Genomic DNA, 144,179 nt, shown 5'->3' with positions numbered 1-144,179 from the left:
AAACACAAGGCTACAACATGGTTGCTCTCATCCTTTTAAGGGATTCATGGCCTTTTCCACATTTTTTTCCATCTGTTCAGACCTCATACTGCTTCAGAATTAGAAAGTCCTGATTTCGACATGCATTGTTGTACCTTTAGTATTTACTCCCAAACACCCCCTGCCTTTTGGGGGGAGGTTCTTTCGAGACCACTTTTACCCTGATCTTTTTTGGAAACCAATTTTGAGTGTCCTTTTCTTTGTGTGAAATGTTCCTTTCATTTTCTTTTTCCTGCTACTCCCACCTCCAAGCCACTGGATTGTCATCATAGTCAAACCAATCCCTCTTCTTCCCTCCCACCCAGCAGATGAGTGGTTTGGGTTTGGACTATTAAAAAATTCAACACTTACATTGATATACATGTAGACACGGGCACGGACCCCAAAAATTTAATGAATCTGCAGTTTGTGTTTCGGTGCCACCGATGATCCCGAGGTCATGAACTGCAGTGAACATTTTTCGTTGCCAAACCAGTTCACAGTTCGTGGGGCTCAGAACGGCCCCCATTGCACTTAGAGAGCCCATATTCCCGGGGAGTGTTTTCCAGGCTCTCCTACAGCCATCACCAAAGGTTGGACAAGATTATAAAAGGGATCTTGGAGTTATACCCTCTCCAATCCAAGGCCCCCAGGAAACTCTCACTCAATACAATTAGAGACACCGGTTGACATTGGCCCAGTGTACAGAAGGTGGGTGTTGACGGCAGCCGCCGGGCCTGGTGGGCACGGGGAGGTTGTGATGAGCCACCTCCCCTTTAGGGGGCAGGGGGTCTGGCCGCTTGCTGGCTGCACCCCCAGGTGCCCACCCGCCAGGCCAAAGAGGAGTGCGCTGGTATTCCTGGTGCAGGCTGGATGGTGGGTATTGCCGGTGGCTGCCGGGCCTGGCTGGCACAGGGAGGCGGCGATGAGCCACTTCCCCTTTAGGGAGCGGGAGGTCTGGCCACTCACTGGTGGCACCCCCATGTGCCCGCCTGCCAGGCCAAAGAGGAGCACGCTGGTATTCCCGGAGTGAGAGGGAGAGGACATGTCATTCGGACCAGGGCCTGATCCCCCAGCAACCACGGGTCCTCATCCGAGGGTCCCACTGAGGAACAATGCGGCAGCAGCTGACACTACTCACCTTCGTGCCTTGCCAGAAAGGATGGGAGGGAGAGGACCTGTCATCATGAGGAGGGGGAGGGGAAGATCCCCCAGCAACCGTGAGTCCTCACCCAAGGGTCCCACTGAGGAACAGTGCAGCGGCAGCCGACAGCACCCACCTTCCTGCCTTGCCGGAAAGGATGGGAGGGAGAGAACATGTCATGTGGGGGGTAAATGGGAAGATCCCCCTGCAACCGCTTGGCCTCACAGGAGCGCACGTTTATTCCCGGGATTCGGTTTTGTTTTCGCGGCCATGTCAGACGCTCCTCTCGGCAGGTCCGAGAAGAAGCGGCCGAGCAGCCTGACTGGGCGGCTGATCTGCAAAGGTTAGCCCCCAGGGCTCCCAGGGAGGGAGTCTGGGTCCGGGACGCGGCGGGAAGAGCCCTCTGGCAAATCGAGGCAGGGGGTAAATTGCCCGTTTCTCCCTATGGAGGCCGGCAGACGTGCGCGGCACCTCGCGTGCTGCCGGGCCACGGAAAACAGCAAAGAACAGGACTAGGCGGAAGCCTGTAAGTAAGCGAATCCCTTCTGTCACTACAAGCGTATGTGAAGGAGCGGTGGGATCTGAAGTTTAGAAGATTCGGATTTCCCCCCCCTCGCAGAGTCTCGGAAGATTGGCGGTCCCCCCCCCTAAAATGGCAGCGAAAAAGCAGAGTCCTGCTTCGGGCAAGTCAGTTTCGGCGGCCCTGCAGGGAAGAGGCGAGTCGCTCGAGGAATTGGTGAAAAGATCGGTTATCGAAGCCATAAAACCCTTTGTTGACAAGCTGAATGAAACAGATCAAAGGGTGGGCTTAATTGAGAGCAATGTGAAAGCCATTAAGGAAGTAGCGGGGGGGGCAGAGAATTCTGCTCGGGAAAATGCGTCACTTATGAGAGCAATGAACAAGGAGCTAAAGTTGGTGGAAAACCAGCTGATTGGGCTGCAAGTGGAGCGAACACAGACCATTTTGCGTCTCCAGAATGTTAAAGAGGAGGAAAACGAGGATTTAAGGGATCTTGCCTTGGAACTTTTAGCGACACCCGCGAGGGCAACTAAAGAAGAAGTAAAAAGCACCATTTTGGGAGCCCGTCGGGCATCTTCAAAATATGCAATGAAGCGGCAGCTGCCTCGCGAGATTGTTATTGTGTTTTCATCTAGGAGGGTCAGGGACATCATCCTATATAACTCATATAATGTGGACTTGGACTTTCTGGGAAATAAAGTCAAGATACTGAAGGATGTTCCATTTTTAGTTCGGAAGAGAAGAATTAAGTATAAAAGGCTGGCAGCTCTTTTGAGGGAACGTGGTATAAAGTACAAATGGCTTTTTCCGGAAGGAATCGGGTTTAGTTATAAAGATCAAGCTTACAAGATTAATTCGGAAGATCAGCTAAGGGATTTTGTGGACAAAAATCAAGAATTTGGGCAAGACACCAAGCAAAAAGAAGAAGATTCGAAGCCTGAAGGGAGGGGGGAAGCAACGAGCGCTGCGGCTGTAGCTGCTCAGAGAGAACTGCGTCCGAGGCCCGGGGGGGGGGGGGAGATTTAATTTGAACTGTAATTTGTATTTTGTAAGATTAACCATTCCATCATTACTTTATTAAGCTTTATTTTTCAATTATGGCAGTATGAAGGGAAAGTATTGAAGTGTAGTGTTTAGTGTTTGTATATTGCCTTCCCCTTTTTTCCACCCCCCTTCCCCCTCTCTTTTTTTCCCCTTCTTTTCCTCCCCTTGTACTATTGTAGTTTTTTGTAGTTTATTGTTTTAGATGTTAAAAAAAAAAAGGAGCGCACGTTTATTCCCGGTGAGGGCCGGAGGGTGGGTGATGTCCCCTCTCTTTCTATTTCTATCTCTATCATTTTCTACATACAATTCTCCAACTATATACCATTCTCTCACTGTTAACATAATTCTCTAATGTATGTACGTACAATTCTAGTGTATGTTTATTATATTATACATTCTCTAATGTTTGTATCTTTCTCTGTTTTTGATTTTCAATCCTTTTATCCATGGATGGGTCATGTTTGCATGTCATTTGGAGGGGAAGTGGCAAGATCCCCCAGAAACTGCAGGGCCTTACCCGAGAGTCCCCCTGAGGATTTCACCGGTGGCAGCCAGCACCATCCACATTCCTGCCTTAACAGAAAGGACGGGAGATGCGGGACACATTTGCCCCAGGATCAAAGGGGTCCAGTCAGTCCCGTTGACAGGGGAGCTGCCACACTGTGCAACCGACTGTATTCCTATATGGTACAATTGGCTGTGCAATCGCAACCGAGCTGTGTAACCAAGGAGGGAGCAGTAACAGGATAGTCCCTCGTGAAGCAGTGGCTGACATGACCCACTGTCCTGCCTTCGTGGAAAGTAGGGGATGGGCAGGACAGGAGACATTGCTTGGATGGGTCAGAGTGGTTCCTGAGAGGGGGAGACAGAAATGGGACAGCAGCAGCAGCAGCTGACATCGGCCACCTTCCTGCCTTTGCGGGAAGGACATGAGTCAAGGGACCCATTCCCCCCTGCTCAGAGGGCTCAGCATTTGCTATGGATAAGGGCACCGTGCAGCTCATCTATATGTGCAACAGCTCCTGAGCTGTTGCGTAAGTGCCCAAAGGAGGCTGCCTCCAGCATCACCCATTTTCCTGCCTTTGCAGAAAGGAGGTGTCGTGATGATCTGGCTGTGCCAGGAAGGCCTATCAAGGTCTCAGAAGCCTGTTAGCAGTGGGACTGGACCTGGATAAACCTGACCCAAATGTGCCAGCCCTCATTCGAGATACCCACAGGACTCGATGGGCAAGGGTGCATGGCGACAGCATGGGGAACCAAGGGGTAAAATTTTAGTAGCCTGTGGAAGCCCACGCACTCCACAATGGATAGGGGCAAGCCATGTAGGACAATCGTCTCTGCTAAAACACGAAGGCCCGCCTCCTGAGCCATCAGCCTCGAGGTTCTAAGCGGCACTGTCCCAGACCCCAATGGGACAACCTCCATGAGCGTGGCCTGCCGGAGCGCTCTGCTCCCACCAGCGTCAAACTCAGGGCAAAGTGACCCTCCCACTGACCGCCGCTCAGATGAGCTGGTCGTCCCCTTTCTCCCCCCAATGGATGTTTCACTGGGTGAGGAGGGAGACAAGCTCGGGTGGTGCTTCTTCAGGTGCCAAGTCAGGGCCGTCGAAGACAGGTGCTTTGGGGTTTTGCCCCTGCGCACCAGGACATCACAGGCATGGCACTGCACCACACGGGGGTCATTAGGAAGGGCCCAAAAGTGCCTCCATATGGAGGCATTGAAACATGGACTGCTAACTGTCCCAGGGGAAGGAGGACAAATGGTTACAGGCTACGCTGTGGAGCTGGCCACGGATGATGGGGTGAGGGGTGGACTGCAGGCGGGGACACCACCGAGAGTTGGGGATGGGGATGGGAGGGATATTTCATAACACACAAACCATTCCTCAAGGGATCCATTGCCCACCCCCTCCTCAAAATGTTGAGAGAGATTCTCTCCCCCCTGCAGAAAGATCTATTTTGCCTCCTGACAGCCCCCACAGGTGAATTGGGGGGAGCAGGAGGACTCTCTGCTGCCCCTGAGCCACACCCACTACTGCTTTCCACAATTAAACCAGGATGACTGCCATCGCACTTCACCCCACAACCGCCCTTGGTGGCCAACACAACAGGAAGACTCACTGTGCCACCAAACTAGAATTAAGGAGGACAGGAAAGGAGATGACTCTGTGTGCCCTCCACAGCAGTGCCCACTGAGCTTGGCCCCAGGGCCTGGCAGCAGCCCTGGAACCAGAGGGAGGGGCTAGAACCCTAGCCCAGCACACCAAGATGCCTGACCACCAGATCAGGCACTGGTAATAATACTGTGAGCCCTCAGCCGAGGTGCCCATTGAGCTTGGCCCCAGAGCCAGGCAGCAGCCCTGGCACCAGAGGGAGGGAGAGACTAGAGCCCTAGCCCACCACCCCCACAGACCTGACCAGATCAGGCACTGGTAATAATCAATGTGAGACCTCAGTCGAGGTGCCCACTGAGCTTGGCCCCAGAGCCAGGCAGCAGCCCTGGCACCAGAGGGAGGGAGAGACTAGAGCTCTAGCCCACCACTCCCACAGACCTGACCAGTGTGAGCCCTCAGTGGAGGTGCCCACTGAGCTTGACCCCAGGGCCTGGCAGCAGCACTGGAACCAGAGGCTGGGGCCAGAGCCGTAGCCCAGCACACCAAGATGCCTGGACAGAACAGGCACAGAGACTAATAATAATAATAGTAATAATAAGAATAATAATGAAAATGATAATGATTGTGATGATAATAATAATAATCATTTGGTGAGCCCTCAGCCGAGGTGCCCACTGAGCTTGTCCCCAGGGCCTGGCAGCAGCCCTGGCACCAGAGGGAGGGAGGGACTACAGCCCTAGCCCACCACTCCCAGAGGCCTGACCAGATCAGGCACTAATACTACTATGAGCCCTCAGCCAAGGTGCCCACTGAGCTTGGCCCCAGAGCCAGGCAGCAGTCCTGGAACCAGAGGAGATAGATGCCTATTCCAAAAATCCCAGCTCAATTATATTCTCTCTGTCTCTCCCCAAAGGCTAGCAAGTAGGAAACAACAACTCTGTCACATTCCACTGCTCGCTGAAAGTGAAACCCAGCCTGGAAGCCCAGTGCTTTTTATAAGCTGAGGTCCCATAGAGCAACGTGGGAGGTCTGTGTTTGGCCGTCAGAGCTGCCTATCAGGGTTTGCGGGGATGAGATTGGAGTGCCCGTGGCTACAGAACAACCCGTCAGTCAATCTTTATTACGGTCATAGACCACACAATAATAGCATACAACCCAGTCATGGTAAGTCGTATTATTTACAAATCTATTCACTAAAATTTCAGGGTACAGAGTCTTAAATATTTAAAACCTTAAAACCTGAGTGCCTAAGACCAAATTATTAAATATTAAAATCCTTAACATTATAAAATATTTAAATATTTCCCCCTGTAAAATACTTCCTAATCCGTATGGCTTGCACAGCAAAATTTGCCACCTTTAATGTAATTTCATGGTCCTTATCTGCTAAAAGCTTATCTAGATAGAATCTGTCATTTCTACCTGGGAACCGATTACAAATTGGAGTTATGAAGATTGCCCTAATATTTTGATAAAGCTCACACTCGAAGAGTACATGTCCCCTAGTTTCTATCTTTCCAGCCCCACATATACATACTCTTTTCTCGAGTGGTTGTTTTGCATATCTGCCCTCCATGACCGCTGATGGTAACGTGTCCATTCTGAGGAGGGTAACTGCTCTTCTATAATCTGCTTTATCCAAGTTTTGTAAGTAAGGCATCATTATCACTTGGTTTAGGCTATCTATTCCCGGGAAGTACCCTTTGACTTGACTCAAGTCGTTCTGCCTTTCAATATCCAGGATTCTTTGTTTCACAAAGGGTTTGACCCCTCCCCCTCCCTCCCCCGGGTGTCTTCTTCCAACTTGTAACCGCTTTGCAGCTCTATGGTTGGAAGGAAGACCTGCTGATCAAGGTAAGCTGGGCTTCGATTTGGGTTTCCAGGGCAACAGAAGGAGCACAGACAGAGTTCAGGCATTCCCCCGGCTCCGTTTCCAGGGGAATTGATTGATGGTGCCTGACTGTCTGGCTTCCTGAACCGCGGCCAAACACACCAAACCAGGCTTGCCCCGAACGCTGGTTCATTTGCAGTGGACAATCACGATCTGCCGAATTGTGATCGCACAATCACCAATTTAGTGGGTTTTTGAAGTTCGTAATGCGGTTCGTGCCCATGTCTATATACATGTACTAAGAAACATTAGTGTTTTCTGCATGTGCACTTACACCGGTTTTCAGAGTATTCGCTCTGCAAGGGTCAGATCTGCTTTGGGACTCTGTAATTCTGCACTCGAGAGAGTCGAACCAAAGTGGAGTCTATTTTTTCCTGCACTAGAAAAATGCTGTGGGCTTTTTCTGCTGTGAGCTTTCTGTTTTTTCAGTCCATTAGCGGAGAACTTGTTAATTATATCAGCTGATCAGCCAAGGACACTTCCGTTTCCTCAGTTGATCCTCTGAAGCGCCAGACCGTCCTGCAAACACTGACATGGTGGTGTGAAACTGTTAGAAGCATTTGCTATAAAAACTTGCCTGTGAAGAAGTGTCAACACGAAACGGGATAGGACTAATTATGCTGGCCGTAGGTGTGGCATTTTCAGCCTTGTTGCTTCCCTGATTCCATCTAGCAAGTCTACATTCCTGGCTTGAGATTTTGACCATCTGGCTTGTGTGCCTGTGTGCACTGACGTAAATGAACTGGTTTAAAGGAACTGATAAATAATTATTGTTGTAGATTCTTCCCACCATTTGGATATTCATGTAAAGACTTTGTAAAGTGTGGTGTTACCTTCTGTTATTATTGTATTTATTAACCATCATTGTATTTATTAACCATCATTGATTTATTGTATTTATTAACCAACATTGACTGTTGCACTTATAGCACTTTAAAAAGGTTTACAAAACTTTACAATTATTAGATTGATTGTTGTGAACTCTTGGATTTTTTCTTGGCTTAGATCTTTTGTCCATGGAGTAGCTCTTTCTTTGGGGTGCAGCTGAGGAGACTAGCAAGAGTTTTTATTAATGCACCAAAATTGCAACATTGCAATGTCGTTTTTTTAAAAAAATTGAAAAGGGATTTACTTCTTAGTGCTGAAGTTAGTGTGCACATACAACATACTTTTTAGTCGATTCTTCAGATTTCTCTTAGGTATATTGCAGCTGATAGGTTTAGGAAACTTGCAAGTTTATGTTGCAACATTGCAATGTTGTTTAAAATTTGTTCTTTTTAAAAAAAAAATGAATTGGCTGCTGTTGAACCAATCGGGATACACATATAGGACTCCATTGGCTGCAGGGGGATAAAGGGAAAGGTGAAAGGCAGAGCCAGGGCCAGGCCACACACCAAAGAAAGCAAAGGTCCTCATGCTAAAGGCTTAAACACGCACACAGAGACACTAGAAGAAAAGGGTTCCCCCCCCCCTTTTAGGAATGACTTTTACATTAAATGTTACACTGCAGGCTAGACGGTTCTTAAGATTTTTATGCTGTTTGAATGATTAGTTTTTTAATCACTGCTTCCAGTTTGATTGTTGTAGTATTAATGGTTTAATATTTATTGTTGTGGAATTAATGAGTTGAATACTTATTTTTAATGGATTTGTTAATTGTTAGCTGCCTTTGGAATTTGGTTGATTAAGAGTGCAGGACCTAAATGCTTTAAATGTAAAAAATAATTCTTTCCTCCAAGGAACTCAAGATGGCCTGTGTGTTATTTCTCTTTCCCGTTTCATCCTCTCACCCGCCCTGTGGGGTAGGTTATGCTGAAATAATGTAATAGGCCCCAAATCACTGAGTAAACTTCATTGCAGAGTGGGGATTGAACCTGGGTGTCACCAGTCCTAGTCTTGTTACCACACCACATTGACTCTGAAACCCTGCATCGGCAGAATACCAATTTGCCTCATATCACTTGTTGGCTTTCTCTTGTACATAACCGATGACCAGATAGTCACCCAAAGGGAAGGTCTCCTTGCGACTTGTGGGGGATCAGTGGCCAGGAGGAGGCAGAAAAAGGGGGTCACTGAGGGATCTCCACCAATGTGTACGAGGGTTGTCCCAGCTAGAGAACTCTTTTCAATAACCAGACAAATATTTCAACCAAAAAGGGGATTTTTATTGAAAATAACAAATATCAACAGCATACAACACACACTCACAACATGCATTCAGAGCTAACTAGAAAGAGAGTAAAGGATTAGGTGATGTTTACCATGCAGCTGTCCGGGAGAGAGGAGGAGCATTGCGTGGCCAGCACTTCAAGGCGGAGGAACTTGAATGGAGGTTCAAGGGTGGATGCTGGATTCAAAGCATGCTCACAGTTTATGGCAGGGGGGCAGTATAATTTATACCATGGATCCTATACAGGGGTAAGATTGCATCTTCTACCCTAAAAACAAAGGCTTGAGTGGTTGTTCCAGAGGTGGAACAAAGGATTGAGAAATTGTCTCTGGGGCGAGACAAAGCTGGCAAACTGGCTCCAAAGTGGGACAATAACTCGGTAAACTGTCTCCAGGGTGTAACAATGAACTAGGAAGGTTTGATTAAGTCTTCCAGGGTGAAACTAAAGTTATCAGTTATGATTGACAACCCACAAGGTGGATAGATAAGGCTATCAGTTTTCTGATTCACCTAAGAATAGGAAAGTGGTTACATATTCAGGCTGCTCTGAAGGCTGCAAACATCTCATCAATGGCAATTAAAAAATTCTTTTACTCCAAAGGAGCAAAACATATACCAGCAGCCATTAGGATTTTTAATGCTAAGGTTATCCCACAGATACTTTATGGGTGTGGAGTGTGGATTGAAGGTGTATCCGACAACCTTGACACCCCTCTACACACATTTTTGAGGGAGATAGCGGCAGTCCCGAGATGCGTAGCAGGTACTGCACTTAGAGTCGAATTCGCCCAACCCTCAATTGAGAAGAGAGCATGGATTACAGGCTTTAAGTTGTTCTTGAACAAGGAAATTTACAAGGACAATTCAGGGAAAGTAGGTTTTGCACACTTGATCCCGCAGGATCAAGAGTAGCCGAACTAATTTAATTAACCAGAAACTAAAAATTCTGGATATTGATATAACATCTTTACAGTCAAATGAGGCCCTAAGAGTTATAAAATTAAAACTAAAGGATCTCGATTACAGCAGTACTCTCCAGAGAGCCAGGCGTACATGTTCGGGCTTATCCCTGGGACTTTCACCCCCAGAGGCTATTCCATCTTATTGCTATTCTTTAAAGATTCCAGCTCAACGCAGAGCCTTCACATTGGCTAGACTTAACTCCTTCCCCTCTAAAGTGCTTTCTGGTCGTTTCTCTGGACTCCCTTATTCTGAACGAGTTTGTGACTGTGGACAAGGAAAGTTAGAGACCTTGGATCATATAATAGTTTTTTGCCCTAAGTGGAGTAAGGAAAGAGAGAGATTTATTATTCCTATTATGTTAAAAGAAAAGCTTCCCTTCCTTCCTTGGGCAATCTCAGTGCTACTGTCTGATAACTTTCCTGACAATCAAACCTCTGCTATAGTGGCTTCTTTTTTAGCCACGGTGATAAAGAAACAAAATCTTCATGAGCTTAGATAGTTTAAAGTGATAATGACGAGTTATGTCTGTGTGAATTGGGTCTGTTCAAGTGTACAGTTCATATTTTGTTGGTGTTTGTATGGCTTATGGCTTCGGCCGGAAAAGCAATAAACAATTTATTTAGGAAAGTGGTTAAGGGGAGATAGATAGGGCGGGTGGCATTGATTAATTCAGGAACTCTGGGAAGGCCCTATTGTATCAGGATTCTGAGTGAGCCTCTGGGGTATGGGAGGGGGTAGGCTGGCCTCCCTTGTCATTCTCCATGTTTGCACGTTCCATCTCCTGGCCAGGATCTGGATTCCACGTGTCTGCCTGCTTGGGCAGCAGCTTCCATGTTTTCTGCCTACCTAAGCAGTAGTTTTAGTACTGGAAGCACATTCAGGGGAGAGGCTTATGGCTGTCGGGGTCTGCCATGCTGAGGGAATGTAACCTGTGTAACGCCATATTAATTCTTGTAGTTGTTTAGTCTTTCTCCCCCTCCAGGTCCCTTCAAGTGCCAGGACCGCATTTCCATGGGAGAGGATGCTGCGTCTTATCTGTTTTCTTCTGAGCCGACCTTGATGAACCAGTGTTCCCACAGAGAGGCTTCCTGCTATGTGAACTCTGGGGGGAGGCTGGGATCTGGGAGTTTGAAGTGTAGCAACTTTCATTTTGTAACTCATTCCTAACAAAGCCTTGCTCAGCCAGGATCTGCTTGGTCCTGGAATGTGGACATCTGGGCCTGAATGCTGTTTTCCTAATAAAACCTTTTGAAATCAAAAGACCTTGTCTTCTTGCAGAAGGGAGGAAGGCAGACTCTAGCCAACTGGAATGCCATAGCCTGACAATGGCATATGCATAGTCATAAGCCTTCTGATATTATGGGGGCAAGTCTGACCACTAATGCCTCAGTAGTATGAGAAATACCCAAAGGTCCTCATGTGAAAATGCTCTGTGTGCGAAGATGTTGCTTGACTCCATGAGATTGCTTTTGATTTACCAACAATACTAGCATCGGCTTGGGGAACTGGTATGAGGCTTTGGAGATCAGTTCCACCCCTTTCACACACACAAGCCCTCTGCATTCTTAGCCAGTGTGGGGAGAGGCAGTGGACACGACGAGCACCCTCGCTTTGCTCCCCACCTCTGTGCAAACACTGAGCTGACTTTTAGAGTGTGTCTAAGGAGCTGCCCGTGCATACGCTACTTCCCTGTGACGCTGTTTCTGAAAGTGGCTGATCATGGGGAAGGGACACACGTGGGGTCTTCTTTTTTTAATTTTATAAATTTTATTTAAAAGAGGGAAAAAGTCATTTGAAAGTACATAAAGAATCTTGAACAGAATACGGAGTAATGGATTTAAGCTACAAGAAAAAATATATGCAAGATATATAACAACACAGCTAAATTTCATATTACTCCTCTCCCTCTCCTAAGTTGTTTATACCCAAAATACTATATTCAATCATATGCATCGCATTTTATATTCAACATTTTTAAGATCTTAGTTTTATAACTGATCTATATCCATGTTAAGATTTTTCTTAATTTCCAGCTACATATTCAAAGAAATCTCTCGATTTTTCCTGGAATTCCTGTGTTGGTCTGTTGTGCACATAATAAGTTAATTTAGCTATAGCGGCATATTCATACAATTTATTCATCCATTCAACCACATCTGGACAAAATTTTGTCTTCTATTTTGCTGCATATGCAACTCTTGCAGCTGTTACCATATACTTAAAAAGTTCACCATGTGCTTTGGTAATATTACTCGGTAAGATATTTAATAACATATTTTTTAGATTCAACTCAAAGTGAAACTTTAATATCTTTTGCATCTCTTCATGTATTTTTATCCAGTATCTTCTCGTCCTCTTACATATCTACCACATATGATAAAATGTTGCATCTCTGCATTGACATTTCCAACACTGCCCATTATAATCTTTATTGATTCTTGCAATGTCTTTAGGGGTAGTACACCATCTGAAGAACATTTTATACCAACTGTCTCTTAGCAATTGAAAGTCTGATTTCTTTGGTCCCTAAGTCTTCCCATTGGCTCATAGAGACACTTTCCATGCACAAGATTTTCTTCTCTATGTTTGCACCACGCAGATGGTCCACATATGGAGGAGTCATCTGCTCAGAGCTCAAGTTTCCTGACTGCCACTGGACATGCCACACCATTGTTGTTTTCATCATGTACTTGCCTTGAGCAAGGTAAGAAACTCATTCACTGGAATCTGTTGTTGACTCCAGGCATTCACTAGAAGTATCCCTGACAGCCAAAAACTTTTGCGGACTAGGGATGAGGCTTTGGATAACAGGGATGCTTCCCCAATTCCTTTGATAGCCATGCCAGCACACCATCAGACTTAACTGGCAACTGGATGCCTAGTTGATCTGCATAAAGACATCTGTCATCTAGGATTAATGCTGGGTGAGTGGACATCTCAACCTGTTCTCTAGTGATGTAAACCGTGGGGGGGGGGGGGGGTTCTGCTGGTCTGCACCAGTATGGTGTGCCAGCACCTCTTTTTGCCAGTGGGGTTGGGGCATCTCTGTTGGAGCCAGGCTGGGGTGATTAAGAAGCTGTGGCCTGCCCCACACTGCAGCCAAAGTCACATCTGCTGAAGATGTCAGCAGGCCTGACAGTGTACATTGCTTCCTTTTCTTTCTGGCCCAGCCCCACCTGCTTCCAAATCTGCTGGCCAGCCTGCCTCCTCCTTTCCTTTGTGGCCCACAGCTAGCCCTCTCTCCTCCTGCCTGTGCTGCCACTGATGCTGTGGCTGCCTGATCTCACCTCACCTTCTGAGGTGCCTCGGCTCATTGATGGGCTGAGTCTGCCAAGTGTCTCTGGACCAAACTAAACATGATAGTGGAATTGTGGCTGGCACAAGTATGCCACTGCAAAATGCTTTTAAAATGCCACACAGGCCTGGCCCTGTTTGGGCCCGCAGCAGGGAGCCCCTTGCTTTAAAGAGTCAAAAGAGCTCGGGAGTACGTGTGTGAGGCGCCCCCTCGTGGCTGTTTCAGCATTTTAAAAGGCATGGAGAGGAGACAGCTCAGCACCGTAGGCCTGACCAGGATGGAGCACGCACAGCATTCTAAAAACACTTTGCAACGGCAATGGCATAATGGCACGGGTGCCATGGGCTCAACATCGTGTTGAGGAGGAGAGGCAAGCTGGTAAAGGGAGGCATCTTGGGTGGCAAATGGGCTGGAGGAGGGAGGGGTGGGAGGAGGGAGGAGCCCGCTGGCACCTGAAAGCATGACTGCACAAGGAGCCGCACTCAGCACTCACCACGAGAGGCAGGCCACTGAAGAGGGGTCCTCGGGAGCAGCGTTGCTGAAAGGTGCAGAGAGAGGTGGGGAGGGGGGGCTTCGGTGTGCAGAGGCTGGCAGGGGAGTGGCCTGCAGGCTCCCCTGAGCCCGGCTCAACTGGCAGAGCAATGACTGTCAGTTTCAAGAAGAGGCTGGATGAATACTTGTCAGGGATGCTTTAGGCTGATCCTGCACTGGGCGGGGGTTGGACTAGAAGGTCTTTGTGGCTCCTTCCAACTCTGTGATGAGTCTGTGATTCTGTGACTGCTGCTGTGCCATCTGCACAGGCGCCTCTTCATCTACCATCTGTTCCAGATTCCTCTCCCTGCAAGGTATGCCAACAAACTACTGCATGACAAGAGGAGAAAATATAACCCCAACTAAATTGGCAAAAATTAACAGCAACTAGTTATATAAAACGCCAACCAAATGTCTATAAATAATAATAATAGCATGTGATTTATATACCGCCTTTCAGGACAACTTAATGCCCACTCAGAGCGGTTTACAAAGTTTGTTATTATTATCCTCACGACAATCATCCTGTGAGGTGGGTGGGACTGAGAGAGCTCTGAGAGAGCTGTGACTTTTTCTAAATGGCAGAAGGGAACTACAGTGATTCAAAGTTCGGTTAGCCCACATCGCCCATGCCCAGAACATGAATGCTCTTGTTATCTTCCATGTGGCCCTGTTCACTGTATAAATAACATAAATACCATACGTATTCATCCAAACATGTGAGTATCCAAATGCCAGTTTGTTCCCTCGGGAGTGGAGAGAACGTGGTGAGCTGCTGCTAGGAGGTTAAGGATTTTTTCTCTCTTTCTGCCTTTCGGCCTGTGGGCACCGAAACTCTCCTCAGAATCCTCTTGGAATATACTTGGAAGGCAATGATGGCGACAGAAGGCCCCTTTCCGGTCACCTGCATGGAGTGTGCCATGTTTGTTTTCCTCCCAGAAGAGAAGACGGGCGTCACTTGTCAGAAGTGTAACCTGGTCAAGCTTTTAAAGAAGAAGATTCAGAGCCTGGAGGAGAGGATCACCACCCTTCAGGAAATCAAGGACGGGGAGGATTTTGTTGAGAAGAGCCTGGGGGCTCTGCACAAGCATGAAGAAATAAGACCAAGAGAAGAAGGAAGAGTCAGTCTCCCTTCTGAGCCTCCTCTCAGAGCCTCACTACAAGTGACATCTTACATGCGAACGGCACTTGATCATTTTCGCAAGTCTTTCTGGGAATTGAAGTCCCTCTCCCCCACCCCTTTTCCTTCTGTTCCTTCCCCTCTCTGTTAGAATGGCTGCCTGAAGAGACAGAGAAAGCCTATGATAGCAGCTTTTGCAAATCATCTTGCTGGGGGGTGGGGGATGCTCTGGAGAAAGCTGACATGTCGGTGAAGTCCTAGAGTCCTTCCCCTCTGTTAGAATCGCTGCCTTAAAAGTCAGAGAAAGCCTGCTTTTGCAAATCGCTCCTCCAGTCACAAGCCTGCTCTCAGTGATCTTTGGGGACGGGCAGCTGCAACTTTGCTAATCGTCTTGCTTGGGGGGAGAAAGTCACAGCTGCCCACCCCCAAAGATCATTGAGAGCAGGCTTGTGACTGGAGGAGTGATTTGCAAAAGCAGGCTTTCTCCATCTCTTCAGGCAGCCAGTCTAACAGAGAGGGGAAGGAACAGAAGGAAAAGGGGTGGGGGAGAGGGACTTCAATTCCCAGAAAGACTTGCGAAAATGATCAAGTGCCATTCGCGTGTAAGATGTCACTTGTAGCGAGGCTCTCAGTTCTGCAATACAAACTGGAAGATGTGGACTAAGGCTATGCTCTGGCCCACTGGAGCTCAAGAATCGTTTTGAGGCGCTTGACATGGTGACAGAGACGAGAGTGGAAGGAGAACCACAAACACCTGGAGGAGGGAGTGAAGACGGTATGAGGCCACACAGAAGTGGAAGAAAATTGAGTGGTGCTTGTTGGGGACTCTCTGCTCAGGGGTTTGGAACATCATGTGTCCAGGCCACATCCCCTACTTTGAGAGATGTGTAGCTTGCCGGGTGCCAGAATTCAGGATACTACAGACCGACTGCCAAAACTGATCAGACTGACTGATCAGTACCCATTTGTGCTGGTTCACGTGGGAATGAATGACATGGCTGCAAATACCATTGCAAGAATTAAAGAGGACTATGAAGCTCTTGGAAGGCAGTTGAAGACGGTGGGGGCACAGGTGGTATTCTATCCTTCCTGTCAAGGGAAGAGGAACACAAAGGGAGCAGACCATACTCGAGGTGAATTGTTGGCTGAGGTGGTGGTGCCAGCAGGAGAGCTTTGGGTTCTGGAACCATGGTATAAGTGGTCTAAGAGAAGGGCTTCTGGCACATGATGGGCTTCACCTCTCAAGATCAGGGAAGAAAATATTTGGAAAGAACCTGGAGAGCTTCATCAGAAGAGGTTTAACTGATGCCACAAGGGGAAGGGGACGATCAACATGGGGATTTCAATTAAGAAGTGATAACAGCAGGGGCCCACCTGGGTAAGACAGATCAAACAAAGGTACAAGGCAATGAGTGCCTATATACCAATGCCCGAAGTATGGGTACTAAGAAGGAAGAGCTTGAGCTTCTATTGCAAACAGAGGGCTACGATATAGTAGGAATTACTGAGACTTGGTGGGATGATTCCCATGACTGGAATGTGGTAGTGGATGGGTACAAGCTGTTCAAGAAAAACCAGAAGGGTAGAAGAGGAGGTGGAGTGGCATTGTATGTGAGGAGAGGGCTTGATTGTCAGCAAGTTCTGGAGAATGTGATTGACAGCCCAGAGGAAAGTATATGGGTGGAAATAAGGGGAAGAAGGACAAAAAGTATTGTTGTTGGAGTCTGCTACAGACTGCCTGACCAGGGAGAGGAAATGGATGCTGTCCTCCTTGAACAGATTGGTAGAGTATACAGACATCAGAACCTTATAATTATGAGTGACTTCAACTTCCCTGATCTGTGCTGAGAGACAAGCAACAAGAATCACGCAACTTCCTGGCCTGCCTGGCTGATTACTTTCTTTTTCAAATGGTGGAGGAAGCTACAAGGAGCTCAGCCATACTAGACTTAATATTAACCAACAGGGAAGAATTGGTAGATGGGGTGAAGGTGGTGGGGGAAGTGACCATGTCCTCCTTGAATTCCAGTTGCTGTGAGGGGCCAAGGAACTTTGTAGCCAGACGTGTAGGTTAGATTTTCATATGACCGACTCCAGTGAACTCAGAGGTTTGATGAGAGTCATTCCGTGGGGGAGTGTGCTGGAAGGGAAAGGAGCGAGTGAAGCTCTTCTCAAACATGAGCTTTTGCAAGCTCAAGCCCTCACTATCCCAGCAAGACAGAAACATGGTAAGGGCTCCAAGAAACAGATGTGGATGTACAGAGAGCTCCAGAACAAGCTAAGGTAGAAAAAGGAAATGTTCAGGAAATGGAGAGGACAGGCCTCTAAAGAGGAGTATATGAGGGTTACTAGGTACTGCAGATCAGCCATCAGAGAGGCCAAAGCTCAGTCCAAACTGGGTCTGGCCAGGAGGGCTCGCTACAATAAGAAAATCTTCTACACATATGTGAGAAGTAAACTCAAGGTAAAAGAGGCAATTGGACTGCTGTTGGGAGTGGAAGGAGAAACTCTGATGGAGGACAGAGAAAAAGCCGACAGACTTAATGACTTTTTACCTCTGTTTTCTCCCTGAAGAGCTCGAGCCCATCTAGAGATGGTAGAAGACATGACAGGACACCTGGATGGCTATTTGACATTGACAGAGAGGCACCATGGAGAGGCACCTGGCTGCACTGGATGAACACAAATCCCCTGGGCCGGATGGGGTGCACCCAAGAGTGCTCAAGAATTTTCTAGAGACCGGACTTCCGGTTTGGGATCTATGGAGGTCTGACGCAGCTCCACTTGCGGAGCTGACCGGACTGCCGTTTTAAGCGGCCGGCGGGGGCAATTCAGCCCGCGGCCGACTGCTCTCAGGCAGAGAGCAGGCAAAGAACGCTCAAGACCTCAGGGCGCGTTGATCTCGGGCGAGGGGGGGTCTGCGCAATGGGCCCGCTCTCGACCCTTGAGGTCCCACCCTGTGACAGGTCGGCTACGATCTCTGCGGCAGTTTTGGGGCCAATGCGGTTGGCATAAGACCTACGTACCCAAGCTTCAATAGGGGAAAGAAGAGTAGAGGAGAAATTAAGATTGAAACAGTGATTACAACCCGAGCAAAGTGAATGAGAAGGTAAAGATCACTATCTTCTGATACGGGACAGATTGTTAAAAATAAAGAAGAATAAAAGTAGATTTTCAAACTGCAACAGGCTAATTATAAGGAGGGGAAGATTCGGCAAGAGTTGTATTAGAAAAAAGACTAAGTTTAAAGAAGTTATTAAAGAAATCGGACTATTGTTTTGAATACTTGCGGTTATGGAGCTGTGAGAAGATTTTACCATCACGAGAGCTACCGTGGGAAGTCGGGAAACAGGAAGTACGTAATAATAATAGAGTTGCTGGAGAGAAGCGGCCCCTGCCGGAGGGCAGGAAGAAGGGAATCGCCATCTTTGAAAGGGGAAGAGTCGCGGCTTCAGCAGAAAAGGAAGTAAGCCATTTTGGATTACAAAAATCATAGAAAAACCATAGAGAAAAGACGCCCGACATTTTGGATTTTCTAAAAGCTTTTTTTTGCAAGAAGACCGGGACATTTAAATTAAAAGGACACTAAATTTTACGCCACGGAGTTAAGGAAGAGAGCGGACTCGTGGGAGCGAGCCAAAGCAAGCCCCACGATGTCGAAAAAAGAGTGGCAATCGGCAATAGAAAATCTAGACAAAAAACTCTTAGAAGTGATTAAAGAACTTAAGGACATGAAACCGGAGCTGATTAAAGAGGTTAAACAGACAGTGAAAAGTGAGCTGTCAGAAGTGAAGAAAGGTATGGAAACAATGCAAAATGAATTGCAAGGAACACAGCAGAGAGTCAAAGTGGTGGAAGGCGCGGTGGAGAATTTAGCTGATATGCAACAAACAGAGATGAGACTGATGAGGGGGAGAATGGCGGTTGCGGAAAGTAAACACATGGAGAAGCAGCTGAGATTTCGCGGCTTGCCGGAAATGGAAGGAAAGACAGCGCAAGAACAGATGACTGAGGTGTTAGCTGAATACCTGGGAAAGGAGGAGGAGGAAGTTGTGGCTATCCTGGACGTGGTATATCATGTAAATTCAAGAATTGCGACCCAGAGGAAACTACCAAGAGATGTGATTGTGCAGTTTATAACACGAAATATGAAAGAGAAGATTGTGACTAAACAGTTTCAAGATCCATTGGAGATTGACGGCAAGACGATTATCATTATGAAGGAATTACCCAGATCGGTGTTACTAGATCGGAAAAAATATAAAGCGCTAATTCAGATTCTGAAGGACATGAAAATCAGGTATAGATGGGAATTACCAGAAGGAGTGTCCTTTGAATTTGGAGGGGCCAAAAAGCGTATCAGATCTGAACGAGAGATGGAGCGATTTTTAAGGGACAATGAAAAGGACTTACCAGCAACAAGATTATGATTATGGAGTGTAAAGTTTTATCTTGGAATGTAAATGGACTTAATTCACCAAATAAGAGAAAAAGCATTTTCCACTGGCTATTAAAACAAAAATGTGATATTGTATGTTTGCAAGAGACCCATATTCGAAAACAGGACGTAAAATACTTAAAATCGAAAAAATTGGGTAATGATTTTGCAGCGGCCTCTAATAAGAAAAAAAGAGGAGTGGTGCTGTATATAAAAGAGGAGCTGCAGCCAAAGTTTGTAATGAAGGATGTGGAAGCCAGATTCATAGCAGTGGAATGTATATGGAATTTAAAGAGAGTGCTGGTAGTCGGAATTTATGCACCTAACGGAGCAAAAGAAAGCTTCTTTGAGGATTTGAGGAAGCAACTAGATGAACTCTCATATGACCAGATAATTCTTGCTGGAGATTTCAATGGAGTGACAAATTTGGAATTAGATAAAAAATCATCAACTGCACTAAAGAAAAGAGGACTGTTACCAAAGCTGTTTTTTGAATTGATACAACAGGAAACCTTAGAAGATGTATGGAGAAGACAAAACCCTAAAAGTAGACAATTCACGTTCTTCTCCGCAAGACATTCTACATTATCGAGAATTGACATGATCTGGGCCTCAAAAGACTTAGCGTTATGGACTAAGGAGGTGGAAATAATGCCGATGGTAGGCTCGGATCACAATCCAATTATGTGGAAATTGGGGAGAAGGAGCAAAAGGAAAGGATGGAGAATAAATGAGGATTTGTTACAAGAGGGAGAGAACATGGAGATGCTGAGAAGAGACAAAGTTCTTCATACAATACAACATGAATAAAGAAGTACCAACCAACAAGGTTTGGGACACCTACAAGGCGGTAATTAGGGGCATACTAATGGACTTAAATGGAAGAGCCAGAAAAAAGAAAGAGGAGAAGAGACAGGAGATTGTGGAGAAAATAAAAGCCAAAGAAATACAGCTAAAGAAGAGACCAGGGAAAAAGAAAATTTATCAGGACATTAAAATACTTCAAGAACAGCTGACAGCAATGAATAACAAAGAATTGGAGTGGAATCTTAAAAGATTGAATCAAAAAGCGTTTGAAGGTACAAACCTGGGAAATATTTGGCATGGCAACTGAAAAAGAGAAAGGAAAAGAAAACAATAAATAAAATTTGTGAAGATAACAAAACGTATTTGGAACAGACAGCCATTAGTAGAGCCTTCTATAAATTTTATGCTAAACTGTATAATAAGAAAGAGGTGAACAAAGAATCAATAGCGGTATATTTGGAGAAAATGAAGCTCCCAGTAATCTCGGAAGCTTGGAGAGATAGATTGAACAATGAAGTAACGGATGAGGAAATAAGAAAGGCAATACAGTCAACAAATCTGGGGAAGGTGCCAGGGCCAGATGGACTTACAGCTAAATTTTATAAGGCAATGGCCAACGAACTGGCACCATTCCTAAAAGAGGTGATCAATGGAGTCTTAAAGGATCAACGGATTCCAGATACCTGGAATGAAGCTAACATATCATTGATCCCCAAAGAGGGCCAAGATTTGACTAATGTGAAAAATTACAGACCTATATCGTTACTTAATAATGACTATAAAATCTTTGCGAAGATACTGGCGGAGAGAGTGAAGGGATGGCTTTCGGAAGTTATTGAGGAGGAATAAGCAGGCTTTTTGCCAGATAGACAAATCAGAGACAACCTAAGGACAGTGATCAATGCTATTGAATATTATGATAAGCGTTGTGATAAAGAGGTTGGTTTCTTCTTTGTTTTTGTTTTTTATATATAATTTTTTATTTTCAATATCTAACATACAACTACTACATACATACATACCCTACAGAACAGTAACTACAAAAGACTACAATAACACAAGGGATAGGAAAGAGGAGAGAAAAAAGAGAGAGGGAGGGAGGGGTGGAAAAAAGGGGAAGGTACCCTACAAACACTAAACACTAAACACTACATTTCTGTTTTCCCTTCATACTGCCATTATTCAAAAGTTAAAGCTTTATATTATATTGATGGAGTGGTTGACCTTACTAAATGCAAATTACAATTTAATTTCAAGTTAAATTTTTCTTCCCCTCCAGGGTCCCGGACGGAGTTCTCTCTGCGCAACTGCAGCCGCAGTGCTCGTTTCCTCCCCCTCCCCCTCAGACTTCTCCTTTTCGTCTTGCTTGGTGCACTGGAATTCTGGGTTCCTGTCCTCAAAATCCCTTAGTTGATCTTCTGATAATATCTTAAAGGCTTGATCTTTATGGGTGAACCAGATTCCTTCCGGAAATAACCATTTGTACTTTATTCCACGTTCTCTCAGAAGAGCTGCGAACTTTTTATACTTAAAACGTCTTTTCCGGACTAGAAATGGGACGTCTTTCAATATCTTAATTTTGTTGCCCAAGAAGTCCAAATCCGCATTGTATGAATTATATAGGATAGTGTCCCGGATTCTCTTAGATGAAAAATCGATGATGATCTCGCGCGGCAACTGACGCTTCATTGCATACTTTGAAGTAGCCCGACGGGCTTCCAAAATGGCGCTTTTAACTTCTTCTTTAGTTGCCCTCGCGGGTGTCACCAATAGTTCCGAGACAAGACCCCGTAAGTCCTCGTTTTCCTCCTCTTTCACATTCTGGAGGCGCAAAATTGTCTGTGTTCGTTCCACTTGTAGCCCGATCAACTGATTCTCCACCAGTTTAAGCTCTTTATTCGTAGCCTTCACGAGTGACGCACTTTCCCGAGCAGACTTCTCTGCCCCCCCCCGCTGCTTCCTTGATGGTTTTCACTTTGCTCTCAATTAAGCCCACCCTTTGATCTGTTTCATTCAGCTTGTCAACAAAGGGTTTTATAGCTTCACCAACCGCCCTCCGTACAATTTCCTCCAGCGATTCTCCCTTTAAGGCAGCCGAAACTGACTTGCCAAGGGCAGGACTTTGTTTTTTTGTTGCCATTTGGGGGGGGGCGCCAACCAAATTTTGAGACTCAGCAAAGGGGAAGAGTGAGCCTTCTTAGCTTCAGATCTCACCTCTCCTTCACGTACGCTTGTAATAACAGAAGGAATTCGCTTACTTGTAGGCTCTCGCCTAGTTCTGCTCTTTGCCGTTTCTCATGGCCCGGCAGCACTCGAGGCGCCGCGCACGTCCGCCGGCCTCCGTAGGGACAAACGGGCAATTAACCCCCCGCATTGATTCCAGGGGGCTCTTCCCGCAGCGTCCCGGACCCAGCCTCCCTCACTGGGAGTTTTGGGGGCTAATCTTCGCAGATCAGCCGCCCGGACAGGGTGCCCGGCCGCTTCCTCTCGAGCCAGCGAAGAGGAGCGTCCGACATGGCGGAGAAAACGAAACCAAATCCCGGTTTCTTCTTTGTTGATGCTGAAAAAGCGTTTGACAATCTGAACTGGGACTTTATGTTTTCCACTATGGAAAAGCTACAAATGGGAGAAAGATTCATAAGAGCAATTAAAGAAATCTATAGAGACCAGAATGCAGCAATTGTAGTGAATGACGAGGCTACTAAGAAACTGACTATAAGTAAAGGAACAAGACAAGGTTGCCCGTTGTCTCCGCTGTTATTTATTCTGGTATTGGAGATTCTGATGATACAAATACGACAAGATGAAGAAATTCGTGGAATAAAAATAAAAGACTTTTCTTATAAGGTCAGAGCATTTGCGGACGATATAATGTTAATTGTAGAAGACCCAATGGAGAACATGCCAAAAGTGATAGAGAAGATTAAGGAGTTTGGAGATTTGGCAGGGTTTTATATTAACAAAAAGAAGTCAAAGATATTATGTAAAAATATGACTAAGCAAAAACAACAACTGTTAATGGAAATAACAGACTGTGAAGTAACAACTAAGGTGAAATATTTGGGAATTGAACTGACTGCAAAGAACATAGATCTATTCAAAAATAACTATGAAAAATTATGGACTCAGATTGAGCAAGATCTGATTAAATGGAATAGACTGAATTTGTCATGGTTGGGAAGGATTGCAGCAGTTAAGATGAACGTGTTACCAAGAGTAATGTTTTTGCTACAGACAATACCAATTATTCGAGACTCTAAGCAGTTTGAAAAATGGCAGAGGAAAATATCAGATTTTGTTTGGGCAGGCAAGAAGCCTCGAGTGAAAATGAAAGTCTTACAAGATGCAAAAGAAAGAGGCGGAATGCAACTGCCCAATCTAAGACTTTACTATGATGCAATCTGCCTAGTGTGGTTGAAAGACTGAATGATGCTGAAGAATAAGAAATTATTGGCCCTAGAGGGATATAAAAAAATATTTGGATGGCACGCATACCTATGGTATGATAAAGTAAAAGTGAACTCTATGTTCTTACATCATTACATACGGAGAAGCCTATATGTAACTTGGAAGAAGTACAGAGATTATTTACAAGAAGGAACCCCCCTATGGGTGGTTCCATATGAGGTAATAGATCCGAGAGCTGTCGATACTGAGCAACAGTGTTTAACGTATAAGGAGATAACCCGAATAGAATCTTCTAAACTTAAAATAAAGACACAGGACGAGTTATCACCAAACTATGATTGGTTTCAGTACAGACAGATCAGAGAACTCTATAATTCGGACTGTGCAAAGGGAGGCATTAGAACAGAAAACTCGGAACTAGAGCAGACACTTTTAAAAGAGGACAAGAAGGAAATTTCTAGGGTATACCAAGTACTGCTGAAATGGTATACTGAAGATGAAATAGTTAAAGTACAAATGGTGAAGTGGGCCATAAACTTCAACAAAGAAATAACAATGGAGGCATGGGAATACTTGTGGAAGAATACAATGAAGACTACGACGTGTACTAATATTAAAGAGAACATTTACAAAATGATTTATCGTTGGTACATGACACCAAAGAAGATTGCGCTAGGGAATTTGAACACTTCTAACAAATGCTGGAAATGTAAAAAACATGAGGGTTCCCTGTATCATATGTGGTGGACGTGTGAGGTAGCTAGGCAGTACTGGGGGGAAATAATAAGAGTAATAAGTGAGATTTTACAATTTCAAATTAATAAGAACCCAGAACTCCTGCTACTGAACTTGGGAATGGAGGACATTCCAGCTCAACACAGGACATTGCTATTTTACATGACAGTAGCGGCTAGACGCAAAAATATGCGCAAAAATGGAAAGTACAAGAATATATGCGCAAAAATGGAAAGTACAAGAAGTGCCAACTATTGAGGATTGGATTTACAAATTGCTGTATATGGCGGAAATGGACAAAATGACCAGAAAATTGAGAAACCTTGACCCTGGGCAGTTCAACACAGACTGGGAGAAGCTGAAACAATATTTGGTGAAGAAATGGGAGGTGGGAGGAGAACTGTGGCAGTTTGAGAACTATTGAAACATAATAAAATGCAGAGGGGGGTGACTTTACCAGGGGGCGGAGAGGCAAATGAGAATTTCTAAGCAGCTACCTTGTTAGATTGAATAATACATAGAATATTGATAGAAAATAATTAACTATAAGGACTGACTAACTAATATTATTTTGGGTAAAAATTGTATAATGCACTAAATTGAATAAGTCTACCTGAAGATATATATGGGTCAAATTGATTGATAACTTTTGATGATAGTCATATAGATGTATAATTAAAGTAGAATAAAAATAATAATACAATTAAATATAACTAAAGTAGAATGAAGATAAGATATGCAGAAAAAGTAACATATAGAGTATAAGTTAAATTGGTTGACTTATATGAATGTATGGTTTATATGATTTATGGTTTACAGAAATATTTGAAATTATGAAAAAATGGGACAAATTGTTTGTCTAACATGGAAGAAGGGACTTAAAGATAGGGTATAGAGTATTAAAAATAGTTAAAGAATTATTGCTTAGAATAAAGGGAAAGTATATGTTTGTTAGATAGATGAATTTAAAATGAGTAAGGGAAAAGGGACAAAGGGTTGGAAAACTGTTGGAAGTCTACAAAAAGGGGGGGAAAGGGAGGGGGTTAGAAATTGGGAAATGGGGGAATTGATTGTAATGTGAAATTAAATGATTCTAATCCAATAAAAATTTTATTAAAAAAAAAAAAGAATTTTCTAGAGACCTTGCAGAGCCTCTTTCCATCAACTTCAAGGCCTCCTGGAGGACTGGGGATGTGCCATGAGGTTGGAAAAGAACAAATGTTATCCCAATCTTTAAGAAAGGGAAGAAGGATGACCTGGGAAACTACAGGCTGGTCAGTCTGACTTCTGTTGATGGGAAGATATTAGAGCAGATTTTAAAGGGATCGATCTCTAAGCATCTGAAGGACCTCTTAGTGATCCGAAAAGTCAACATGGTTTTGACTGCAACAGATCTTGTCAGACCAATCTTGTTTCCTTCTTTGTGCAAGTGACAAACTTACTGGATCATGGGAACTCTGTCAACGTAATTTACCTGGATTTCAGTAAAGCTTTAGATAAGGTCCCCCATGATATTGTAATGGGTAAACTGGAAGACTGCAGACTGGACTATAGGACAGTTCAGTGGATGGGGAACTGGTTAGAGGACCGCACTCAAAGAGTGGTGGTCAATGGCATTTCATCAGATTGGAGGGAGGTGTCCAGTGGGGTGCCACAGGGCTTGATTTTGGGCCCAGTACTTTTCAATATTTTTATCAGTGATCTGGATGAAGGGATAAACAGGCTACTCATTAAATTTGCTGATGATACCAAATTGGGAGGAGTGGCAAACACCGAAGAAGATAGAGTTAAAATTCAATAAGACCTGAATAACCTGGAAAAGCGGGCAGTTGTAAACAGGATGCAATTCAAAATAGTTAAGTGCACAGTATTACATCTGGGCCACAAAAATGTGAAGCACAAATACAGGATGGGGGATACACTTCTGGGTAGTAGTGTATGCGAAAGAGATCTTGGAGTAAGAGTGGACTGTAAACTAAATATGAGCAGTCAGTGTGATGTGGTGGCAAAAAAGGGTTGTATCAAAAGGGCATCAAAATCACAGGAGGTCATAATCCCTCTCCATACTGCCTTGGTTAGGCCGCACCTGGAGTACTGTGTGCAGTTCTGGAGGCCTCACTTCAAAAAGGATGTGGACAAAATCGAGAGGGTGCAGAAGAGAGCGATGAGAATGATCTGGGGTCTGGAGACTGAGCCCTACAAGGAAAGGCTGAGGGCCTTGGGAATGCTTAGTTTGGAGAAGAGGAGGTTGAGGGGGGACATGATTGCTCTCTTTAAATATTTGAAAGGCTGTCATTTGGAAGAGGGCAAGGAGCTATTCCAGTTGGCAGCAGAGGGTAGGACCCGAAGCAATGGGCTTAAATTACATGCAGAAAGGTACCGGCTGGATATTAGGAAAAACTTTTTCACAGTCAGAGTAGTTCAAAGGTGGAATCAGCTGCCTAGGGAAGTGGTGAACTCCCCTTCACTGGCAGTTTTCAAGAAGACGCTGGATGAATACTTGTCAGGGCTGCTTTAGGCTCATCCTGCATTGGGCAGGGGGGTTGGACTAGAAGTCTGTATGATCCCTTCCAACTCTGTGATTCTGTTTTGGAGTGCAGAAGACTGCAGTGTAAGACCATTTGAAAAGAAACACAATCCACAATGGAAGAAAAATGCATTTTTGATTATTCCTTATTGGAACAATGTTTCCCCTTTTCACTATTATAGCAGATTTTTAAAAACAATCGATAAAGGATTCAATAAGCATCCCCATTCAGCCTCGGAGATATTCCCCTATAGTGTACTCTGGTTCCACAGAATGGCGAACTCTACAGCAACGTAAAAGTTAAGCACAATACTGACCTCAAGTGGAGGGAATTACTCTGTCACTCTTGGTTTACTTTTTAGTTTACTGGTGATCCATTTTCTCTTGGCATGGATGGGTAAACTGACGTGTTGGGAGGTTCAGTGCTTAGAATATCAGAGTAGGCTTTTGAATGCCGAAGTTTAAATCTCAATTCTGTCATGAAGCTCACTGGATGATCTAGGTGGGCCAAACACATGGATATATCCTCACAGAATTATTAAGAGGATAAAATGGGGAAAGGATAGCAACCTATACTACCCTGAGCTCTCAGAAAGCCAAGTGGAATTAAAAAATGTACTAACGGAAAGACGGAACAAAGGAGGAGAATAGTTAACAAAGGGATGCTGAGGCAGAATCAAAGGGGGGAAAGGGAGGATGACGCGGAGTGCTGGAAGAAACCAGTCATGTGCAGTGCTGGCCGTGCATTAGACACACAGAGGGACGCAGACACTGCCCCCTCTCCTGAACTCAGAGGGCCTAAATCATACTGAGGCCAATCTCGACAAATGCATGGTCAAACTGTTCCAGAACTCTACACAGACACATTAAATCCCCAAACAAGGAACACTAGCATGTCAGGAGAAAAGGCTAGGCAGGCCAGAACGGTTTTCCCTTGTTTTCTACATGCAGGTAATTGTGGTATGTTACTGTTTGTATATAAGAGAATATTCAGTGAAATCATTCCCTCTTTTCATGCCTTAGGTACATGGCGCCTATCTACCCAATATCATTTCCTTTTTCTCTGCACCCTATAGGCACACCAATACGGTGATAGAGCCAAAAAGACAAGAGAGTGAAAACGATCCCCCCAAATTCTCTAGGGACAAGAAGATTGGCCATGATGTGTTCTCTTGCTCTCTAAATGACTTTATTTATATTCTTTGGAGGTTATTGATGATTCAAAAGCCAATCAAATTCCCATACTATTCCAATAATAATAATAACAACAACAACAACATTCGATTTATATACTGCCCTTCAGGATGACTTAACACCCACTCAGAGCGGTTTACCAAGTGTGTCATTATTATCCCCACCACAATCCCCCTGTGAGGTGGGTGGGGCTGAGAGAGCTCTGGGAGAGCTGTGACTGACCCAAGGTCACCCAGCTGGCTTCAGCTGGAGGAGTGGGGAATCAAACCCGGCTCTCCAGATTAGAGTCCTGCTGCTCTTGACCACTACGCCAAACTGGCTCTCCAGTGTGCTACTCTTGGCAGCCATAGTAATTTGGCATTACATCCTAAGCTGAGCTACACCCTTCTAAACCCATTACCTGGAATGGACTTTTTAAGGGTATAACTGCTTAGGGTTGCACTGTGAGGCTGGTGTGCAGCACAGGGAAATGCAGAGGAGTATTTGTTTCCCTGCAAAATCTGTCCTTCTCATCACTTCCTTATATTCTGCCACTGAGAAACGGTTGTGGGGATAACTTGCCAGCAGTTCCTTATAGTGCCCGGGAGCCTGCAGCACCAACATCAAATGATACACCACCAATTTAATGATCCCCAAAGTCCAGCCCCACTCGCCCTCACCCACCACAATCCATGAACCATTTCCTGATCATCCTTAGAAAGTGTCTTGCAGAACGTGTTTTAAGCATTTGCTTTAAACAAGAAAAGAACAGAAATAAATGTACACATTACAGACAGCTTTTGACAAATCAGTAGTCGTTTTTCTTTCTGCAGCCAGCCATATTGATTTAATATATATTTGAGACATATAAATAATGCTCATTATTGTTATGGGTCATGCAACTCTGCTTTGACAATCAAAACAGATCTTAGCCACTGAGATGGTCAACTCACAGCCAGACAGGGAAGGAAGTATGCAAATATGTTCTTTATATTATGTTTGAATTATTAAGGAAAGTTATTTAGATTATATTCTGGCACTATGATTTAGATTATATTATGGCACTATGAATACAAATCCCCTGGGCCGGATGGGGTGCACCCAAGAGTGCTGAAAGAACTTTCTAGAGAACTTGCAGAACCCCTGTCCATCATCTTCAAGGCCTCCTGGAGGACTGGGGATGTGCCACAAGATTGGAGAAGAGCGAATGTTATCCCAATCTTTAAGAAAGGGAGGAAGGGGGAGGCGGGGCGTCATGAGCGTTCATGCCGGACGCGTGAAGATCAGGCTCCTGGCTCTGTCTCCCCACCCCCACCCCCGATCGACTTAACAAGCGAGGGAGAAAAATCTTCAACTGAAAACCATGGGCAAGATGGGAGGCAATAAACAGAAAGCCTCAGAACCAACAGCGCAGTCTGTAAAAACTTTTCTTTCAGCAGCCGAGCCCAGGAAGGAGGCCGAGGCAGAGCCACATTCTAGGGCTAAAGTGGCCGCTGCAAATGCTGATGATTGAAACAATGTAGAAATACAGGTATTGGAAGCTAATATTAACCTTAAACTAGAGCAACTTGAAGAAAAATTGTTAGTTGGTTGGAAAAGATTCTGAAACCCATGAATGACCAGCTTACACTAATTAATGAGACGCTTCAGCAAGTTACTCAAACTTCTGATTCAGCTTTGAATCTCAAGCCTGTCTCTGCAGAAAGATGCATGCGTAATGCAATCAAATGAAACCTGGCTGAAGAATAAAGTGCTGGATTTAGAAAATAAAATGAAATACAACAACTTGAAATTCCGCAGTTTTGCAGAGTCTGAGGAAGGACCATCAGACTTAATAGCATTCTTGTCTGGATGGCTTGCACATGAATTGAAGTTAGAAGAGGGGGTGGCACCAATCATACTGTCTCCATATAGACTAGGCTCCCCCCACAACTTAAAAATGAACTCCAGCAGAGACATAATCGCCAGGTTTTTGGATTCTCGTACTAGAGAAAAAATCATCCAGGAAGCAAGGAAAAAAGGCTCCTTTTCTTTCCACAGGAAGAAAATACGAGTTTTCCAAGACTTATCAAGTGAAACTCTCATGCAAAGAAAGCACCTTAAGCCTATTATATCAGCATTGAACAAAGCAAACATCAGATACAAATGGGTGGCTTCAGCTAAGCTCCACGTAATCCATAATGGCAGAGCACTCCATGCAGTCGACATGGACACTGGTCTGAAACTGCTTGCAGAACTAAATTTGCTTACTCAAGACCTGGACTTCAAACCATCGGAAAACAACATCTTACAGAATCTTTCCATGCAAGCAAGATGGATCACGATCCCCAAGAGGCTACCACCACCATGAAAAAGCCATCCTCTGATAGTGAACCGTGCCTTCCTTGGATTCTTCTAAAAAGCTCAGGGAAATAACAAACTCTATACGTCTGAGTACCTTTATTATTCTTGCTCATATCTATCTTTTCCTACTATCACTGCAACTCTTTACTTCTTTCTTTTTTCATTTGCTGAATGCCCTTTCTCTCTTTTCAAACTAATCCATTGTTTGGGGGAGGGGGGAGGTGATACCTGGTTTTCATTAAAGTTCCCAATTGGTTTAGGAACCTCCAGTCAGGGGGAGGAAAAGTTTTCTTTTCCACCCCCACCTGTTTTTGTGCAGAATGTTTAGCTCTGTGCTTCTGGAAAGGTTACTCCTTGATTTAAAGGAGAGGGGTAGTATGCAAGTTCTATTGTTTTTGTTGTTTGTTGGGGGGAGTTGGGAAGCTGTTTGCACTAATAATGATTGCTCTTGGAACAACAGTATTTTTTCTGTAACTACAGGAACTCTTAATGAAGGTAATGTTGATGCAATTCAGCCACTACAAGTGGTCATTATCCTTGTTAAGCTCCAGTACGTGTTATCAGCATTGTCAAACATCCTTTCTAATTTGACATACTATGACAGATAAAATTAAGATTATTACTTTGAACTGCAGAGGTCCAAACAACCCGAAAAGACTTAAACGTGTTACTACAGAACTAGTGAAGCAAACTGTAGATATACTGTTTCTGTAGGAAACTCACTACAGAAAGGAAATGCCACAGGGGCTGAAATCTAACGTACAATTTCAAGCCCCTGCCTCATCACAAGGGGGGTTGAAATCTTATTTCTTAAAAATGTCAAATTTCAGTGGGTGGACTCTAGGATTGATCCCAGAGGTCGATTTATATTTATCAAAGGGATTTTAGAAGAAACAAGAGTAACCCTAGCTTATATACACACATCAAATGGTAAGCAACTTGACTTTCTTCAAAATACTTTTTCTAATTTGTACACATTTGCAGATGGTGAAATTTTGATGGGGGGGGGACTTTAGCTATATAGCAGACTTAAATTTAGATCGGGCCCAGAACAATAGGAGTCATCAGAAGAAAAAACCACGTCAATCAAACCTTCATCTTTTATTTCACGTATTTGCCCTCAAAGATGTCTGGCACTCACAACATGGGCTGGAAAGGGATTTTACATATTTTTCTCTTCGTCATCAAATACACACAAGAATTGATTATATATTGGCCTCATGTAAAATGTATCAAAATTTAATTTCTTCCAATATAGGCAGTAAAATTTGGTCAGATCATGCCTGGGTAGAAAGCCAGCTGAACTTGTCTGAAAAAATAAGGCACAACACCCATTGGCTGTTGAATAAATCCCTTTTATTACACCCAAAATTCATAAAGAAATAGAAAAAAACACTGGAGGATTACTTTAAAGACAACATAGCAGGTGAGGTTGCACAGGCGACAGTCTGGGACTCCATGAAAGCTGTAGTTAGAGGGTGGATCATTTCATTGGCTTCATTCTATAAAAAGGAAAGAGAAATTTAGGCTAGACATCATAGACAAAATTCATGCACTAGAATATAAACATAAAAAATATAATAGCAAAAAGGCTTATAAAAAATTATTGTTAGAAAGGAAAAAGCTTGAAACACTAGAATCCTCTCATATAAAAATAATCTGCTCATTTTAAAGCAGAAATACTGGCATGATAGTCCTAAGATGTTACGCCTAATTGCCTGGAAAGTCGAAAAGAGAGCCTCTTATAACCAAATCAATCCGATTAAAAAAAAAAAACCAAGAAGACCTATACTGTCGAAGGCTTTCACGGCCGGAGAACGATGGTTATTGTGGGTTTTCCGGGCTGTATTGCCGTAGTCTTGGCATTGTAGTTCCTGACGTTTCGCCAGCAGCTGTGGCTGGCATCTTCAGAGGTGTAGCACCAAAAGACAGAGATCTCTCAGTGTCACAGTGTGGAAAAGATGTTGGCAGGTCATTTATATCTACTCAGGAGGGGTGGGGTTGAGCTGAGTCATCCTGTAAGAGTTTCCCAGGGTGTGGAATGCTAATGGCGGGAGGCTTCACTGTATCCTGAGGAGGTTCTTTTGCATATGGGTTGGTGCTTGATGTGCTCATCTTCTCTGCAGGGCTATTGTCGGGTATAGAGTGTTTTGTTAGCCTGGTATTTTTCAGAACTGGAAACCATGCTCTGTTCATTCTTAAGGTTTCTTCTTTCCTGTTGAAGTTTTGCTTATGCTTGTGAATTTCAATGGCTTCCCTGTGCAGTCTGACAAAGTAGTTGGAAGTGTTGTCCAGTATTTTGGTGTCCTGGAATAAGATACTGTGCCCTGTTTGAGTTAGGCTATGTTCAGCCACTGCTGATTTTTCAGGTTGTCCAAGTCTGCAGTGTCTTTCATGTTCTTTTATTCTTGTCTGGATGCTACGCTTTGTGGTCCCGATGTAAACTTGTCCACAGCTGCAGGGTATATGGTATACTCCTGCAGAGGTGAGGGGGTCTCTACTGTCTTTTGCTGATCGTAGCATCTGTTGTATTTTTCTCCTACAGGAAAAGTGTTTTTGCCATATATCAAAGGAATTACTGATCAGATGGGAAAGCTTATGAAAAAGCATAACCTTCAAGCAGTATTCAGACTCACCCGAAAAATCTAATGGGCACCCTCCCCATTAGAGACTGTGTTATTGACTGCTGAAAAAGAGGCAGCCATTCCCCCAGAACATCAAGATTTAAAACAAGTGTTTGATGAGAAAGACACTGATGAACTACCCCCTCATAGAGGCACGGACTGTGCTATTGAACTCATTCCAGGGGAAAAGTTGCCTAGGGGAAAATTGTACTCTGTGAGCCCAGGAGAAAGAAAGGAGCTGAGAATGTTCATTGACAAAAACTTAAAGCGAGGATTCATGTGCCCTGCCAGCTCCCCCCATGCTGCAACTGTATTGTTCCGCAAAAAGAAAGATGGGGGGCTGAGAGTGTGTACTGACTATCGTGGAAGAAATGCTATGTCCATGTCAAATGCATACCCCCTCACTTTAATTAAAGACTTGCACAGTGTGGTGGCGCAAGACAACATCTTTTTGAAACTAGAATTGAAAGATGCTTATTTCTGAGTAAGGATAAGGGAAGGGGATGAATGGAAAACTGCATTCAACACACCCTTGGGGTAATTCGAATACCTCGTAATGCCTTTCGGCCTATGGGGGGGACAGGTGTGTTCACGAATTTGATCAATGAAGTGCTGCATGAATACCTGTACAAAGGTGTGGTTGTTTACCTAGATGATGTGTTGATTTATTCTGCTAATAAAGAATCCCATGTGGAGTTGGTCAGAAAGGTATTGACTGCTTTAAAGAAACACAAACTACCAGTAAAACTGTCTAAATGTGAATTCCATAAAGAAGAGCTGGATTTTTTTTGGGTACCAAGTCTCTCACCAAGGACTGAAAATGGACCCGGCAAAAATCCAAGCTGTAGTGGGGTTGGAGGGCTCCAAAACAAGGCAATTGCAGTCATTTCTAGGGTTCGCTAACTTTTACCAACCCTTCATAAAAAAAACTTTGCTCAAATCGCCCTCCCCTCAATGGACTTGTTAAAAACTAAGGGGAAGGGACTGCAGGGGGAAAAGCCCAGTGCCGGGTTGAACTGGGCTTTTGAAAACCTTAAAAAGTTGTTTATCTCTGAGCCGGTTCTACAGCACCCTGATGAGAACTGGAAATTTGTGGTCCAGGTTGATGCTAGAGACACCACCATGTGTGTGTGTGGGGGGGGGATGCTCCTACAACTCAATGAAGAGGGGAAATTACACCCCTGTACATACATTTCTCAAAAATTCTCTGAAACTGAACACAATTGGAGCATATGGGGGAAAGAATCTTTTGCGATGAAATTGGCACTTACCACCTAGCGGCATTGGCTAGAAGGGGCTAAAATACCTTTTGAAGTATGGACTGATCACAAAAACTTAGAGGCACTACGCACCCCCTATAGACTGAACGCCAAACAGTTAAGGTGGGTGGAATTCTCTAAATTCAACTTCAAGTTGAAGTATCTCCCTGGCTGGTCAAATTTCCTAGCGGATGCACTTTCACACATACCCCAACATGACAGCCAGGAGGAGATAATTGATACAGTTTTCTCACCAGCTCAGTTGGGAGGAGCAGTAACTATACGCAGCCAAGCTACAAAAACACAAAGCAGCATGAAACCTGATCTCTCACAATGGGGAGAGAGAATAAAAGCTGAAACTGAAAAGGAGGGGGGAAAGGTGCCCAAAGCTGAATTGAAACAAGAGGGGGATGGCCACTGGTATAGGAGGGACAAACTTTACATCCCAACCAGTTTAAGAAAAGAAATCTTACAACAATGTCATGATGCAAAGTTAGCTGGTCATTTCGGGTATTTGAAAACCCTTCATTTAGTGCAAAGACAGTTTTGTTGGCCAAACATGAGAAAGGATGTCTCTCAATACATATCTTCCTGTCCAGTATGCATAATGGGGAAAACTAGGAGGGGGAAAACCCCTGGACTATTGCAACCTTTAGAAACCTCTCCTAGACCATGGGCTGTAATCTCAATGGACTTTATCACTGACCTTCCCTCCTCAAAAGGATATACAGTCATTTTAGTGGTTGTGGACTTATTTTCTAAGCAAGCTCATTTCATTCTATGTACTACTTTTCCCATAGCTAAGAAATTAGCCAGGCTTTTCATGAAACATGTGGTCAGATTACATTCATTTCCTACAGAAGTAATCTCAGGTAGGGGGGTACAGTTCGTTGCCAACTTCTGGCGGAAGCATCTCAAAGTTGCTGGAATTTAACAAGGTCTAAGCTCTGTCCATCATTCTCAGACTGACGGACAAACCAAACGCACAAATCAAGTGTTAGAACAATTTTTAAGATACTACATTAACTATCAATAAGATAATTGGATCAATTTCATTTATATTGCTGAATATGCATATAACAATTCGATCCACAGCTCTACAGGAGTTTCTCCTTTCAAAATAGCCCAAGGATATGAGGGGAACGCTTTACCTTTTGCGCTTTGCCCTGATTCCCAAAAACCCGGAGATTTGGGAGAGTGGTGGACCAACTTAACTTCCCAATGGGAGGTGATACAAGAGACTTTAAAGAAAGCTAAAGAGGATTATTAAAAATTTGCTGACAGAAATCATTCAGAACAATGGCAGCTACAGCAAGGAGACTTTTTGTACATCTCCATTAAAAACATTTAAGGAGAACAGCCCAGTAAAAACCCTGGGGTTAAAATACTGAGGACTTTTTCCTGTAAAGAGAGTAATAAATGATGTAATGGTAGAGGTAGAACTTCCAAAGAACTTAAGACAAATTCACCCAACGTTTCATTTCAGCCTTTCAAAAAAAAGCTCCCCCACTGGATGAATGGCATCCAGGAAAGGGAGCTCCTCATCCAACATTAGTGGATGGCCAGATCCACTATGAAGTAGAAGAGATTCTGGACTCTCAAATCAAATACAATTTAAAAAATTATTTAGTCAGATGGAAGGACTTTGATGAATCTTCCAGAGAATGGGTAGGGCAACCTCATGTAAATGCTCCCAGACTAATTTCAAAATTTCACAAGCGTTATCCTGACAAACCTGGCCCTTGAGAGGAAGGACAATTTTTGGGGAGGCAGAAATGTCATGTCTGTACCCCTACATCCATGTCATTGTTCTATACGGTGAGCGATTGCGAATGCTGTAATACTTAATGTCATTTTGCAAATGTTCTAACCATCACTTTGGTTTTCCCTCTAGCAGCCTGAGAACACAGCTATCTTATCCCCTCCCAGAAGCGACCTTGCACTGTCTGAAATGTTACAGTTTACTCTTATGCCTTTTGTCCTGTCTAGGCTGATGTATAAACCCTAGCAGAAATTCCCAGACCGTTTCCCGTGTAAACCTGTGGTCTAGGTGGGGGGGAGGAAATGATTGGGTATTTAGAGATGAACTTTCTTCAAGTTTCTATTCCTGTCAATGGAGCATGTACTGCTTAGATGCTTTCTTCCTTCTGAGTAATTCCATGGATATATAGGGAAGGGGATCAGGCAAGGGAGGAGAGAGTTAGGAGTGTCCAATCCCACTGCTGCATCCTCCTTCCAGCCAATGGATTCTCTGGAAGGAGATGCAGCAGGGGATTTAAAATGGAGGCTGGACTTTGGGCCAGCTTCTGTTGGAGAGAGACTTGTGAGAGACTGCTTTTTCTGTCTCAGCCTGACCTTCCTGGATTGCCTGGAGTGGACTTCTGCCTTCTGCTGTGGATCAGCTGACTCACTGCTGGACATCAGGAGAGGACTGGCAGGATAGTCTTTTTATTTAGGGGAGAGGTGGGAGGAAGGGAAGGGACTGTGTTTGTTTAAATTGATGCTGGGCTACTCTGCTTGCCTCTGGTTAAAATGTTTTGCTGTGACAACAATGGCTTTGCTTATAGAGTGTGCCTTGCTCTCAAGGCCTGGATTATTTCCCTTTTTTTCCACTTTTTGGCTTTGGGCCAGGGCAGCAAGGGAAGAGCATTTAACAGGAAGATAGGCCACTGCTTGTATGTTGTTTACTCTGTTTTACTCTGTGGCTTACCTTTGCACAGTGGCCCTGGTCCTTGCTGGGCCTCGCTGGGTCACACCAATGCCAGTCAGGGCCTGGATTATTTCAGCTTTTTGCAACAGGGCAGCAAGGGAAGAACATTTATCTGGAAGATGGGCCACTGCTTGCATGTGTACTCTGTTTTACTCTGTGGCCTACCTTCTCTGACGGAGATGCTTGGTTGGCAGGGCCCTAGTGTGCCCAGAGAGGGGATCCAGAAGGTGAGCCAGCACCTCATGTGCCACATCATCAATATGGTTGCTGTAGATGGGAGACCGTTCTCCATAGTGGACGACTTCGGCTTCTCAGGGCTGCTCCAAGATTTCTTTCCCTGGTACGCCATCCCTGCTCACACGACGTTGAGCAGATTGGTGGTGCCTTCATTTTACAGGGCTGCCAGGGCCCCTCTGGGATCATGAGTCATGTGAGAGAGGATTCGGCGGAGGCAGTGGTCAGGGACTACCTTGCAGAGCCCTGCGAGTTGCTGTCCACTGATCCACTCAGCTACTGGGCCAAGAAGGAGTTGGTCTGGCCGGACCTCTCCCTCGAGGTGCAGCGGCTGCTCTCATGCCCTCCGACGAGCGTGGAGAGCGAGCGCGTCTTTTCCTATGCGGGCAACATCGTCAGCCCACATCGCTCTCGCCTTCTCCCATGGAATTGAGCAGTTGACCTTCCGGAAGGTCAACTCTTGGCTCTTCGATTTCTCCAGATTAGACTTCCAGAGTGAATGAGGTGAGCCCTCCTTGTGGCCTGCATCCTTTGCAAGTCTAGTCCTGGGGAATTGCGCTCTTCCCTAAACAAACCTGTAGAAGTAGGTAAAAACGGCCAGCAGAAGGTGGGTTGGACTCAGTGGCAAAGGGAATGCACCCTGCAATTTGCCCCCCCCCAAACCAGGAATTAAAGAACTGACCCAAAACTGTGACAGATCTTGTGAGAACAAATTTATTCTGAAAAATAATAACATGCCCCAGAACTGTTGATTGCCACTGGAGGAAGAAATAGGTTAGATAGGGCCTGGTTAGGTTAGGGATGCTCATACTTTGCTCCTGTTTACTGTTTACTGTTTTTTGATGTTTTCCAATGTTGTTTGATGTTTTCTAATGTTATTGCATGCTGTTAAAATGTTCATGTTGAGGGGGTGGGGGTTGTGGGTGTGGGGGCAGTTGGGGATGATGCAGATGGCCAGCTGATGATGAAGGCCACATCAGTGTCTCACAGATGTTCACAGGTACAGCCTGAAGCTGGCAGGGGTTGGGGGGGGGGAACCTCTGTAACTGTGCTCCGAAAATGCCATTGTGTTGTGCTTGTGGCTGTGCACGGTTCTGCTTTGTGGTATTTCCCCACTGGCTGAACTGGAAGCACAGCTGCAGCAAATGACAATGGTTCTGCTGGACCAGGTTGCAAGAGTTTCCCCCTTTCATTTTGGTTTGGGAGAGATGGAGGCTTGCCCTCATGCTGTGCCAAGAAATAAAGTGCAGTGGAAAGAAACTGTGTGTGTGTGGTTTTTGTTATTCTGTCCTTGGTTTCTGGAATGAAGCCTTTCAACCTAGAACTTCAGTTGGATTGAGGTAAGGGAACAAAGGTTTGCCCCCCATGGTATGACTGCCTAAAGTAACAGATTCTCTGATGTGAAGTGAGTTGTGTTATTTTTGTGTAGAAGACTGCTTTCATGCCCTGTGGTGTGCCCTCCTGCTGTATAACCTAAAGTAGTTAAAGAAATAAATTGTTTTTGACAACAAGTGTGTTTTTGTGATTCTCTGATGTGAAGTGAGTTGTGTTGTTTCTGTGTAGGAGACTGTTGTTCTGTGATGGGCTGCTTTGGAGTGTGTGGTGTGGCTGGACTGTGGCTGCGGCCATTGGCAGCACCATTCCATGTGTTTCTGCTGTGTGGATGGAAGTCTTCCACACAGTAGAAAGAAATTGCATGGTGTGGTGGTGGGAGAACCACCTTTGGGGGGCCATGTCATGGCCCCCCAAAGTGCAATCTCCCTGAATCTTAGGGGAGGGTGGGAGTACAGGTAGGAGCAGGTCCCCTTAAAGGTGGGTGCATTTTGCTTGCAAAATGCCACCCCAAGTCAGAAAAGCCCCTTTTTCCCTATAGAGAGATTAGTGGAGTGGGGTGTTGTGTTCCTGTACAGTGGAGACAACCTATCTTAGAATCCATTTTAATTATGGAGAATACCATTTTAACAGAAGATCATATTTTAGACACAGACGGTGTCTCATTCTGAAAGATCCAGGATGCTGTGCCCTTTGGTCGGGAAAACAACGCACTGTTTGCTAATGGCTTGTTTGCTATAGCTTGTGGACAGAGACGAAATCAATAATGGGAAGAGGGTCAGTGTTTTGATAACTGTCCAAAATTCGGTAACTATCCAAATATGTCACAAACAGCTAGCGAAGGTGGGCTGATGACTCAAGCTGCAGTGAGATACTTTAAAACATTTTTTCCTTTTCTGGCTCTTAAGATTCAAGACATAAAAAGATTCAAGACAGTAAAATGCTACACTTAACCACTTGCTTCTTAGAGGAAAGGAAAACGTGGTATACATGCTCATGGCTAAGAGGGAATAAATAAAAGAAGGAATTGAACATAAACCAGAAAGTTAAAGTTCCTTTTCTGATCTCTCTGGAGAAAAACCCATCTGTCTCTTTCTTTAAAGCTAACCAAAATCTCTTCCTGCCATTTAGAATGCTGTCTTGATATTGTCATCTTACTAACAGTGACCACATGATTGCTTTTGCTGAAAATACATAGTACATGCATATATACTCATATATTCACGCTCCAGTTGATCTTATTACAACTCTACATGGAATAACTTAGCAATCACTATGCATATATTATCATATATAGCTCCAATCATATAGTTATAAGGAACTCAGGATATACTGAACCAAACAAAATGGAGTCTAAATGAACCTTTGGACAGCTACGTGGCAATAATGGGCTAAAACTTAGGGGCTTTCTGTTGACACATCATTAATTTGAGCAATGATAGTAAATATTGAGGAATCAAAGTGACCTGATTATTTTGCAGATGTTACAATTTTTAGGTGGTTTCCCTGACAGAGACGACTATGAGGAATCCTATTGGTGGAAAGGTGGGGAGACACTGTTTCAAAAAGATATAAAATGAGCAGTAAATATGATGGAATCAATAAGAAGGAGAGAAGGAAGGAGTTACTTCCCTTCCTATCTCTCTCCCTTCCTTTTCAGATCTGGTGAAGCTCTCCCCCCCCCCCTTCTCATCAATACAGACCTCTTGGGACATCATCAGGATTGGTAAGATAATTTATTGTGCCTTATTGCATTGCTAGTATCTTTTTAGTTATGCTGTCTTTAGCTTGCCAGGTTTTGTACCATGATTTTAAAAAGTTTTTCTGTAACCTATACAAGTTGATTTGAATAAAATTACTAAATTTATGTCCTGGCTGTGTTGTATGCTTGCTCTCTTCATCTGGGGAAAGTCTATTCAGTTCAAGATATGCCAAGATCCCTCTCTCGCATATTAATATTGGTTTAGCTAAAGCTAACAGGGGGAGGAAAGGAGCACCTTGTTTGGGGGTCCATGACATGGCCCCCCAAAGTGCAATCTTCCTGAAACCTGTGGGAGGGTGGGAGGACAGGTAGGAGCAGGCCACCTAGAAAGATGACTTGTTTTTCCCCATAGAGAATAATGGAGAGTGTAGGAGAATGGGGGTACCTTCTTTGGGGGGGCATAACATGCCAGTGGCAATAAGCCCAGAAATGAAGCTGGTCGAAGAGCTCTATTCAGAGACTCCTATTTGTCAGGTTCCGACTGCTGTATTGTGCTGCTTCGCTTAACCGACTCCATCTTTAATCCTTTCAGTGTTTAAGTGCTTTCTCCACAGGTGCCAAGGTTCCCAGGCAGCTATCTCACAGAAGAGGATTGTTTTGGCTACCGGCGTTCCACCAAGAACCGGCCTTGGGAACTTTCGCTATCCTGACTTCAAAGGGGATGTTTTGAGAACTATGGGGGGAGGTTGGGCCTTCTGTGATCTGTTACTTTGTACCTCATGCTTTGCTAGTCATTGGTAACAATGCATATGTACCATCCTGAATATTGCATTCAGGCTAGTGGACTATAATGAACTATTTTTCCAGTAAAAGCCTTTTGGAAACAATGGACTGTTGTCTGATTGCAGAAGGTAGTCTGGAGTAAGGACATTATCTAGCCACAGTTCTGACATTTTGTTACCAATCGACTTTTCCAATGCCTAAGCCGGATCAAACGGACTCCAAAGCTGTCCCAGTCAGGGATCCTTTGTTTGACCCGTATGCCTCTCCCAGCTCTCAAGGTTTGGAAGCCCAAGAACCTGTACCGCGAGGAGACGGCTCCTCGGTTACAACGATTTATACCCTCGCTCCCAGCAACGCTGATACTCGGCCTAGAGCCACAGCCGCACCACTCTTCAACTTGCCCACCCCGACGCAGTGGGGTGCAAGGCCAAGGGAAACGAGGGAGAAGAGGGCCAGCGCGATGTTTACGCAGCTGCAGCTGGATAGTCGGCGCAGTTTGGAATCCATACCTGAACAAACCGGTGGCCGACCGTGGTTGTTCTGGAACAGGACGACCGAACAAATGGAATGGGAAACATCCCGCCGTGGCGCCCTGAGTTGGGATTATGCGGAAGTCACCCCGTGGTCGGGGCAGCCAGATGTAAGTGAGCACCAATGGGTGCAGCTCCAGAGCCGGACGATTGCCATTGATTCAGGGATATCAGCAATCACTGGCCTGACAAAAGGAGTTTTAGCCGCAAGATCTCAAGAGGAACAAGGGATAGAAACACCCTTGCCGTGGCAGCAGACATTAACCACGGGACTGCCGCCCGAAACTGTACCAACCTCACAGACGATGGGAGATGTGGGGTCCACGGAACAACGGGAGGAGGAAACTACGGATAGAGTACAGCTGTTGGAGAACAGACTCCTAAATATGGAAGAAAGTTTGGCAAATTCTGTCCATCTGCTCTCAGTGCTAGTGGCGGGGGACAGAGGTCGGGTTCCGCCAGCTGGTCTACCTGACATCAGCCAAAGTTTGGCTAACCTGCAAAATCAACTGTGGCCGCAACAGCCACCAGAGACGAGAGACGAGGACTCTGTCACCGGGGAAGGACCCTGCCCAGAAGATCCTTGTCCAGATGACCCCCGTCCTGAGCAACCGATTACACCGGGAGATGTCGGTGCCAGCGGAGGAGGTGGAGAGCCGATTCCGGAAGACCCTCGTCCCGATCACCCTATAACTCCGGTTGTTAGTGGGACTGGAGGAGGAGGGGGAGAACCAGGACGACCGCTAGAGCCAGCTTCCCCGATCGTCCCACCACCCACGACTCAAGCGAGCCAGGCCCCAAGCCTTCCGGGAGGAACCACACCACCGGTCATCCCAGGAGCGGACAGGCCTCTTCCGACACCGGGGACGTGAGGGGATACGGTTCCTCTTCAACCCATCTCTCCTCACCCACCTCCGTTGCGGCCAGCCCCCACTCCCCTTCAACCAGCACCCGGGGGCCCACCGAGGGGGCGTCCAACACCTTCTTGGCCAACACCAGTACATCCGGCTCCAAGAGGACCCCAGCCAATCCCCCAGCCGATGCCGGGGGTGCCGGGGATTCCCCAGCCGATTCCGGGGGCGCCGGGGATCCCCCAGCCGATGCTGGGGGCGCCGGGGATTCCCCAGCCGATTCCGGGAGCGCCTTTGCCGCACCAACCTCAACCCTACCCTCAGTATCCTCCGCCACAGCTACCGCCAACGCCGCAACAGCCTCCTTTACAACTCGCTCCGCTTGATGCCTACCCAATGCCAGCACCAGCTCCTAGATAAGTTCTTCCCATGGGATGGGTCAAACTGGACGCTACGGTTGATGGAGAACCTTCCAAATTGGGATTCTTCCTGGTACAAGTAGTGCAATTTTTCAATCGATGGGGACATCTTTTCGGGAGTGAGGCCAGTCAAATAGAGCATCTGGGATCACGTCTCCAAGGTAAAGCTGCCGACTGGTATGTGGGACTTTATAACGTGGGGGCCCCTGAGTTAGATACGCTCCAAGGGCTAGTGGATGCGATCCGAGCCCAATATGAAGACCCCCTAGAAGAAACTAGGGCCCGAACGGAATTACAGGCTATTAGGCAAGGCAGCATGTCGGCTAGAGACTATGCCACAAAATTCCGACAACTCGCTGCCAAATGCCCAAGATGCGAAGAGTCTACCAAGATTATTTTGTACAAACAAGGTCTAAATCCTAAATTGTTGGACCGAGCTCTCATGCAGGATAACCCTCCTACGCTGTTAGGGTGGATACAATTGACCTGTGAAGTTGAAAACCGCCTACTAGAAGTTCGTTTAGTGGAACAACACCAACAACCTCCGGGCCAAAGACGTTCCTCCACTCCCCTCAGGGGGAGCCGGGGGGCTGGATATGCCACTCGTGGAGCAAGAGATGCTAGATGGCAACAAGGGCTATGTTTGCAATGTGGCCAAAGTGGTCATTTTGCGGCGCAATGCCCATATCGGCCTGTGCAAAGACCTCTTCTCCAACTAAGACGCTCAGCCCCCGCAGCCTACCCGGCGCCACCGCATCCTACTCCAGCTCCAAGAACCGCTCCAAGAGGTAGGGGGGCGTCGAGGAGGAACCTTCCCGAAAGAGGACTAGAATTGGAAGAAGTTATGAAATACGATCCAACAGCCCTAACGGGGGGAGAGAATCCAGAGAGCCCCACCTCGGGAAACGAAATGGATCTGTCGTAAAAGGACCCAAACGGCTGATCAAACCTTCGGCGGTTCCGGTTTCGAACCGACCCCGTGGGTCCATACTCTTCATACCAGTAACGTTGGTGAATCCTGACAAGAAAATGCATATTCGTATACAAGCTCTAATTGACTCAGGCTGCTCCAGAGACATTATCGCACCAGCTTTAGTAAATGGACTAGTGCTTCCTGTAAAAGATTTGGAAATACCAGTAATTTTCGAGCAAATGGATGGCACTAACATGAATCCAGTCACTACCGAAACCACTCCGATCATAACAGGCATGGGGCAACATTGGGAAGTAAGATCATTCGTCATTAGTGCCACAGCGAAATACCCCTTGATCCTGGGAAGCCGGTGGTTATGCGATTATAACCCTTATATCAACTGGGCAGAGGGAAGTATCACATTCACCCATGAATCATGCAAAGACCATCTTTGGAATCAAAATTGGGGTAATAACCCTACTGTAACTGAGCCCGCTCTCCTCACCCAAGAAGAAATTAACCAAATACCCAAGCAATACAGAGCGTACACCCAAGCCTTCACAGAGGAAGAAGCTAATACTTTACCTCCTCACAGGAGGACGGACTGTGCTGTGGAAATCTTACCGGGTGCCTCGTTGCCCAAGGGCCGTCTATATCCCATGAGTCCTAACGAAAGAGAAGAGCTCCGCAAGTTCATAGACCTGAATCTTCAAAGAGGATTCATTCGCCCGGCTAATAGCCCCCACGCAGCGCCAGTGCTTTTCGTTAAAAAGAAGGATGGGGGCCTAAGACTGTGCACGGACTTTCGAGGACTCAACGCGGTCTCCTCCAGCAACGCCTACCCCATCCCGCTCATCAGGGATCTACTCAACGTCGTGGCGCAAGGTAAGGTCTTTACGAAATTAGATTTAAAAGACGCTTACTTCCATGTCCGTATCCGAGAGGGGGATGAATGGAAAACCGCTTTTAACACGCCCTTCGGCCAATATGAATATTTGGTTATGCCATTTGGCCTGGCCGGGGCACCCTCGGTTTTCATGTCCATGATCAATGAAGTGCTGCATGAATTTCTATACAAAGGCATTGTAGTGTACCTAGATGATGTGTTGATCTATTCGGAGACTGAAGAGGAACACGTGGACCTTGTAAAAAGGGTCTTAACCACTCTCATGAATAACAAACTGCCTATAAAGCTCTCCAAGTGTGAGTTCCACAAAACAGAACTCACCTATTTAGGCTACTGTATTTCTCTGGAGGGCTTGAAAATGGATCCAGGCAAAATACAAGCAGTATTAAATTGGCAAACCCCCGCGACCCGCAAAGAATTACAATCCTTCTTGGGTTTTGCCAACTTCTATAGAGAGTTCATAGCAAACTTCGCTCAAATCACACTCCCCCTAACCGAACTGTTAAAAACCAAAAACAAGGGGGACCAAGCCAAAAAACCAAGTGCAAAATTGTCCTGGACGCCTGAATGCCAAACAGCGTTCCATCACCTCAAAACGCAGTTTGTTTCAGAACCCGTCCTGCAGCACCCCGATGAAAATCACCCCTTCATAGTGCAGGTCGACACCAGCGACACTGCAATTGGGGGGGTGTTGCTACAGCGGGGGGCGGACGATAAACTCAGACCCTGCGCTTTCCTCTCCAGGAAATTTTCAGAAGCGGAAAGAAATTGGAATGTTTGGGGAAAAGAGGCCTTTGCTGTAAAAGCGGCTCTCACTACCTGGAGACATTGGCTAGAAGGTGCCCGTCATCCGTTCGAGGTCTGGACGGACCATAAAAATCTAGAGGCCCTACGCAGCCCTCGCAGGTTAAACGCCAAGCAATTACGGTGGGCGGAATACTTCTCCAAGTTCGATTTCACTTTAAATTTTCTCCCAGGCAAAACCAACTTCTTGGCCGGCGCTCTATCACACGTGCCCCAACACAAAAGCAAAAGGGAAGAGACAATCGATACAGTCTTTTCGCCTACGTAATTAGGGGGCGTGGTGACCACACGCAGCCGCACAACCCTCTCCCATCCACCCGATCAAGGGTGGAGACAAAAATTAAAAGCTGAAGTGGAGAAGGAAGGGGGGGATGTGCCCATAGACAAATTGCAACGTTCAGACCAAGGGGAATGGCTTTGGGGAGATCGCTTCTATGTACCCAAGAGTTTGAGAAAAGAAGTTTTGCAACGCTGTCATGATGCTCCCACTGCGGGGCACTATGGGTACTTAAAGACGCTTCACCTAGTTCAACGCCAATTTTGGTGGCCGGGCATGCGCAAAGACATTTCCCAATATGTAGCGTCCTGCCCCGTTTATCTCAGTGCCAAATCCCGAAAAGGCAAACCTCCAGGACTTTTACAGCCGTTAGAAACGCCAAGTAGACCGTGGGAAATAATCTCTATGGACTTTATCACTGACTTACCCCCCTCAAAGGGGCATAACTGTATTTTGGTCGTGGTTGATTTGTTCTCCAAGCAAGCTCATTTTATACCTTGCACCACAATTCCCTCTGCTAGAAAACTAGCTGACATCTTCCTAAAAAACATTGTAAAAATACATTCTTTTCCATCCAAGGTGATCTCGGATCACGGCGGACAATTCGTTGCCAACTTCTGGCGGGAGCTTTTGCAACTGCTGGGCATTGAACAAGGTTTGAGTTCAAGCCATCACCCGGAAACAGACAGACAGTCGGAAAAAACTAATCAGATATTAGAGCAATTTCTACGTTGTTACATTAACTTCCAACAAGATAATTGGTTTGACTTGCTCCCCTTGGCAGAATTTTCATATAATAACAGCGTACACGCTTCCACGGGGGAAACTCCCTTCAAAGTCGTCTATAGCTTCCACTTCAAGCCATTCCCGTTTGAAGCGCTCCCCCCTCCTATTGCAGTTTCCAAGGACGTCTCCGAGTGGTGGGGGGAGGCAGCTCAACAATGGACTCAAATTAGAAAACACCTCATCAAAGCCAAACAGGATTACAAAAAATACGCTGACCACCACCGTGCGGCGGAATGGGAATTGCAACCTGGTGATCTCGTTTACCTTTCTACAAAGAATCTGAAAGTAACCCAAACCAGCCGCAAGCTCGCATTAAAGTACCTGGGGCCTTTTCCTGTTCGCAAAGTAATCAACAAAGTGACTGTTGCCCTAGATTTACCAAAGAATCTACGCCACGTACATGATACCTTCCATGTCAGTTTACTGAAAAAGGCCCCTCCTGCAGACCAGTGGCACACCCGTGCTCCTCCCATCCCTACATTAATTGATGATCAAACCCACTATGAAGTTCAACAAATATTGGACTCTAAAGTAAAACGTAATCAGTTGTTTTATCTCATTAGATGGAAGGACTTTGATTCTGGGTTTGATGAGTGGGTGAATTCTGTACATGTTCATGCTCCTAGATTAGTTAAAGCATTCCACTCTCGTTATCCACATAAACCTGGGGGGGGGAGCATCTTAGAGGGGGCAGAATGTCAGGTTCAGAATGCTGTATTGTGCTGCTTCGCTTAACCGACTCCATCTTTAATCCTTTCAGTGTTTAAGTGCTCTCTCCACAGGTGCCAAGGTTCCCAGGCAGCTATCTCACAGAAGAGGATTGTTTTGGCTACCGGCGTTACACCAAGAACCGGCCTTGGGAACTTTCGCTATCCTGACTTCAAAGGGGATGTTTTGAGAACTATGGGGGGAGGTTGGGCCTTCTGTGATCTGTTACTTTGTACCTCATGCTTTGCTAGTCATTGGTAACAATGCATATGTACCATCCTGAATATTGCATTCAGGCTAGTGGACTATAATGAACTATTTTTCCAGTAAAAGCCTTTTGGAAACAATGGACTGTTGTCTGATTGCAGAAGGTAGTCTGGAGTAAGGACAATATCTAGCCACAGTTCTGACACTATTCAGGTGCCATATTGAAAGCCATTTGCTTTTTAACTTCTGTATGAGTGCGGAAACCTGAACTCTTTAAAACTTGCCTGTCTAGAGAGACCCTGAGGTGGATCTAATTACTGTTTTCCATTAAGATGAGTTCTGCCTGAGGAAGACTTTTCTTATAGGGCCAAGCTAGAAGTGACAAATTACACTTGAATGGCAAGTGAACAGACTCACATGTATTCCTCCCTGTAGTGATCGAGTGGAGTGCAAGTGGAGTACAAGTGAACAGAGAGGAATACATGTGAGTCTGTTCACTTTCCATTCAAGTGTAATTTGTCACTACTAGCTTGGCCCATAGAAGGGAGCCATTGGATCCATCCTAATACCTACACGAGATGAGAAAGTCGAAATTGTTATTTCAACCACAAACAGGAAAAAGTTCCAAGTAATCAATAATCATCATTTATTCAGCAGTTGGAGCCCTAACAGGTATATGATTGGGTAGAACCTCCCCATTCCAAACTGAGTGTCTTCTGTGGCCATTGAATCAAAGTGTCACTCATCTGCTGAGAAACTTGGGCAAGACCTTGAAACTGTATTTGAAGTTCGCTCCAGGCTGTCCTTCAGAGACCAGAACTTCCTCTGGGTTATCAACAGTGTTGGGGGCATAGTGCATTCTTTTCTAGGTGCTTCAGGCATTGTTAAGCCACACTGAGCACAGCACTAATGATGTCTTTACCCTGGAGAACTCCATAGGCAATATTAAGTCCTCACTAAACCTGCTACTTCCCGGCCACAATGAGAATCCACAGAAATTTGGTATATAGAGTTTGTTTTGAGTTTAAAGGACAAAATGAGGTGACCTAAAGATTTACCAAATTCTTCTAATCTACCAGGTGTTTAACAACTAAAGGAATATGACTGTGTGTTGCCTCTTGAGAACAGGAATCAAGGGGAAGACTGAAGATTTTTTGGGGACTCTTGTCCAACTTTATTTGTACAATATTTAATTTCAAAAGAAGATAATGATGGCTGAAAACAGAGAATTACTTTCATGGAATGCCTTCTCCGTGCCTCTATACATTGCTCATATCAAAGAAATTGTCTGAAAAACTGTAGTATGGATCTCACGGGTCAAGCGCAAAACCTTTGTGTGCTGTAAAAGAAAAACATAGCATACAATATTAATGCAAAATACTGGGAGGAAATAATGAAGATCTCTAATAGGCAGTGTTATGTTATTTGAACAAAAACAAAAGCTCTAACCTTTTCAAAGACCCAGCCAACAAGCAATTTATGTGGAAAAGAACATTGCTGTCCAAAGAATTCCAAGCTTGTTAAAAGCCCTTTTGTTTTATCATCATTTATGTATCCTGCCAGATGATTGAGCTAAGATATTATCTCCTATGCTGAATATGCTGTCCTATTACTTGGTCAGCACAAAATTCACAAGTCATAACAATGTGGCTACAATATGTATCAGAGGCAGTTGTTGAGGATAACAGGAAAAGCTATAGACTAAGATGAAGATATTCGTAATCAGTTACATACATAAGTTTGGATTGTGAACAAGTATGGTGTTGATGCTATTTTATTTTTATTTGAATCGTAAATGTTTTCAATGATAGTTGAGATTCGAAGAAGTTTTTTAGGGTTGTGGGAATACATGGACTTCTTAATTTTTTTTCTCCCTTAAATAACAAACACACAGCCCTCACATGGATGGGGGAAGGAACACTTTGTTGGGGTCTGGAGGTCCAAAGGGGCCCATCCCAGGCTGCAATCCCTATTACCAAGAGGAAAAAATTGAGAATAAATTGCACATCATGCCTGAGGATATTTCCTTGCATCTATGTATCTGTTCTTGTGAGATTTACTGGAGCCAATCAGAAGAAGTGTTAGAGCAGCAATCACCATTCTGAATTGCTGGGCCTCCTGGGTCTATCATATCCAGTCCCTGAGTTCCTTTTGCACAGGCAGGAGTGAGTGCCAGCTAATGGGAAGGGCCAGAAAAGAATCAAAAACCAGTGGCTGCATGTGCTGCATCTTCTTCTGATAGGATTTACAGGCCCAAAATATACGTATGTGTCTAATTCACTTACAAATACACTCCCCTGCTGCCATGCCTTGCAGTAGAGGTCTTGAGTTGATGACTGACAGTTGCGGTCAAAACTGAAACCAAGCTTAGACAAGACGAAAGAGATGATGGTTAGGAAAGCTGAGATATTGAAGGTCATTGTGCTCTCTAGGGGTGTGCGCTTCGGGTGTCCGATTCAGGTAAAATACCTGAATTGGACCCTATTTGTAAAGATTCAGGATTCCTGAATCGAGGCCAGCATGGTGGCTCCGATTTGAGAATCCCGAATCAAAGCTTCCGCAAAGCATTCGGGTTGCTTTGGGAAGGTTCGGGGCAACTTTAAAGGGCCCTTTTCCTGCCACTTGCAGGATCCCCCCAGTGGCCTGCCGGCTGATAGTTTAAAAGAACCTGCTGCTTAAACCAGCAAGTGGGGGTGAGGGTGGGGTGCTGGGAGAAAACCCAGCCCCCTGAATCACTTTGGAATGCTCTGAATCTTTATGGAGCATTCAGAAACAATTCAAACACCCGAATCCGAAGCGGCTTGCCACTTCGGGTTTTGAGAGTTTCCAAATGTTTTGCAGGAAACCCGAATATTTTCGGGCTGCACACCCCTAGTGCTCTCCACTTTCAAGGGTTTCAGCTGATCCTTGCAGATTTGCTTAAGTGTCAAGGGGTTTTAATGATCCAGCACTGCTGCTAGAGAAGCAAGTTAATGCAGTTGCAAAAAATGCCTTCTTACAAACTCAGTCTAGCCCAGGATGTGGCCCCCTACCTTGACATGGCCAGCCTGGCCACTTGGATCCACTTGACTACCTTAATGCACTCTGCATACCTCTCACCTGTAAATCAACTCAGAGACTCTACTTGGTGTAGAACGGCACAGCTCAATCATTATTAGGAGCTCAGCAGCACATGAATATCATTCCCATTGGCTACCCATCAGTTACGGGCTCAATTCAAGGATTTGACTATCACATACAAAGCACTTCATTGCCTTGGTCCCTCATATGCACAGGACCACTTCTCTCCTTATGGTTTGCCACAGAAAATCATTTATCTGAACAGGACCTTCTGCAGGTCCCACCCAGCAAATGGGCAAAATCAACAGCTGCCCATACATGCACATTCTCGTTAATGGTCCCCCCCACCATTAGATACAGCCTGTCTGAAGAGGCCAGTGGAAGCTCTCGCCCTCCTGGTTTTCCAAAAACTGTACACAACCAAGTTATTCAGGAGGGCTTTTTAAGATGTGCTGTAAGGAAATGCGTGTTTCTATAAGTATGTTCATATCGAGTAGTTTCCACGTCAAATTACTTATGTTTTATTCCAGCATTGATTCAGGACTGTATTTGATTGCTGCTTCTTTTCAAATTTCTGCAAACTGTACCCTATTGTATTGTTTACTGACCCATCAGTTGATCACATTGATTTGCACTGCATAATCTGCCTTGAGTTCAGTAAGAAAGGTGGGCTATAAATAACAATGATGACGATCCTATTACAAATCAGGAAGCCAGAAGCATAAGGAGGTAAAAAGGGAACAAAAAAAAGCTAAAGGAAACCAGTCTATGGTCCAGGTTTTCATATCAGATAAGGCATTTCTGAGGTCATGCACAAATATGGTAAACTAGAGAAGCAGATGAACAAAAGTGAGATGAAAATTACGAGGGATGTGCATCTAGGAAGTTTTCATTGTGGTTTCGTTTCTGGGGCTGTTGAGTGAAATGTGTACCATGACTGGGTCGTTTTCTGGTGGGATGTTGCAGGGTCAAGGTGAAAATTGGTTAGTTTTTTCCTGTTCTCATGATTTTTGTGGCCATTCTTTTCAATGGGAAGGAGAGATCAAGTGGAAATGTAGAAGGCTTCTGTTGCAGCAGCACGTTCCGTGCCCCCCCCATCGCCATTGTTCCACTTTCACTATTTCCTACGGGGGACTTTTCACCAAAATTGCAGTGAAGTGTCTTGTGCCTGTCCTTCAACGAACTCCCAAGTTTCAAGCAAATTGTGCAAAGTGCTTGAATTCTACACCTCCCTGAGCAAGCCCCCTCGCTCCCCTAGCCATCGTACTTCCATTATTCCTTGTGGGGGAATTTCGGGAGGCAGGCTTGTTGTTTTTCAACCAAGTGTCACCAAAATTGCAGCATAGTGTCTTCTGTGTGTCCTTCAGAGAAGCTCCAAGTTTCAAGCAAATTGGGCAAAGCATTTGAATTCTGTGGGTTTCTGAGCAAGTCATGGCTTTTCCACTTTCAGAAGGAAAAAAAGGCCCACAAGGGCCGATTCCAGACGACTAACCTGAAGGCGCTGCATGTCGCCATGTTCCGGATTGCGACGGGGAAAACGCGAAATATCACGTTTTCTCACGCGAGTTTGGCGCGATGTCGCGATCCGGAACATGGCGACATGTAGCACCTTCAGGTTAGTAGTCTGGAATCGGCCAAGGAGAGAGGAAGAGGGGGAGGAGAATGGCAGCTTTCTGCAACTTGGAAATGGCTGGGAGTGCTCTTTGCTCCTCTTTTGCAACAATCTGATTGGAAGGGCAAAATTCTCCAGGAAATCAGTACAGATTCAAAGTGAAGTGCAAGCTCATGCTGCATTGCTAATAAATGCTGGAACTAATCCCTCCTCTCCAAATTTTTTTCAGGAAGGGGTTTCATGAATACCAAGCAGCCAAGATTAGTGTTTGCATTTGGAGAGTCACAAGACCAGGAAAGAACTATTTTTAAGATTTTTACAACTTGTGGTTTTCAATACACATACTCCTAAAAATTATTTCAATATAGAGACTGAGTCCGTGGCAACTAATTTTCAGAGAAGTGTGCATAGCCCTAAGGATTCTTTGTATATTGCCAGGAACTGTGCAAGAAGCTGAAAGAAGGATGACCCGGGAAACTACAGGCCGGTCAGTCTGACTTCTGTAGCTGGGAAGATATTAGAACAGATTTTAAAGGGATCAATCTGTAAGCATCTGAAGGACAGCTCAGTGATCCGGGGAAGTCAGCATGGTTTTGTTCCTAACAGATCTTGCCAGACCAACCTGGTTTCCTTCTTTGATCGAGTGACCAGATTACTGGATCGGGGGAGCTCTGTTGACGTGATTTATCTGGATTTCAGTAAAGCTTTTGATAAGGTCCCCCATGACATTCTGATGGGCAAACTGGAAGACTGTGGAGTAGACTATAGGACAGTTCGGTGGATAAGGAACTGGTTGGAGGACCGCACTCAAAGAGTGGTGGTCATCTTTTCCTCCTTTGGACCCAAGAGGACACCCTGTTGGCCCCTGCGAAATGGCAGCTGAGCCAGGGAAAGACAGTCTGGTGAAATCTGAAGGAAACCAAGGAACCCAGCAAGAGGAACCCAAGCTAAAAGTGGAGGAGGTGAGGAGGCTGCGGTAATACCGCAGACAGACCTAGACTTCCTAACCTGGCTGACACCAACTCCCCGAAGTTGGGCTCCTCGTTCCCACACCACTGTGGAGAGAGAGCTTAGAGACAGGAGGAGATCTAAGTTCTTCATGCCAAGTGGGGGGGGGGGGGAGGAAGAGGCTGTTCTGAGTGATGACAGGGAAGTGAGTGAAGAGGAAACTGAGAGAGAAGACTCCAAAGGCTGTGGCACCTGGGAAGTACAAGCCCTATTGGGGAGGGGAGTAGAAGAGCTTAAAGTGGCAATGAGGGAAATATTGGGAGGAATGAGGAACCTTCTGCAAAACACCCAAGTATTGAGAGCCTCAGCCAATTTGCCACAGAGATGCTTCGATTTACTTAGGGACCCTTCTTCCTTACCACCCTTTCAATGGGGGGGGCCACACACCATCTTATCACAATCAACCAATGAGCCCCTTGATCCATGTCAAGCCCACCTGAGTTGGCGGAAGTTAGAAGCATGATTTGAGGGGGACCCTGAAGACCTGGCATACTTCCTTACATAAGTGGGGGAGTTTTTACATGAGTGGGGCCATACCTTACCAAATGACCTCAGCTGTGAGAGCTATATTGGGTCCCGTTTAGGGGGGTCAGCAGCCAAATAGTACGTAACTCTGTATGAGGCACAAGCACATGAGCTGCGGAATGTAAACATGCTCATGCAAGCTCTCAAAGAGCAACATTATGACCCATTGGAGGAAGAGAGGGCAAGAACCCACCTGAAGCACCTGAGGCACGGGAACCGCTCTGTATGCAAGCATGCAGCCAAGTTTAGAGAGCACGTGGCTAAGCTGAGGGATTGGACAGAGGGAGTGAAAATTAAATTTTTCCTAGCCAGCTTAAATCCAGATTTGGTAGCCAAGGCCTTGGTGCAGGATGACCTGAAAACCCTATTAGGATGGATCCAGCTAGTTTGCAAGATCAAGGATAGGGAGCAGGTGGTGAAGTTGCTGCATCTACAACATCAGGCAGGACAGCAAAAGAGCATTGGGGAAGGACGATTGCAAGATCTGAGGAGGCAATGAAACAGCCCCCTCCCTCTGGACAAGAAGGACCGAAGGATGAGCAAGGGGTTGTGCCTATGATGTGGGGAAGACAGCCATTTCATAGCTGAGTGCCCTGAGACGAGAAGGGTGTACCCAGAACAAAGATGAAAACTGAAAAGAACTCAGGAGAGGTGACGTAAACCCAGACCTCATCAGGCTGAGAAGGAGATGGCAGGGACAACGGCTCGCGCACACGAGGACACTGAGGCGTATAATGGAGGGTCATCCTTAACTGACGAAAGAGACACCAAGCCACTTGCGGGAAATGATGGAGACCTGCCCTAAAGGGCACCAGTCAGCAGGTTGCGGAGGATCAGGTGCGAACAAAGGTGACACAGAAGGGAGCTCTATTCTTCCAGGTTGTCACCCTGCTGAATCCGAGGCGGGGGACCAATCTCTGAGTCAGGGTGTTGATTGACTCGGGGTGTACTAGGAATTTGATTGCTCCCCTCTGGTAACTGGACTGGGGCTGAGACCAACTGCCAGAACCCTTATTGTTCGAGCAAATTGATGGTACAGTCATGAAGGGAACCCCACTGGGATTTGAGGCTGAATTGATTCTCATGGGTATGGGGCACCATTGGGAGGACAGCACTTTTGTGGTCAGCCCAGCCACAGTTTCCACTGGTGTTAGGGGTGACGTGGCTGTATGATCATGACCCGTATGTCAAGTGGAAAGCTGGTGAGCTGGATTTCCCCTCGAAAACTTGTCGTAAACCGTGGAGTAACTGGTGGGGGCCCCAACTCCCTCCTCTTACTGAAACTGTATGTTTAGCCATGGAAGAGAGAGATAAGATTCCTCCAGAATATCGGGACCTGAGCCAAGTGTTCGAAGAAGGAGAGACTGATGAACTGCCCCCTCATCAGCCAACTGATTGTGCAACGAACTGATCCCGGGGGGAAAGCTACCAAAAGGGAAACTGTATTCCATGAGTATAGGGAAGAGGGAGGGGTTACGCAAGTTCATAGTTCAAAGTTCAACGTTCAAAGAGTTTATTGTCTATTGCCATAGGCTGTCACAATTCACCAAACATTGACTAATAAACAATTAAATCCATTATAACAGTTTGTCTAGGTTACTAAAATTAATTAAAACAATACAGTATGCCAAACTATCCCAGGAGTCACAAAACAGTCTCATTCAGTACCACCTTATATCTTATCTTTTTGGCTGTGAGTGCAAACTGAGAGACTGTATAGGACACATGATTATCAGTGTCAGATAACAAAAACACAAGCTTCTCGCAAGTTCATAGATAAAAACCTAGCTAGGGGTTTTATCCACCCAGCGAAATCTCCCCATGCCGCACCAGTACCATTCAGAAAAAAAAGGATGGGGGGTTGAGGTTGTGTACTGATTATCAAGGAATTAATGTGGTCTCCATGTCCAATGCCTACCCCCTCCCAGTCATTAGGGATATCTTGGGAGTAGTAGCCCAAGGGAAGATATTCACAAAACTAGACTTACGTGATGCGTATTTCAGGGTACGGATAAAAATGGGTGACGAATGGAAAACAGCTTTTAACACCTCACTGGGCCAATTCAAGTACAGGGTAATGTCATTTGGTCTACAAAGGGCCCCAGGAGTGTTCATGAACCTAATTAACAATGTTCTGCATAAGTACTTGTACAAAGGGGTGGTGGTCTATTTGGATGATGTCTGGTGTACACACAGGATCTTGCTTCCCATGTGAAGTTGGTAAGAGAAGTGTTAAGAACCCTGCTTCAGCACCAGATATTTGCCAAGCTCTCTAAATGCAGATTCCACAGGAAAGAACTGGATTTCCTAGGATACTGGGTGTCCCACAAAGGTCTGGGAATGGACCCGGCAAAAGCTGAAGCAGTACTAGGGTGGGAAGCCCCCTGAACTAGGAGACAATTGCAATCCTGCTTGGGATTCGCAAATTTTTATAGACCCTTTATTAGGATTTTTTCCCAAGTTGCATTACCGCTCACTGACTTACTAAAAACCAAAGGGAAAGGCCCGAACGGAACTGAACCAAGAGCAAAGTTGGCATGTTCTGGGGAATGCCAGAGAGCGACTTCCTGTTTGGGATCCATGGAGGTCTAACGCAGCTCCACTTGCGGAGCTGACCGGACTGCCGTTTTAACCGGCCGGCGGGGTGAAAATAGCCCGCGGCCGACTGCTCTCAGGCGGGGAGCAGGCAAAGAACGCTCAAGACCCTAGGGTGAGCTAGATCTCGGACGAGGGGGGGCTTTACACAACGAGTCTCCCCCCGATCCTTGAGGTCCCACCTTGCGACGGGTCGGCTATAATCTCTGCGGCAGTTTTGGGGCCAATTCGGCTGGCATAAGACCTACATACCCAAGCATCGATTGGGGGAAGAAGCTGAGAGGAGAACTTAAAATCGAAACAGCGATTACAACCCGAGAAAAGTGAAGAGAAGGTAAAGATCATTATCTTCTGAGACGGGACAGATTGATAAAAACAGAGAGGAAAAAAAGTAGATTTTTAAACTGCAACAGACTAGTGAAAAGGAGGGGAAGACTCGGCAGGAATCGAATTTAAAAAGAGACTAAGTTTAAAGAAGTTATTAAAGAAATGGGACTATTGTTTTGAATACCTGTGGCTTTGGAGCTGTGAGAAAAAGACACCATCGCGAGATCTGCTGTGGGAAGACGGGAGACAGGAAGTGCGTAATAACAATAGAGTGGCTGGAGAGAAGCGGCCCTTGCTGGAGGGCAGGAAGTAGGGAATCGCCATTTTTGAAAGGGGAAGGGTCGCGGCTTCAGCAGAAGAGGAAGTAGGCCATCTTGGATTACAAAATCATAGAGAAACCATAGAGAAAAGACGCCCGACATTTTGGACTCTTTAAAACTTAATTTCTATAAGAAGACCGGGACATTTAAAATAGAAAAACGTTAAATTTTACGCCACGGAGTTAAGGAAGAGAGCGGATTCGTGGGAGCGAGCTAAAGCAAGCCCCACGATGTCAAAAAAAGAGTGGCAATCGGCAATAGAAAACCTGGATAAAAACCTGGACAAAAAACTTTTAGATATGATTAAAGAACTTAAGGACACGAAATTGGAGCTGATAAAAGAGGTTAAAGAGGTTACACAGACAGTAAAATCGGAGCTGTCAGAAGTGAAAAAAGGTATGGAAACAATACGAAATGAATTACAAGGAACGCAGCAGAGAGTTAAAACAGTAGAAGACGCGATGGAGAATTTAGCAGACACGCAACAAACAGAGATGAGATTGGTGAAGGGGAGAATGTCAGTTGCAGAAACTAAACATATGGAGAAGCAGCTACGTTTTCGTGGCTTGCCAGAAGTGGAAGGAAAGTCAGCGCAAGAACAGATGACTGAGGTGTTGGCTGAGTACCTGGGGAAGGAGGAGGAGGAAGTTGTGGCTATCCTAGATGTGGCATACCGTGTGAATTCGAGAATAGCAACCCAGAGGAAACTACCAAGAGATGTGATTGTGCAGTTTATAACACGAAATATGAAAGAGAGGATTGTGACAAAACAGTTTCAAGATCCATTGGAGATTGATGGCAAGACGATTATTATAATGAAGGAACTGCCCAGATCAGTGTTACTGGACCGGAAAAAATATAAAGTGCTAATTCAGATTTTGAAGGACATGAAAATCAGGTACAGATGGGAGTTACCGGAAGGAGTGTCCTTTGAGTTTGGAGGGGCCAAAAAACGCATCAGATCTGAGCGAGAGATGGAGCGATTTATTAAGGACAATGAAAAAGACTTACCAACAAGATCATGAGTATGGAGTGTAAAGTATTATCTTGGAATGTAAATGGACTAAACTCACCGAATAAGAGGAAAAATACTTTTCACTGGCTACTAAAACAAAAATGTGACATTGTTTGTTTGCAAGAGACCCATATCAGAAAGCAGGATGTAAAATATTTAAAATCTGGAAAATTGGGCAAAGAATATGTAGCGGCCTCCAACAAGAAAAAAAGAGGAGTGGTGTTGTACATAAAAGAGGAGCTACAGCCAAAATTTGTTATGAGAGATGTGGAAGCTAGATTTGTAGCAGTGGAATGTATTTGGAATTTAAAGAGAGTGTTGGTAGTCGGACTTTATGCACCTAACGGTGCAAAAGAAAGCTTCTTTGAGGATTTAAGGAAGCATTTAGACGATCTTGCATACGACCAGATAATTCTTGCTGGAGACTTCAATGGAGTGACAGACTTGGAACTAGACAAAAAGACTACAACGGCACAAAAGAAAAGAGGACTATTACCAAAGCTTTTTTTTGAGTTGATTCAACAAGAGACTCTTGAAGATGTATGGAGGAGAGAATATCCTAAAAGCAGACAGTTTACCTTTTATTCTGCAAGGCATTCTACATTATCAAGAATTGATATGATCTGGGCCTCAAAAGACTTAGCATTATGGACTAAGGAGGTAGAAATAATGCCTATGGTAGGCTCAGATCACAACCCAATTATGTGGAAATTTGGAAAAAAGAGAAAAAGGAAAGCATGGAGAATAAATGAGGACTTGTTACAGGAAAGAGAGAATATGGAAATACTGAGAAGAGAGACAAAGTTTTTTATACAATACAACGTGAATAAAGAAGTACCAACCAATAAAGTTTGGGATGCTTACAAGGCGGTTGTAAGGGGCATACTAATGGACTTAAATGGTAGAGCAAGAAAGAAGAAAGAGGAGAAAAGACAAGAGATTGAGGAGAAAATAAAAGCCAAAGAAATACAGCTAAAAAAGAGACCAGGGAAAAAGAAGGTATACCAGGAAATTAAAATACTTCAAGAACAGCTAACAGCAATGAGCAATAAAGAATTGGAGTGGAATCTCAAAAGACTGAATCAAAAAGCGTTTGAGGGTGCTAATAAACCTGGGAAGTACCTGGCATGGCAATTGAAGAAGAAAAGGGAAAAGAAGATAATAAATAAAATTTGCGAAGATAACAAAACGTATTTGGAGCAGGCTACCATTAGTAGAGCCTTTTATAAATTTTACGCTAAGCTGTATAATAAAAAAGAAGTAAACAAAGAATCAATAGCGTCATATTTGGAGAAAACCAAACTTCCAGAAATCTCGGAAGCTTGGAGAAATAAGTTGAATAGTGAAGTAACTGACGAGGAAATAAGTAAGGCAATACAATCTGCAAATCTAGGAAAGGCGCCAGGGCCAGATGGACTTACGGCTAAATTCTATAAGACAATGGCTAATGAACTGGCACCATTCCTAAAAGAGGTGATGAATGGGGTTTTAAGGGATCAAAGGATTCCAGAAACTTGGAGTGAAGCGAATATATCATTGATCCCAAAAGAGGGCCAAGACCTGACTAATGTGAAAAATTATAGACCTATATCGCTACTCAACAATGACTACAAAATTTTTGCGAAGATATTGGCGGAGAGATTGAAGGGGTGGCTCTCGGAAGTCATAGAGGAGGAACAAGCAGGCTTTTTGCCAGACAGACAAATAAGAGACAACTTAAGGACAGTGATCAATGCTATTGAATATTATGACAAGCGTTGTGACAAAGAGGTTGGTTTCTTCTTTGTTGACGCTGAAAAAGCGTTTGACAATTTAAACTGGGACTTTATGTTTGCCACTATGGAAAAGCTACAATTGGGAGAAAGATTCATCAGAGCAATTAAGGAAATTTATAGAGACCAGACTGCAGCAATTGTGGTGAATGATGAATTGACCAAGAAATTGACGATAAGTAAAGGAACAAGACAAGGTTGCCCGTTATCTCCATTGTTGTTCATTTTAGTATTGGAGATTCTGATGATACAAATACGTCAAGATGATGAAATTCGTGGAATAAAAATAAAGGACTATTCATACAAGGTCAGAGCATTTGCGGATGACATAATGTTAATTGTAGAGGACCCATTGGAGAACATGCCAAGAGTGATAGATAAGATCAAGGAGTTTGGAGACTTGGCAGGTTTCTTCATTAACAAAAAGAAGTCAAAGATATTATGCAAAAATATGACTAAGCAGAAACAACAATTGTTAATGGAAACAACGGATTGTGAAGTAACAAGTAAAGTGAAATATTTGGGAGTCGAATTAACTGCAAAGAACATAGATCTATTCAAAAACAATTATGAAAAACTATGGACTCAGATAGAGAGAGACTTGATTAAATGGAATAGATTGAATTTGTCATGGTTGGGCAGGATTGCAGCAGTTAAGATGAATGTGTTACCAAGAGTAATGTTTTTGCTACAGACAATACCAATCATCAGAGACTCCAAACAATTTGAAAAATGGCAGAGGAAAATATCAGATTTTGTTTGGGCAGGCAAGAAGCCTCGAGTGAAAGTGAAAGTTTTACAAGGCTCCTAAGTAAGCTCAGTAGCTATGGGATAAAGGGCCAAGTCCTCTTGTGGATCGAAAACTGGCTAATTAATAGGAAACAGAGAGTGAGCATAAACGGGCACTTCTCACAGTGGAGGGTGGTGAGCAGTGGGGTGCCACAGGGGTCGGTATTGGGTCCAATGCTTTTTAACTTGTTTATTAATGATTTGGAATTGGGATTAAGCAGTGAAGTGGCTAAATTTGCAGATGACACGAAATTGTTCAGGGTGGTGAAAGCCAGAGAGGATTGTGAGGCACTCCAAAGGGATCTGTCGAGGCTAGAAGAGTGGGCATCCATGTGGCAAATGAGGTTCAATGTAGCCAAGTGCAAAGTAATGCACATTGGAACCAAAAATCCAAAATATAAATACAAGTTGATGGGGTCTGAACTGGTGGAGACTGACCAAGAGAGAGATCTTGGAGTCATGATAGATAACTCACTAAAAACGTCAGCACAGTGTGCGACTGCCATAAAAAAAGCTAATGCTATGCTAGGGGTTATTAGGAAAGGGATTGAAAACAAATCAGCCGGTATCATAATGCCTCTGTATAAATCGATGGTGAGGCCTCATTTGGAGTACTGTGTACAGTTCTGGTCGCCACACCTTAAAAAAGATATCATAGCACTGGAAAAAGTACAGAGAAGGGCAACTAAAATGATTAAAGGGTTGGAACACTTTCCCTATGAGGAAAGATTGAGGCGCTTGGGGCTCTTTAGCCTGGAGAAAAGACGACTGAGGGGAGACATGATAGAGGTTTACAAGATAATGCACGGGTTAGAGAAGGTAGAGAAAGATGTGTTTTTCTCCCTTTCTCACAATACAAGAACTCGTGGGCACTCTATGAAATTATTGAGCAGTCAGGTTAGAACAGATAGAAGAAAATACTACTTTACACAAAGGGTGATAAACACATGGAATTCGTTGCCACAGGAGGTGGTGGCAGCTACAAGCATTGCCAGCTTCAAGAGGGGACTGGACAAATATATGGAGCAGAGGTCCATCAGTGGCTATTAGCCACAGGAGATAGATGGTATTCTCTTTGTGGGGAGGTGGTGCTCTGTTGTCTTGGTGCTGGAAGGAAGGCAGTGGGAGGGCTTCTGGTGTCCTGGCCTCACTGACAGTCCTTTAGATGGCACTGGATTTCTAGCCACTGTGTGTGACAGAATGTTGGACTGGATGGGCCACTGGCCTGATCCAACATGGCTTTGCTTATGTTCTTAAGATGCAAAGGAAAGAGGCGGAATGCAACTGCCCAATCTGAGACTTTATCATGATGCAATCTGCCTAGTTTGGTTGAAAGAATGGATGACATTAAAGAACAAGAAACTATTAGCCCTAGAGGGATATAAAAAAATATTTGGATGGCACGCATATTTATGGCATGACAAAGTAAAGGTCAACTCGATGTTCCTGCATCACTTTGTTCGGAGAAGTCTATACATAATCTGGAAGAAGTACAGAATTTATCTACAAGAAGGAACCCCTTTGTGGGTGGTTCCATATGAGGTGATAGACCCGAGAGCTGTTGATAATGAACAACAATGTTTAACGTATAAAGAAATAACTAAAACTGAAGCATCCAAACTTAGAATAAAGACACAAGAGGAACTATCACCTAACTACGATTGGTTCCAGTATAGACAGATCAGAGACTTATATAATTCGGACTCTGTAAAGGGAGGTATACGAATAGAGAATTCGGAACTAGAGCAGACCCTTCTTAAAGAAGATAAGAAAAGAATATCCAAGGTATACCAAGTACTGTTGAAGTGGTATACCGAGGATGAGATAGTTAAAACACAAATGGTGAAATGGGCTATAAACTTTAATAAAGAAATAACAATGGAGGCATGGGAATACTTGTGGAAAACTACAATGAAGACAACGACATGTATTAATATCAAAGAGAACATTTATAAAATGATCTATCGTTGGTACATGACACCAAAGAAGATTGCGCTAGGGAATTCGAATACTTCTAATAAATGCTGGAAATGTAAGAAGCATGAGGGCTCCCTCTATCATATGTGGTGGTCGTGTGAGGTAGCCAGGCAGTACTGGGGGGAAATAATAAGAGAAATGAGTGAAATTTTACAATTTCAAATTAATAAGAACCCAGAACTCCTGCTACTGAACTTGGGAATGGAGGGAATTCCAGCCCAACACAGGACGTTGATATTTTATATGACAGCAGCAGCTAGACTTTTGTATGCGCAAAAATGGAAAGTACAAGAAGTGCCAACTATTGAAGATTGGACTTACAAATTGCTGTATATGGCTGAAATGGACAAGATGACAAGAAAATTGAGAGATCTGGACTCAGGGCAGTTCAACACAGACTGGGAGAAGCTGAAACAATACCTGGAGAAGAAATGGGAGGTGGGAGGAAAACTGTGGCAGTTTGAGAACTACTGAAGTATTGAAGTAGAGGGGGGAGACTTTACCGGGGGGAGAAGAGATAAATGTGAATTAATAAGCAGTCAGATTAATAGATTGACATATATATAGATATATATAGGTTAACAAACAGAACATAGAGAAAATAATTAATTATAAGGACTAAATATAAGGAGCGATTAACTAACAATATTTTCTTTTTTTTCCTGACAAGTTTTGTACCAAACTGAATGTCTGAAGATATAGATGGGTCAAATTGATTGACTACGTGAGGAGAGATATATAGAACTATTATAAAAAGATAGAATGAGTAATATATATAGAGAATAAGTCAAATTGTTTGATATAAACGAATGTATGATCTATATGGTTTATGATATATAGAAATACCTGAAATTGAAAAATTGGGATAAATTGTTTATCTAAGATGGAAACAAAGGCTTACAGTTTGGGCATATAATGTTAAAAATAGTTAAGGATGTACTGCTTAGAATAATGGAGAATATATATTTGTTTTAGATAGAGGAAGCTAATAAAAGTAAGGGAAAGGGGACAAAGGGTTGGAAAGCTGTTGGAAGTCAACAAAAAGGGGGGGGGAAAGGGAGGGGGTTAGAGATGAAAAAATTGGGGAAAATTGAATGTAAATGTGGAAATAATGGATTCTAACCCAATAAAAATTTTTTCAAAAAAAAAAAAAAAAAAGGGAATGCCAGAGAGCATTTACAGAATTTAAATCTAGGTTTACCTCGGAGCCAGTGTTGCACCACCCAAATGAGGCTCATAAGTTCATAATACAGGTAGATGTAAGTGATGTGGCTATGGGAGGAGTTCTATTGCAAGAAGGGGAAGATGGGAAGATGCATCCATGTGCTTACATATCAAAAACATTTTCAGACGCCGAGCGGCACTGGACAGTCTGGGATAAGGAGGCCACTGCTGTTAAACTGGCTTTAGGCACATGGACTGGCTAGAACAGAGGCTCTTAAAGAGAGAGCAAGCAAGATACAGCAGAAAAAACACAGGCTCTCTATGTCAGCAATACAGCCAATCTTTTCTTAATTCAACCAAATGATAAACAACAGTGCACAATATAGAAGTGTGAAAAATAAATTGATTACATCATCATCATTGTTAAATCCATAACAACCAATGTGCATAGTCATTCATCTAGACTGAGAATGTACAAACCACAACACATAAATACAAATAAACTTAAAGCTCTAAGTGATGAAAGACAGGTATTAAAGCTACAATTCTCCACTAATTTCAATTAGCAACTGTGTGCAAGTCTCTCATGGAGGGTGGTGGTTGCAGTTGTCTTCCAGCTCTCTCCAAGCTGCAGAGAAGATTAGATAAACGTCCCGTCAGCCTGACAATCCGCTAGCTTGCAATGATTGTTTCGCATGAGCGCAAATATGCCTCAGCTTTCTCAAGGGCACAGGGCTAAAACAATAAATAAAGTGACAATAAATTATAACTCTTTCTGTTGCTTACATCTTACAGAAGGTTTTAGGAGCTCACTCAAAACCATACATCAAGTAACATTGAATTGTAACTCCTTCTATTTGTTACATCTTACGGAAGCTTTTAGGAGCTTACTCATAACTCACACTAGCTTGTAAGAGCTTACTTACAATAATTTAATTTAATTTAATTTAATTTGTATTGTCGAAGGCTTTCACGGCCGGAGAACGATGGTTGTTGTGGGTTTTCCGGGCTGTATTGCCGTGGTCTTGGCATTGTAGTTCCTGACGTTTCGCCTGCAGCTGTGGCTGGCATCTTCAGAGGTGTAGCACCAAGAGACACTGAGAGATCTCTGTCTTTTGGTGCTACACCTCTGAAGATGCCAGCCACAGCTGCAGGCGAAACGTCAGGAACTACAATGCCAAGACCACGGCAATACAGCCCGGAAAACCCACAACAACCATTAATTTAATTTATTGTATTTATATTCCGCCCTCCTCACTTTCGCAGGCTCAGGGTGAATAACAGAATACAAATATACACATCATTAAAAACACCTTTAAAAACACAATCATCTCATCTACATCTATTACATATAAATAATTTTAAAAAAAATTTTAAAGCAGCACATAGCAAAAGTTTAGTGTATCACACAGCAGTGTTACCAGAGCAAATCCATATTGTAATAATAAGTGTGGCAGCAGCATCTGCGTTCACATGGGGGAATAGTTGAACCCCCCTCCATGGGGGAGGGGCACCGCCCGGCGTCAGCCATACGCCTGGCGGGATAAATAAATCAGTAAAGTATTCAGTTCAGATGCGTAGTATTTGCTCCCTGACGGACATGTTGACCGTGAAATGTAGGCAAGCACCTGCCTATTATATATACTCTAATTTAAAGGGACACAAACACAATTTTTAGAGTCGAAGCCATTCAGTTGTTATCCATTAGCTCCACCTACTGACAAAACTCAGAATTGCCTAAATATAACAAGAAAGGTCCCAGTGCTGATTTAAACCTCTTGGTGTCAGGGATTTCAGAGTGAAAATCCACCACATTTCTCGTCTTAATAAGGTCTTCCCGGGTATTCTGTCCTCCCTATCCCGCACTACCTCTAACACTGTAAAACGTACATCTTGCTCGGTGTGTTTTTTTGTTAGAAAATGGATGGTGAGGGGTGCCTGTTCTATTCTTCTACGAATTTTGGATTGATGCTCTTGTATCCTGACAGCTCTGTTTGTACTGCCCACATATACCAAATTGCAGGGACATTTAATAAGATATACGACTCCTGGTGTGGAAAATTTCCCGAGTTTGAATTCTTTCCCTCCTGCAAGCGTAACGGTTGATCCAGGAATAACTAAACTGCAAACGCTGCAATGTCCACAACTATGATGTCCTGTTGGAAGCTTCTGTGCACTCTTACCCATTTTCATGTCAGAGTGTACTATACGATCCTTCAGGCTCTTCGTCCTCCTAAAGCCTATGACTGGAATGTGATTGCATTCAGGTAAATGAGAAATCAAATGCCAATGTTGTTTTATCAGATAGGCAATCTTGGAGGATAGACAAGTGAAATCAATTGACCAGTGAATTTTTGAACTTTCTTGTCTTGGTTTCACAACTAATAGATCTTGTCTCTTGATTTTAGATTTACCATATGGCCAGTTTCTACGCATCCAGAGAAATGCCACTATCAAAAGAGACTACAAGGACACATGTGACAATCTAGTGCATAAACTTACATCGAGAGGTTATCCAAGGCAAATTATCCAGAACGCAGAGCTTAGAGCATCTAAAATCAAGAGACAAGATCTAAAAAACAGTGAAGTGAGTTGTGTTATTTTGTGTACTAGACTGCTTTCATGCCCTGTTGTGCCCTCCTACAGTGTAACCTAAAGCAGTTAAAGAAATAAAGAGTTTTTGACAGCAATTGTGTTTTAGGTGATTCTCTGATGTGAAGTGTGTTGTGTTATTTTGTGTAGTAGACTGCTTTCATTCCCTGTTGTGCCCTCCTACTGTGTAATATAAAGTAGTTAAAGAAATAAAGTGTTTTTGACAGGAATTGTGTTTTGGGTGATTCTTTAATGTGAAGTGAGTTGTGTTATTTTTGTGTAAGATACTGCTGGCATGCCCTTTGGTGTGCCCCCCTGCTGTATAACCTAAAGCTGTTCAAGAAATAAAGTGTTTTTGACAGGAATTGTGTTTTTGTGATTCTCTGATGTTAAGTGAGTTGTGTTATTTTTCTGTGTAGGGGACTGCTGGTGTAATGTGTCACAATGCTTTGCCTACTTGTACTTTGAAAGTGAGAAAATATTTTTTTTAAACTTTATTCAGTGTGTGTTTGTTGTGCAGTTGGTTCCTATCATAGGGAAGAATGGCTAGTCATCTCTGTAGGTGGTGAGGGAATTTGGGGGAGGGTGTCTGTGGTTCAGGTGCTCTTTCACAGGGACAAGCTCACACTCAGGAGTGTGCCCACCATTGTGGCACCCTTGGGCTGTGCATAATTGCCATGGGAAAGAGAGTTTAAAAGTTCCCATCAAAGGGAACAATGGGGGACGGCTGGCCAGCCTGCTCCTGGGGTGGGAATGTTGGGGAGGGTGGCCGGTGTGGGTGGCCGGTGTAGGAATGTTGGGGAGGGTGTCTTTGGGTCAGTGTGGGGCTGTGGGGGGGTGGATTTAAAAGGGGGACTGTTCCTGTGGCCATAGATGCCACATTCTGTGGGTTCCTGCTGTGGGAGATTTTCCCATAACAGGAATCAATAGAAAGTGGCTGGCCACAGGACAGGGGAGGTTAGGTTTTGGGGAGGGTGTGTGTGGTATTTGGCAGTTTGGGTGCAGGTGGACTGTGGCTGTGGCCATTGGCAGCCCCAATCCCATGTGTTTCTACAATGTGGAAGTCTTCCCCACAGTAGAAAGACAAAGTGGTGTGGCAGGAGAACCACCTTTGGGGGGCATAAAATGGCCCCCCAAAGTGGGATCAGCTTGGGCCTTGGTGGAGGGTGGGAGGACACGTAGGAGATGGGCCCCTGAAGGTTGGGGGCATTTTGCATGCAAAATGCCACCCCTAGCCAGACAAGCCTCTCTTATTTCCCCCATAGGAAATAATGGAGAAAGGGGTTGCTAAGAGCAGCATCTTTGGGAGGCCATAAAATGGCCCCCCAAAGTGGGATCTACTTGAGCCTTGGTGGAGGGAGGGAGGACATGTAGGAGGAGATCCCCTGAAGACAAGCCTCTCTTATTTCCCCCATAGGGAATAGTGGAGTGGAGGTGGATAGGGACACCTTTTTGGGGAGGCCATAAAATGGCCCCCCAAAGTGGAATCTGCCTGAAACGTGGTGGAGGGTGGGAGGACAGGTGGGAGCAGGTCCCCTGAAAGTTGGCTGCATTTTACTTGCAAAATGCCACCCAAAGCCACCTAGAAAGATCACGTGTTTTTCCCCATAGAGAACCATGGAGAGTGTAGGAGGATGGGGGAACCTTCTTTGGGGGGGCATAACATGCCCCCCAAAGTCCAATCTTTCTGAAACTTGGGGGGTAGTTAGAGAAGAGTTAGGAGAAGGTCTCCACCAAGTTTGGTTTTATTCGGACAGAAAATGCCCCCCCCTGGCTCCCGGAAACCTGGAGGAAATACAAAAAGCTAGCAAATTCTTTGATTGCCAATCGACACGAATCATCCTGAATCGATTCGGCAATCTCTGATTCGGTATCACCAAAATGTTTCAGTATTTAGAAAAAGTTTCGGTAATACCAAAAAACCCCAAATGCCCTTGATTCGGTAACTTTAACCTAATCAGAATAGCGAATTGCACACCCCTACTGATCCCAGCTAGGTGAAGGCAAGGGATGGCTATTACCACCTACTTTGCTTCTGATCCCAGCTGGGTGAAGGCAGGGAGCAAGCATTGCCACCTGCTTCACTCCTGATCCCAGCTAAGTGAAGGCGGGGGTCGAGCATTGCTTCCTCTCTGCTCCTTATCCCAGCTCGGTGAAGACAGGGAGCAGGGAGCATTACCACCTGCTCCACTTCTGATCCCAGTTGGGTGGTGGAGGGCAGGCATTGCCACCTGCTTTGCTCCTGAGCCCAGCTGGGTGAAGACAGGGAGTTGGCATTGCCACCTGCTCCCCTCCTGATCCCAGCTGGGTGGGCATGTGGGCATTGCCACTTGCTCTGCTCCTGATCCCAGTTGTGTGAAGGCAGGGGGCAGGCACTACTGCCTGCTCCATGCCTGATCCCAGCCTGGACTTTCCACTGTGGCATGCTCTCTGGAGGTCTGGCTGCCTCATCTGGGCTTACCTCCACAGCAGCGCTCTCTGGTGGCGCACCAGGGTAGGAAGTGCATTGTCTTGAATATGCTTAGCTTTTTATATAGTAGGGTTCCTTTTATTTTTACCCAGAGACTCTCAACTGAATTTCCATGCTCAGTTACAAGTATTTCCTCACAAGTATATACATCCTTTATTTATTTAATTAATTCAATTTATATTCTGCCCTCCTCACATCAGCAGGCTCAGGGCAGATTACAACCGGTATAATTTAAAATACAAATAGCTTTAAAACCAATAAAGCCATATAAATATTTTTTTAAAAAAACATACAGCAGCAGACTTCTCCAAAGTCCACCACTCAACCATCTCCAAAAGTATTTAACAGGGCTGGGTAGTAAATGCTTCAAGTAGGGGGGGCACATTCTCCTCTAGTTGTCCGGCAGGGAAGCCCATCCAGCATCAACCGTATGCCTGATGGAACAGCTCTGTCTTGCAGGCCTGGAGGAAGGATAGCACATCCGGCCAGGCCCTGGTCTTTTTAGACAGAGCGTTCCACCAGGTTGGAGGCAGGACCGAAAAGGCCCTGGTTCTGGTCGACGCTAGGCAGGCCTCCCTGGGGCCAGGGATCATTAAGAGCTGTTTATTGCTGGATCAAAGTGTTCTCTGGGGCTCATATAGGGAGAGGCAGTCCCACAGATATTCTAGTCCCAGTCCGCATAGGGCTTTGTAGGTTGATACCGAGACCTTGAACCTGATCTGGTACTCCACCAGTAACCAGTGCAGCTGGCACAGTACCGGTGTTATGTGTACAATAGAAGGCACTCCAGTGATGACACCCACCATCGTATTTTGGACCAGTTGTAACTGCTGGATCAACTTTAAGGGGAGCCCTGTGTAGAGCACATTACAGTAGTCTAGCCTAGAAGTGACCATTGCCTGGACCACTGTAATTAAGTTGTGGGTCAAAAGATAGGAGGTGAGCTGTCTGGTCTGTCGGAGACAAAAGGAAGATGTCCTGGCAACCACTGTGACCTGGGCCTCCATTTTCAAGGAGGCATACAGGATCACCCCCAGGCTCCTAACCCTCAGAGTCAGTGTAAGCACTGCCCCATCGAGTATCGGAAGCCGGAGCCCTGAATCTATGCTCCCGCGACTCAAGGGTAGGATCTCCGTCTTTGAGGGGTTTAACTTCAGCCGACTCTGCCTCAACCATCCAGCCACAGCTTCAAAAGCATGCTCCAGGACATCTGGGGCCGATCCAGGCCATCCATCCATCAACAGATATAGCTGGGTGTCATCAGCTTATGGATGACAACCAAGCCTGAAACTTCACACCAGCTGGACGAGGGGGCGCATATAGATGTTAAACAATAATGGGGAGAGTATTGCCCCCTGCAGCACACCACACACTAGTGGATGGCAGGATGACAACTTCTCCCCTAGTGCTACCCTCTGTCCTTGACCATGGAGAAAGGAGACAAGCCACTTGTATCCCCACGTCGGCGAGGTGGTGGGTCAGAAGGTCATAATCGACCATATCGAATGCTGCTGAGAGATCTAGTGAAATCAGCAGCTCCGTTCCACCTCGATCCAAGTGTCCGCGAAGATCGTCTGTGAGGGCGACCAGCAACGTCTTGGCTCCATGGCCCAGGTGGAAGCTGGACTGGAAGGGATCCAGGGCAAGGGCCAAGGTCTCCTTCAGGAAACTCTGCAGCTGTTTCTCCACCGACCGCTCAATCACCTTACCCAGAGACAGAAGGTCTGAGACTGGGCGGTAACTGAGTGGGTCGGCAGGATCCAGTGATCCATATAATGCTACTTCTCTCCCCTTCCTTATTTGTCTATCTCTTTTGATATCATTGTGCTGGCTGCAGAAAGGGGAGGCAATTCTTAAAGAATTGGCCCCAAAACAAGCATGGGAGTTCTCTTGCAACCAGCTTGATGACATCACTCCTAGAAGTGACATCATCCTCTCTGAGATCGCGACTGCTGCAGGCTTGCCTGGGAGGTATTTTGCCTCCCGGGTCCATTCCCCAACCAGGTGAGTGGGGCGGGGGACACAAAGGTTGGTTGTAGAGGCTCCCCTGTTCCCACTGGGGGACTGTCAGCTCAGAAGGGACAGCCTTCACTAGTGAGGCTGCCTTCCCCTCTCTGTGTCTCACTCATGAGCAGGCTTGCCAGCAACCCCTAGAGACCAACAGGGGCAGGACACCCTAAGAGTGACCTGTGATGACACAACATCACTTCTGCCTACATATCTAAAAGTGACATCATCACTTTGTCGGACAGCCTAGGTGAAAATCATAGGATTTGAGGAGAATCCTAGAGCATCCAGCAGTATTGCAGGATGCTCTTTCACAGATTTGCAAGACACCATTTTGGCCCCTCCACTGACTGCTGGTGTGGGAAAGGGGAGAACCAGAGTGAGTTCCCCTATCAGTGGCATGGAAATAACAAGACTACCCATAAACCAGAGCAGCTAACACGCCATTCCCCAGACGTCTTGAAACACAGCACAGAACACTGAAAAATGTCTCTAGAATAAGGAAGGAACGATGATTAAGTGCTCAGGCTCGGGGGGGGGGGTGGGGAGGTGGTGTGCAGGGGTGACAGTTGCGGAGGGCTGTGGACACACCCTCCTCTTGTTAAACATGTAAGCTCTATAGATTTGGAAGATGAAAAATGTCTACATTTGCACAGGTAATAGTTTAATATGGATTTCCCAGTGGGACAAATGCTGTAGAGTAAGTTGGTTTAGAAACTTGGTGGTCTGCTTGGGTGGGGGCTGGTAGAAGATGTCTACTATTTTTAGTGGGGGACAGCCAAAAAGAACAAAAAAGAGAGGTTTTCCCCTACAGTGTCAGGACTTGGGCAACGGACCCTTAGGATTCTTTTAGATCAAAGAGATTAGAAATTTCCAGCAGGAGGAAGGGGTGGGATCTGATGTGCATAAAGTCAAGGAAGGATGTTGTTGTTCTTGAAGGAAGCCACTGTAAGGAACGCCAAGGAGCTGAGAGCTTCTGAGGAGGATGAAGGAAGGGTTGTCCTTTTAAACTCTTCACCCGGCTGGGAAAGAGGGAAACATGGCTTCACGAATGTGATTTGGACTGACCTAGGAGAAGAAGATACAAACTGGGTAACCATAAGATGATTTCGCCTGTCTCTTAATCAACCTCAGAAATGGGCATTTTACACCTAGTGTAATAGTTTAAAAGATCTTACTCCTGTGTAGGGTTGTCAGTTGCGCTGGTTTACCATTGGATTTTTTCCTCCTTTGGGGTCACTTGCAAGGTAAAGTTTTTTCATGGAATAGGTCATTTGTAAAACTGTGTAGTGACTTTTAATACAAAGGATTTACTGTGCTGTTTTCTGCAGCAACTAATTTTTACTTGCAGTTTTTTGGACTCTAAAAGTAGCTTATCTAAACCACGCAGATGTTTGGCTTCCCTTTCCACTTCCCTTTCCCTCCCAGTACTTCTTCTGCCCAAAAGGGAGAAAAAGAACACCACCACTATAAAAGCACCTGCTTTTGCTATATCTAACAATATTCTCTTTTTAAAAACAGAAATCAGATATGCTGCTTGTTTTATTTATTTATTGCTGTTAAGCCACAACCGACTTACGGCGACCCTTGCTGGGGTTTTCGAAGCAAGAGACGTTCTGAGCTGGTTACCGTTGCCTGCCCCTGCGTGGCCTTCCTTGGTGGACTCCCACCCAAGTAGGAATCAAGGCTGTCCTTCTCAGCTCCAGAGATAATGAAATTGGGCTAACCTGGGATATCCTGGTCAGGGGGCTGATTTTTTTTAAGCTCTTCCAAAGCCGGGGGCCAAAGTGTGATGTTCCGGACATGCACACTCTAACACTTCTGATTGGTCACTTCTAAGACATTCATCCTGGCTCTAGTTTTCAAAATGTATTTTTAAGTTTGATATCCCACCTTTAGATCAAGCTTCCTTACAACTAATTGATACAATACAGGGCCCTGCCCGTCCCACCTGGCAGCAGAGTATCTTTCTGGCAGGTAGAGGAGAAGCAAGTACCTTCCAGATGCCCATTATCCAGTGGCTGGTGGCTTTTGCTTGATAACAGAGTAGCTGCTTTGCCTGCTGCTCCCCACTCCACATGCCTGACCAAACTGGCTCAGTGAGTCTCCACTCCCCAGCCCTTCTCTTTCTGTGATTGAGACCTTAGGTTCTGACTCGTGGCATGATTCTGTGCTGATTCTAGCCAGCCCTGACATTCTGCTAAACAGAGTGTGAAAATAACCACAAGACTTCTGGCCTCTCTTGCTGGCTAGCCCCCCCCCCCTTTTTTTTTGGCAAGCTTGTGAATTTTTAGTGATGAGCAGGAAGAAATCATAGCCAGGTGTTGCAAGTAAATCTTCCATCCCAATAACGTGTATCAAATGAAGATATCTGCACAATCACACAAATATAGGAGCAAATAGGCAAGCTTGAGTTCATAGGGTACCTTACGCTGAAGGTTCTGCACCGTTCCCCTTGGAATCTCTTGCAGCTTTCTGCAGCATGGTGTGAGATGCTCATTCTGCTTGGAGGGAAAAAATGTTTCACTAGTTAAAGAGAGAGGAAGAATACCTTTATTGGCATAACAATGTGAATGTTTCACTAGTTCTCATCAGAGGCCTCATTGTCTCCTTGCTACTGTGCAGTAAAAGATGTAGACCCAGTTCCACTGAATTCTACCTCAATGATTTCAGGCCATATTGTTGGGTTCCAGTTGAGATAGAGAGGGAGCAATCCTAAGCAAGTCTACTCAAAAGTAAGCCCCATTTTATTCAATGGGGCTTGGTCCTAGGGAACAGCTCTTGTCTGCAACCACAGATTCCCCGACTGGAACAGGGACCAACTGATACTTGGGCTTGGTTTAGAAACAAATGCATAGTCATAAAGTGGTCAGTAAAGACTTCTGGCATGAAGTGGAGTTCCAAAGCTGGCTTGACGATTTCACTGATCCTGTGTTGTGTGTCCAAAGAGTCATTCAGAAGATTTTGAAGATTAGAATCCAGTTGGGTTTTTTTTGTTGGGAATAATGGATAGACAGTTGGAAAGAAGCTTTTGAACTTTGTTTTTATATTTGATTACGGCGGCAAGAGTACTCTGTGCACAAAAGTGGAAAACTCCAACATTGCCTACAGTGGAGGAATGGTGGATAAAAGTGTTGGAGTTTGTGTCAAAGGCAAAACTTACTTCACTGATTAGGGAAAAGACATTAGTTACATTTTTGACTGACCGGAAACCATTTATAGACTTTTTACATGAAATGGATAATAAGGACCTGATGACATCTGGATTTATAGATTAAGAACCATGAACAATAGAAAAAGAGGGCTTTTATGTTTAACTTAGAATAAGTGACATTCTGAAAATGATCTGTATTTGTGGCAGAGAAAATCAGAACTCAATTTGGAGTTTAAGAGTTTATTTTTCTTTTTTCACTTGTCTATGTATTGCTAGTGTGGCTTCTTTTTAGAATGTTTTTTATCCTCTATGTTTGCTGTCTATAGTTTTGATGTTATTGTTTATGGTTTAAATAAAGAAAAATTATAACCAGAAATTTTTTAAAAAATGACAAAAAAAAAAAAAAACGAAAGAAAAGAAAAAACAGGAATTTGGGGGGAAATTGAAATACATGCAATAATTACTGTTCCATCAAACCTGAACTAATCTTACTGCTTTAACAACATAAAATGTATTCTTTATATCTTAGCATATGAAATTACAATATTTGACATATTTATGGATTTAAAAGTTAAAAATGCATTTTTTACAAGCAAAATTGGAAATATACCCAATACTTGAGAGAAAACTGCAACTTGATGCACCATAGTACATGTGCCTTTATTTTTGCTTTCTGTTGGCAGAAAGGGGAAATGTGTGTAAGGCACAAGTGCATCTCCACCAACCCACTGCTACCCTGAAAATGGCATTGTCTCCCAGCCAAATGGGTCCTCACAAGGGGAGACTCCTCCGCTCCCTGCCTATCAGTTTGAAAAGGTTTACATGGGAGATTTCAATCACAGGCTGCAATTCAAAAGACGCTTCCCTGGAAGTAAGCACTATTGAATAACATGGAACTTACATCTGAGTAGACATGCGGCAAGTGCATCTTGGCATGTTTTGCAGCACTACCCAGGCACTGATTCCCCCACCCCTGATCAGAATCACAGACTCACAAAATCACAGAGTTGGAAGGGGCCATACAGACCTTCTAGTCCAACCCCCTGCCCAATGTAGGGTGAGCCTAAAGCATCTCTGACAAATATTCATCCAGCCTCTTCTTGAAAACTGCCAGTGAAGGGGAACTCAGCACCTCCCTAGGCAGCTGATTCCACCTTTGAACTACTCTGACCGTGAAAAAGTTTTTCCTAATATCCAGCCGGTATCTTTCTGCATGTAATTTAAGCCCATTGCTTTACCTCCTATCCTCTGCTGCCAACTGCAAAAGCTCCTTGCCCTCCTCCAAATGACAGCCATTCAAATATTTAAAGAGAGCAATCATGTCCCCCCTCAATCTCCTCTTCTCCAAACTAAACATTCCCAAGGCCCTCAGCCTTTCCTCGTAGGGCTCAGTCTCTAGACCCCTGATCATTCTCGTCATTCTCTTCTGCACCCTCTCAATTTTGTCCAAATCCATTTTGTATTGAGGCCTACAGAACTGCACACAGTACTCCATGTGTGGCCTAAACAAGGCAGTATAGAGAGGGTCTATGACCTCCTGTGATTTCAAAGCAATGAGCCTTTTGATACCACCCAAGACTGAATTTGCCTTTTTTGCCACCGCATCACACTGACTGCTCATATTTAGTTTACAGTCCACTCTTACCCCAAGATCTCTTTCACATACTCTACTACCCAGAAGTGTATCCCCTATCCTGTATTTGTGCTTCACATTTTTGTGGCCCAGATGCAATACCGTGCACTTATCTATGTTGAATTGCATCCTGTTCACAACCGCCCACTTCTCCAGGGTATTCAGGTCTTGTTAAATTTTAACTCTTCTTGGGTGTTTGACACTCCTCCCAATTTGGTATCATCAGCAAATTTAATGAGCAGCCCTTCCACTCCTTCATCCAGGTCATTGATAAAAATAATGAAAAGTACCGGGCCTAAAACTGAGCCCTGTGGCACCCCACTGGACACCTCCCTCCAATCTGATGAAACGCCTTTGGCCACTACTCTTGGTGTCCGGTCCTCTAACCAGTTCCCTATCCACCGAACTGTCCTATAGTCCAGTCTGCAGTTTGACAGTTTACCCATTAGAATGTCATGGGGAACCTTATCAAAGGCTTTACTGAAATCCGGGTAAATCACGTCGACAGAGTTCCTACAATCCAGTAAGCTTGTCAGTCGCTCAAAGAAGGAAACCAGGTTGGTCTGACAAGATCTGTTGGGGACAAAACCATGTTGTCTTCCCCAGATCACTAAGCAGTCCTTCAGATGCTTACAGATTGATCCCTTTAAAATCTGCTCTAACATCTTCCTAGCAATAGAGGTCAGACTGACCGGCCTGTAGTTTCCCGGGTCATCTTTCTTCCCTTTCTTAAAGATTGGGATATTTGCTCTTCTCCAATCTTGTGGCACATCCCCAGTCCACCAGGAGGCTTTGAAATGATGGACAGAGGCTCTGCAAGTTCTCTAGAAAGTTCATTGAGCACTCTTGGGTGCACACCATCTGGCCCAGGGGATGTGTATTCGTCCAGTGCAGCCAGATGCCTCTCCACAACCTCTCTGTCAATGTCAACTGGTCACCCAGGTGTCCTGTCATGTCTACTACCCTCTCTAGATGGGATTGAGTTCTTCAGGGAGAAAACAGAGGCAAAAAAAGTCATTAAGCCTGTCTGCTTTTTCTCCATCCTCTATCAGTTTCTCCTTCCACTCTCAAAAGCAGTCCAGTTGCCTTTTACCTTGTGTTTGCTTCTCACATATCATATATATCTGTAGAAGTGTTTCTTATTATAGTGAGCCCCCCTGGCCAGACCCAGCTCATACTGAGCTTTGGCTTCTCTGATGGCTGATCTGCAGGACCTAGTCACCCTCATATATTCCTCTTTAGACGTCTGTCCTTCTCTTCATTTCCTGAATATTTCCTTTTTCTCCCTTAGCTTATTCTGGAGCTCTCTGTTCATCCACATTGGCTTACCATGTTTCTGTCTTGCTGGAATAGTGAGGGTTTGAGCTTGCGAAAGCTCATGTTTGAGAAGAGCCCACCCTTCACTTGCTCCTTTCCCTTCCAGCACACTCCCCCATGGAATGGCTCTCACCAAGCTTCTGAGTTCATTGAAGTCGTCCCTATGGAAATCTAACCTTCGAGTCTGGCTATGAACTTCTTTGGCCCCCCACAGCAACTGGAATTCAAGGAGGACATGGTCTCTTCCCCCTAAGGTCCCCACCACCTTCACCCCATCTACCAATTCTTCCCTGTTGGTTAATATTAAGTCTTATGTGGCTGAGCCCCTTGTAGCTTCCTCCACCATTTGAAAAAGGAAGTTATCAGCCAGGCAGGTCAGGAAGTTACGTGATTCTTGTCGCTTTTCTGAGCTCGTCTCTCAGCACACATCGGGGAAGTTGGATGATCACTGTGAGGAAACTTGTTTCCTGGGGTGAGGTGGGGATGGTCTGTTCAATCAGCTAAACTTTATAAAAGCCCTAGTAGACTTCAATCATGTGTTGCAGTTCTAAAGACACATCCCTGCAAGTGAGCAAAAGGAAACATGCACTAAAGGTAATAATTTATTGGCACTAAAGACAAAGAAAAAGTGAACAGAAAACACAATAGGTTTTAATGTGGCCACCTCTGCCAGTTTCTTACCATGTGCACATGCTGACTCTCCCATTTTGTGCATGTGTATGTAATGCAACTGAGGGAAATCTTGGCATGTTGATGGTTTAGATGGAGGATTGTGTTCTGTGTGACATTGCTGCCATTCAGTACAAACAACGGTTACCCCCAAAGAGCCTGGAAGCCTACACTGCAAAGATTGGGGCTGAAACTCATGATAATGAAAAAAGCCAGAGTAGATAAGAGCTAGCAATGTCATAGCCGGAAAAAAAACCCAGTAAAAGGTGCATACTTTGGGAACCCCTGGATCTGAAACTGGAATGGAATTTTTTTCAGTGCACGTTCCTATACGCCATAACAAGGAATTTTTTTTCAGGAGGTGGCTCCCAAGAGCTGGGCTCAACAGCGAGGATACTGAGCAGAGGGGTGGCTCCTCCCTTCCCAGCCACATGGCTTCCCAGCTGGGAGCATTCAGCAGAGACACATGGGAGCCCATGTCAGGGGGCAGTCCCATCAGGGAGGCCTGTAAAGGGGTGGGGAAGCAGAGAGAGCCAAACATCCCATTGGGGGAAGACAATTCCCTCACACTGAATAGAGGGAGCCAGTTAAATCCGGGGTGAGGACCTTTCAAAGGAGGCTGGGTGGGTGACCAGAGAGGAAGTGCCAGACCTTGCAGGAGTGCAAGGGTGGAGCACCAACTGGCAAGGGAGAGAGGGACCCAGGGGTGACTCAACCTGCACTTAATTCTGGTGCCCGTTCCTCCATGGACCTTTTAAAAGGGGCAAGGCTGGAGCGGGCAGATGCCCCAGGCTCAGACCCCAACCAGGAGGAGCCTGACAACACAATAGTCCACAGCAGCCAGAGGGGCCACAGCTCTCCTAAAAGCCCAAGGTAACAGCAGAGCACAGGCATGTTTCAGGAAGATGAAACAGAAAAATAAGTGAAATGTTCTTTTAACAAAAGAGAACAAAGCAGCAGCTGATTTCCAGCTTCCACTGCTGAGCACTGCTGAATGGGAAGACCCCTTGCACCTTATCCATCAGGAGGCATTGTTAGAGGTACTGGGATGTCACTGCAGCATTACCGAGTTGCTGTGCCTATTAAGAGTGGGCCAATGATACCATTCGTTACCTGGCCCTGCAATGGACACTGCTTTCCACCCAGTAGCCCTGTACCTCCACAGTGCTGAGGAAGCAGTCCATTTGCCACTTCTTGATGCTGCTGGGAATGGCACCAGTTCCTTCTCCCCATTCAGTGGGGAAGCTGGTAAGTCCTCCAGTGAACTGCTGCACAAGCATTTGTTGACAACAAGGGTGAGGTTCAAGGCCATGTGGCGACCTCAGGAGCGAGGCAGCTGTTGCATTAATGCAACTGCTGAGTAGCAAGAAAGATCCTTGTAAAGACAGGAGTGTGAAAAATGTTGTGTCTGAGATGTGCCAGAAGGCAGCACAAGTTTACTATCATGAAGTACAAGAAAGTTGTGGCCAGTGAAACCAGGAGGAAAAATGTAACTTTGAACATGGCAGAAAAGCCAGCCCAACAGAGAGAGAGAGATTATTTGATGTGCCTTGCAGAAGAAAACTTTTGCAGTGAAATCTAAAGACAGACGTGTTAAAAGGTAGTTTAAAAGGTGGTATCTTTGAAGGAAGACAAGAGTTTCATCTTTGACCTTAAAATGGCAGTTATAACCAGAAATACTTGGGATTCTTCTCTCCGTGTTGGCCTATTCATTGATTTGCAAAATAGTCTAATGAAACCTCTTAAACGAAGAAGTGCCTGCAGGGTTTATGTATGCTGTACTGAAAAACTTCAGGAAAAGAGGAAGACTCACAATGAGATGGCTACTGAGGCGACATCCTTTAGTTTGCAAGATTTGAGCAGGGCCATTAATAATAGGAAAATTGGGGGTTGTTAATTCATAGGATCACCGTACGTCAGAAATGACTTGATAGCACATAAACACATATAACACACACTTATGAAAAATCGCAGCTGGTAAGACTATAAGTTTCCACAACCTCAAAAACTATGGGGAAAAGTGTAAACTGAATGTGCTTGTCCCTTTCATTTCTATGAGAAAAGTTCTTGGTTGATGGCAGCATTAAAATATCTGAAAGCGAAGTAAAATCCCTCTTAAACGAAGAAGAGCCTACAGGGTATGTTTTCATGCAATGTACTGAAGGGCCTCCTGTCTTGAGGGTTCCCCAGACTGGAATGCTGATACAGGGTGAAAGAGTTTTATGAAGGAAAAGAGAGGAGTAAAATACGTGACGTGCAGCATCTTCAAATCTACACTGACTCCTTCACGGGCACTGCAGCCCAACTCCTCTTTGCATCAACGAGGGAGACCTTACAGTCGGAGGCGTTGCACTGATCCAGCAGCCGAGCGTCCCCAATTCATGTGGACATTCAGGTGGATGTGAGGACGCTTTCTCTTTAAAGGAAGTCTCTCCCTTACAGAATAATTGAGATTTCTGAAACAAGTGCCATAATTATCAAAAATAATCAAAATGTTTACATGAAGTTTGCACAAAATACATTTTGTTCCATTACAAAAAGAGCAGGAGTAAATGCAGTAAAATGTGCTGTAAGAAGAAGAAGGAGGGGGGGGAAACGAATGTCAAGACAAAGACCACACTGGCTCTGACCCAGGGAGCAGCATACTTCTACATACCTAAGGAAGCTCTGAGCAAGCAAGGCCTTGCACGATTGTTTAATTTTTGTCTACGTGTACTCCTCCAATATTGAAACCAATGGGAAAGACTTCATGCAGGCGCTCCATATACACCTGAGTTTAAGTGGGCCCATTAAGAGTTCCAGACTGGGTAAACTGGCTGAAGTCCAGCTATGTAGGCACAAGCTGGAAAGGGCAAGGGCAAGAGCAGCTTGTGCCAAAGGAGTTTGTCTACCACGGCTAGCACTGAGTTTTCCTCCCATACATGGAAGAGGCCCTGGATGAAACCTATAAGCGTGTCAAGGGAATACAAAAAAAAAAAAAAACGGATTTGTGCTTCATAAAAGTGGAAAAAATTACTAAAATATCTTGCTCTTCATTGTCACCTAAGCAGTGAATGAAACTTTGTAGGAGCCAATATGTGGAAGTGGCTTTTCGTGCCGGTCGCTACCATTCAACCTGTCCCAACATGGCAGCGCAGTGACCAACAAAAGTACCCCTCCACACAAGACACAAAGCCCACCAAAATAAAACGCCGCGTTGTAGGACTTTGTCCAGTCATAAAACCAACCTGTAAAATAAAGAAACAAACAAGAGTGAGGCACACAAACTTTGACTTAAAAGATTAACAGTTTCTAAATACATTCTATTAGCCTTTATATATTTCAGCTAGATAACTCGAATAAATGAAGCGACTGCTTTGTGTTTTTCCATCAAAACAAGTAACATATTTATAAAATTATAACTATAAAACAGATCCAGAGGAGTTAGCCGTGTTAGTCTGTAGTAGTAAAATAGTAAAGAGTCCTGCAGCACCTTTAAGACTAACCAACTATATTGTAGCATAAGCTTTCGAGCGCCACAGTTCTCTCCATTAGATGCAACAACTATAAAACAGATATTCTCGTATTAGTGAATATGAAGTTAACAAGTTGTGGCTTCCTGGCTGGGACTAGTAACAAAAGCTCAAGAACCCCAGCAAGAAAAAAGAAAACTCCGCCTGGTGAACATTTCCTGCCCCTCTGCTGAGTTAACGAGGCTGCTCCAAAGTCCCGCTCTGGTTCTGAAAGGTGCTCCCACTTGGATTGTGGCGAATAACCCATCATGTCCCCCAGTGGGGCACAGAGAAAGAAACACGGGGCTGGTTCTAAAGAAGGCCTTTCTTCTCACGCCCCCCTCCACCAATTCCCTCTCCAGCTGCCACTCCATGCACCCCACCCAGTACTGTACCCTTCCTCTGCTTCCTAGCTGATGAAGGGTGGGTGGGTGGGGAGATCAAGGAACAGGCTGAAAAGTTTTTCATCCACAAGTAGCACTCCGCTTGCAACTCAAAAGGGTTACAACCCATTGTTTTTAAAATTACTGGTTTAAGACATTTTACCTAACAAGCACAATCAGAAAATAGGGGAAAAAAACCCACTAATCAAATGTATTTTATAGCTTTTCGCTTCTAGATTATCCTCTCATGGTCTGAATAGCAGCAGAGATCTCATTCACTTCCTTCTAGAATTTAAATAAACTCTGCACTTGCCATAAATTACTAGAATTAACTCCACTGTAAAGAGATGTAATTTTTTAAAAATAAGGAAAACATACTTATATATATGTATGTATGTGTTTGACTGCAATCTTACCTACAATTGGTGGTCCAAGACTATTTCCAAGTCCAGCAGAAAACATCAGTATACCACATGCATGTGCTAATTTCTCTATCCCCACAGTCTTCGTTGTAACATATGGGAAAATGGACCAATTGCCTGACAGAAAACCTAAAACCCCTGAAAGTATTGCCAGTATAATGTAACTCTGGGCAAATGGAATCAAAAACAGTGCCACTGAAGTCATTATTAAGGTCAAGGCATATAAATATAAAGTATTAATCCATTCAAAATCTGCTAATATTCCTAAAGCAAGTTTACCAATGGCAGTCATAATGCCTATGATAGAAACGAGAGGAATGATGTGGTTTTCTTCGCTAATATTCGAACTCCTGGCTATATCTTCCATGAGCAAAGAAGGAGGAAATCCACCAATGTCAAAGAAGAAGATGGCTACAAAAAGTGATGAAAATACTCTGTTTTTAAAAAGACCTAATGTTTCTTCCCTGTAGTCCAAATACAAGTACCATTTGTTTTTTGCAAGCTGTTTATAGAAATATGTCTGTTCTGCAACTTTCATTTTGTAAACATCTGTCTCTTTTGATGTTATTGATGACAGCCTGTTCTTGTTCATAAGAGAGTCCTGTTTACAATCACTGCTGCATGGTTTATTCACACCTTTTCCTTCAGTACTGGCCTTTTCAAGTATATTTACATTTTCTTCATCAACATTCTTTTCTTTTTCATTATAAATTAGGTATTGGTCTGGGATCTTTTCAAGGTATGATTTTGCTGGTAAGGAGGAACTGCGCGAGTGCAAAGGTCTCATTAGACTCCCACACACTAGTATATTTAGAGACAATGCACCAACAACGAGAAGACATCCTTCCAATCCATAAAGTTTAATTAATTCTTTCTGTAAAGCTGCATATATAAAAAGTCCAACACTTGATCCTGAAAGGAAGGGGGAGAAGAGAGAGACTTTTAAAAGACACATTTAAACCATTTCATTTAATGACCTATAGTGCTACAATGCTGCTCCCAGTCCAACGACTGAACGTATCGGCTTGGATCCAGTGCAAGGACCTTACAATGGTTATTAATCTTCCTGGCGTTCCCCTCCCCACAGCAGCCATTTCTGACCACAGAGGTTTACTCATGGGGTCTCAGGATCCATGTGGAGTAACAGCCATGACATGTATTTCACACACACACTCACACACATCTAGTTTTGTAGAAAACCATGAAATTTTCTAAGTTCCTGATGAGTTGCTTTACCATGCCTAGTGGGCTACATGCGGCTTGGCAGTTTCCAATTACACAGCCCGTGGGTAGTTCTATAGTTGAATTATCGGTCATTTGATAATACTTTGCTCTGGTTAGAGGTTTTCTTTGGAAGGGCAAATGATAAACATCTAAATAAACAAACGTGCACATACCCAGCTGTTTTTGAAATCGTGTACTTCTTTCAAGCTATTTTTGTATTATGTGAAAACCCTAACACTGACAGAAATGCAGGATTTCGGAAGAGAATACGTGACAAATTAGGCATGTGAACTAAAAGTTCCTAAGGTAGGGGTTCCCCCAATTCTGCAGGCATAGAACAAAGATACTTGGTACGCCTTTAGCTGTTCAGACAAAACCTAATCACAGGTAAAGGAAGCATCATTAAGGTTATTTTTTATTTATTTATTTCGGTTCACGACCAGCTTTAAACTAGTAAAATGAGACATTCCCTTATTTGTTAAGAATTATACAAGTTAAAACTTCAGTTAAAATAGTACAAATATAAATATTATAAAATCTAATTAGCATATATCACATATCTTACAACAATGATCATAAATATAAATATAGCCCCGCATAAACACTTAAAAATTAGAAAGCAGAGATCTTAAAACAGCCACCATATGGTAACCTCCTAAAGTGGTCTGAATTAAAGCCCAGATACGCCTAGTTGGTGTTTGTTGCGTAATTTGATCACCATCGCACAAAATTTAGCTGTTGCCTTAGTAGTGGCTAAAGATTAATCTTTTAATAGATTATCTAAACATGCTCTGTCCGTCACTGTGTCAGCTCTATTTATAATTGAAAAAATCGTCTGAACTCGAATTTCTTTATAGAGGGGACAGTGCAAAAAAACATGTCCCATGGTTTCTACCTCAGCCAGGGGGCAGGGACAGATCCTCTCAGAGTATGGAATCTTTTTATATCTCCCCTCCAAGATCATTGAAGGCATGACACCACATCTGGCCAATGTAAAAGCCCTCCTATGGGAGGGAAAATCTAGGAGCTTGAGATATTGGGCCATATTCACACTAAATTTGGTCGCCTCAGGAGCCCTAAATCCAGGAGATCTCATTAGGTCTTGTTGGCATTCTATATCACAAATTCTTTGTTTAATTGTGAGCTTTGCCTGGTCAATAGTTTGTATTAGAAGGGTACCGATAGAGAGGCCCACTCTTTCCAGACTTCCCTCAACGATATGCAGCCATCTCGGCTGGTAGGAGTCTTGCATTGCGAGAGGAAGGAGGCCCTTTGGGTTCCTGAGAATTTTAATCCATTTAATCCATCATTAAGGTTCAGTTCAGAGATATTACAACATCATCGTTTAATTAATGGCGCAATCCTACAGAGTTACTCCAGTCCAAATACAGTGATTTCAATGGAGTCCAACTGCAGAGGATTGCACTGTAAACGACGGCTAGTACAATTTTCTGACACAGGCCACTAACTATGGGTGGCTGAGTATATCAAACCGAGGTCTAAAACCCTGGTTTGAAGTTAATTTATTAACCACAAGATTTGGGTCCAGTAGCAACTGAAAGACCAACTAGATTTCCAGGGTGTGAGCTTTCGAGAGTCAGAGCCTCATCAAATACGAGGAGGAGCCTTAACTGTGGTTTCACGTGATGTGCGAACACATAGGTTGTTTACCCAACACCTCCCTCACTAATTACAGAGTTAAGGCAATAAAACCAACATTTTACAAGGCCAAAAAGGGTTTTTTTCTGCACAGGGCATTTTCATGGGTTCTGGCACCACACGGCATCGATTTCTTTCCAGAGTTCTGTAGGCACAGTCAAAATATCCCGATATCGTCTCCAAACTGTTTCTCAGACATTTTTGTGTTCTGCACCAGAAAAGGCTACATTTGCCACAGAACTGACCCTTCCCCAGCTTTCCTCTCTGCACAAACACCCTGATGTTTCTTTTCCAGCAAAGTCAAGCTAGTTTTTGAAGTGCAAAATTCATTTTGGGGGTGAGGCCTGACTCTGGCCCTGCTTTTCACCCTCCCCTTTATCCCTCTGCATCCTGTTTGGTTAAACAGCAACCAACCCAGGTTTTTTTCTAATTTTTAATTTTTTTTTTAAAATGTTGCAACATTGGTGCCTTTTTTAAAAAAAACTTACAACTGATGGGGGAAAAAGCTGCACTACGGCAAAAAAAACTCTGCAGAATGCCCAGAATCCCACTTGATATTTTAAGTTTCCTTCTGCACTTTCTGTACCTTTTTAATCCATTCTGTTTTTGCATTAAAAAAAATAAACAGCAACCTTATAACAACAAAACAAAGCCTTGTAAGTTTTCTCAGCAGATCAACTGATGCAACTGAGGTATCAGCTTACAAAACTGAGGTGTCCTTAGCAGATCAACTGACAAATCTGGAAGTAGAATCTTAGTGCAGCAAACTAACCATAGTTAAAATAAGTTATGGTTTTGCATTATATCTGAACTGAATGGAAGAGATATATCTAAGGCTGCCAACCTCCAGGTGATCCCAAATTAGAGAGAGTCACAGAATAACGTCAAAAACTAATAGCAAACCGTGACCTACTACTAAAGCCATTAAAGAAACATACATCCGCTTTATACAAAATAGATTTTTTGTGTCAAATTAATAGCAAATTCCACATCAACTCTAAGCGGTTATAAAGTCTGGCCCTTTAACACTCTTCAGGTGTGTGAGGACTTAAGAAACGCCCTGAGTTACGGCGTGCACACGCCACTGAGCGAGCGGCCATTGTGCTTAGAAACTTCGTGTGACTTACCTTGATCGGTGATTGTGAGTATATTTTGTATGTTTAGGATTCGATTAATTTTTTTGACAATATTGTTAATAAAACAAATATTATTTTCCACAGTTGTAACTGCCAGGAAGAAGGGGATATCTGAAACGGCAATCCTCGCATGCAAACCCATTGCGGTTACTACTCTTCTGCACTTTCTATTTATATTGTATAGCATTTTTGCAGTTTGTAAACTTTGTATATGCTCCTACTTGCGACCGTACTGCACTTCCTATGAATTGTTTGTAGCCAGCTTTATAACCGCTTAGAGTTGATGTGGAACTTGCTATTAATTTGACACAAAAAATCTATTTTGTATAAAGCGGATGTATGTTTCTTTAATTGCTTTAGTTAGTAGGTCATGGTTTGCTATTAGTTTTTAACCTCCAGGTGATGGCTTGAGATCTCTCAGAATTACAACTGAGCCAGTTTGGTGTAGTAGTTAAGAGCAGCAGGACTCTAATCTGGAGAGCTGAGTTTGATTCCCCGCTCCTCCACCTGAAGCCAGCTGGGTGACCTTGGGTCATACCCAGCTCTCTCAGCCCCACCCACCTCACAGGGTGATTATTGTGGGGATAATAATAACAACCTGCTTTGTAAACCACTTTGAGTTGTCCTGAAAGGCGGTATATAAATAGAATATTGTTGTTGTTGTTGTTGTTATCCAGAAATCACATAAAAATCAATTCCCTGGAGAAAATAGCTGCTCTGGAAGGTGGACTTCAATTATACCCTGCTGAGTTTTCTCCCTTCCCCAAACCTTGTCCTCTTCAAGTTCCACCCCAAAAATTTCCAGGAATTTTCCAACCCGGAGCTGGCAACACGAGCTGCACCTGTGTAGGACCATTTAGAACAGAGCTGAATCTGTGCCAATAACCGTACCTGTTGAAATGAGGCCAAGTGCGAGGCCTCTGCGTCTGTCAAAATACTGGCATGTAATAGCTACTGTTGCGGTATACAGTAAGCCACACCCAAGTCCTGGAAAGAGAAGAAATTTATCACAAATGAAGATCCTTTGTACTTCAGGACAATTAACGTACGAAAGCTTTGTTGTTCGCCCTTATCGATACTATTAGACTGGAGTTCTGATGAAAAACAAAAGCTCCCTTCCTTTCCAGAAGGCATCTTATGCATTATTTCTTTAATGGTCTCCATGCTCTCTCTTACCAACAAGAATTCCATAGGAAAAAAACAGGAAGTAGATATTAGGTGCAAAGCTGCTCATCATCAGTCCTCCAGCAACCATAAAGCTGCTGAAGACGGTTACAGGTCTTGCCCCAAATGCAGAGACGCACACACCGCAAACAGGACCTGCAGGAGGTGAAAGGGGTGAAAAAAACAGAAACAATTTTATAATATCAAGCTCTCTCAGTCTCAAAAGATTATTTCCCTTAACACAAGAGCACTCAATGGGCAACGTAAGGGGAAATCAGAATTCCTCTTTGATTCCTATCTAGCATTTGAAGACTGAATCTGGGAGTAGAACAAGGAAGTGCTCCTCAACTTGCAGTGCTCGACAGCACTATGGAGCGGTGCAGCCATTTTCACTGGCATTTCATCCTCCCATACACACAAGTATTTGTGGTCCTCACTCCCTCCGTTTGCCTTTGGCCTGCCATGCCCAGAACCTGGGATGAGAACAAGTGCTACCAATTGGAACATCCAACTTCACTTTGTCTCGAAACTAGGTGAGATTTAAGCAGATTTATTTCTTGACCCAAAGGAACAAAAGTTTGTGAATTTTCATTTATTTGGTTTGACCTTATACTCCTTTGGACTTCTATTTTGTCAGCATGTTCCATGGAGGGTTGCCCCTACACTTACACACTAGCAGACTGAAGTTCTAAAATAAACTTGCATACTTCAAAAGAGAGAAAGAAATGCATTCTTATCCCTGAAGTACTGGCAATAAACAATCTGCAGTACAGACAAGGTTTTTCCTCTTTCTCACCCAGTACACTCCAGCTTCTGCCCACGTGCCTGAGATATCACACACTCCAGTCATTCCAGACCTCTGCTTAGACGCCAGTTCAAACATTTCCATTGCAGCCTATGCAGAGGGTGGAGGAGAGGGCAGATGCACGATGAATGAACCAAACCCACACACTTAGCTGGAGGAAAACAAGGCCACAACTTTACTGATTACAGCACAAAGAGGAGCATTGGCACCTGCCAGTTGATGACCCCTCACCCCCCTCAGACCCCACCCCCAAGATGCCTTATGGGAATCCCCTTCAAGGGGAGCCCGGGCACGCAGGTTCTGGCTCCCCTAAAATGAGATCCGATCCAATGACAAACCGCCCAACCAAGATTTGACGGAAACCAAATGAAAGCACATGATAAAGGGAGAGAAGGGTGGGTCTTCATTGACCGAGAGTACAATGCAGGGGAATGGGGCGGCAGCTAAATTTATAGCCAGCTGCCAGGCTGGAGGGAAAGCTGCCTCCCTGAGGTCCAGCAGCAAGCCCTGCCCCTGTAGCAACACATCCCTGGCTGCGGCTGATTGGCCAGCTGGGGATTTGAACTGATTGGCCACCGGCTCACCTAAGGAGTGCTGGGCAAGCCACAGTAATGGAGGCCACCATGCCTCGGCCCTCATCCCCGCCTGCCGGCTGCAAACCGGCCAACCGGTAAGTCTGGTGGCTGTCGCTTCTAACAAGTTTGTAAAAGTACCACAATCTTTGGTAAGCAACAAGTTTTATTGGAGGACAGTTATGTGGAGAATGATAGGCCAGACATCCCAAGTGGGTTGCTGTCAAATGGTATAGCTGTAGCTGCTACATCCTTCATAGATACATCTTTGCTTCGGGGTTGGGTACTAATAGAGCCCATATCCATCACATTCTGGATGAAGAAATGGCTAGAAGAAATTTCACTCAAAATCAGAACTGCATCACCATTCAGTGCAAATATAAAAAGAAAAAACTTACTCCACGTTAGCTTTCTAAAACATTTAGCCTAGAAATTATTAAATATTTATTAGGAGGACCCTTATATCCCCCCCCCCCCCGCAACACACACCTTTTCCCTTCCTTTTAAGAGACAAACAACTCATCTAAAAGTTTGCCAGAATCAAGGACGGGGCTAGAAAGTGTTATTTTAATTTTAAAAATGTCTGATGTACACAACAGATATGCGAAGAAATTAGTAGCCATTAGCCAAATGTTAAGCATATTATTAGCATACATTCCGGTAAAATTTATTTCTGAAGCTACCCTACTATATAAAAGGCTCAGCGTATTCAAGACCCTGGTGTGTCACTGGCACAGCTGTGGAGGGAAACCCAGATGAGGCAGCCAGACCTCCAGAGAGTGTGCCATAGTGGAAAGTCCAGGCTTGGATCAGGCATGGAGCAGGCAGCAATGCCCGCCCCTGCCTTCACCCAGCTGGGATCAGGAGTGGAGCAGGTGGCAATGTCCATCCCCGCCTTCACACAGCTATGATCAGGAGCAGAGCAGGTGGCAATATCCACCCTCTGCCTTCACTCAACTGGGATCAGGAGTGGAGCAGGTGGCAATGCCCACCTGCCTTTCACCCAGCTGGGATCAGGAGCAAAGCAGGTGGCAATGCCTTCCCCTTCACCCAGCTGGGATCAAAAGCAGAGAGGGGGCAATGCCTGCCCCCCACCTTCACTCAGCTGGGATTAGGAGTGAAGCCGCAGGACTTAGTGCCATGGGAACCCTCCTGATGTATCCTGAACTAGAAGCGATCCCCAAGGATGGGTTTACCCACTATCAGTGGAACTTACCACCCATCCGTGAGTGGGCCCCTCGCAGATCCATGATTGCAGAAGAGAGAATCCAATGACAAGGGAAGGAATACTTTTGGTGCTCCTTGGAGATAGAGGAGTACTTCACCGACCCGAGAGTCATGGGAGCCCCCAGTGACCCATTGTCAGTAAGAGCAATTGCTCCCGTGGGGTCGGGGTAAAGAGGCACACCCGTACCCGCATCAATGAGGTGCCAGATTGCTGAAGTCCTTGAGTATCGACTTCACCGAGTGTGGGAGCAATTGGGGGCCCCTGGATTACCCCCCAGCAACACTATCAAGCATCGTGGGTTTATGCTGGAAACTGGTGAGGATCCGCTAAACACGTGTGAAATGGAGGCTACAGCCAGGCTGGTAAACCCAAATGGGGACCAGACTCCGCAGCTGATAGGGTCAGAGGAGAGACCCGCACCAAGTTTCTTTACATGGTATCCTCCACACAAGTTCTGCAAGCAGCGTGAGTTGGAGAACTATCAATCCCTGGAAGAACAGGACCAGGCAATCAGGATACAGCAAGAGTGGGAACAAGATTTTCAAAGAACGAGAGCAATGGGGATCCTGCCGGTGGAAGCGAGGAGTGCCTGGAGTCAGAGCCAACAACTTCCCTGCAACAGCCGCTGCCAGAGGAGAGAGGGAGTACCCCACAGATTGGCCAGGAACCAATAAACACTGCAGGCCTAGCACTGTCGGAGGGGGAAGGGCACTTTTAATGACTCCTGCACATTTCATGAGCGCCCAAGTGACTGCCGCTAATATACCCTAATGGGCTAATGAGAATGGGTCCATCTGAGGGAGCACAGCCTTTGATCGTCCCTCCAGTCATGAGTGGCGCAGGGGCGCCAATGATCACAACAGGGATGAGAGTGTCAGGGAACCTGCAAGTTCAAGCTCCCCCAACAGTAATGACAATGGTTGTTGTGGATTTTCCGGGCTGTATAGCCGTGGTCTTGGCATTGTAGTTCCTGATGTTTCGCCTGCAGCTGTAGCTGGCATCTTCAGAGGTGTAGTACCAAAAGAAAGAGATCTCTCAGTGTCACTGTGACACTGTGCTACACCTCTGAAGATACAGCCCGGAAAATCCACAACAACCATTGTTCTCCAGCCATGAAAGCCTTCGACAAAGTAATGACAATTCTCATTTTACCACCCCAAGGGGACGTGGGGCCCCAGCAAGGGGGGACACAGCCAAGGAGGGTCCCGCCTGCTGCAACAAATGCAGGGGAAGCGGTTGCTGCCATAGGGATGAGGGTGCCCCGAAACAGCCAACCAAAGGGGACCCCTACTGTCGTCCCAACGGGGATAGGAGTACAAAGGGGCCACCTGCAACCAGGGGGTCCCACAGTATACCCCCCTCAAAGAGGATTGGGGGTTCAAGCACAACCTTTTCAACCACAGTACAGAGTGGTGCCTCAAGCCACTCCTCTGGTGTATGGGGCGAGTGGAGCATATCAAATACTCTTCATGGCACAGGGACACCTTTAGCCACCTTCCAGAGCAGCCCCAATCCAACAGCCAGCAGGGCATCAGGGAGTAGGCGCTCCCGGAGTGGGACTGTCGCAAGGATGGTTCAAATTAGAAGCCAAGTTTGATGGAAAACCCGGAGACTTGGGATTTTTTATAGTACAAGCCATGGAATGTTTTCAAGACTGGGGACATTTGTTTCCTACAGAGCACAGTTGGGTGAGCCATTTCGGATCTTGACTAGGGGGCCCAGCAGCCAAGTGGTACGTAACTGTGCATGACATGGGAGCACCCGAGCTGTATGATTTAAATGCTTTTGTGTATGCGCTAAGACCCCAATTTGAAGACCTGCTAGAAGGGGAAAGGGCTCGAACAAGACTCAGAACCAAAAGACAGGGATCCAGAATTGTAAGAGAATATGCTGCCAAATTCAGGCAATTAGCCACCAAAGTTCAGGATTATCATGAAGGATTTAAAATTGAACTTTCCCGAAATGGATTAAATGCTGACCTGCTAGATAGAGCATTAATGCAGGACGACCCACAGACTCGGTTAGGGTGGATCCAATTAGCAGGTGAGGTCAAAATCAGAAACCAAGTGGTGAAACTTGTATGAATGTAACAACATGAAGGGCCAAGGAGGCCAACCACCGCAGACAGGGGATGTGCCCTGCTAGGGCCAAGGCCCCCCCATCCCAGGAACTAGGAGAGAATTACGATGGAAACAAGGACTATGTTTAAAATGTGGGGGTGTTGGACATTTTGCAGTACAATGCCCCGTAAGGCCAACGCAGGGGGGAAGAGGCCAAGGCACACCAAAATCCATGCCCCCCCCAAACCGCCAGGTAGAAGATTGCCTCTGAAGCATGGGAGGCCAGAAACTGGCTTGGATGCCGATGAGAGTCCTGGAAACACCAAGGAGCCCATATTAAAAAAAGCAGAGGAAGATTTTTTCCCCGCTGTCGGGAAACAAGACAGACCTGCCATGAAAAGGTCCTGACGGCAGGTCCCTAAAGAGCCCAAACCACCAAAGGTGAGAGAAAGAGGGGCCATACTGTTTATGCCTATGATGTTACTGAATCCAAAAAAGGGAACCCATGTGCAGGTGCAAGCATTGATTCTGGATGTTCCTGGGACTTAATATTGCCAGCCCTGGTCACAGGACTAGGACTATAAGTAATAAAACACAAAGGGGTCTCGTATGACTCCCGCACCCTATAGAACTGAGCCTACCCCGACGGGCAAGGAGAATCATTGGGAGAATAGAACGTATGTAGTCAGTGATGTGGCCAAATACCCCAGTACTCCTTGGTACTGGGAAGTCGATGGCTGTGGGACCATGACCCGTACATCAAATGGTCCACTGGAATGGTGATCTTAAAGGGAGATCGTTGTACAAAATATGCATGGACTGAAGTGTGGGGATGGGAGGCACCCTCCCCATTAGAAACTGTGTTATTAACTGCTGAGGAGGAAAAAGTTATTCCCCCCAAATACCAAGATTTGAAACAAGCATTTGATGAAAAAGAAGCTGATGAGCTTCCCCCTCATAGAGGCACAGACAGTGCTATTGAACTCATTCAAGGGGAAAAGTTGCCTAAAGGAAAATTGTACTCTATGAGCCCAGCAGAGAGAAAGGAACTGAGAGAGTTCATTGATAAAAAACTGGAACAGGGATTCATCCGCCCTGCCAGCTCCGCCCATGCCACGCCTGTATTATTCTGCAAAAAGAAAGATGGGGGGCTGAGACTGTGTACTGATTATTGTGGAATAAACGCTATGTCCATGTCAAATGCTTACCCCCTCCCCTTGCTCAGAGACTTCCTCAGTGTGGTGGTGCAAGGAAAAATTTGTTCAAAGCTGGATTTAAAAGATGCTTACTTTTGGATCAGAATACGGGAGGGGGATTAGTGGAAAACTGCCTTCAATACCCCCGTGGGGCAATTTGAACATTTTGTGATGCCTTTCAGCCTGCAAGGGGCGCCAGGTGTGTTTATAAATTTATGAAAGAGGATTCATCCGCCCTGCCAGCTCTCCCCATGCAGCCCCCGTGTTGTCCGTAAAAAAAAAGGATGGGGGATTAAGACTTTGCACGGATTTTCGGGGAATTAATGCAGTCTCCATGTCCAACGCTTACCCCATACCCCTGATCAGAGACTTGCTCAGCATGGTGGCTCAAGGTAGTCTTCTCTAAATTAGATCTGAAGGATGCTTATTTTCATGTAAGAATACGGGAGGGGGATGAATGGAAAACCGCCTTCAATACGCCCCTGGGACAATATGAATACTTAGTCATGCCTTTTGGCTTGAAAGGCGCTCCCAGTGTGTACATGACGCTCATAAATGAGGTGCTACATGAATACCTGTAGAAGGGCGTGGTGGTGTAACTAGATGATGTTTTGATTCATACTCAAGATAAATCGTCCCATGTGGAGCTAGTCCGCAAAGTACTAAAGGTGTTAATGAAACACAAACTGCCTGTCAAATTGTCAAAGTGTGAATTCCACAAAGAGGAGCTGGATTATCTTGGCTATCACATTTCAGGTCAGGGGCTGAAAATGGACCCTGCGAAGGTCCAAGCCATCAATAGTTGGGTGGCCCCCTCCACTACAAAGCAACTACAATCTTTCTTAGGGTTTGCAAATTTCTACAGGCCTTTCATAGATAACTTTGCTCAGATTGCCTTACCCTTAACCAATTTGCTGAAAACCAAGGGAAAGGAGTTGCGGGTGAATAAACCCCATGCCAAACTAAACTGGACCATAGAATGTCAACATGCCTTTGAGAGGTTGAAAGCCAAATTTACCTCCGAGTCGGTGCTACAGCATCCGGATGAAAGTCATAAATTTGTGGTGCAGGTCGATGCGAGCGACACGGCAATGGTGTGTGTGGGGGGTGCTGTTGCAGCAAGACGAGGCTGGAAAATTACGCCCCTGTGCCTACCTTTCAAAGAAATTCACGGAGGCAGAGCGAAATTGGAGTGTATGGGAAAAGGAGGCTTTTGCGGTCAAATTAGCACTCACAACTTGGAGGCAATGGTTGGAGGGAGCCCACCACCCATTTGAGGTCTGGACAGATCATAAAAATTTAGAAGCTCTCCGTACCCCCCACCGGCTCAATGCTAAGCAACTCTGGTGGGCAGAATTCTTCTCCAAATTCCACGTAACTCTGAATTATCTGCCTGGGAAGACTAACTTTCTAGCGGATGCCCTTTCACACATGCCCCAACATGACAGCAAGAGGGAGGAGATCATTGACACTGTCTTCTCACCCACCCAGTTGGGAGGGGCGGTGACTACTCGCAGCCGGGCAGCAAAGGAGCAAAACAAGGTGAAACCCGATCTCAGTGAGTGGGGGGAGAAAGTGAAAAGCGAAGTGGAAAAGGAGGGGGAGGAAGTGCTCAAAACAGAACTCAACCAAACAGAGGCGGGTGAATGGCGCAAGGGCTCTAAGCTATACATATCCCTAAGTTTGAGGAAGGAAGTACTTCAACAATGCCACGATGCCAAACTGGCTGGACATTTTGGCTACCTTAAAACCCTCCACCTAGTCTAACGACAATTTTGGTGGCCAACTATGAGACGGGACGTCTCCCAGTATGTCTTCCTGCCCTATATGGATAATGGCCAAAGCTAGAAGGGGAAAACCACCAGGACTATTACAACCTTTAGAAACCCCCTCCAGACCCTGGGCAGTGATCTCAATGGACTTTATAACTGATTTGCTGCTCTCTAAAGGGTGCACTTGCGTTTTAGTGGTGGTGGATTTATTCTCCAAACAAGCTCATTTCATTCCATGCAGCACTATTCCTACTGCAGAGAAGCTGGCCAGCTTATTCATGAAACACATTGTCAGACTACATTCATTTCCCCTCAAGGTGATATCAGACCGAGGCACACAGTTTGTTGCCAACTTCTGGCGGGAGCTACTCCAAGTGGCGGGCATTGAGCAAGGTTTAAGCTCTGTCCATCATCCTCAAACTGACGGCCAATCGGAACGTATAAAGCAGGTGTTAGAACAATTCCTCCGATGCTACATTAACTACCAACAAGATAACTGGGTTAAATTTATTCATTTTGCAGAATATGTGTATAACAACTCTATTCACAGTTCCACTGGAGAGTCCCCCTTCAAAATAGTGCAAGGATACGAAGGGCAAGCCATACCTTTTGCAACCACTTCAGAAACCCAGAAACCAGGAGATCTGGGAGAGTGGTGATCCTCTCTTACAGAACCATGGAAAATCATCCAAAAAACCTTTTAAAAGGCCAAAGAGGACTACAAAAAGTATGCAGATCGCTACCGTGTGGAACAATGGAAACTGCAACCCGGAGACCGAGTTTACGTTTCCACCAAACACTTTAGGAATGAACAACCTTGCAAGAAATTAGGACTGAAGTATATGGGTCCTTTCCCAGTCAAAAGAGTGATTAACGAAGTGACAGTAGAATTGGAATTACCCAAAAACCTACGTCAAATGCACTCCACTTTCCACTTCAGTCTGCTAAAGAAAATGCCATTACCAGATGAGTGGCAAAAGGCAGTCCCTCATCCTACCCTCATTGATGGACAGGTACACTATGAGGGGGAGGAGGTTCTAGACTCCAAACGGAAGCACAATAGACTGTATTATATTATCAGATGGAAAAACTTTGATGAAAGCTTTAGAGTGTGGGTGGAAGCCTCTCATATAAATGCCCCAAAACTCATAATGAAGTTTCACAAAAAATACCCAGACAAGGTGGGGTCTGTTGGGTGAGGGGGGGCCTTTGGGGGGCAGAAGTGTCAGGACTGTGACCCACAGCACTTCCACCTTGCTTTCTCACTTGCTGTACTTTTTCAGTATTGTTTTTGTGTGCAGGTTCACAGGAGCAGCTTTGGTTCCCAAGGCAGTCTTATCTGAGATGGCTCGCCGCAGCGACCTGGGAGCAGTTACTTTCACATTCCCAGCTTCTATACTAACTGGGCAGGCAAGGGGGGTGGATGGACTGGAGGGTCTGATATACTGTAACAAGCCACTAACACATCATTCTCAACAAGAGCTTTGTGTACAGCCAAAAGCTATCCTAGCCTTTGGATTACCTATGGACACTTGTACTTTGAATATATACTCTCTCAATAAATAACCTTTGATTCAAGAGACCTTGGATTTCTTGCTGCAAGGGGTGGGAGATGAAATCAGAGTGACTTGAACTTCATAGACTGACAACAGGCTCATTGAAGCTCCAGGTGCCTTATCTAATGGACTGGAGAAACTCTCAGTGCTTTTGACCTTGTATACTGCTCACTCCCATGCACTGCTATGTCTCAACTTTGATCTCTTGCTTTCTCAGTGTCTCGACTTGATAGTACAAACATATGAGACATTCTCAGGATGAGTTCGTGCCAAAAGTCCTGTTTTACTGTTGGGAGGGGGAAGGAGCAAACGTGTGTGTTAAGAGGAAGGATTTTCCCACAGGTTACTATTCCTGTCAACCTGTTCTTACTGCTTAGATGCTTACTTACTTCTGAGTAATTCTATGGACATATCTGTGGAAATGATCTGATTTCTGGATAAAGCCATTTAACCAAGAGCCTGGATTTCTTGTTGAAATGGTACAGGGATCTATCTGCCATAGCTTGTCATCCATATCCTGACAGGTGGCAATGCTTGCTCCCTGTCTTCACTCAGCTAAGATCAGGAACAGAGAGAAGGAAATGTCCACGCACCCACCCCACTTTCACCCAGTTGGGATCAGGAGCAAAGCAGGTAGCAATGGCCATCCCCCCTTCACCCAGCTGGGTTCAGGCATGGAAAGGGGGCAATACCTGCCCTCCGCCTTCACCCAACTGAGATCAGGAGTACAGTAGGTGGCAATGTCCCCCCCCCATCACCCAGCTGGGATCAGGAGTGGAGCAGGAGTGGAGCAGGTGGAAATGCCCATCCTCTTTTCACCTAGCCTCTCTTCACTTAGGATCTAAGCAGGTGGCAATGCCCACTCCCCCCTTCACCTGGCCAGAATCAGGAGTGGAGCAGTGGCAATGCCCGCCCCCTTCACATGGCCAGGATCAGGTGTGGTGTAGGAGGCAATGCCCCCCCCCAATCAGCCTGCCAGAATCAGTCTTGGAGCAGGTGACAATCCCTGCCCCCTTCACCCAGCATACATCAGGTGCAGAGCAGGAGGTAATGCCTACCCCCTACTTCACCTGGCAGTGATCAGGAATGGAGGAGATGACAATGCCTGCCCCCCTCACCTGACCGGGATCAGATGAGGAGCAGGTGATAGTGCCTGCCCCCTTCACCCAGCCTGAATCAGGCATGGAGCAGGAGGTAATGCCCACCCCCAACTTCACCTGGCAGGGATCAGGAATGGAGCAGGTGGCAATGCCTGGCCCCCTTCGCCTGGCCAGGATCAGTGATCCTGATCAGTGAGGATCAGTTTAAAGATCAATAGGATTTGTAAACCTATACTGTGGGAGATCCTTTGGTCTCTGCTTCCTTCTGCATTCTCCGCGATCTTTACCTCTTTTTGCCATGATGAGATGCAGAGCAGGGAGCAAAGCCTGCCCCTTCACCCGGCCAAAATAAGAAGTAGAGCAGGTGGCAATGCCCCCTGCTCACTTGACCAGGATCAGGTGCAGAGGAGGTTCCTCCTGCTTCATCCAGCTGGGATCAGTGACGGAGGAGGAGGGAATGCTTTCTTGGCCACCCCTCTCCTTTCTAGGGCCTGTTGTATTTTTCCCCACAATGGGCTTTGTTGCTAGTTTGCCATAAAAGTTACATAAGAAGGTTTATTATTCTGTGACAATATAAATGCATGATGCAGTGGTTAAGAGTGGCAGGACCCTACTCTAGAGAGCGGGGTTTGATTCCTCATTCCTCCGCTTGAAGCCAGCTGGGTGATGTTGGGTCAGTCACAGCTCTCTTGGCACTCTCCCAGCCCCACCCACCTCACAGGGTGATTATTGTGAGGGTAACAACAACACAGTTTGTAAACAGCTCTGAGTGGGCACTGTCCTGAACAGTGGTATATAAAATGAATGTCATTATTATTAATTTTAGACATCTCAAACATGTTGTGTAATTTCTTGATAATAAATTGTCATGTTAAATGTGATTGGTTCCAGAAAGCGCGTGCAAAAATAAATTGCAGATGGGGCAATATTTCATCAAAGGAAAAAACACTCTCTCTAAAACAGTGGCTGCCATTTTCCTGTTCTTAACGAACCATTTCCTCCTAAATATCTCTCCTAAGGATCTCTTCTGCATTTGCCATGTAATTTCTACATGTTACATAAAAACATGGAATGCATTCTAGAGTGCATGGATTCATGTTTGGCATACAAGACTTTGCCAATGAGATAAATTAGTCATCTCCAACCTTTCCAGACCAAGAATCCCCTGGCAGCAGAATGGGATTCAATAAGATCCCAGCCATCTGGGCTCAGAGAAAGAAAGGGACCTGCAGCTAGAAGCTCTTGGAATATACTTGGAAGGCGATGATGTCGACAGAATGTCCCTTTCCAGTCACCTGCATGGAGTGTGCCATGTTTGTTTTCCTCCCGGAAGAGAACATGGACTTAACTTGTCAGAAGTGTAAGCTGGTCAAGCTTTTGGAGAAGATTCAGAGCCTGGAGGAGAGGATCACCACTCTTCAGGAAATCAAGGAAAGGGAGGAATTTATTGAGAAGAGCCTGGGGGCCCTGCACAACCATAAAGAAATAAGTCCAAGAGAAGAAGGAAGAGTCGATTTCCCTTCTGAGCCTCCTCTCAGTTTTGCAATTCAAACCAGAAGACGTGGACTAAAGCAACACTCTGGTCCACCGGAGCTCAAGAATTGTTTTGAGGTGCTTGAGATGGTGACAGAAACGAGAGTGGAAGGAGAACCACAAAAACCCGGAGGAGGGAGTGAAGAGGGCATGGGGCCACATGGAAGTAGAAAGAAGTGGAAGGTGGGGTTCATCGGGGACTCTCTGCTCAGGGGTATGGAACATCATGTGTCCAGGCCAGATCCCCTACTCAGAGAGATGTGTTGCTTGTTGGGAGCCAGAATTCAGGATATTACAGACTGACTGCCGAAATTGATCAGAACAACTCATCAGTACCTGTTTGTGCTGGTTCACGTGGGAACTAATGACACAGCCACGAATACCATTGCAAGAATTAAAGAGGACTATGAAGCTCTTGGAAGGCAGTTGAAGACAGTGGGGGCACAGGTGGTATTCTCTTTTATCCTTCCGGTCAAAGGAAGAGGAACGCAAATGGAGCAGACCATACTCGAGGTGAATCGTTAGCTGAGCTGGTGGTGCCAGCAGGAGCGCTTTGGGTTCTGGAACCATTGGATAGGTTTTCTTATAGAAGGCCTTCTAGCACATGATGGGTTTCACCTCTCAAGGGCAGGGAAGAAAACATTTGGAACAAACCTGGAGAACTTCATCAGGAGAGCTTTAAACTGATGCCACAAAGGGAAGGGGATGATCAACAAGGGGATTTCAATGAAGAAGTGACAACAGCAGGGGCTCACCTGAGTAGGACAGATGAAACAAAAGTACAAGGTTACAAGTCCCTATATACCAATGCCCGAAGTATGGGTAATAGGAAGGACGAGCTTGATCTTCTCTTGCGAACAGAGGGCTACACTAGAGTAGGAATTACTGAGACTTGGTAGGATGATTCCCATGACTGGAATGTGGTAGTGGACGGATACGAGTTGTTCGAGAAAAAACAGAAGGGTAGAAGAGGAGACGGAGTGGCATTGTATGTGAGAAGAGGGCTTGATTGTCAGCAAGTTCTGGAGAATGTGGCTGACAGCCCAGGGGAAAGTATATGGGTGGAAATAAGGGGAGGAAGGACAAAGGGTATTGTTGTTGGAGTCTGCTATAGACTGCCTGATCAGGGAGAGAAAATGGTTGCTGCCCTCCCTGAACAGATTGGTAGAGTATCCAGACAGAAGGTGACTTCACCTTCCCTGATGTGTGCTGGGAGACAAGCTCAGCAAAGCAACAAGAATCATGCAACTTCCTGACGTGCCTGGCCGATAATTTCCTTTTTCAAATAGTGGAGGAAGCTACAAGGGGCTCGGCCAGATAAGACTTGATATTAACCAACAGAGAAGAATTGGTAGATAGGATGAAGGTGGTGGGGACCTTAGGGGGAAGTGACCATGTCCTCCTTGAATTCCAGTTGCTGTGAGGGGCCAATGAAGTTTGTAGCCAGACTTGTAGGTTAGTTTTTCGTAGGGCCAACTTTGATGAACTCAGAGGCTTCATGAGAGTCATTCCGTGGGGGAGTGTGATGGAAGAGAAAGGAGCAAGTGAAGGGTGGGCTCTTCTCAAACATGAGCTTTTGCAAGCTCAATCCTCACTATTCTAGCAATATGGAAACATGGTAAGGGCTCCAAGAAACCAATGTGGATGAACAGAGAGCTCCAGAATAACCTAAGGGAGAAAAAGGAAATGTTCAGGAAATGGAGAGAAGGACAGACCTCTAACGTGGAATACATGAGGGTTACTAGGTACTGCAGCTCAGCCATCAGAGAAGCCAAAGCTCAGTATGAGCTGGGACTGGCCAGGGGGGCTCGCTACAATAAGAAAAACTTCTACAGATATATGAGAAGCAAACGTAAGGTAAAAGAGGCAATTGGACCGCTGTTGGGAATGGAAGAGGAAACTGATGGAGGACTTTTTTGCTTCTGTTTTCTCCCTAAAGAACCCATCTACAGCTGGTAGTAGACACAACAGGACACCTGGGGGGCTATTCGACATTGAGAGAGAGGTTGTGGAGAGGCACCTGGTTGCACTGGATGAATACAAATCCCTTGGACCAGATGGTGTGCGCCCAAGAGTGCTCAAAGAACTTTCTAGAGAACTTGCAGAACCCCTATCCATCATCTTCAAGGCCTTCTGGGGGACTGGGGATATGCCTCAAGATTGGAGAAGAGCGAATGTTATCCTAATCTTTAAGAAAGGGAAGAAGGATGTCCCAGGAAACTACAGGCCAGTCAGTCTGACTTCTGTTGCTGGAAAGATATTAGAGCAGATTTTAAAGGGATCGATATGTAAGCATCTGAAGAGCCACTTAGTGATCCGGGAACTCAACATGGTTTTGACCACAACAGACCTTGTCAGACCAAACTGGTTTCCTTCTTTGATCAAGTGACGAGCTTACTGGATAGTGGGAAGTCTGTTGATGTGATTTACCTGGATTTCAGTAAAGCTTTTGATAAAGTTCCCTATGACATTCTAATGGCTAAACTGGAAGACTGTGGACTGGAATATAGGACAGTTCGGTGGATGGAGAACTTGTTAGAGTTCTGCACCCAAAGAGTGGTGGTCAATGGCGTTTCATCAGATTGAAGGGACGTGTCTAGTGGGGTGCCACAGGCCTCAGCTTGAGCCCGGTTGTCAGGGGCTGGGCCAGCCCAAGCAGCGTGGTTCAAGTCCAAGCACCAACACAAAGCCCAAGGGGAGTTCAAGGGTCAAAAGCCAAGTCCAAATTGTGGTCAAAGCACAAGATAAACACCAGGAGTGAGTCCAGAGTCCAAGAGCCAGGTCAGGTACAGTCCAAAGTCAGTTGCCAATAGTGTCAGATCCAAAGGCAGGCACGAGCAAGGTACACAGCACACGGAGTGGTTGCAGGTAGTTTGACACTTTGCTTCCATGCCTGGCAGTTCTCTCAGCTCAGCTTTTATAGCCAGGCATAGGTTACAGCCAGCTGCTGGGGCTCCATCCTACTGCTACTCATCATCGCTCTCCAGCAGCTGGCATTGGTTCAGGAGATGAGCACTGCATTGTCTGTCCTGCAGCTCCAGCCTCAGCCTTTGTGGCGTTCTTTAGGCATAGGCGATTCTGGGGGGGAGGTGCAAACCCCTAACTGGGCTTCCCATGTGGTGTTGGCAGGCCCTGACTGAGCTTCCCCTGTGGAAGTCCCTGGCTGAGCTTCCCCTGTGGTGCTGGGGCTGGAGAGTACAGGTGGCTCTGCCTCAGATGCTGGCTGTAAGCTCTGATTAGCCAGCAGCTGCGGCTCCTGATTACCAGCCTCTGCTGAGTCAGGGTCAGCTACATGCAGCTCCCCTTTTCCTGAGGATTCCTGGCTGGCTACACGAAGCCCCTCTCCTCCTGAGGAGTCCTCGCTCTCACTGAGCCCATACTTGGCCATGACACCATCCCCCTCCTCAGGCCCCCCTCCATTCTGCACACCAGGTTTCTGGGGGTAGGTCCTGTGGAACTAACAGGTGATATCTGGAGCATAGAGGTTGCTGGCAGGTTGCCAGGATCAGTCTTCTGGGCTATAACCCTTCCAGTTGACCAGATATTGCAGCTGTCCCTGGCGGCGGCGGGAGTCCAGGACCTGGGCAACTTCATATTCTTCCTTCCCATCAACAAGCACCGGCGGGGGAGGACGTGGCTTGGGTCTCTGTGGGTCTGGGGGTGAGGCGGGAACCAGGAGAGATCGGTGGAAGACCAGGTGAATCAGGAGTGTAGGAGGCAAGTGCAGTCGAAAGGCCACAGGGTTGACCTGGTCCGTGATGGTGAATGGGCCGATAAATTGGGCGGCTAGTTTGCGGGACGATCTCTGGATACGTATGTGGTGGGTTGAGAGCCAGACCTGATCTCCCACCTTCAAGGGTTTACCTGGTTGGCATTTCCGGTCTGCAGTCTTCTTGTATGTCTCCTTGGCCTGTTGCAATTGCTTGTTCAAGAGTTGGTGCAGTGACTGGAGTTCTTGTAGGTAGTCATCGGCAGCGGGAACACCAGTGGAGGATATAGTACTGGGAAAGAACCGAGGGTGGTATTCATAGTTTGCCATAAAGGGTGTTTGTTGGGTGGACGTGTGCACTGCATTGTTGTAGGCGAATTTGGACAGGAGGAGAAGGGCCACCCAGTTATCCTGCTGCTAGTTGGTGTAGCACCTCAGGTACTGTTCCAGGGTTGCATTAGTGTATTCAGTTTGTCCATCAGATTGGGGGTGGTGTGCAGAGGACAGATGGATCTGGGTGCCGAGGAGGGTGTGCAGGGCGCACCAGAACCGGGAGATTAATTGGACTCCCTGGTCCATGATCAGATGGTTTGGTATCCCACGAAGCCTGAAGATGTATTATAAGTAGAGGTAGGGAACAAAATGAGCCATCTTAGTGAACAGGTCCACCACCACCAGGATACACGTGACCTTTGGAGCAGGTCAGGTCAGTGATAAAGTCCATGGAGATAAACTTCCAGGGCCCCGGGGGTGTAGGCAGGGGTAATAAAAGTCCAGAGGGTTTCTCAGGGTGGTCCTTGGCCCGTCTGCAGGTATCACAGGTACTCACATCCTGGGCCACATCAGATTGAACCTGAGGCCACCAAAATTCCCGGGTCAGTAGGTGGGTGGTTTTGTGACGGCCAAAATGTCCAACGGGCCTGGCATCGTGTGCCAGTTGTAGTACTTCAGTGCGCAACGGACCCGGGGGAACATAAACCCGGCCCCGATGGGTGAGCGGGCCATGTTCTTCCACAAATCTGGCTGCATTTGGGTGTGGGGAAGCGTGGAGGTCCTGCAGCTGCTTCTGGGCAAACGAGACCTGCAATTGTTGCGTGTGAATTCTGGCAGAGAGCCCTTGGGCAGGTTGGATGGCTGCAAACGTTTCTGGGGGCAATATGGTGGTCAGGGGCTGTTCTTCTCCAACCAGTGAAGCATACTCTGGCTTTCTCGAGAGAGCATTGGCTTGTTTATTCTGGGAGCTGAGCATGTAGGTGATTTTACAGTTGAACCGCAAAAGAATAAGGACCACCGGATCTGCCTCTGGTTTGGGTGACGAGCTGTCTGGAGGTGCTCCAGATTTTGGTGGTCAGTGAGTACCTGGACCAGATGTCATGCCCCCTCAAGGTGGTGCCGCCAAACTACAAAGGCCGCCTTGATGCCGAATAACTCCTGCTCCCAGATGGTGTAGTTTTTCTCCGCTGGGGTGAGCTGGTGGGAGTAATAGGCACAGGGTCACAGAGGGCTCAAGGAGGTCTCTCGCTAGGAAAGTATGGCCCCGATCATGGTGCTAGAAGCATCCGCCTCCACAGTGAATGGTAGCTGGGGGTCTGGGTATCGCAAGACCAGTTCAGCAGTGAAGCAGACCTTGGGGGCTTGAATGCTTGATCCGCTCCAGGAGTCCACTGGAATGGCACCCGGTTTCATAGTAGCTGCGTCAGTGGAACAGTGGTCTCAGCGAAGCCTGGGATAAACTGGCAATAATAATTGGCAAAACCCAGAAAATGCTGCACATCTTTTTGGGAGTGGGAGGCTTGCCAGGTCCATATGGCCTCAACTTTTCTGGGGTCCATACGAATCCCTCAGGGTGTGATTACATGGCCAAGGAACTCCACACTTGGAAGGCACACTTTTCCAACTTGGTGAACAGGCCATGTTGCTGTAGTCACTGCAGCACGGTTCGCACATGCTGTGGGTGTCTGCAGGATCCTGAGAATAAATCAAGATGTCATCCAAATAAATTATGACAAGGACTTCCGGTTTGGGATCATGGTGGTCTGATGCAGCTCAGGGAGCTGGGCTGTCCAAGCTGCTGTTTGTCTGGGCTGGTGGGGTGCAAGATTGCCCGTGGCCCCCTGCTCTCAGGAGGAGAGCAGGCTGGAATGCTTGAGACCACAAGAGTGTGTAGATCTCGGCTGAGGGGGGTTTCTATGCAATGAACTCCCTTCCAGTCTTCAGGTCCCGCTCTGAGAAGGGTGGCAGAAATCTCTGCAGTGGCTTTGGAGTCATTGATTTGGCATAGGATCATCGTACCCAAGCTTCAGCAACTAAATTCGACTAATTTGAGCAATCAAAGCAGTGATTACAACCAATAAAAAGACTTGGCAAGGTAAAGATTGATATCTCTTTTGAAATTAAAAATCGAGCAGAAGAGCTAAATTTAAGCAGAAAACAAAAGCGGAAAGTTTTTAAAGACTAATTAACTGCATCCCGGCAAAAGAAGTGTTAGAAAAGACTTTTGTATAAAAGAACTAGATCAGGAAAAATATTATTGTTTACATACCTGCGGTCTAAAGAGATAGCGAACTGTGGGAAACTAGAAATATCGTGAGAAGAGGAAGCAAGAAGTGCGTTAAAAAGATAGAGTTGTGGGCTCAAAGCGGACCTAAAAGACGAGCCGGAAAAGGAAGTGTGCCATCTTGGAAGAGGGTAAGGGCATGGCCTCATCATACGCAGAAGTGTGCCATCTTTGAAAAGCTAAAGGTGAAACTACGGACTAAAAACCATAGAGAAATGACGCCCGCCATTTTGAACAACTAAAGTGTAAAATTGTGAAGAAAGCTTGGAAAATAAGCGTTTAAATTCTAGTAATAAAATACCTAAGCCACGGAGTTGCGGAAGAGAGCGGACTCATGGGAGCGAAGCAAATCAAGCCCCACGATGTCAAAAAAAGTTTGGCAGTCGGCGCTTGACAGCCTTGATAAAAAAATGGTGGCAGGTAATAAGGAAATTAAAGACGTTATACAAGAGATGGTGAAGGACCTTAAAGAGACAATTAAATCCGAAGTGGCGGAGCTAACTAAAAGCATTGATGAAGTCAAGAAGGCGTTACAGACGACACAGCAGAAAGTTAATGAAGTGGAGGATAAGACAGACAAATTAACCAACTCATTCAAGACAGAAACCACAGGCTTAAAGGAAAGAATGGCGGTGATTGAATGTAAATACATGGAGAGACAACTTAGATTTCGAGGCGTCCTGGAGGAGGAGGGGAAGTCAGCCCAAGAACAGATATCAGAAATACTTGCGGGATTTTTGAATAGAACGGTGGAAGAGATTACAGGCTACCTGGATGTGGCATACAGAATAAATTCAAGGTATGCAGCCCAGAATCTACCAAGAGATATGATTGTGCAGTTTATCACAAGAAGAATGAAAGAAGACATCGTTAGCAGGCAATTCCAAAATCCACTGGTAATTGGTGGGAAAAGGGTGAGAATAATGAAAGAGCTACCCAGAAGAATTTTGTTGGAAAGAAATACAGAGAATTGGTGCAAATTTTGAAGGAGTTAAATATAAGATATAGATGGGAGATCCCAGAGGGTTTGAGTTTTGAATTTCAAACAGTCAGAAAAACTATCAGTTTGCAACATGAGATGGAGATGTTTCTGTTGGACAATGAAAAAGACTTACCTAAAAGACCAAGAATTTGATTATGGAATGAAAAGTCATATCTTGGAATGTAAACGGACTAAATTCACCCTCTAAACATAAAACTATTTTTCATTGGCTATCTAAGCAGCATTGCAACATAATTTGTTTACAAGAGACTCATGTTAAGAAACAAGATTTAAAATATCTAAAAAATATTAAATTAGGAAAAGAATTTGCGGCTGCATCGAAACAGAAAAAAAGGGGAGTGGTTTTGTATGTCAAGGAGGAACTGCAACCTAAAATGATATTCAGCGACTCAGAAGCTAGATATGTTGCGGTGGAAATTATTTGGAATTCCCAAAAAATACTAATGGTAGGAATTTATGCACCAAATGGAGCTAAAGACAATTTTTTTAAAGAGTTACAGAAACAATTAGATGGAGTAACTTATTCACAAATAATCTTGGCAGGTGATTTTAATGGAGTTGAGAATATACAGGAGGATAAAAAAACGAAGGGTACTAAAAAAAAAAAGAGGACTTTTGTCAAAATCTTTTTTCGAAATACAAAACCAGGAAAATTTGGAAGATGTTTGGAGAAGAAGTAACTCCAAAGTCAAGCAATATACCTACTATTTGGCGAGACACTCATCATTGTCAAGAATTGATATGATCTGGGCCTCTAAGGATTTGGCAATATGGTCTAAGGACGTAGAAATAATGCCTAAAATAGGATCAGATCATAATCCAGTTATGTGGAAATTTGGAAAGTGTATTAAAAAGCAAAGATGGAGAATAAATGAAGACCTGCTGCAACAAGAGGGCAATATAGAGTTGTTACAGAAAGAGACCAGATTTTTTATACAGTATAATTTAAACAAAACTGTTCTAACATATAAAGTGTGGGATACATATAAAGCTGTTATTAGAGGAGTTTTAATGGATTTAAATGCAAGAGATAAGAAAAAAAAGAAGAAAAGAGGAAAGAAATTCAGGAAAAAATAAAAACTAAGGAGACACAATTGAAAAAAAGACAAGGGAAAAAGAAATTGTATCAAGAGATAAAGATCTTGCAAGAGCAACTAAAAGCAATGGAGAATAAAGAACTGGAATGGGAACTGAAGAAACTAAACCAAAAAAACATTTGAAGGTGCTTACAAACCCAGGAAGTACTTAGCATGGCAACTGAAAAAGAAAAGAGAAAAAAGGGTGATAACTAAGATTCAAGAAGAAGAAAAAATGTTAATGGACCAACCAGCCATAAGTAGAGCATTTTATAAATTCTATGCCAAATTGTATAGCAGTAAAGAGGTAAATTTAGACATCATTGACCAATATCTGAGCAAAATTAATCTACCCAAGCTATCAGAGAAATGGAAGGAAAGATTGAATACTGAAGTAACAGAGACGGAGATAAAAGAGGCAATACAGTCAACTAGATTGGGGAAGATGCCAGGTCCGGATGGAATAACGGCAAAATTTTATAAAACAATGGCAAAGGAAGTGGTGCCTTTCCTGAAAATAGTGATGAATGAGATCTTAAAAGGGCAAAAGATTCCTGAAACTTGGAATGAGGCAAATATATCATTGATTCCAAAAGAAGATCAGGACTTATGTAATGTTAAGAACTATCGACCAATCTCGTTGCTAAATAATGTTTATAAAATATTTGCGAAAGTATTGGCGGAAAGGCTGAAAGAATGGTTGGTTGAATTCATTGCAGAAGAGCAAGCAGGATTTTTGCCAAACAGACAGATTAAAGACAATTTAAGAACTGTAATAAATGCAATTGAATATTATGATAGACATTGTGAGAAAGAAGTTGGTTTCTTTTTTGTTGACGCAGAGAAGGCTTTTGACAACTTAAACTGGAATTTTATGTTCGCCACAATGGAAACGTTACAAATGGGAAAAGAATGCATCCAAGCGGTGAGAGCGATATATAAAGACCAATGTGCAGCAATTGTAGTAAATGATGAATTAATTAAAAAATTAGAAATAAGGAAAGATACAAGACAAGGTTGCCCACTATCTCCACTGTTGTTTATGTCAGACTGTGGCTTGCTAAAAGTTGCAACTCAGCCTGCCTCTTGCAATAAGACAAAAGTCCTTTGATTTCAAAAGGCTTTACTGGAGATAAACAACCATTAGAGTACACATTCCAAGATACATGGATCTTAGCTGAACTTGAAAATTGTTACGAATGCCAAGCAAAAGCTGAGGTACAGAATTGCAGTTCCCTGCAGGCCCCATCCTCCCCCTCAGTTCTCAAAATAATCGGCCCGAGGGTGAGAAAGTGAAAGTTTCTCAAGGGTGTCGGAAAGGCAAATATATGTAGACACAACATTCCTCTTCTCTCTATAAGCTTCCATCAGAAGGCTTGCCACCTGCAAAAGAAACACTTAATATACTGACAGGATTAAAATGGAGTCTCTTTGGCTTAAACACAATCAGAACCTGACATTCTGCCCCGTCTAAAATGGTCCTCCCCCAGGTTTAAGAGGATATTGAGTATGAAAAGCTTTTAACAATTTAGGGGCACGGATATGAATAGATTCCACCCATTCATCATGTCCAGAGTCAAAGTCGTTCCACCTAATGAGGTAAAACAACTTATTGTGTCGAATTTTGGAGTCCAGAACTTCTTGCACTTCATAGTGGACCTGATCATCAATCAAAGTAGGTATTGGTGGAGTGGTGGTGTGCCATTGATTTGTAGGGGAGACCTTTTTTAGCAAGCTAATGTGGAATGTAGGATGGACTTGACGTAAATTTTTTGGTAAGTCAAGTGCTACAGTGACTTTGTTGATCACTTTGCAAACAGGAAAAGGTCCCAAAAATTTGAGAGCCAATTTACGGCTTGTTTGAGCCACTCTTAAGTTCTTTGTTGAAAGATAAACAAGATCTCCTGGGTGCAATTCCCATTCGGCCACACGATGGCGGTCGGCATATTTTTTATAATCCTGTTTGGCTTTTTCAAGATTTGCTTGAATGAGAGTCCATTGTTGCGCAGCATCTCCCCACCATTCCGCTACATCTTTGGGCGCTGTTGGAGGGGGGAGAGCTTCAAAAGGAAAAGGTTTAAAGTCATAGCCATAAACTACTTTGAAGGGTGTTTCCCCAGTAGAGGCATGCACACTGTTGTTATAGGAAAATTCTGCTAAAGGTAATAAATCAGCCCAGTTATCTCGTTGAAAATTAATACAACATCAGAGGAATTGTTCTAATATTTGATTAGTTTTTTCCGATTGCCCGTCGGTTTGTGGATGATGGGCGGAGCCAAGGCCTTGCTCCACGTCCATAAATTGAAGAAGCTCCTGCCAGAAGTTGGCAATGAACTGTCCGCCTCAGTCAGATATCACCTTCGATGGAAAAGAATGTAATTTTACAATATGTTTCATAAAAATGTCTGCTAATTTCTTTGCCGACGGTATAGTGGTACAAGGAATGAAGTGGGCTTGCTTTGAAAATAAATCCACTACGACTAGTATACAGGTGTGGTTCTTGGAGGGAGGGAGATCAGTGATAAAGTCCATAGAAATGATTTCCCAAGGTCTGCTTGGGGTTTCTAGGGGCTGTAATAGTCCTGGAGGCTTTCCTTTTCTAGTTTTGGCACTGAGACAAATCGGGCATGATGCCACATACTGGGAGACATCTTTGCATAAGCTTGGCCACCAAAATTGTCTTTGTATTAAATGAAGTGTTTTCAAATACCCATAGTGGCCAGCAGTCGGGGCATCATGACAACGCTGCAACAGTTCTTTTCTTAAGCTAGCGGGTACATAAAAACGATCGCCCCAAATCCATTCCCCTTGTGCAGATTGAGTTAGTTTATCTTTGGGTATATTCTCCTCCTCCTTTTCCACTTTGCTTCTCAGTTTTTCTCTCCACCCTTGATTCGCTTGAGTATGCTGCGCTGCGTGACTGCGTGTTGTGACCACGCCTCCGAGTTGCATTGGCGAGAATACTGTGTCTATTGTTTCCTCCCACTTGCTTTTTAGTTGGGGCATGCGCGATAGAGCGTCAGCTAAAAAATTAGTTTTGCCAGGCAAAAACTTCAGGGTGAAATTGAATTTGGAAAAATATTCAGCCCATCTCAATTGTTTGGTATTTAATCTCCTGGGGCTACGTAATGCTTCTAAGTTTTTGTGATCTGTCCACACTTCAAAGGGATAATGGGCCCCTTCTAACCAATGCCTCCAAGAGGAGAGCGCTGCTTTGACTGCAAACGCTTCCTTTTCCCAAACATTCCAATTTCTCTCCAATTCTGAGAATTTGCGTGAGAGATAAGCACAAGGTTTCAGGTTATTGTCTTCCCCTTTTTGCAATAGGACTCCCCCTATCGCCGTATCACTGGCGTCTACCTGCACAATAAATGGGCGATTTTCATCGGGGTGTTGCACGACTGGTTCTGATACAAATTGCTGTTTTAATTTATGCCAACTGGCATTCTGGAGTCCACATTAATTTGGATGTGGGTTTCTTGACTTGCTCCCCTTTCTTCTTTGTTCTTAGTAATTCTGTGAGAGGGAGAGTTATTTGGGCAAAATTTTCTATAAATTCTCGATAGAAATTGGCAAACCCCAGAAAGGATTGCAGTTCTCTACGGGTAGTAGGGGGTTGCCATTCTTGTACTGCTGTAACTTTGCCTGGATCCATTTTTAGCCCATCTTTGGAGATGCAGTATCCTAAATAACTGAGTTCGGATTTGTGAAATTCACATTTGGACAATTTGATGGGTAGCTTGTTATGCATAAGGGTGGTTAATACTTGTTGAACTAATTTCACATGTTCTTCTTTCGTTTCTGAATAAATTAACACATCATCTAGATAAACAACCACCCCTTTATATAGGAATTCATGTAAGACTTCACTGATCATGGACATGAAAACTGAAGGTGCTCCAGACAAGCCAAAAGGCATGACCAAATATTCATACTGCCTTAAGGGCGTATTGAACGCGGTTTTCCATTCATCCCCCTCTCTTATATGAACGTGGAAGTAAGCACCTTTTAAGTCCAATTTCGTAAAGATCTTACCTTGGGCCACAATGTTGAGCAGATCTCTGATGAGGGGAATTGGATACACGTTCGTGGAGGAGACCGCATTGAGTCCTCTGAAATCAGTACACAGTCTTAGCCCCCCATCCTTTTTCTTTACAAACAATACTGGGGCTGCATGAGGACTATTAGCAGGTCGGATAAATCCTCTTTCCAAATTGGTATCAATAAATTTCCGTAGTTCCTCTATTTCTGTAGGACTCATTGGGTATAGTCTGCCCTTGGGCAGGGTGGCTCCTGGGAGGATTTCTACTGCACAATCGGTCCTTCTATGAGGAGGTAAGGCGTTTGCTTCTTCTTCAGTGAAGGCTTGTAAATAGGCTCTGTATTCTTTTGGTATTTGGCTGATTTCTTCCTGGGTTAGTAGAGCGTCCTCCATTCGGGTAGGGTTGGTACCCCAATTTTGGTTCCATTGATGATTTTTACAGCCATCTTGCCGAAATGTGATGCTCCCTACCGGCCAGTCAATGTCTGGGTTATGATCCCATAACCATCGGCTACCTAAGATTAGAGGGTATTTGACAGTAGGGCTAATCACGAACGACCTCATCTCCCAATGCTGTCCCATTCCCGTGATAACAGGTATGGTTTCGGTGGTTACTGGGTTCATGTTGGAGCCATCCATTTGTTCGAAGATGACCGGTGTTTCTCGTTCCTTCATGGGAAGTACTAGTCCATTGACCAGAGCGGGTGCAATGATATCTCTGGAACATCCTGAATCAATGAGTGCTTGTACACGAATATGCGTTTTCCGCTCTGGGTTGACTAAAGTAACTGGCATGAATAGAATGGACCCTCATGGTCTTTCCACTATGGGAACGGACTGTGTTTTGATCTGCTGTTTGGGTCCGCTTACGACAGATCCATTTCGTTTCCCGAACTCGGGCTCTCGGGTCCTTCCTCTCCAATTAAAGTGGTTGAATCTAAGTCCATGACTTCTTCCAATTCTAATCCTTTCTCAGGAAGATTTCGGCGGGTTGCACCGCGTCCTCTAGCAGTTCTGGGAGCCGGCATTGGGCGGTACGGTGGGGGAAGGGTGGTAGAGGTTGTACGTGCTGGCTGGAGTGGAGCTCGTTGCACAGGCCTGAGTGGACATTGCGCTGCGTAATGGCCGCTTTGGCCACAATGTAAGCACAGTCCTTGTCGCCATCTAGCTTCTCTCGCTCCTCTAGCCGCGTATCCTGCTCCTCTTCCCCCTCTAACAATTATCAAAGTTCTTCGGTGCCCCGTTGCCTGCTGTTGTTCTACAAGCCGTACTTCCTGCATACGGTTTTCCACTTCACATGCCAATTGAATCCAACCCAATAATGTTGGGGGATTGTCTTGCATAAGAGCCCGATCCAACAATTTAGGATTCATGCCTTGTTTAAACAAGATTATTTTTGTGGACTCCTCACATCTCGGGCATTTGGCCGCTAGCTGTCGGAATTTAGTAACAGTTCCTGGCCGACAGATTGCCTTGCCTAATGGTTTGCAATTCTGTTTGGGCTCTATCTTCTTCTAACGGGTCCTCATATTGTGCACGGAGAGCCACTACCAAGCCTTGCAAGTTATCTAACTCTGGGGGCCCCAATTCATACAAGGTTACATACCATTCTGCCGCTTTCCCTTGCAGCCGGGATCCTAGGTGTTTGATTGACTAGCTTCATCCTCGAACAAATGTCCCCAACGATTGAAAAACTGAAGTGCTTGTACTAAGAAAAACCCTAGTTTTGCAGGATCTCCATCAAACGTAGCTTCCAACTTTACCCACCCCATCGGCAACTCCTGAGGTCTGGCGACTGGGGCTGGAGCTGGTAACGGGTAGTACTGTAAAGGCGCTGGCCTCGGCCTGGGCTGTGCGTCTGGTTGCCGCGGAATTGGTTGTATTGGTGGTTGTTGAGGTCTTGGTTGCGGGGGACCCTGCAGTCTTGGTTGCGGGGGACCCTGCGGTCTCGGCTGCGGGGGACCCTGAGGTACTTGCCGCGGGCAATATGGTTGCGGTGCTGGACCCCTTGGAGGAGGATGACGAGGTGGTTGTTCTCACGGTGGTGGGAGTCTCGGAGGCTGCTCTTGGGGCCAAAGTGGTGGTTCTCTTGGTTGAAGAGGTTGCTCTTGAGGTTGAAGAGGGGACTGCTCTTGAGGTCCCTCCTGGTTCCCTTCTCTCGAGGGTCCTGGCAGAGGATGATTATCATCTAAATGGGGCCCCTGTGGGAGATCCTCGGGTAAAACATCTGGTGGACCTTGTGGAGGGTCAGGCGGTGGCATCACCAGTTCTTGCTGATCATTCTCTGGTACGACCGGCGGTTCCCGGTTCAAAGGGGGGACCTGACCTTGTGCCGGCGTTAACACTGGTGGGCCCCTCGGGATAGGCACTAGCTGTTGAAGGGCTGCTACGCCTCGACCTATCGAGACCCTAGGATGCTTTCCAACTTCTTGTTGCGGTCCCTCACCTCTTCCATGACTAGTACTGATAGCAAGTGCCCTGCGTGGGCCAAGTTCTCCTCCATAGTGCCAATTCTATCTTCCAGTCTCTGTACGTGAATTGGCACCGAGGTATCGATATCCTCATATGGCAATTCCTGGGGCAATTCCGTCAGGAATTGTACTGTATCCACATAGTCCTCAGAGGAGGTGGTAGCACGGGACCAAGGTCGAATCTCTCCCATTCCAGTGGCCCCGGTAGTCTCACCTTCCTCTGATATTCCAGCAAGGATTCCTTTTGCTAGTCCCGTTATTGCTGAAATCCCTGCATCAACAGCTACAGTTCGGCCCTGTAGTTGCTGCCAACTTTGATTACTTGATTCGCGCTGCCCCGTCCACGTAGTGACTTCGGCATAATCCCAGCTCATCAAGTCACGACGAGTGGTCTCCCAATCCTGGGTATTCTCGGTACCCCTGGGGTCCCATTCTTCCAGTTGATCGGATTCTTTATTCCACATATACCATGGTTGGTTGCTGGCCCGCACCTCGATTGGCGTTCGGGACTACTTGGGAAGCTCCCAAATAATGCTAGGTCCTTCCTCTATTGACGAACCGACCGTCCGTCTCACGTCAATGAGCAACCGGGAGAACATCGTGCTTGCTCTCCTCTCCCTTGTTTCTCTAGGCCTGGATCCCCACTGCCTCGGTGTAGGCAGAGATATCAGGGGTTCCACCGCCACCCGTGGTTGAGCTCCCAAGTCCCTCTGGACGTCCTGGGTGCCAGCTCTGTCGGGTGCGAGGGGATACACTGTAGCAGGACCAGACTCCGTTCCCCCCGGAGCGGATTGACTTGTTGTAGTAGGTTCCACTCCTTCCATGCTGGAGACATATGGATCAAACAAAGGGTCCCTGTCGGGCTCGGCCTTGGTATCCATCTCCTCCGGCCAAGGCACTGGAACAGAGGTGATTCGTAACAAAATGTCAGACTGTGGCTTGCTAAAAGTTGCAACTCAGCCTGCCTCTTGCAATAAGACAAAAGTCCTTTGATTTCAAGAGGCTTTACTGGAGATAAACAACCATTAGAGTACACATTCCAAGATACACGGATCTTAGCTGAACTTGAAAATTGTTACGAATGCCAAGCAAAAGCTGAGGTACAGAATAGAAGTTCCCTGCAGGCCCCATCCTCCCCCTCAGTTCTCAAAACAATCAGCCCGAGGGTGAGAAAGTGAAAGTTTCTCAAGGGTGTCGGAAAGGCAGATATATGTAGACACAACATTCCTCTTCTCTCTGTAAGCTTCCATCAGAAGGCTTGCCACCTGCAAAAGAAACACTTAATATACTGACAGGATTAAAATGGAGTCTCTTTGGGTTAAACACAATCAGAACCTGACAGTTTATTATGATTCTGGAAATCTTACTGATGCAGATACGAGAAGATGATGTTATAAAAGGTGTAAGAATCAAGGAATTTACCTATAAAGTCAGAGCTTTTGCAGATGATGTAATGGTTATTGTAGAAGACCCAATTCAAAATATGCCGAGATTGTTGGACAAGATAAAAGAATTCGGTGATCTAGCCGGATTATTTGTTAACAAAAGGAAATCAAAGATACTATGTAAGAACATGATGAAACAAAGACAACAAGAATTAATGGAAATTTCCAACTGTGAAGTAACACATAAAGTAAAGTATTTAGGAATAGAATTTACTGCAAAAAACATTGATTTATTTAAGAACAACTATGAAAAGCTATGGCAGCAAATAGATAGAGATCTAATAAAATGGAACAAATTAATCGTGCAATCCTAAGGAGAGTTACTCCAGTCTAAGACCATTGATTTCAACGGGCTTAGACTGGTGTAACTTTCCTTAGGATTGCACTGTAAATCTGTCATGGCTGGGAAGAATAGCAGTAATTAAGATGAATGTGCTACCACGGATCATGTTTTTGTTGCAAACAATACTGATAATAAGAGATAATAAACAATTTGAAAAATGGCAAAGGAAAATTTTGGACTTTGTATGGGCTGGCAAGAAACCTCGAGTGAAGATGAAAGTTTTATGTGATGCTAAAGATAGAGGAAGACTGCAACTACCAAATATCAGATTATACCATGAAGCAGTATGTTTGGTGTGGTTAAGAGACTGGATGTTGTTGGAAAATTGCAAGCTTTTGACTCTTGAAGGATACAAGAAATTGTTTGGTTGGCATGCGTATCTGTGGTAGGACAAATTAAAAGCAGATTCTATGTTTCTGCATCATTACATTAGATGAAGCCTCTTTACAATCTGGAAAAAATATAAAAAGTATTTAGGTGAAGGAATCCCCATGTGGGTGGTACCATTTGAAGTTATCGATCCGAGAACTATATATAATAAAGAACAGTGTCTGCCGTATAAAGAGATATTGAAAATGGAGCAAAATATGACAAAGATTAAAACAGAAGAAGAATTATCTTCTCACTATGGATGGTTTCAATATAGACAGATTAAAGATTTATATGACTCAGATCGTCTAAAATGGGGGTTCAAATCGAAAAATTCAGAACTGGAAGAAAATATACTTCAAGAAGGCAAGAAAATGATATCTAAAGTTTACAAGATATTGTTAAAGTAGTATACAGAGGATGAAACTGTTAAAGTTCAGATGGTGTAGTGGGCCATTAATTGCAACAGAGATATAATGATGGAATCGTGGGAATACCTGTGGAAAAATACGTCAAAGATTTCAACCTGTACCAATATTAGAGAGGATGTATATAAGATGATATACAGATGGTACTTAATGCCAAAGAAAATAGCATATGGGAATTCCAAAATGTCAGATAAATGTTGGAAGTGTAATAACCATGAAGGATCATAGTATCATATGTGGTGGAACTGTGAGGTAGCCAACCAGTTCTGGGGAGATATTTTAGAAGTTATTAATGAAATTTTACAATTTTCAATAAAAAAGAACCCAGAACTGTTGCTGCTGAACTTGAATATGGAAGAAATCCCTACGCAATATAGAACACTATTATTTTATATGACAACAGCGGCAAGAATTTTGTATGCACAGAAGTGGAAAACACAAGAAGTACCTTCGATTGAAAATTGGATACAAAAATTGCTACACATGGCAGAAATGGACAAAATGACGAGAAAGTTGAGAGATTAGAATCCAGAAGAATTTTTTAATGAGTGGGGGAGACTAAAACAGTATTTAGAGAAAAAGTGGGACGTAAAGGGGGAACTATGGTTGTTAGAAAATTATTAATTTTGCAGATTGGAAGAGATATAGATCTTTACTAGAGAAGAAGAAAGATATACTATAATTGTTATTATTAGATTGAGATTAAGCTATACTGAAATTATTAACATATTAATTAGTATAATAATATATTAGGATATGCAATAAAATAATAGAGAAGTAGGTAATAGATTTTAACAGAGGGTTGGAAAACTGTTGGAAGTCCTAGATAAAGGGGGGAGGGAAAGGGTGGGGGTATTAGAAATAAGGGTATTGATGGAAAATGTGTAATTGCAAATTATACTCACCCAATAAAATTTTATAAAACAAAAAACAAAAAACAAATAAATTATGACAAAATGATCCAGGAGGATACAAAAGATATCATTCATGAACCTCTGGAACACAGCTGGTGCATTGGTCAGCCTGAATGGCATCACATGGTACTCATACTGTCCATATTGAGTACTAAAAACTGTCTTCCACTCATTGCCTTTCTGGATGCGCACCAAGTTATATGCCCCCCCCCAAGGTCGAGTTTGGTATAGATCTGGGCTCCCTTCAATTGCTCCAGAAGGTCAGCGATCAGGGGGAGTGGGTACCTGTCTCTGACAGTGATTTTATTCAGGGCCCGGTAATCATTGCATAACCTGAGTTCCCCACTTTTCTTTCTGACAAATAATACAGGAGCAGAGGTGGGTGAGGTGGACGGGCGGATGAACCCCTGCTGCAGGGTTTTGGCAAGAAAATCCCTGAGTGCGGCCAGCTCAGACTCGGACAGCGAATACAGGCATCCCACTGGCAAGAGTGAGCCAGGAATCAGGTCAATGGCACAGTCATATGGCCAGTGTGGTGGAAGTTGGTCCGTTCCCTTCTCCTCAAACACATCCTGGAAGTCTATATACAGGTTGGAGAGAGTGGGAGAGGTTGGTGCAGCTGTGACAGTGGCCAGGACCGTAGGCTGGTTCAGGTGCAGACATGGGTCCCAAAATCGGAGGTCCAGTTGGGCCCACCTGATGATGGGGTCATGGAGGCTGAGCCAGGAAAGTCCCAAGATGAGGTGGAACTGAGTTGTACTCACGATATTAAAGCAGAGCTGCTCCTGATGCTGCTGGATTTGTAGCATGAGTGGCTGGGTATTTTTGACCACTGGGACAGAGCACAGTGGGCACCCGTCAATGGCTTCAACTATTGGGGGCACCTCCTTGGACCGAAGAGGAATTTTGTGTTGGGCTGCGAAGTGGGCATCTATGAAACAGCAGGAGGCCCCTGAATCTATCATGGTGTACACAAACAGCCACTGGCCGTCAGGCAGGCAATGCTTCACTGGCACCAGGAAAGGTTCAGGATGGTCGTCGGAGGCATTGGCCATCCCAACACGTTGTTTTATAGGAGGCTGCTCTCGCCCTGTAGCTGAGATTGTCCTCTTTGCAGGACAGCTGTTGGCATAATGGCCCACCTCACCGCAGTACCAACAGAGGTGGTGGGCCTGACATCGTTCCTTTTCCTCTGGAGGCAAGTGGGTATGAGGCGCACCTAATTGCACAGGTTCATCCCTGTCTTCCAGTGAGGCCCTGGGTGGAGGCCAATGGCTTAATGCATGGGCTGTTTTCTGGCTCTTCAGTCGCCCATCAATTCGTAGACCTAACAGAATGAGCACCTGCAGTTCCACTGGGTGTTCCGATCAGGCCACTTCATCGAGTACCTCATTGGACAGCCCTTCCAGGTATTGGTCCACTAGGGCTGTCTCATTCCAGTCCAGGTCCTGAGCCAGTAGCTGGAATTCCGTGGTATATTGAACCACAGTCCCTTCCCCCTGTGTGAGGGCCCATATTCTTTGGTTCGTTTGGTGGCTTTCAGGGAATCGTCAAAAGCAGCAGTAATGTGGGTCACAAAGCTTGTAAAATCCTCCAGCAAGGGCGATTTGGCCCTTAGCAAGGGTGTGGTCCATCTTGCCACCTGCCCCTTGAACAGGCTGAGAATGAAACAAACTTTGACTTTATCTGTGGGAAAATGTCCAGCCCGCAGTTCTATATATGGCTGGTACTGGGTGAATTCCTCCACATTGCCCTCAAAGCTGTTGGGAGGCTTCACTGGGCATTTGGCAGGTGGTGGTGCAGTGGGCACTGCCAGCAAGGTAGCCATCTGCTGCTGCAGCAGGCCCAGTGATTAAGAGCTGTACCTGGAGCTGCAGCGCTGCCAGGCTCCCTGAGGTGGGCGCTGCCTCATCCATGCCTGGAAGCTTGTGGTGGAAGCCATCTGTCATGGGCTGGGCCAGCCCAAGCAGGGTGGTTCAAGTCCAAGCACCAACACAAAGCCCAAGGGGAGTTCAAGGGTCAAAAGTCAAGTCCAAACTGTGGTCAGAGCACAAACTAAATGCCAGGAGTGAGTCCAGAGTCCAAGAGCCAGGTCAGGTACAGTCCAAGGTCAGTTGCCAATAGTGTCAGCTCCAAAGGCAGGCACAAGCAAGGTACACGGCACACAGAGTGGTTAAAGGTAGTTTGACCCTTTGCTTCCACGCCTAGCAGTTCCCTCAGCTCAGCTTTTATAGCCAAGCATGGGTTACAGCCAGCTGCAGGGGCTCCATCATACTGCTACTCATCATTGCTCTCCAGCAGCTGTCGATGGTTCAGGAGACGAACATTGCGCCATCTGTGGCGTTCTTTAGGCGTAGGCAAACCTGCGGGGGGTGGAAGCCCCTAACTGGGCTTCCCCTGTGGTGTTAGCAGTCCCTGGCTGAGCTTCCCCTGTGGTGCTGGGGCTGGAGAGTACTAGTGGCTCTGCCTCAGCTGCTGGCTGTAAGCTCCAATTAGCCAGCAGCTGCGGCTCCTGATTACCAGCCTCTGCTGAGTCAGGGCCGGCTACATGGAGCTCCTCTTCTCCTGAGGAGTCCTCGCGCTCACTGAGCCCAGACTGGTCCATGACACCGGTAATTTTCAATATTTCTATCAATGATTTGGATGAAGGGATAAATGAGCTACTCATTAAATTTGCTGATGATACCAAATTGTGAGGAGTAGCAAACACCCAAGAAGGTAGAGTTAAAATTCAACAAGACCTGAATACTCTGGAGAGAACTGTAGTATGTGCAGTTCAGGAGACCTCAATACAAAAAGGATGTGGACAAAATTGAGAGGATGCAGAAGAGAGCGATAAGAATGATCAGGGGTCTGGAGACTGAGCCTCCGTGCCAACAGTAGCTGTGCTGGCTTGCCCTGCCAAAATGGGGCTGCCTGCCATGAGATTTCTAGGCCTCCCTACTTCCAGTGCATTTGTATCGGTGACTTCACTGGCTCCCGTTGCCAGAGTCCACGCATGCCCCCTGAACCCCATTGCCCCCTGGAGGAATGTGCTGCAAGGGCTGGGGATTCCTATTGTGACAAAATGTGCAATACCCCAGCCTGTCACTGGGATGGGGGCGACTGTTCTTTGTTGGTTGATGACCCCTGGAAGCAGTGCAACATTCGTCAGTGTTGGCAGTTCTTCAACAACAGCCAGTGTGATGAGCTCTGCAATAGTGTTGAGTGCCTCTATGAGCCCTACAAGGAAAGGCCGAGGGCCTTGGGAATGTTTTGTTTGGAGGAGATTGAGGGGGGACACAATTGCTCTCTTTCAATATTTGAAAGGCTGTCATTTGGAGGAGGGCAAGAAGCTGTTCCAGTTGGCAGCAGAGGATAGGATCCGAAGCAACGGGCTTAAATTACATGCACAAAGGTAGTGGCTGGGTATTAGGAAAAACTTTTTCACGTTCAGAGAAGTTCAAAGGTGGAATCAGCTGCCTAGGGAGGTAGTTAGCACCCTTTCACTGGTAGTTTCAAGAAGAGGCTGGATGAATATTTGTCAGGGCTGCTTTAGGCTCATCCTGCATTGGGCAATGGGTTCGACTAGAAGGTCTGTATGGCCCCTTCCAACTCTGTGATTCTGTGATTTTGAGATTCAGGAACATGAGAGGTAGTCACCCAATATCAGTCAGGTGACAGAAAGACGGTGTCAGAGTTATTATCTCATTGGTTGTTGTGGATTTCCCGGGCTGTATAGCCGTGGTCTTGGCATTGTAGTTCCTGACGTTTCACCAGCAGCTGTGACTGGCATCTTCAGAGGTGTAGCACCAAAAGACAGAGATCTCTCAGTGTCACAGTGTGGAAAAGATGTTGGCAGGTCATTTATATCTACTCAGGAAGGTGGGTTTGGGCTGAGTCATCCTGTAAGAGTTTCCCAGGGTGTGGAATGCTGCACACCCTGGGAAACTCTTACAGGATGACTCAGCCCAAACCTGTCATGTTCTGAATATGTTTCGTTTATATTCAAACCAAAGAGACTCCATTTTAATCCTGTCAGTATTTGAAGTACTTCTTTTGCAGGTGGCAAGCAGTTCAGTAGAAGCTATCTTAAAGAAGAGGAATGTTATGACTACAGCCTTTCCAGTCTTGGGAAACTTTCATTTTCTCAGCCTCAAGCCATTTGTTTTGAGAACTGTGGGGGGAGGATGGGGCCTGCAGGGGTTTGCTATTCTGTACCTTAACCTTTGCCTGTCATTCGTAACAATACTCGTGTACCAGCCAAGATATTGCATCTTGGATAGTGGACTATAATAGTTGTTTATATTCAGTAAATCTTTTGAAACCAATGGACTCATGTCTAATTGCAAGAGGTAGTCTGGATTGCAACTTTTAGTAAGCCACTGTCTGACGTTTTGACTTCAAATACTGACAGGATTAAAATGGAGTCTCTTTGGTTTGAACATAAATGAAACATATTCAGAACATGACAAAACCCACCTTCCTGAGTAGATATAAATGACTTGCCAACATCTTTTCCACACTGTGACACTGAGAGATCTCTGTCTTTTGGTGCTACACCTCTGAAGATGCCAGTCACAGCTGCTGGCAAAACGTCAGGAACTACAATGCCAATATCATGGCTATACAACCCAGAAAATCCACAACAACCATCGTTCTCTGGCCGTGAAAGCCTTCGACAGTATTATCTCACTGGTGTTAAGGCCAAGGCCATAAGCAGAAGACCTGGCAGAAGCAGATCTGGGAAGATGAAAAACAAGCCAAGTATCAGCAGGTGCAGTGAAAAACTAGGGGAACAAAATAGAGGGGTTATGTCAGGCCTGCTATCCACAGTAACGCCATATTGCTTTCAGATGTTTTCTCATGCTGTAGTTTTCCAGTGTTTTCTGTCCACAGGTTCACAGCTGTGTTCCCAGGGAGGCAGAAAGGCCTTATCTACTGGGACTAGACATCGACCTTGGAGGAGCATCCCTCGCCTTCCCAGGCATCAACTGTAGCCGGGCAATGGGGGGGAAATACAGGGAGGTTTTGATATTTTGCTTTTTGTAACTAACATGTCATTCTCAACAAAGCTTCACTGTCAGCCAGAAGCTTTCATGCCTTTGGATTACAAATGGACACCTGTACTTTGAATATAATCTTTCAATAAAAACCTTTGAACCAAGAGACCTTGGATTTCTTGCAGCAAGGGGTGGGAGATGAAATCAGAGTAACTTGAATTCCACAAACTTACATTTTGTTGAGAATCCTTCTGCTCTCCCTAACCCCCACCTGGGAAGGATGGATACCGGATTTAATCCGAATGAGCCTCCTGTTCCTGGAATGGAGGGTAGAGAGACCTCTTCTAAACCTGATGTCGAGGTGGTCCAGCCTGGAGGGGTACCGTGGAGCACACTTGGAGCCCGCCCTCGAAGCAGTATTGGAAAAGGCATTCAGCCTGTGATTTTGTTACCTACACCTCGTCAGTGGGGACCTCGACCACGTGAAAGTCGGGAGCGACACCTGGGAACTATGTTTTCACGCCCATCTGCAGCTACTGGCCAAGAAGCGTTACCCTTGGTAGCCACGAAGACCCGGGATCAGGGTGGATAAAAATCAATGATTTTTTTTAAAAAAAATCAAAAAAATCGATTTTTTAAATTTAAATTGGATTTTTTAAAATAAAATGCTTTTTGAGGAAAATATATTACCATCCAAAGGTTATTCCATCATGAAATAAAGATTAGTTTTTAATTATGTAGAATAAGGCTGTATATGTTTAATTTTTTTGGTAAATAAATTCCATTAATCCATTCACAATGTCACGCTCTTCCAGAGGTTTTTGTAAGATTATTGGGCAGTTTCTCTGCCTACAAGATATTATTCTGATGACAGTTTGTGAACAAAATCGAGATAAAATAGATGGCACTGTCACAGCCAAAATCCTCAACATTGGGTTTAAGAGAAATGTTGAACATATGCTGAGCATCCTGAAACCCATCTCTGAAGCTTTAAACAAAATACAGAAAAATAGCTGTTTTATTGCTGTTGCTGTTGTAATTTGGAAGGAACTGAGTGAACACTTAAAAACAGAACTACACATGGACAGAATTAAATTACAAGCATTAAAAAAACGAATGGCACAAGCACTGTCTCCAGCTCATTTTTTGGCAAATATTGTCAATATCCAGTACCAGGGTCAAAACTTAAGTGCTGAGGAAGAGGAGTTAGCTATGACATGGGTATCCAGCAATCATCCATCTGTAATGCCAACTATAATAAACTTCAGAGCTAAGGGGGAACCATTCAAGAAATATATGTTTGCTGAAGATATTTTAAAGAAAGTCACACCAGTGAACTGGTGGAAGTCACTTAAGCACTTGAATTTAGAGACTGTTCAAGTAATGATTTCACTTTTAACAGCAGTAGCTTCTTCTGCAGGTGTTGAAAGAATATTCTCTTCCTTTGGACTCATTCTAAATTGAGAAATCGTTTGGGACCCGATAAAGCAGGAAAGCTTGTTTTTCTTTTCCAGATTATGAACAAAGAAGAAGATGAAGATGACGAGTGAGCTACAGAGGACAGTATTTAAGTTTTTCATGTGTAGGCTGGGCTGACAGTCTAAGTTTCTTAAAATATATATATTTTGTTTAGCCAAATTAGTTAACAGACACGGATGTTTGTTTAAGCAAATAACATATGCTGTAATGTTATTGTTTCAGTTGAATAAATAAAACTATTTAAATTATTATTCAGGTAATGATTATTTTTCTCCTTCCAATAAAGTACAACAGAAAAGTTGTCCAAATATGAATGATTAACCTAAACTGGGGATAATTCATCTCACAATAAATTAACTATAATGTGTTTCTAATAGTATTAAAATCAATATTTTATACAACTGTAAAACTAATATGAAAAGTTGTTATTCTAAAAATCTTCATCTACTTGCATATTAAAGTTATACCAGCAAGAATTAGTCTTTATGTAGAAAACTATGATTTAAATCAAGCCTTACTGACTAGTGATTTAAATCGTGATTTAAATCGTGATTTAAATCAATTTGATTTAAATCAAATCCACCCTGCCCTGGATGGGAGACTTTGCAAGCGTCCACTGCTACCGCGAATGCTGCAAGGGCCAGCACAATTCCCCAGTTTTGGTGGGATGAGGAGGCAGGATGCCTGGTGGAGTATCATGTAGCGGTGGAGGATGTATCCCCAGGTTGGCCCACTCCCCGGACGGAGCAACTGAGCTGGGACAATGCTGATTTAGGCTCCGACGGAACTTGGGGAGGGGATACTGTCCAGCCCACCAGGGATCAGTGGAGTGTACTCTTGGAGAAAGTACATGTAATGCAGTATGAACTATTAGCCATTACTGGTTTCACAAAAGGCTGGACGGCAAGTGCTTCGGAGACCGCCCAACCGCTGACACTGACGGAGATTCATGAACCCTATCAGGAGGGTCCTGTGGAGGAGCAGTCGGGCCTGATGGAAGCTCTGAGAGGAATTGGGGAGGGCCCCGATTCAGCCTCGTCCACGTCAAGCTACCATGAAGTGGGGGGAGCAACCGCCGTTGGAGTTAAACCTGATGCCAACCCTGGGAGCTGGAGGTGCTGTCGGTTTTGCAGAAGGAGAAGTGGAGAAGGCCCAACAGATGCAACAGGCATGGGAAGGGGGCCTGCGCCGGGAAGCGGAGAGGGCAGCGGAGGAGAATAGGAGGAGAGAGGACACAGCGTGCTATGCTGATCTAGAGGCATGAGTGGAGGCCATGAGAGGAGATCTAGCGGAAGCGGCCTATCTTATGAGACTGATGGTTCAGGGAGCCGTGGGGTCTCTGGCGCAGCCCGGGCCGGTTCACCCAGCGCAGGTCACCACTGCCCTGCCAGCAATGGCGACGCCTGCAACTGCCACGACAGCCGCTCCACTAGTGCTCACTCCTGCCATAGTTCTGGCACCGATTGTACCACCTCCAGCAGTTGCCCCACTCACCATGCCCGCCCCGGTACAAGTTCCTGCAGCCCCGATGCTGGCTGCACCTGCCGCCCTGGCACCGCCAGTGATGGTCCCGGTGGCGCAAAGAGCCCAGAGACCACAACCTCGACAAGTGCCACCCGTGCGACCACCAGGAGGGTACCAGGCTCCCGCGATGGCTGGAACTGTTCCCCGTCAAGGGAGGGGAAACCTGCCCGCACCCCAAGGGCCCTGGAGAGCTGCACTGCAGATACCTGCACATCAGCCTCCTCCACATCAAGCACAAACCCCAGCAGGGGGATGAGGAGCTGAAATGCCCTTGGGATGTATTGTCGAAGGCTTTCACGGCCGGAGAACGATGGTTGTTGAGGGTTTTCCGGGCTGTATTGCCGTGGTCTTGGCATTGTAGTTCCTGACGTTTCGCCAGCAGCTGTGGCTGGCATCTTCAGAGGTGTAGAACCAAAAGACAGAGATCTCTCAGTGTCACAGTGTGGAAAAGGTGTTGGCAGGTCATTTATATCTACTCAGGAGGGGTGGAGTTGAGCTGAGTCATCCTGTAAGAGTTTCCCAGGGTGTGGAATGCTAATGGCGGGAGGCTTCACTGTATCCTGAGGAGGTTCTTTTGCATATGGATTGGTGCTTGATGTACTAATCTTCTCCCGCAGGGCTACTGTCGGGTGTAAAGTGTTTTGTTAGCCTGGTGTTTTTCAGAACTGGAAACCATGCTCTGTTCAGGTTGTCCAAGTCTGCAGTGTCTTTCATGTTCTTTTATTCTTGTCTGGATGCTACACTTTGTGGTCCCGATGTACATGTAAAAGAACATGAAAGACACTGCAGACTTGGACAACCTGAAAAATCAGCAGTGGCTGAACATAGCCTAACACAAACAGGGCACAGTATCTTATTCCAGGACACCAAAATACTGGACAACACTTCCAACTACTTTGTCAGACTGCACAGGGAAGCCATTGAAATTCACAAGCATAAGCAAAACTTCAACAGGAAAGAAGAAACCTTAAGAATGAACAGAGCATGGTTTCCAGGAGGAGGGCCTGGAGTGACTCAAGGGATGAGGGATACCAGCTGGAGACAAGGTTTGTGCCTCCAGTGTGGGAGCAGTGGACATTTTGCTGCCCAGTGCCCACTCAGAGCCCCTGTTCCACCCACTGCAGTCAGACCGGTACCAGCCCCTCGCACAAGCCGGGTGGAGAGAAAGCCCCCAGCATGGCGGGGACAATCCGAGGCCGGATTGGAAGCAGAGTAAGTGAACGAGGAAACCGCCTACCAAGTCTAAGAACCTGATGTGGTGTACTCGCAGTCGGGAAATGGGGAGGATCTGCCGTAAAAGGGTCCCTGCGGCAGATCAAGGTGCCCAATCCCAGGGAGTTGAGGGAAAGGGGGGACATATTATTCATGCCAGTGGTACTGGTGAATCCCAAACGGGGAATGCATGTTAGAGTACAAGCTTTAATAGACTCTGGCTGCTCACGAGATATCATAGCTCCCGCATTGGTGAATGGGCTAGGTTTGGAAACCCATGAACTGGAAAACCTGATAATCTTTGAGCAAATGGATGGCTCTAATATGAACCCAGCCTTGTGGGAAACGGAGCCGATACCTACCGGCATGGGGAAGCATTGGGAGACTCGTCCCTACATTGTCAGCCAAGTTGCTAAATACCCTCTAATCTTGGGGAGCCGCTGGCTTTGGGATCACAATCCATATATTAAATGGTCAGAGGGAATGGTGGCATTCAGCCGCGAGCAGTGCCAACACCACGAATGGCAAACGGACTGGGGCAAGGAAGCACCTTCCCCCTTAGAAGTGGCTCTCCTCACGAAGGAGGAATTAACCGCAATCCCACCAGAATACAAAGACTTGGCTCAAGCGTTTAGTGAAGAGGAAGCTGATGAACTTCCCCCACACCGCACCTCTGACTGTACCATAGAACTGGTGCCAGGGGAGAAGTTACCGAAGGGAAAGCTCTATGCAATGAGCCCAACAGAACGCCAAGAGTTAAGGAAGTTCATCGACAAAAACTTGGAAAGAGGATTTATCCATCCTGCCAGCTCCCCTCGTGCGGCTCCTGTACTCTGTTAAGAAGAAGGATGGGGGCCTTAGACTGTGCACTGATTTTCGTGGCATCAATGCAGTTTCGATGTCAATGTCTATCCCATCCCATTAATCCGAGACCTTCTCAGCGTGGTGGCACAGGGTAAGATCTTTTCAAAATTAGATCTCAAAGATGCATATTTCCATGTAAGAATAAGGGAGGGGGATGAATGGAAAACTGCATTCAATACGCCCCTAGGACAATATGAATATCTGGTGATGCCTTTCGGACTGAAAGGCACCCCATCTGTCTACATGACGGTCATAAATGAAGTTCTACATGAATATTTATATAAAGGGGTTGTTGTTTACTTGGATGATGTGCTGATTTATTCAGAAGATAAGGAATCCCATGTAGAACTAGTCCGAAAAGTGCTAAAAGCACTACTGCAACACAAATTGCCAGTCAAACTGTCCAAATGTGAATTCCACAAACAGGAATTGGATTATTTAGGTTATCGTATATCTGGCCAGGGGTTGAAAATGGACCCGGCTAAAATCCAAGCGGTCAGTGAATGGAGGGCGCCCTCGACCCGAAGACAGTTACAGTCCTTTTTGGGATTCACAAATTTCTATCAGCCCTTTATAGAAAACTTTGCCCAGATAACCCTGCCCTTAATGGACTTATTAAAAACCAAAGCGCTGAAACCGCAGGCAAAGTTGAATTGGACTCCTTAGTGTCAACAAGCTTTCGATGATTTAAAAATCAAATTCATCTCTGAGCCAGTGTTACAACACCCAGATGAAAGCAAAAAGTTTGTTGTGCCTGTAGACGCCAGCGATACGGCAATAGGAGGGGTGCTAATGCAACGAGGCAAGGATAACAAGCTGCATCCGTGTGCCTATCTATCACGTAAATTCACTGACGCAGACAGAAATTGGAATGTATGGGAGAAGGAAGCATTTGCAGTCAAGTTAGCTCTTTTCACTTGGAGATAGTGGCTGGAGGGAGCGCACCACCCCTTCGAGGTCTGGACAGACCACAAAAACCTAGAAGCGCTACGCACCCCCGCCGGCTTAAGGCTAAACAACTCCGGTGGGCCGAATTTTTCTCTAAATTTGACTTCACCTTAAACTACTTGCCGGGCAAGTCCAATTTTCTAGCAGACGCACTCGCGCGCATGCCCCAACACGAGAGCCGGAGGGAGGAGATAATAGACACCGTCTTCTCGCCCACCCAATCGGGAGGAGCAGTGACGACATGTAGCCAAGCAACCAAGGCAAAAACAGAACAGCAACCTGATCCCAGTGGTGGGAGAGGAAAAGTGAAAAGCGAGGTGGAAAAAGAGGGGGATGAAGTGCCCAAAAATGAGCTTGCAAAAACCGAGGCAGGAGAATGGTGCAAAGGCTCCAAACTTTACATCCCCTGCAGCCTAAGAAAAGAAGTACTACAGCATTGCCACGATGCAAAACTTAACGGCCATTTCGGCTATCTAAAAACCCTCCACTTGGTTCAAAGCCAATTCTGGTGGCCAAATATGAGGCGAGATGTCTCCCAATACGTAGCCTCCTGCCCTACGTGCATAATGGCCAAAACGAGAAGGGGAAAGCCCCCGGGATTGCTACAACCACTGGAAACCCCATCCAGGCCATGGGAGGTGATTTCAATGGACTTTATAACAGATTTACTCCCCTCCAAAGGGTGTACACGTGTATTCTAGTTGTGGTAGACCTGTTCACCAAACAAGCTCACTTCATACCATGTACCACCATTCCCACAGCGAAGAAATTAGCCAGTTTGTTCATGAAAAACATCGTAAGATTTCATTCTTTTCACACCAAGGTGATATCTGACAGGGGTGTGCAGTTCGTTGCCAACTTCTGGCGGGAGCTTTTGCAAGTAGCAGGCATCGAGCCAGAAATAGGCTCCGCCCACCATCCAGAGACTGACAGACAAACGGAATGGGTAAATCAAGTGCTGGAACAATTCCTTAGGTGTTATATTAATTATCAACAAGATAATTGAACCAATTATCTTACTTATGCCGAATATGCGTACAATAATTCGGTCCACAGCTTGACAGGGGAGTCTCCCTTTAAAGTTGTACACGGATATGAAGGACAAGCCATCCCCTTTGAAACAAACTTAGAATCTAACAAACCTGGAGACCTGCGGGAATGGTGGACCTCCCTAACCAAACAGTGAACTGTAATACAGCAAACTTTGAATAAAGCCAAAGAGGATTACAAAAAGTATGCTGATCGCCATCGTGTGGAGCAATGGAAATTGCAACCAGGAGATAGAGTGTATGTTTCCACTAAACATTTCAAGAGTGAACAACCCAGTAAAAAACTGGGATTAAAATACATGGGACCTTTTCCAGTCAAATGAGTGAGAAATGATATAAAAGTAGAACTGCAATTACCAAAGAATCTACGCCAAATGAACTCCACATTCCACTTCAGTCTCCTCAAAAAGGCACCCCCACCAGATGACTGGCATCCTGAAAAAGCGGTGCCCCACCCTACCCTTGTGGATGGACAAATACATTATGAAATAGAGGAGATACTGGACTCCAAGAAGAAACATAACAAGATATTTTATCTTATCAAGTGGAAGGATTTTGACAGTAGCTTTAGAGAGTGGGTAGAGGCATCCCATGTAAATGCTCCCAAGCTTTTGGCCAAATTTCACCATAAATACCCAGAAAAGGTGGGGGCAGAAGGGTGAAGGGGGCCTTAAGGGAGGCAGAATGTCAGGCCTGCTATCCACAGTAACGCCATATTGCTTTCAGATGTTTTCTCATGTTGTAGTTTTCCGGTGTTTTCTGTCCACAGGTTCACAGCTGTGTTCCCAGGGAGGCAGGAAGGCCTTATCTAGCTGGGGCTAGACTTCGACCTTGGAGGAGCATCCCTCGCCTTCCCAGGCATCGACTGTAGCCGGGCAGTGGGGGGAAATAGAGGGAGGTTTTGATATATTGCTTTTTGTAACTAACACGTCATTCTCAACAAAGCTTCGCTGTCAGCCAGAAGCTTTCATGCCTTTGGATTACAAATGGACACCTGTACTTTGAATATAATCTTTCGATAAAAACCTTTGAACCAAGAGACCTTGGATTCCTTGCAGCAAGGGGTGGGAGATGAAATCAGAGTAACTTGAATTCCATAAACTGACAGGTTAAGTAACAACCTAAATATATATATATATATATATGTGTGTGTGTGTGTTACATCAATCTGCAGTAAAGATAAAATGGCACTTTAACCTAAGAAGGTTCAGCTATACGAAAAGGCAGAAGGGTGATGCAATGTCTCCCATGTGATAAGAAGATATGCTCTCAAAGGAGGTGGAGGGGAGGGGGGGAGGAAGAGAGAGAAGGAAAGGAACACTGGAAAGGCAAAGACACAGCACCTATTCAGTTAGGGCAATAGTCCAAATCAAATCAAATCCATCTCAGACACAGCAAGTCCAGTCCACTTCTTCATTAAGTCCCCAAGGCATCAACGTCTGGAGGTGGTGAATCCAAAACACTTCTCTTTTCTGCAGGAGTTATGAGAGCCTGAAGATGTGTTCTGTATAACTTCCACAACCCAAAACTGCAGCTGCTTTTCCGTATGGCTGGCAGTGAGATAGCGGTTCACAAGTGGGGCATTCAGTTCCTTTAATCTAATACAGCTCTTATGCTCACAAATACAAACTTTAACAGGTCTGGTAGTCATACCTACATACATCAAGTATGTAGCGCTCCATCAAGAGCAGGGAGCCGGAGTCTCGTGCCCATGGCCCCCAGACCCACATGCAGGTCCTCCGTCTTTGTGGGATTTAATTTCAACCGACTCTGCTTCAACCATCCAGTCACAGCTTTGAAGGCACGCTCCAAGACATCTGGGGCAGAGTTGGGCTGGCCGTCCATCATCAGATATAGTTGGATGTCATCAGCATATTGATGACACCCAAGTCCAAACCTCTGCACCAGCTGGGCAAGGGGGCACATATAAACATTAAACAATAATGGGGAGAGTATCGCCCTCCGAGGAACACTGCACACCAATGGGTGGTGGGATGACAATTTCTCCCCAAGTGCCACCCTCTGTCCCCGATCATGGAGAAGAGACGAGCCACTGTAAGGCAGTCCCTCGTATCCCCACATCGGTTGTTACTTAACCCCTCAATTTTGTTCCCCTGCTTGTTTGGGTTGAGTTTGTGGGGATTTCCCCCCACTCCCCCTTCTTTGTCCTTGCAGTGAAAAACTAGTCAAGCTGACAAGGAATTATCTTGATGGCTGATTATCTCCATCTCACTGTCTTGCTCCTTCCCTCATGTGTGTGTTCAGATACACAATGTCCTTGCTGTTTACACATGTGCTACAACAGGACCTTTGAAAAAGCAGCAAAACAGTTAGGGATGTCTCTGCGGGGCGGCTCCAGCGCTTGAAATCCTACAGAGCGTAGGTTGAAGACTACCTGCCCTCCAAGAACCAGGAGTCATTCTAGAATGGGCCTAAGGCTTCCCTGAAGTCTCAAGGAAGGACTGCTCATATTAGACCAGCCGCCATTTAGGGAAGCTTGCCCACCATTACCGATTTTCTCACTGAAGAGCTTCTGATATTTGCCAGAAGGGGCTCAGTCCACTCGCAAATTCCTCTCAGAAAGTATCATCTCCCCTCAACTTTCTAGCAACTCTCTAATTTCCCTTTTTACCTTAAGATTTGACATGAAAAGAAGATTTGAAAAGAGGACATTTAGCTGGCATGTGTCCTTGTAAAAAGCTTACATTTAAAATGACATTTTAAAAAAACGAAAACTGCTCTTTAACCTGCTGCCTGTTTGGAGGTGCAGTAGGAAGCGCTATCTGTATGCCCAAGATAAAACACATACATGCACAGCACAGCACAAGAAACCCATGACATTGTCGAAGGCTTTCACGGCCGGAGAACGATGGTTGTTGTGGGTTTTCCGGGCTGTATAGCCGTGGTCTTGGCATTGTAGTTCCTGACGTTTCGCCAGCAGCTGCGGCTGGCATCTTCAGAGGTGTAGCACCAAAAGACAGAGATCTCTCATTGTCACAGTGACACTGTGACTCAGTGACACTGAGAGATCTCTGTCTTTTGGTGCTACACCTCTGAAGATGCCAGCCACAGTTGCTGGCGAAACGTCAGGAACTACAATGCCAAGACCACGGCTATACAGCCCGGAAAACCCACAACAACCATCAAACCCATGACAGCTTAGCTGTTCCAGAATCATAATTTGTATGCTCCAAATGTTGTAATAAACTTTGTCCAGCACTCTTCACTGACTGTCCTTCCTGAATTTTTACAAGCATAGAAGAGCATGTATCAGCTTTCCTAGAAGATAAATCTGTTTAATAAAATAACTACATTTATGAGGCAGAAATAGCATGAGACAACAGGCCCTCATTTCCAAAGAAGCAGTCTGCCCTTTTACAACATTTTCTCCACATTCATCTTCCAACACTGAACTGACAAGAATCTTTATCAAGGCACATGGAAATTATCATTAGGAACCACTAGAGAGTCAGGCAATGTAGATTAAAATGGTTATGTCCAGATAAAGGCTGGCATCATGTTTTAGGTTCTCCAGTATCCTTTGCTAGTACCCAAGACTCACTGTGAGCTCCGGGTGATCAGGAAACAGGGAGGTTGTGCTAGGAGGCAGGGAGAAACTGCGGCCACTGTTTGGACCCCAGCCAGACAGGCAGTTCAGTGTCTAGTTTGGTTCTCTGTTCTCTCACACACTCACCTGAACAACTGACATTAAAAGGTATTATGGCGGCATTAATAACATTGGTAAGCATAAAGATAACTTTAGGATTATTCTTATCTTCTCTTTTACAGGCTACAGAATGTAAACCTAAATGCACAGGAAAAACAGCTGGTAGATATAGATCCCACCAAGTCGGATGCCACACGTGAATAAATAGTAATTTTCAAAATGCTGAGAATGATGGGGTGCTAGAACTCTTTCTCTCATCCTCCTAATAACAATTACTTAAGAGTAGCCAGTCATATTTCCAACACTGTTTCTGGTCCGCTTTTCAAGTTATGTGCTACTTTATATAGGTTTGAATCCTCCAGTCTCTCTCGACTGATGGGGCGGCGGGGGGAGGAGTTCAATCAGCATAGCTGGATTTCCTGGCCTTCCCAAAACGCACGCTCCTCCCCCCACCCCTGGAACAGAATAAGGAAGAAGTGATTGAAACCTGTTCTGCAGACACATTCCTCCAGCACAAAGATCACTGCAAGGACACAAAAGCCTCCTTTGACAGAAGAGACTCTTAAACTGACCAAAGGCTCCTTGAGGCAGAGGAACGCACCAGCAACAGCAGAGCAAACTATTAGGATCCTATTGATAAATCTAGGACAACATCAACCTTTACCAGAGCTTTGTGTATAAAGTAATATCTCCTTGTCTCTCCACTGAAAGGAAAGGAATTTTTTAAAATCTCAAAACTTTTTCAAGTTCTTTCAAGAGAACAGAAGAATCTAACTGCTCAATATCTGAACTATTAGCAAATTGTATTGTCGAAGGCAAATTGTATTGTCGATTAGCAAATTTATAATAATTTATTTTGTTTGTGGGGAACTTGCAGAACTTGATTGTACAGTTGATGAGACTCCACTTCTGGAAATAAACTAGAAACCAAGTTATACAGGACATGGGAGTTCTGTGATCAGGCCCTCCTGCACTTTCTTTGAAAGGCAAAAGCAATCATAGAGCTGACACACAATTAAGATCGGGGCTATAGGTGAAATTATAAGCTTTTAAAATGATACTTACTTGCAAGTAAACCAACACCACTCGCAAGGGATCCAACCCATGCAGTCTTTCCTTTCCCTTCTTCAAAAGTGTCCAGCCATTCTAAATATAAAACTCCAACAGCTAACGGAGATCCATAGCACAGGAACTGGGTAAAGAAGGAGACGAGTACTATAACCCAGCCCCATCCACCATCTGGTGACTTCTCAAACACCATTTTCCAGATTTAGTTCAAGAGCTCAAGGGTCTGCATTTAAAAAAAAAAAACATGCACACACACACAAATGGGTACGGTTGAACAGGCACACAGGTTTCAACAAAATTTAAAATGTATAAGAAAAGTGTTCAGATCAAATGGCATTGCTGCATGGGGAAAGGATAGCTTTGCTGGTGTTGACAAGCCCAGACTACAAACAAATAAAAGGACCCCATAAATGAGCTCTTATTGTCTATCACAGATTAATCACTACCACAAGCTGCCTTCTCTCATCCACTCAAGGAGGTGGTTATCTGCCTGCTATTTAAAAAAAACATCCCTACACAAAACTGATGTGGCCAATTATCATCCAGTCTCTAATCTGCAGTTCCACTGCAAAGTGATTGAGAGAGCAGTAACTTGAGCAGTCCACTATTTAATATACGCTTATAATTAGCAAAATCACAAGGACTCTAACGTGCTGCAAACCACAGTAGCAAGCTGCCCTGCTGGGCGAGATGTTGCCAGCTCCCACCTGGGAGCCTGAAATGTGAATAAAAGGTGAACAGAATGTTGAGAGATTGCTCTCCCGGCTGCAGACATGTGAGAATCCTGACAAGGTGCTTCAGGAATTTTTCTAAAAACAAACAGACATTCCCATTCCCTATTCAGAGTTGATCGAAACTCCAAATGATCCAGCAATCAAGGGCCATCAATCATCTCTGATAAGTTTAAACTCTTCCTGGGAAAACCTAATTTAAATGGCCTCCCGCCATTAGCATTCCACACCCTGGGAAACTCTTACAGAATGACTCAGCTCAACCCCACCCCTCCTGAGTAGATACAAATGACCTACATCTTTTCCACACTGTGACACTGAGAGATCTCTGTCTTTTGGTGCTACACCTCTGAAGATGCCAGCCACAGCTGCTGGCGAAACGTCAGGAACTACAATGCCAAGACCACGGCAATACAGCCCGGAAAACCCCCAACAACCATCGTTCTCCGGCCGTGAAAGCCTTCGACAATACAACCTAATTTAAACTTTAAGTTCTTTATCTAACTCCTGAGACACTTAATTAAAATGACACTTTCATTGTCCAGCTCCAGGAATTCCTTGGGCTTTGCCACAGCCAAACTGTGTGCACTTATCTGGATCCAAGTGCCGTACCCTCAGAATCCTCCGAGCCTCCCTGCAAGGAATGCTGTGGTGGTCAATGGCATTTGATCTGATTGGAGGGAGGTGTCCAGTGGGGTGCCTCAGGGCTCGGTTTTGGGCCCAGTACTTTTCCATATTTTTATCAATGATCTGGATGAAGGAGTGGAAGGGCTGCTCATTAAATCTGCTGATGATACCAAATTGGGAGGAGTAGCAAACACCCAAGAAGATAGAATTAAAATTCAACAAGACCTGAATACTCTGGAGAAGTGGGCAGCTGGGAATAGGATGCAATTCAACAAAGACAAGTGCACAGTATTACATGTGGGCCACAAAAATGGGAAGCACAAATACTGGATGGGGGATACACTTCTGGGCAGTAGTATATGTGAAAGGGATCTTGGGGTAAGAGTGGACTGTAAACTAAATATGAGCAGTCAGTGTGATGCAGTGGCAAAAAAGGCTAATTCAATCTTGGGTTGTATCAAAGGGGCCATAGCGTCGAAATAGTATAGCCCCTCTCTATACTGCCTTGGTCAGGCCACACCTGGAGTATTGTGTGCAGTTCTGGAGGCCTCACTTCAAAAAGGATGTGGCCAAAATTGAGAGGGTGCAGAGGAGAGCAACGAGGATGATCAGGGGTCTGGAGACTGAGCCCTACGAGGAAAGGCTGAGGGCCTTGAGAATGTTTAGTTTGGAGAAGAGGAGATTGAGGGGGGACATGATTGCTCTCTTTAAGTATTTGGAAGGCTGTCATTTGGAGGAGGGCAGGGAGTTGTTCCAGTTGGCAGCAGAGGGTAGGATCCAAAACAATGGGCTCAAATTACATGCATAAAGGTACCGGCTGGATATTAGGAAAAACTTTTTCACGGTCAGAGTAGTTCAAAAGTGGAATCAGCTGCCTAGGGAGGTGGTGAGCTCCCCCTCACTGGCAGTTTTCAAGAAGAGGCTGGATGAATATTTGTCAGAGATGCTTTAGGCTAATCCTGCACTGGGCAGGGGGTTGGACTAGATGGTCTGTATGGCCCCTTCCAACTCTATGATTCTATGATTCTATGATTCTATGAAATGTTTAAATCATTCCTTGTGGATCAAAGGGTTGCTGTTGCTACAGCTATCTTCAGTGTAGAAAGTGTGTTGTGGGTGCAATCTGATCCCTCATGTTATTCAAGTTCTGTGTAAAACCATTAGGAGAAATATTTTTTAGCTGTAGAACTGCATGGCATTAATATGTTGTTGGCAACTATCTAACGCTGTATCAAAATCCCCTGGGGATACAGTCAAAAGTCTTGAATGCTTGCATCTGGCTGAAAGCAAACAAATTGAAACTGAAACCAGAAAAGATGGAAGCGAAGCTGGTTAGGAAGATGGAGAAACTGAAGGACATTTTGCTTCCTGCTTAAGACGGGGTTCAGCTGATTCTTACAGACTTGGTTAAGAATCTACTGTTTATACTGGATCCAGCTCTGCTGCTAGAGAAGCAAGTTAATGCAGCTGCCAAAAATGCCTTCTTACAAAATTGGTCTAGCCTGGAAGACATGGATGATGTGGCCATCAGCCTCCGTGGTATGGTAACTAGACATGGGCACAAACCAGAAAAAAACCGAACCATGGGGTTCATGGTTCATGGGGTTTCCACGAACCAGGAAACATGAACTGGCATAGAACTGGGCCCAGTTACGAAGCAGTTCGTGGTTCGTGGGGTTTAAATGCCACTTTCTGGCAGGGAAAGGAGCCTTTAATCGTTTAAAGGGGCAGGACCCTTTAAACTATCAGCTGGCAGGTGGGGGAATCCCCCCGCCACCTGCCAGCTGATAGTTTAAAGGGACCTGCTGCTTGCAAGGCAGGGCCCTTCAAATGGCCCAAACCCGAGCCCCCACCCCCCCAGCCCCTCACCCCCCCAAGCCCCAGCTCCCCGCTTACCTTCCCTCTGATGCTGGGGTGGAGGCCTCCTTTGCTGCCCTGCAGGCCCGCGTAGCAGAGGAGAAGACCAAAAATGCCCTTTCCGCCCCTCAAATGGCAGCCATGGATAGGCCCTTTTTGGCCTCCTCCGCTGCCCTGTGCACATGCAGGGCAGCGGAGGAGGCCTCCACCACCCCAGCATCAGATGGAAGGTAAGTGGGGTGCTGGGGCTGGAGGTGTGCTGCCTCTGTGGCCACTGCTCCCCGCTGCCTCTGTGGCCACTGCTTCATTTGGCTTCTCCATCACCGTGTTGCTGATGATTCGCTGCACCTGTGCCAGGATAAAAAGTGAGTCGTCAGCAACACGGCTTGCCTTTTATATTTTAGAGATCGATGGAGCGTGCATATTACTTCCATTCTGCAGTCACTTCATTGTCTACCCATCAGTTACTAAGCTCATTTCAAGGATTTAGTTATCATATGGCCTTGGTCACCGCTCTCCCTATGCTCTGCCATAGCAGCATTGCTCATCAATAGGACCTTCTGTAGGTCCCACCGTGCAAATTTGGAAAATCAACAACTGTCTGTACATACACATTCTCCATGGTGGCCTCCACCTTATGGAACGGCCTGCCTAAAGAAGTCAGGAAAGCTCCCATCCTCCCAGCTTTCTGAAAACTGTGCCGAACTGAATTACACATATAATAAGTCTCTGCTTTGATATTAGTATTGCTAGATGCTCAGTGGTGGTGGGCAAACTCCTGGTGGTTTGCCCCTCTACCCGCCAATCGCTGGCCATTGGCAGGAGAAGGCAAGCCACCCAGCAACAGCCCACCACCAGTAGGCAGTCCGAGCTAACTGGCATGTACATGCTCAGCGCTGTGCACAATGATGTCATTTCCAGAAGTTACATTATTGAATGGAGCACAGGAGTGCACATATGTTTCTTTAAGAATGAGCCCCAAATGTTATGTTTGGGCTAATTCTAAAGAATCAGCTCCTGCACTGTAACATCACTTCTGGAAGTGACATCACATACACAGTGTGAACACACTTCACGTGGGAGAGAGAAGTGCAGAAAAGTCCCCCCCCTCCCACCGATGAAAGATCTGGCAAACCTATCTGATAAAGGGATATATACCATATACTATACTACTGCATACTGTCTGTGGCTGTATGTTCCTACTGAGTACTTTCCATGCCATTTAATATGTTAAATTGTTTATGTTTTGCTTCAGTATTGTATAAAATCTGTATTAGATTTTCTACTTATTTTCATTTTCTGCAATGATACCCTATTTGTATTGTCGAAGGCTTTCACGGCCGGAGAATGATGGTTGTTGTGGGTTTTCCGGGCTGTATTGCCGTGGTCTTGGCATTGTAGTTCCTGACGTTTCGCCAGCAGCTGTGGCTGGCATCTTCAGAGGTGTAGCACCAAAAGACAGAGATCTCTCAGTGTCACAGTGTGGAAAAGGTGTTGGCAGGTCATTTATGTCTACTCAGGAGGGGTGGGGTTGAGCTGAGTCATCCTGTAAGAGTTTCCCAGGGTGTGGAATGCTAATGGCGGGAGGCTTCACTGTATCCTGAGGAGGTTCTTTTGCATATGGATTGGTGCTTGATGTGCTAATCTTCTCTGCAGGGCTATTGTCGGGTGTAGAGTGTTTTGTTAGCCTGGTGTTTTTCAGAACTGGAAACCATGCTCTGTTCATTCTTAGGGTTTCTTCTTTCCTGTTGAAGTTTTGCTTATGCTTGTGAATTTCAATGGCTTCCCTGTGCAGTCTGACAAAGTAGTTGGAAGTGCTGTCCAGTATTTTGGTGTCCTAGAATAAGATACTGTGCCCTGTTTGTGTTAGGCTATGTTCAGCCACTGCTGATTTTTCAGGTTGTCCAAGTCTGCAGTGTCTTTCATGTTCTTTTATTCTTGTCTGGATGCTACGCTTTGTGGTCCCAATGTACACTTGTCCACAGCTGCAGGGTATACGGTATACTCCTGCAGAGGTGAGGGGGTCTCTACTGTCTTTTGCTGATCATAGCATCTGTTGTATTTTTCGGGTGGGTCTGAATACTGCTTGAAGGTTATGCTTTTTCATAAGCTTTCCCATCTGATCAGTAATTCCTTTGATATATGGCAAAAACACTTTTCCTGTAGGACACTGTTTTTCCTTGGTTGTTTGATTCATCCTGGGTTTGATTGCTCTTCGGATTTCATTTCTGGAGTAGCCATTTGCCTGAAGTGCGTGGTTTAGATGATTAATTTCCTCATTGAGAAAGTGCGGCTCACATATCCGTCTTTCACGATCCGCTAATGTTTTCATTATGCCTCTTTTCTGTCGGGGGTGGTGATTGGAGTTTTTGTGTAAGTACCGATCAGTGTGAGTTGGTTTCCTGTAGACCTTGTGACCTAACTGAAAGTTTGCTTTGCGGATGACCAAGGTATCCAGGAATGGGAGTTTTCCCTCGATTTCTTTCTCCATTGTGAATTGTATGTTGAGGTGGATGTTGTTGAGATGATTCAAAAACCCCATCAATTCTTCCTCCCCATGGCTCCAAATGATAAATGTATCATCCACAAACCGAAACCATACACTACGTTTGTGGGGTGCTGATTCTAGGGCTGTCTTTTCAAAATGTTCCATGTAGAAGTTTGCTATAACTGGGCTGAGAGGGCTCCCCATGGCCACCCCATCCATCTGTTCATAGAATTCGTTATCCCATTGGAAGTAACTGGTTGTCAGACAATGATGGAATAAGGCTGTTACATCCTCTGGGAAAATCTGATTAATAAGTGCAATAGTGTCTTTTACTGGAACCTTGGTAAACAGGGATACAACATCAAAACTGACAAGTATGTCTTGTGGATTGAGTTTCAGAGAACTGATTTTGTTGATGAAATCTGCTGAATCTTTGATGTAAGATGAGGTTTTCCCGATGTGGTCCTGCAGGAGATCGGCCAGATGTCTAGCTAATTCATATGTCGGTGAACCAATGGCACTCACAATGGGTCGGAGTGGGACTGAATCCTTATGTATTTTAGGGAGTCCATATAGTCTAGGTGGCTGTGCTTCTGTCTTGCATAGTTTTCTGTGTGTGTCAGGATGTAGTGAGGAATTCTTGATCAGCGCATTTGTTAGCCTGGTGATTTTGCAGGTGGGATCTCGTTTTAGTTTTTTGTAGGTGGAGGGGTCCAGGAGTTCCTTAATCTTCTTTTTGTATTCCTCTGTTTTCATGATCACTGTAGCATTGCCTTTATCAGCTGGTAGAATGATGATGTCTGGATCTGCATTGAGGGTCTTGATGGCATTTCTCTCCTTGCGTGTTATATTGCTGGTGGGAAGCTTTGCCTTTCGTAGAATCCTGGCTGTCTCTCCTCTTATTTCCTCAGCTTCCTCATCAGGTAGATGACGAATGGCAGCTTCTACATTTGCAATGATGTCTTCCACAGGAATTCTGGTGGGGGTGACTGCAAAGTTTCCTCCCTTTGCCAAGATGGAGGTTTCTTCTGGTGAGAGTTGACGGTCTGTCAGATTGATGACAATGCGTGCATTGTCGAGCATTGGGCTTGTCTGTCTTTTCCCCTGTAGTTTGTTAAACTTCTGCTTCTGTCTGGATGTGTGGTTGGTAGAAACTTGTTCCATCTTCCTGTAGGTGAGATTATCGACCTTGTCCCAATCCTGACTTCTCATTTTATGTCTGGTGTTGATATGCAGGCAAAATAGCTCCTTGTCTGTGGCAGCAAGTTCTCTGCGGGTAGTGTGGATTCTCTCACGTAAGAGGGCCTGTTCTAGACGGTCATAAATGCGGTTCGCCTGTGTGGTTTTGAAGATTCTTTTTGTTGTGAGAAAAGATGGAATGGTTCTTGTTTCCCTGCAGCGTAGGAGAAAGGTTAAAAAACAGAGTAGATGTGCTTTCTTGTTCCGAAGTGTTTCCAATCTCCGGGTCTGTTGGAATGTTTCCTCCCTGTAGAGGTGTTCGATGTATTGTCGAAGGCTTTCACGGCCGGAGAATGATGGTTGTTGTGGGTTTTCCGGGCTGTATTGCCGTGGTTGTCAAGCACAGGGCTGGGCACAGCAGGCAGGAGGCTCACTGGTACTGCAGGGCTGAACACAGCAGGCAGGAGTTCAGTATTACAAGACAGCAAACCAGGGTCCAGGAGTCAGGCCAGGTGTCAGGGTCAGGCTATCAGTCAGAGAGAGAGAGCGGCAGGCAGAGGAGTAGTCAATAGGCAGGCCAAGGTCAAAGTCCAAACAAGCAGTAGAGCAGGGTACACGAATGTCCAGGTAGCAGGGAGTGGCGAGCTGAGTTGCTTCCACGCTTGGTCTTCTCAGCGTCTTCCTTTATTGCTGTTCTAATGAGGGCCAGCTGTTGCATCTCCCTCGAACAGCTCCGCCCGGCGTTGTGCTTGTAGCCAGTTACTCCTCCGCCTTTCCAGAAACGCTGCCTTATCTCTAAGTTTCCTCCTTTCAGCTGGCCCCAGAGGCTCGGATTTCGCTCTTGCCCTGGGGGAGTCTTTGTCTCTTACAGCCTCTGTGGAGGTTTCTGGCTGTTCCTCGTCCCTGACAGTCTCTGCAGAAGCTCCAGGCTGTTCCTGCTGAATTCCCTCTGGAGCAGCAGCAGTAGTTTCTGACTGCTCCTCCTCTCCCATAGCTTCTGCAGGGGCTTCCGACTCCAGAGGAGATTCTGCTGGCCCTTCCTGCTCATCTTCTGAGGAGGACTCTGAGGCAGTAGGTAAGGTGGCCAGTCGGGGCTGGGGCTGACTCATGACAGTGGTCTTGGCATTGTAGTTCCCGATACACACAGAAAACTATGCAAGACAGAAGCACAGCCACCTAGACTATATGGACTCCCTAAAATACATAAGGATTCAGTCCCACTCCGACCCATTGTGAGTGCCATTGGTTCACCGACATATGAATTAGCTAGACATCTGGCCGATCTCCTGCAGGACCACATCGGGAAAACCTCGTCTTACATCAAAGATTCAGCAGATTTCATCAACAAAATCAGTTCTCTGAAACTCAATCCACAAGACATACTTGTCAGTTTTGATGTTGTATCCCTGTTTACCAAGGTTCCAGTAAAAGACACTATTGCACTTATTAATCAGATTTTCCCAGAGGATGTAACAGCCTTATTCCATCATTGTCTGACAACCAGTTACTTCCAATGGGATAACGAATTCTATGAACAGATGGATGGGGTGGCCATGCGGAGCCCTCTCAGCCCAGTTATAGCAAACTTCTACATGGAACATTTTGAAAAAAACAGCTCTAGAATCAGCACCCCACAAACCTAGTGTGTGGTTTCAGTTTGTAGATGATACATTTTTCATTTGGAGCCATGGGGAGGAAGAATTGATGGGGTTTTTGAATCATCTCAACAACATCCACCTGAACATACAATTAACAATGGAGAAAGAAATCGAGGGAAAACTCCCATTCCTGGATACCTTGGTCATCCGCAAAGCAAACTTTCAGTTAGGTCACAAGGTCTACAGGAAACCAACTCACACTGATCGGTACTTACACAAAAACTCCAATCACCACCCCCGACAGAAAAGAGGCATAATGAAAACATTAGCGGATCGTGCAAGACGGATATGTGAGCCGCACTTTCTCAATGAGGAAATTAATCATCTAAACCACGCACTTCAGGCAAATGGCTACTCCAGAAATGAAATCCGAAGAGCAATCAAACCCAGGGTGAATCAAACAACCAAGGAAAAACAGTGTCCTACAGGAAAAGTGTTTTTGCCATATATCAAAGGAATTACTGATCAGATGGGAAAGCTTATGAAAAAGCATAACCTTCAAGCAGTATTCAGACCCACCCGAAAAATACAACAGATGCTACGATCAGCAAAAGACAGTAGAGACCCCCTCACCTCTGCAGGAGTATACCGTATACCCTGCAGCTGTGGACAAGTGTACATCGGGACCACAAAGCGTAGCATCCAGACAAGAATAAAAGAACATGAAAGACACTGCAGACTTGGACAACCTGAAAAATCAGCAGTGGCTGAACATAGCCTAACACAAACAGGGCACAGTATCTTATTCCAGGACACCAAAATACTGGACAACACTTTCAACTACTTTGTCAGACTGCACAGGGAAGCCATTGAAATTCACAAGCATAAGCAAAACTTCAACAGGAAAGAAGAAACCTTAAGAATGAACAGAGCATGGTTTCCAGTTCTGAAAAACACCAGGCTAACAAAACACTCTATACTCGACAATAGCCCTGCAGAGAAGATTAGCACATCAAGCACCAATCCATATGCAAAAGAACCTCCTCAGGATACAGTGAAGCCTCACGCCATTAGCATTCCACACCCTGGGAAACTCTTACAGGATGACTCAGCTCAACCCCACCCCTCCTGAGTAGATACAAATGACCTGCCAACATCTTTTCCACACTGTGACACTGGGAGATCTCTGTCTTTTGGTGCTACACCTCTGAAGATGCCAGCCACAGCTGCTGGCGAAACGTCAGGAACTACAATGCCAAGACCATGGCAATACAGCCCGGAAAACCCACAACAACCAGCCATTGACCATGTTGATTTTCACTGTGTAATCCGACTGGAGTCTCAGTGAGAAAAGCAGACTATAAATAACAACAAACATCTTTTACAGCGCAATGCTAAGCACAGTTACACCCAAGTCCACTGACATTAATGTTCTTTAAAGAGTTCAGCTTTGCTTAGGGTGGCGCTCATTAAGACTGGCAGGGCAAGAGCTACCGGCACGGCACAGGCTTCGAAGTGGCACCTCTAATATGCAGCCTGATGCCATCCACCCTGCCTGCATTTGAAGAAGCAAGTTCTGATACACAAAAGGTGATGACGGAATAAGTTCTGAAATGACACTGGACTTCTGTCTTATGTTGCTGCTACAGACTAACATGACTACCCATCTGAAACTGCCTTTGGTATAAAGCACTGGTCCCCTTCACAGCTACTCACTACAACCCTTCTCCTCCTCTCATACTACCACAGTGAGCATGCCTATCCAGAAATGCCTTGCAAACACAGGCGCCTCATGGTGCGCACGCAGCTCACTGGTCCATCATCAGTGTGTTGCGCTGGGAACTGGGCTGTCCTCCCCCACTGAATTTTATGGGAAAGTTCTGTGTACATGCAATGCCCCCCCCCAGCTCTAGATCAAGATCTAGATCTACCTACTTAAAAACTAGAATTTTTCAT

At 45.2% G+C, this 144,179-nt stretch overlaps 1 protein-coding gene across 1 annotated transcript; it reads right to left on the bottom strand.

Annotated features, from left to right (window-relative positions):
- Positions 1 to 77,212: 77,212 nt before the first annotated feature.
- Positions 77,213 to 133,960, bottom strand: SLC16A9 (solute carrier family 16 member 9). The gene is made up of 5 exons (XM_055000963.1): positions 133,741 to 133,960; positions 86,784 to 86,927; positions 86,499 to 86,594; positions 81,583 to 82,500; positions 77,213 to 80,519 (listed from the first exon to the last, which is right to left on the bottom strand). The coding sequence occupies exons 1-5, from the start codon at positions 133,934 to 133,936 to the stop codon at positions 80,335 to 80,337; spliced, it is 1,539 nt and encodes a 512-aa protein (XP_054856938.1). The 5' UTR covers positions 133,937 to 133,960; the 3' UTR covers positions 77,213 to 80,334.
- Positions 133,961 to 144,179: the final 10,219 nt, after the last annotated feature.

The sequence above is a fragment of the Eublepharis macularius genome, chromosome 17 (assembly GCF_028583425.1).
Source record: "Eublepharis macularius isolate TG4126 chromosome 17, MPM_Emac_v1.0, whole genome shotgun sequence".
Classification (NCBI taxonomy): domain Eukaryota; kingdom Metazoa; phylum Chordata; class Lepidosauria; order Squamata; family Eublepharidae; genus Eublepharis; species Eublepharis macularius.
This window is presented reverse-complemented; position numbering and strand designations above follow the sequence as displayed.

Coding starts and splice junctions, on each gene's coding strand:
- SLC16A9 (XM_055000963.1), bottom strand. CDS start 133,936: ATGGTGTTTGAGAAGTCACCAGATGGTGGATGGGGCTGGGTTATAGTA. Junction 86,595..86,783: donor TTCCTATGGAATTCTTGTTG/GTAAGAGAGAGC, acceptor TTCTCTTTCCAG/GACTTGGGTGTGGCTTACTG. Junction 82,501..86,498: donor ACTTGGCCTCATTTCAACAG/GTACGGTTATTG, acceptor CCTTCCTTTCAG/GATCAAGTGTTGGACTTTTT.